Here is a 123,152-nt window from a genome sequence, read left to right on the forward strand (position 1 = left end):
TTCCCCCCAAGGTCCTGCATGGCAATTACGGAGGAAAGCACACTCTGCAAAAGGAGAGCATAAACAGGGAGATGATGACATGCCCAGAGTCCCCAGACAAGTAGATAAAGTTATTTCCTTGCTTTAACATCAGGGTGAAGTTTTCCCTGCTCTGCTTTTATAGTATCCATCTGTACAACTCAACTTAGTTAAGATATTACGAGGTTGTTTTGGTTCCTCCCCTACGACAGTTTGGACCCTCCTCTTTTATTCTGGGATTTAAATCCCAGAAAGTTTGTGTTTGTTTGCAAATACTCTCAAGTTCGGAGATGCCTGACAGAGGGAGGGAAAAAAGTGAATAAACTTCTACTGGAGGTCCATGAATTTTTCAAGGTATTGAGCACCTGCTGCTTCTCAATTTCATGGACCTTTGGGTTGGTGCTCTCCACTTCCCAAGTCATCCATATAGGAAACTTAATTACTCTGATATAACAAGCGTGCTTTGCACAGATCTGAAGCTCATAACCCACCGGCTCTCCCCAGGATCATCTCCCCACCTGGCTCCGGCAGGCAGCTGTGTCAGGGCAGCACAGTGCCCATCAGGAGGTTACGTGGGTGAAACAAGTTCATATCCCCATGGCAGCTCATTCACACCTCCCGATTCTCACTGCCATCTGCTCTTCCCTGAACCTATTTTTGGCTTTAACTAGAGATTCTGGAACTTCTGGAGACTTTGCCCTTTGACTGAAGGGCAAAGAGGTGAATGAGCACATCTGGTCCACACCTCCCAGCTTGGTATCTTGTACTTTAAACATCCCTAATTCCTAGTGACTCTCAGCACAGGGTGACTGCCTCTGCCCTTTAACATGCACCGAGGAAGGTCAGAACCCAATGAAGAAATTCACTGTTCTCAGGCATTTTAGCATGGATTCCCTTTCTTCCGGTTTGCTGTGTTTTGGCTTAGTCCATATGCACCCCACTCCCATCTGCCATCCCACCTCTCGCACCACATCAACTGCTTCTGCTCCCTCAAGGAGAAAGCTGGAAGCAGCAAAACACCAACCACTGTGATAATTACATCATCGACATCTTTCCTTGAGCTAGCACGAAGGAGCAGTTGGGGAGTTATCCAAGTTAAACTCCCCTTTACTCTTCCATTTCCTCCTGGCTTCTTGCACTGTAACACAATTGCATACCATGTGAAGAATGGTTTATCCCTGCACCCAAGACAGGTGCTCTGAAATGGTCCAGGGGAACACAACCAAGAACAGAGACCAGGTATTGCCACATGGGCTCAGAAGGACAAGACTAGAAACAGCTTCAGCTGTTGAGCTCATTTCACCATTATTTTGGCAAGGTGTTTTTTCTTGGTTTAAATATTTGCAATTAATGCCCAATTCAGAATGCTTTAAAGAAGTCAGGTGCCTAAGGGTAGGAGCCTAGCCCTTTCCCAGAAACCAAGGCACTTGGCTGCTGTGCTGGTAATGCCACAATGCTCCCCAGCACGGGCAGAGCCAGCTGCCTCGAGTGGCTACAGACACCCAAAGCCAGGTCTGATGTAGTCACACACCACTCTGCTGGCAAAGCGCATGCTCATGCAGTTCCCACTGAGCTTTCCCACTGCTAGTGGGGCTGGCAATTTTCCCCACTCAAAAAAAAATTCAAGCTTCTACCTACATGAGCTACTGAACAAAAAAATAAAACCACCACAAAACCCACAAAAGCCAACTAAGCAAACAAAAAGAAGATAAAAGCGGTTTGCTTTAAGGCAGCAGCTTTTCTGAAAGCCCACAGTAAATCTTTAAGATTATCAATAATGAACACATTCAATGTCTTTTTCCGTCTTCTTTTAAATCACTTCTTCCAGTGGAAAGAAATCAGTCCGGGGGGTTGTTCATATGCGAGCTGCATTTATTATCAAGGGATTGAGACTGCTAGAGATGGAGAGAAGCAAAATGAGCCTCGACAAGGCTTGGGGGAAAAAAAAAAAAAAAAAAGCACACTGCCACTTTATAGTCCTTCCTCCACCTATTTGTCACAGCACCCCAGTAATGAGCACCGGAATGCATCTCTCTCTAATGACACTCACAGTGGTAGATGTTTTCCCAAATTTAGTCAAGTGACAATACAAAGTCTTTAATATGCAAAGGAGCCCTTTGTGTAACTCACCAGAACTTTGGTGTCTTGTCATGCCTTACAGGAATTTCAGGAGAAACAAATTGCAATAATCATAGGAGTGAACAAGTCAGAAGGAACATGTCATGGCAATAACAAAATCTTCTGTTGATTTTCATGTATGTGTAGACATACATTAAATAAAACTAAATGTAGTTCCGTGAATTTCTTGTAAATCACAATAATTCAGCCCTATGGAGACCACATATGTATCACATACCCAGACAGCGGTAAATGCAGTTGTCACTTAGTCACTCCCCAGCTCTCACCTGCCTCAAAAGCATTGTGCCTTAAGCTCCATCTTATATTCCTGTCACATTAATATTTTCCTTAGCTACCGACGCAGTACGAAAACCACAGCTCACGCTCTTCGCATATGTCAGATATTAGCGCATTTCGAAACCAAAAGGACTTTTCTGCAGGACTGTTTCCAAGCCACAGCAGAAGTGGTGCTGCCAACCCTCACGCTGCATAAAGCACAAGCTGGGCCTCAAAATGATGAAATGGGCTTTGAAGTCACAGATTTGAAAGATAAAACAAATCTGCTGTCTAATTTTTTTTTTTTTTTTTTTTTTTTTGCTTCTAAACTGCTACCTGTACTCCCGATTTTCTCAGCCCACTGCGTACCAGTGACAAAAGTGCAGCACCAACTGGTGTCAGCAAGCAGGTGGTATGTGAAACTCCACAGAAAGATGAACCCTCACAGGCACATCAAACACTAAACAGAGGTGTAAGACAGCGGGGACGCTCCTGTATGAGCGCACAGTGCCGTGCTTGGTCACCTCCTGGCCCCACGAGCACCCAGGAAAGCCATCTTCAGCACAGGGACCAAGCCACCCTGCCAGCAAGGCGGCGAGGAGGGGGTTAACCCCTGCAAGGGGGTGTCTTGCTGCCTGCCTAAAATAATCAGGGAGGCGAAGTCAGCTGAGGAGCAGCAGCACTTCCAGGCACCAGGTTTTAAGCCCCACATTTCCAGCCCCACTGGGGACACTGCCTCACACCACCACGGCTGGTGTATCTCACCCTGGCCACCCCTCACTGGCACAGGGGGCCGTGACACCAGCGAGCATCAAACCCACACCGGAGACGGGTCCCGATATTCAAACAAACACAGTTGATGCCATTTGCCTACCAGCACACTTGAATCCATTTTTAGTCATCCCATGCAATATTAATGTAACTTCCCACCGATCTTGCTCCTAGCATTCCCAACCCGCCTACAGCAAGATGTGGTAGTTCCCCTTTTTCTTAAATGGAGAGGAAATAAAATAAAATGACACTCTCCTTCTAGCCTCTAATCATTATGTTACAAAATCCTTCTGGCTAAACACATTAAAAGAATGCGTCATTTTCTCCTGATAATTTTTTAATTGATCACATCTACAACATAGATGGAACTGCTTGGCTAGCAAGGGTCCACATCAAACAGTGTCCTATTTGTCTGTGATTTCCCTAGGGCATCTTTTAAACCATTAAAATTTACAAACAACTTGATTTCTTATTAACACAGTTCCTTAATTGCTTCCATGGGAAAAAAAAAAAAAAGTCAAGTTATTTGCATCTTCTTTCTTAAGGCTCCAGGGCTTTAGTGCAAACATTTAAAGATAAGCTCTTACATGAAGCACAAGCAGTTCTGCTCCAGACCCAGTCCAGGCTCAGTTTTGGTGCCCTGCTGCATCTCTCCTGGCTTGCTCCAATTCTTACACATCCCTCGAGGCAACTGATGCATTTGACAAATAAAGGGATAGTTCTCGGGCACGTTCTGGGATAAAGTGTTACTGGCAGCTTATATCAAGCCAGCTTTCTTGTCCCCCACATTCACCAAAAAATTCAAATAAGGGCAGCACCAGAGACCTCCACCTCTGGAATTTAATACCTGGCAGTAGTGTTACAGGAGATGGCCTGCCCCATTCTCACCTACAAAAACAAACAAACCACTGTTTTCACAAACATTCAGCATGGATCTCTCCAGCACAGTATATTACAGAGGGCTTACGGGCAAGTAGATTCTTATTCCAGCTGAGTACCTCACTGTTTTAATGTGTTAATCAAATCTCCGTGGTTCAGGACTGAAGTCCCTGCATTCATCATCAATTTGAAATGAACCTGTTATTTAGGTTCAGAAAATTACTCACTAAACACAATCAAGCGTTACTTTTCTGAAGTCTTTGTAACAAGAGCGTGTTCATTGTGAAGAGCCCGACAGCAGATCTCCCTTGGGCTGATCCTCCCGCATCCTCCCAGGTGCAGGGCAGCAGAGTGGGCAAGCATCTTAAGAGCCACTGGAAAGATATTTATCTCACTTCAATTTAGCCCTTCACCTGGAGAGCATGTCTGAAGCCAACACTCCAGCCAGGCAAATAGACCAATTCCAGCATTTTCTGTGTGCCAGAGGCTCCTTCAAACCCTGACAAGCCTGCTGCTCTGCACCGTGCTGCCACACAACTGAAACTGGGGGGGTCCCTTACTCATCTTTTTCCCAACAGGGAGCTTAAAGGGGGCTATATGAGAAAACATGTTGCCAACCATGAAAAAAGAAAAAAAAAAAAAAACAACCAAAACTACTTTCCCATGAGGCTTCTGACGACTGTCAGAGGCCAAGAGGTACATTATCTTAACGCACCGGACAGACACTTTGTCATGGCACCAGGGAAAGGCAGCAGCAAGAGACCCACACAGCGCCTGCCACGGGAGGCTGCTCAGGCTGCCCCTGCTCCCTCCTTGCCCCAGACCCAAGCTCCCCATGGACTTCTGAGCAGTTTAAACTTCTGCTGAAAGTTTTTCAATAGCAAACGGCGTTTCTGTAACAAATGTTTGTGGAGTGTTGCATTCTGAGATTTTTTTTCATGTACGCATAGCTATTTATCTGAGAAATACTCCAGCAGGGTTTTGGGATCCATCAGCTGCCTGTGGGAACACATTTAAAGGCAGTACCTACATCTGAAATGGAAATCCCCAACTCCTCCCACACATTTTCCAAGGAGACCAAGCACTGCTCTAATTGATGGACTCCGTGTGCTCTCGCAGTCAAGAACTCACAGCAAATGGCACGTAATTTACCATAAGCTGATACATTTCACAAACACACTTTAGATTTAAAGACTAAAATATAAATCCCAGTGCTATATTAAAACTGGATATCACCCAGAAGTCAGGAGTCTTTTTCCTGGCTATAAATATGACTGGGAAATACAAAAGGATCCTTTTAGTTAATACTAATTATTATTTGGTCTATCATTAACAGCAACTGCACACATTTTGATAAATGGGTTGAGAAGAAGCTTTGGGGTTTGGATATTTTTTTCATTGCCGATTCCGTGACTAGTTGCCAAACTGCTCTTATTACCGATAATTAGATCCTGTTAGTCTAGCATCTGCTTCTGCTCCAGCACCAAGTGCATGCCTGAGGGGGGTCTCTACCTAGGACAGGAGGGGTACCTGAGCAGACTTCCCAAAAATTTGAGTGGGCAGGAACTGCTGCCCACAAAGGCAGAGAGGGAAAGATGTTCTTTGCCTCCTTGGTCTGAACCAATTTTAATACAATGACCTCTGCAGAACACCAAACTGCTTATCTTCTTTCCAATATATACAATAACACATACGCAGCAACATGATTGGCAATATTTATGTTTCCTGACTACAAACATTGAATGGCTTAAGGTATGGTTTTTCCATTTAGGACACGTCCATCAGAGTAAGACAAAGAAAGCTGGGGCACAGAGAACCCATTAGAGGAACCTTTCTCAAAATTTCTATCAGTTGATTCATACTTTTGCAAAATAAAAGACTGCCGATGCCTCCTCAGGGTGTAAAAAACATTTATAAAATACCCTTTACACACAGGGATTACGAGCAAATTGCATATTTATTTTCATATGTAAAATTGATACAGTTTCTGAAAATTTAAAACATTCATTTAATGAGAAGTCAGTTTTGCAGCTCCTTTGTTCTAACAGACAATGGTAAACAATGTTCCAGTGACCTCCAGTGGGGACCAGGGGAAAATACAGCCATCCCCTGCTCGGTGGAGCAGAGCTCTTTCGGTTTGCACAACGAGCAGCGGCAGTTTGGGCTGGGATGCTCCTGCAGAGGCTGCCGGGTTTCACCGCCTGATGGACAGGCGGGCCAGGTGGCCCGAGGCATCCTCCGTGGCATTTTCACCCAAAGAAGTCCAAACTAGCCTTCGCATCCCTCCAGCGGGTAGGGAAGTCAGGTGAAAGTCTTCCCTGTTCCGATAACAGTAAAGGTGGGGGCGGGGGAGGGGGGGGGAATTCACACCGAGACCTTGCTGGTCTCCAAGCCTGGGTTCATGTTTTCATGGGACATGAAAAACACAAGAAGACAACACGAGCCAACACACATGGCAAGCACACAGAACAGCCAAATGCTTGATGTCAGGAGAAAAACAGCATTAACGCTCTTGAGCTGAAAGGGGTTAATTTACTGAAAATAGGGTACCTCATTTGTAAATAGTTCATTGTGCTCCAAGTTCAGAATTAAACCCGTGCACGCTGATAGAGCATCTTCAGTTGTTTTACCCTAAACTTAGTATGTCAAGAAACACAAGCCATGAGAAGTCTACAGGGCACGCTAACCTCTTGAATCTCTCCAGTGGGGGTCGGTTATCTCTGCCAGAGTAACGGAACATGTGTGGTCTGCAGAGCAAAGACCACCTCTACCAGCAGCTGCTGTTGGAGAGCTGTGCCACATCTTGCACAAAGCAGCCTGATCCCAATGAAAACAAAAACGCTGCATAGTGGTTCACCCACTCCTCTGTTGGCACAAGTCAAGGTCTCTTACATCAGTCTCGTTAGCTGGTTATCTTACTAATGACTTCTGGAGGCTGGTGCCAACTGAAACACTTTCGGTCTAAGATTAATCCCCTCCCTTTCTTCTGTTAGTGGGAGCCAGGGAAGAAAATGACTAAGGTAATTTTTAAAGCAGAGGTCCTTCTTATCACCATCTGGCCCTGATGAATATGGGAAGCGCTCTGTTGATATGTTAATAAATCCACTATTACAAGGTGGAACAGATAGCAGGAAGAATGCATCCGTCATCACCAGAAAAGCTTCTGCTAAACTCCAAGGAATGACCTTCAAATTAAAAAGAAGGGCAAAACCTGTGGCATATAACACACCTTCTGGCCCCTACGAGGAGCCATTTGGAAGGTCAGCAGGGTGAAAGATTAGAAACTTTCTCCTGATCTCACCTTTCCATAACCACCATCCAGGCCCAAGACCTACAGTAACGTTTACCTGCAAGTGGATGGCCTGGGCCACCATTCCTTTTAACGCACCTATATAAACATACCACATCTTCTGCAGCTTGTTCTTGGAGAGACAAAACACGTCACTTGTGCTCCCTCAGATGGGCTCCAAGAGTCACACACCCCCGCCAGGACCTGCAGCATCTGATATTCTAAGCCCTCTCCCAAAGCAGAGCAGCACACCCAGAAAACTCTTCTCCCAGACTTTGCTCCCAGGAGGATTCACCTCACATCATTTCTTCCTGATAGCACAAGAAAAATAATTGTGCATTTTGCCCGTTTCTTTGTATAATGAAAGAACTAACATTTCCATAAGAAATCATTTAACGTCCCAAAACATCATTCCTCATTGAAATGAAACTTCACAGAAGGGTAATTCTTCATTATGGAAAAAACACCAACACTAGCACAGGGTCTCTATTTGCTACTGTCTGCACAATATTAATGTAGAAAATAATATATTGGCTTGAATCAATACTTCCCTGACTTCTCCATCCATCAGCCCCCCCCTTCATTTGATAAAAGTCCTTCCATGTCACGTTCTCCCAGACTGATGAGATCACAGGGCCTCTTTCCAGCATGAGTGATGGTGTGTAGATGTATAATTGCCCAATAAATCACACCCTCCAGATCAAAGATCTGAGATCCTCTAAGTGCCAAGGAGACACACCAAACATCATAAAATACAATAAGTTAATTAATTACAGCAAGATTTTCACCACCTTTAGACAGGTTGAGTATTACTTGTCACATACAGATATCCTGACAGATTCAGCCAAAACCACCTTACTGCAAATCGGGGCCTGAAAGTACAAACGTTTCAGGGTAAGGACTGTGGAAGCAGTGTGGGCTTAAGGCTCCTACACCACAGAACCTTAAGGGCTACAAATAAGACTGAAGCATCTCTTATTCCATGCCCACACAGCGACTGCTGTAGGACTACGAGCAGGGCTTCTGGCTGTTACAGGGGACTGACTGCATCTCAAGAATTTCATGACATAATCTGTAAGAAGAGATTGGACAAGGCCAGAGAGAACAGGTTTGCGAAAGGTACATCTTGTCCAGTATCCAATTTCCATTAATTGCCACAAACACCCGCTGGAGTGACCCTTTCCCCAGTGTAAGCGCCCTGGCCCACAGCCCTGCAGCAAGCTGGGCTCCTGAGGTGCCTGTTCCCTGGTGTTGACCCTCACACACAAGCTGCTCAGCATCCCAGCACTACAGAAACAACCATTCCCGTTTGCCACGGTGCTGGAGAAGATGCGTTCCTGGCTGCTGCGTACCGAGCCTCAGGCAGGTGCCGCAGGCACCAGTCACATTGCTCAGGCCACAGGAATAGGTGCTGATAAGACACATGCCGTGTGCTGGTGCCCCACAAAAGCTTCCCAGCAGCAAGGCTGTTTGCAAAACACAAATTGAAAGATCATATTTCATAGCCACAAGGCATAGGCATTATTTCAACTATTTCTGATAGAATTTGATACCACCAAAGCTTGAAGGAATTAAGACCTTCCTGGCAGCTCCCACCCCAGCCAAAGCTCAAGCCACACGTCTCCCCGTGCTCCAGCTCAGACTCTACCAACAAGCACCTTCACCTCAGCCTGCAAACTTGAGCTCAGGAAAAACAGTAACGTCCAGAACCCTCTGTTTTACAGGCAACTAATTCCACCACCTTTAATCCTTTCTGTCAGCCCTGTACAATCAGGTATTAACATCTCCGTAACCTCTTGTACTAATTAAGATAGCAGATCTTTGGTATTCGTCTCTACACTGCCTTCAAAGCCGAGCACTGGCAGATTGCTGAAGTGCTTGTGCATTTCAGTGAGTGGCCCTTGTAAAACAGAAATTGTAATAAACACACACCAGAAAGCTTTAATAAAAGCATGTAGTCATTATTATCCAGTAGTGACTGGAATTAAAAAAAAAAACACAACTGAGCTAAGCTTTGGAAATTAACAGGTGGGAAACGTGGTGCTATGGAAAGTCACCACTGTTCCCAAATGCTCTGCAGGCACTTATTAGAGACCTGGACATGCTGTTCAGGATCTGTCCTTTCTGCAAAGTCACATTTAAACAGCCCCAGACGTTTTGCTTCTCTAAAGCATTCATCATATTACAAACAACCATAAAAAGCAGCAATAGCATCCAGTAAACTCCAAACAGCGAGGCCAAAGCGGCGCAAGGTAGTAAACACGTGGGCAGAGACTCTGCCTTCTAAAAATCACTTCAGCAAGGAGAACTACCCCAAACATGCAGACACAGCCCCAACATTTCAGCCTGTAGCTTATTCCTTAGCAGCAGTGAGAGATTTCACCACCACCAGAAGACGGCCGGCTCAGCACCCCCTTGCCCGCACACCTGGAGGGAGCTGCCAGCTCCCGCACAGCCCAAGGCTTTTGCATTCAGGCAACACGAACGAGGTCAGGAAGGTTTGACCCAACTGCAGATGAGGTTTGGGCTTAAGGCACAGCCCAGGATACAGGACTGAATAAAGTTTAAATCCTTAAAAGCTGCTTAAGACTTAGCATCGCTATTTTTTGCTTGCCTGTACTCAGACCCACACTGGGAGACTAAGCACTTTCTGAACTTGCAGTTTGAGACACCACAGAGCTAGAGGGAAAGGGAACTACAAAAAGATGCTTTCTATACAAGTATCACCAGCTCTGCACAGGCAGCATGGGATGCAGACAGGATATAGCTCATACAAGAAGAAACATTTGCAAAGAGACAAAAAAAAACCACAACCAAGAAGTGGGTAAAACTGGTAGGAACTTGAAGGACTCAGAGTCTCGCTGAACAAAGAAACCTCATTGCTTTACAGTTTCTTTGGTTACATAAAACGGGTTTGGTGAAGAGGTCCCTGTCTCATAGCCCCAAGAACAAGCACAAAAGGAAAGTTCCCAACTTCATCCCTTCTCCAGCTTTAAAAGGAAAGGTTAGTAAATGTGAAAAACATGATTTAGAGAAAAACAACCTTCTCCTCCCCCATTACCTCACACCAACAAAAAGATCAGAGCAAATTTCTTCCCTAACCATATTGTACCTAAGTTGTGTAGCAACCACACTCAGAGATCACAAAAACCCAAGAAGGAAAAAGAAAGTAAAAACACCAAATACCTTTTCTTACCCAACTTCTCCAATCTTGCAAGGCCCTGAACTTCCATCTCTCTCTTGCTGCCCTCGTACAGTCCTTGCTAAATAGAGTTTGCTGCACATGTCACTCATGGAGCCTCAGCATTTCAATGCGATTCACCTTTCTCCAATGATTTTACATCTCCTTCACCTGCTGGGTCCCAGCCAGGCCAGCCCTGCCCCAGCACAGCTGATTTCAATACAACTCATCTGGCCACAGAGGTCATGTCTTTGTACCTGCTGTCCCTGCTCTGCCCTTAGCAGAATGAAAAAAAAAAAAACCCAACTCAAACAAAAAAAACTGACCTAAACCCCAAAATCCTTGGGGGAGGCAAAAAAAAAAAATCATTCCATTGGAAATTTCATTACTTTTCTAAACATCTTTACTAGATTTCATGTCATGCTAGTCGCTTCTAACTTAACAGCATACTTGGCCAACTTAACCTTTGAAAAGGTTTTTTTTATTGATCTAGTGTTACACAGACATTTACATTTCTTGGAGGGAGGAAGAGGCAGGGAAGAAAATTAAATTACTTTGCTTAGTGATCTTAATTATGTGAAATAATTACCTTCAGTCAATTCTCAAACAAGAAATCTCTAGAGAATGGTGTATTTTGGTTTGGATAAAGGAAAAGGAATTGAGTCCAAAGGAATAAATTTTGTAACTTATTTAGGTATACCTAATTAACCATCTGAGTGAGGAATCCAATCAAAGCTTCTCCATTACACTTAATTATTAAAAGCCATTTAGGGGGAGAAAACCAAAAGGAGGGGTCTAAAAGAGCTCTCTGCAACTCAAAGGATCATTTTAGCAAACAACTAAACAAATGGGTGAGAGGAGACCAGCAGAAAAATATCTTCAATAAAAGCAATTCATTTTCTAGCCAGGCCCCGAGAGAGAGACATGGTAACTCTGGTATTTTGTATACACCTTTATGCTGGAATGAGCACAAAGATTTTTAGGCTCCCCAGAAACGGGCAGAGCTTCATTAAGACCTTTTCAGTAGCAGGCAAGGGAGATGCTTTGTTCTCTGTGCAGCAGCAGCTGACAGCTTGCAGAGACGTTGGCCGATTTAAAGAAATGATCCCTGTGACATTCATTACAGAAAGCATTAAAAAGTCCTCCAAAGAGTTTTTGCGTGGATTTGTGCATCCATATGCGTACCTCCCAGCCCGGAGAGCAAGAAAGCAAGTCCTGCTGCAGAACGCTTGTGGTGATGAGTGAGAACGGGACTTGGCTTTGTTTGTTTGGCCAAAACGTGAGGGGCAGAGGCGGCAGCTGGGGTGGTTGGCCTCTCTGCAGAGCCAAGAGCAGGGAAGCAGGTGCCAGGGGCTGGCACAGGTGCTGCGTTTTGCCCCACCTGAGCAGAGCCTTGCTCCCAGCAGTGTGCCTTTTTCCTCACTCCGCTTTAGCTTTTCACAAATTCATAAGGCAGAGGACAATATTACTTTATTTATATGTGAATATATTTCGCAGGAGTAACCCCTTCCTAACACATAATAGGCTCCAGCACAGTGGGATGCTCTAATTTTGATGCAAAAATTCTCTGTCTGCATCCCTGTGTCTCGCTGCCCCATCACCTCTCTCCACCCCGCAGGAAGGGGCCGCGTTGGGGTAGCATGGGGGGCTGGGATGGAGCCGCGGCTCCCGGCTGCTGCCCACAGAAACGGTTTTAATCCAGGGGGTTTATTAGATTAGCAAGGCCAACGGGCTGGTCCATTGCCAACACACCTGATGTCTCATACAAAAAAATGACACTAGAAGGTTCAAAAGTCTGAAAAGCACAGAGGAATGATATATTTATCTTACTTCCTTTATTTTCCTCCTAAATTGCAAGGAAGTTTGTGGTGTTTACAGCTGCCCTTATGTAGACAAAAGCAACGAGAAGTTTTGTATAGAACTGTTGCTTTCCCAGGAAAAAATGTATGCACAGGATCATGCAAACGGGGGTGACATGCCTGTCCTAAGGCTATTTGATGCATTTCTATCTTTTGTCAGATTTGTGGAGAGCTAAGACTGAAGACGACCTTACACGCTCATCCAGCCCTTGCTGAGGTGACATTAATCTCTGCTGTTTTCCTTCCTGTAAAAATAAATTAATACCTGCCTGCTCAGCATGCCAGTTAACAGTCAAAACATACTCCAGGTCCCCTAGATGGAGTAAAACATTGGGTTTATGCAGCCAGGATAGTTCCTTGTCACAGGTAGCTTCTCTCCTGAATTTCCTTGCAGAGAAGTTCAGCCCAGCTCGTTAGCCCCCAGGGTAATTCAAGGGCTTAAAAGCAGGATACTGGTAAGGGTTCAAGCAAAGCAAACAAACTGCTAAAAATAAATTGGCACCCCATCTGTTGCCAGGCAGGAAATTTAGTTTCAACAGTGAAGGGATGGGATGAAAGGCTGTAATAAACACCTTGAAATGGATATCTGAGAAATTCTGTAGCCTTGGGAAAATGGTCTGATTTTTTTCTTCCTTCTCTTGCACAAAAAGTTTTTTAATTTATTTTTCCTAAGGGAGAGAAGTAAGCCTAGACTTCTGCAGTATGGGGAGAGAAGCAAGCAAATACCAAGCCTCAAAGATTAATAATGTTCAAACAAACTTTTGCTAATAAACATGATTTTATTGACAGAATGTGAGGCACGGGGGTGGGGGGTGTTACATGACCACGGTGCCAGCCCAGCCTGTGGGACTGTACCTGTGATATAGTGACAAACCTCCAGCTCTGCTGCTACAGGGGACCTGCTAGAAGAAAAAGCGACCTCCTACTGCAATGGCCCCCACCCCGAAGAGGATGGATCCCTGCTGGAGGATCAGGCTGATACAGATTTAAACCAGCCCAGTGGGCACGCATTAAATTGGCATGGTTAGAGCGGGCCGTAAGGAAGGGCTCATCATTGCCCAGTAGATGTGTTACCCTTGAACAACAGCTGGATAATGGATGACGTATAAAGAACTCCAGTAGATAACAGAAACCAAATAACAAAGACTGCTAAGGTATGCAAAGATAAACAAGAACTTTAGGTAACTGCCCAAGAAGGCAAAAAGTACATCTTGAAGAGGCGCCAGAGGGAGGAGATTCTGAGATTTCAGAAACCTCAGGTATATGCATGACATTTTAAAATAAATACCTGTTTGCTTGTTGAAACGGGGTGCAAGTTAGGAGGAGTGATCCCCCCTGCACTGCAATAAACGTACCTGCTTTGTAACTCTCCTCGTTGTAGAGTTGGATTCCACGTTGCCTGCTCCCAGTGAGCCATACGCCAGCACTGGGTTGAAATCCCATTCCCATAGCATCCTGCAAAACTCTCCCATAGTCTGCTGTCTCCCAACAGCAAAAGCCGTTCTGTGGCAAAACCTTTGCTCAAAGAGTAAACATTTTGCAACTCAACAGCATGCGTATGGCCGCTTTTTTTTTTTTTTTTTTCCACAGTAAAACATACGGTCCCTGTGAAAGTCCATTCCCATGGGAAGAGGCAGAGAGCAGTAGCACCCTGTGCTATGCTTCTGATAAAAGGTACCCAGAGAGGTCTGTAGAGAATCATCGCTGTCTGCTAAAGGTGCATCCAAAACACATTAAAAAGACAATGGAGAGGAAAGAGCAGCAATTAAAGGTCATCTAAAGCAAACGGTGTCACCCTGCCAACAGCAGGGTCAAGGGCAGCTGCTCAACTGGATCGAAATGCTGGTAAGAACCACAGACCCGTGTCCCGCTGGTGCACCCCAGTGCTGGTAAAATCGGTCACTCACACTTAATAAATCAAATATGAAGTGTTTTGTGCTGAACAAGAGCATAAAGTAAAAACAAGATGAATAAATATTTATCCTACTAGTGAGATGCCTGGACATACCATTTTGGGATGTCTCTGCAAATTCATTAGTAAGTTCTAGAAACTGCCGTCCTTTTGGCAAGTGTCCCTCTTGTTCTCTGAGGAACTGGCATCCGCACCCTCCAGGATACTCACCGTTTGGCTCCTTGCGCTGGCAGCAATCTGCACTAATATATCATACGTGATTGGATATATTTTTTTAAGCAGAGTAGGAAGGCAATAGAAGACAGTAAGGAGAAAATGCTTTGTTAGGAAGTATCTGGTAGAGTCGTCTTCACTGTTCATCTGCTTCTCGATTAATTATCTGCAGAAAATATTAACATTAATTCAGTGAAACACCATGTGAGAATGATTTAAAGTCTGCATTTACATCTACAGAGGCCTCTCTGTTGCAGAAGGACCACCTTTTCCAAAGAAGCCCGATTTTCCTGGCTCTGAATCCCATACCTCCTTCCAGCTCCCACCCTGTCTGTCCTTTCGCCTCGCTTTCCAAATCTGGTTTTACACTGTAACTGAAGAGAAGGCAGCACTGCCTTGTGTGCCCACATGCACACAAGAAATAAAAAATACGATGCCGTAACCATGAAGTTTTCATATTAAATCCACCTTCACCTTGTGTGGTGGTGTGCTATCACCATCTTGTACTTCAAACTCTTTCTGTGATTTCCCCCCATCTCCTTGTGAGAGATGCTTAGAGCTTTAGTTGCAATTTGAGCTGTGACATTATCATGAACCGGAAGCTTGAAATGAAACCACGATGTAAAACACTAAGGGTCACAGCCCAGAAACCTGTTCACCAAGCAAAACCAAATCAACTGTGTAAACTCAGGTGAACCTCCCAGACCAAGGTCACTGGAGCTCAAACCATACAGACTGGTTTAAGCAGAAAAAAAAAAAAAAAAAAAAAAAAGTAAGTTCTAAGTCCTCTCTGTGCTGTCTAGAGCTGTTTGTGAGCATACGGGGGGTGGTAAGCAGGACGTGCATCTCCCCACAGCGCGCTGGTGCTCTGCATGCCAGCACGGGAGCCCCGAGCAGCATCTCACATAGAAATTACACTTTAATTCCACGTTTTGCTCCTTCTAAGGTGGCCTCAAGGCAGTTTCTCTTTTACATCTTGCATGTTGGTAAGGATGCTCAGAATACTCTGCGTTCCTTTCTGCCAATGCCAATGTGAAAACAGACACCTGACAGCTATTTCTAGTTCTTTGCAATATAAATAATGAATGGTTTCATACCGGGAGGAATCAAATGGCACCAGATGACTCTTGCAATAAATCAGGAGAAAGGCAGGTGGTCTCTTGTCCAGCACCTCGAAGCTGATGTGCAGCTTCATGAGGAGGGAGGTGGCTCTGGTACAAAACCAATCAATATAAATCTCAGATGTCAGAAGCTATAGCACTTTCATGCCAGTTTTAAGCATTGTCATAATTCTGGTCTTACATGAAAGATCCTTGGCAAAAGGCTGGGCTGAAGAACACGCCTGCACCACTCTAGCTTTGGGGTTTATGTCCATCACTGTACATTAAATCATTGTCATTCACTGGGAGACAACTCTCTTGCCGCCAATTTCACTAAAAATATTGGATATTTGGGGATGGGAAAAATGAACCTAAAATTCACCTTCTTCCACTTGGCCACCTAGGCAGCTTGACTCGCTTTTAGACCTTAATAATATATAATCATTTTCAGCCCATTGATGTCTAAGCACCTCTTTCACTATTGCCATGCAGTTCACAACATCCAGACACATGAGCCTGTGTGGGATGAGGGGACCTGGGGTGCCGGAGTGGGGACAGCCCCCGCTGCAGGCACTGTGCCTCTGTGGTGGTGTGAGGAGCAGAGACTGCGCATCTGGGAACAGCTGTGAAAAGGGTTTAGCTAAAGAAAGGCTGCAAACCCCGGGGTGTGCCTAGGGCTAGAGCCTCCGGGCACGTCGGCTCCATTCCCTCACCACCTTCTGTGGTCTGCCTTCCCGGCACGCCAAATGCCAGGGACATCCAGCACATACCTGAGTAATGCATCCCCTTCGTTACTCAGCTATTCTTGCCTTATTCTCTAACGTGCTTAGAAAAATTGTGCTTCTAGGGAAAAAAAACCAAGACACTATGTCACCATCCCAATTACCCACTTAGACCGTGCGGCTGAGAGGGACCGGCGGGTCACCTGAGCAGGAAAGCCATTACCCGCCGTGTAACTGTCAGATTTCATAGGAAGGAGGCGGGCAGGTTCCATCTGACAAGAAGTGGTTTTGATTTAGTGCTGCTATAACGAACTGTGCGGTGTGTCTAAAGATGACAGAGTACCTGGAAGGTAGTCTATTTACCCGTAAGGATAACTGCCATCTCTTTAAACAGAACAGAGAAAAAATTATTTAAATAGGCTTGGATATATTCCCTGTGTCACAGCAGACATGTTAGCTGCCAGCAGCCATCCCACATATATTTGCAAATGGTCAGAAAGCAGATATTCAGAATAATTACATCTAGCAGGAACCAGTCAGACAAAAATGTCTCTGAACATCACCAGACCCAGGGACCGGCCCGTTGTGAGTAACAGCACCTCGGGAAATCGTACAAAACCACGTCTCTGGTCATCTTAGGCGTAGGTGAGTAACGTGAACACTTCCAGGTGCTGATGGTCACCCAAGCCTTGTGGGAAATGTAAGGATGATGCTACAGAGCTGCAATCAAGGCAATTAAAGTGCAGTTTACAATTTCAGGCAAAGCTGGCTTTTATCAGTACTCCCACATGCCGAGAGATGGACTCCGTGACTGCTTATGAAATGTTTTGTCATCTAGCTTCCACTTTTTAGCAAGCTGATGAAAAAAAAGCATAAATCCATCAGACATGTTGTCTTACCAACTCCTGATATGTTTTGGCTACTTACAGAGAGTAAGAGAAGTCTTTGGAGCAGATGTGAAATTCAGATCTTGTTTGCTCACTTGTCATCACTCAAAAAGCAAAACAAACACTCCTGCTCCTGCAAAAATTAGGCCTCGTGTCCCGCTGCTCTGCCTCGCCGCACGTTTGCTCGATGTTCCCTGTGGACGACGGTTCCTTTCGGTCCGTAGGGTGGTCCCACCTTCCTTAAAACTTGCTGTGAAGCCCCAGAGAAGCAGCAACAGGGAGCCCAGGAAACTGTAAATCACAGTACATTGCAATTACACTGACGATATCACCCATGTGAAAAATATCTGGAACGCCATCACACTGTACCTGAGAGCGGCAGGTAATCCAGAGGGAGTCATGAAAAATTATTTCATTAACAACCTCCCAAACAGTGATGTCTAGCCAGTGTGTTTGTTGGTATTTTCACCATGTGAGTTCCTCTGTCTCGAGAGGGTATTTTGCAGGTACGCGGAGCCACCTACAAACTCTGGGTAACACAAAAGCAGCCGGGATATCAGTTTATTACAAATGCCCATTTTCTTTCTGACACTTCGAGGTGCTCTCCCAGTTTCATGATGTTTCTCAAGTGATACCTCAAAATGTGGAGCTGGTTTGGCCGGACTCCCACATACTTCTCCAGCAGTGATATAGGCAGCACTTCAGCATCTCGACCTTACACCTTGGCTGCCCTTCCCGGAGTTCTCTGTGATCCCCAGGCACGCGTAGGGCTGGGGTGCGACTGGCTGCACCGAGGGACGGAATGCAACCCCAGATCAAGGCTGTCTCCATCCTCCCCCCAGAGTGCTGGGCAGATCAGGAAGGTGGTGGTGGTGGTGGTGTATCACAGGAGGGTTTTCTTCTTGGTTTTGTGCCTGTAATCACAGATAAAATAGAAAAAGTTATTTGAAGCTGTTATCTGGCCCAGGAGGGAAAAAAATCTTAACAGAAACACACATAATCCCATATGAGACGGGCCCAGAAGAATCTAATTGGATTCTTTCTTAAGCTAAATTCTACAATCCCTTTATCTCCCTGATTATTTACTGCACACAGTAATAAGCAGACAAAGAAAAATTGCTCTTGGTAAAGTCTTTCAGCCAGATTTCAGTAAACCAAAAGATTTAATTTTTGACCAAAAAAAGAAAGCTATATTTTTACTGGGAATGCCTTAGTAACGTTGGTGTTTAACAGCCATCACATGGTGTAAAAATAGTTGTTCTGGAAATTCTGAACTTTACTGTTCCTGATACCTTTTTTTTTCTGTAACAACTGATATATTTAACCATCTCCTCATTGGGATTACGTAGCAGGGAGGTGTCCAGTTTCCCATTTAGAACAGGCACTTCACTGAAGACTTCTAGAGGATGCTGCCAGGCACACTGCCGAGGCCAAAGCCTGCTTTCCACCGTGGTCCCAGCCCCTGGCCCCGCACCAGCCTAAGTTCCCAGGGCAACGGCCAGAACGAGCCCAGGGGATGGCAGTGGGGAGCAGAGCCCAGGAGCACCAGGCAAGGCAGCCCAGGAGCAGCCCTCTATGTATCACAGCACTTACATGGTTAGGATGCAGAAAATAAGGTGAAGTGCGGAGACTGGCTCTCCTAGTCTGCACTTTTCAGCACTTACCTCCATCTTTCCAGTGAGGGATGGTCAGTCCCTCTGTGGTTCTCCAAAGAGACGAGCGGCCATGGCAGCAGTTGGAAAGGGTGATCTTTCCAAGGTTTCGCATGCCTCACCAGCCAGCAGCCACCATGATTTCCTGAGCCTCTCCTCCCCAGATGCACAAAATTAAGTTTTGCTTTTTATGGATGCATAATTAACCCCTTGAGTAAACATCTATTCAAACCTACATAATTAGTACTTAATTTTTCAAAAAGCTAATGAAAGGCCCTTTTAGGTTCCTAATTGGCTGCTACTTCCTATTAGTCAACTCCAAGTATGAACTATCAACATGGGAAGTGCACTACACGGCAGGAGCTGTGCAGACCAGGAACGCGAGGCTGAAAGCTGGCAAGCCAGACGGGCACGCGTCTGGGCACACGATCAGATATACCTCATGTGGATAGCGTTGTGCAATACAGACTAAATAGCATTCAAAAGTACCCATTCTTTGGTTGAAGAAATTCACTCTCGAACCCAACCCCTTAATGTTTGATCTTTAGGTTGGGGGGGGTTGTAAATTTTCGGCTGGTGGCTTGTATAGTGGGTCAGGACATGTCCCAGACAGACAGTTTTCTAATGAAAACAATGGCAATATGAGAGACATGCTAGCTGGAATTATTTAGGGACAGATAATCAAGCTGTACAGTAAATGTACCACTGAACAGCTTAATTAACAGCGCATGCCTATCAGGAGCTAATTACACGATTCTTCACCGTTTGAAAATGAATTGTTACCACTTAGCTCCCAGGATCATAATTACCAGGTTAAGAAGAACGCGCAAAACCTGCAGCTAAGTTCTTTCGATAACTCGGTTGCCAATTTAACTGCTTTATTTATAAAAACAAAGCCTGTAGAAAGGAACAACTCTTTCCAACAGAGACGATGGCATTCAAAGCAGCAGCATGTAGTTCCACACCAACTCATTCCCAATCACTCTACAAATGAGGGAACCTCCCTGCTTTCTAGTCAGTGCCTCTGTTTTAAGGCAACAAAGGAAAGCAGATAATGCTTATAGATTCCGCTCGAGAGGAATACGTTATCGAATTGCACGTTATTTCAAGGAGCTCATCTAGAATGATGCCTTTCCCCAGACAACCGCTCAGAAATCCCATCTGCATTGCACGTACAAGTCCTTATTTTGAATTTTTCCTGTTGCTCCAAAGGCCATGCTGTTCCATGGGCTGTGCTGCAGTGCTCTCTGCTGGCACCAGCCTGGGAGCCCAGGGATGCTCCAGCAGAGCCAAGGCAGCGGCCAGGCAGCCCGTCCACCTGTGGACGGCACTTCTGGGCTGCCAGGCCCAAGGATTTACAACCCATGAGTCAAGCTACTGGAAAATCCTGAGTTTACCAACACTGGCTCTTTGTATTTGCTTTATGAGCGTGTATTTACGTTCAGGGTGTCACATCTCAAAACTGCTCTGTTTGAACACCCCAGTGCATGCGCCTCCTGCACAAACAGCCCTGCTGCCCTTTCACTGATAATATTCAGGAGGTATTTTCTTCTCTCGCTTCTTTGCAAAAACTGACAGAAGTGTTCCAGGTCACTTCCCACCAGAAGAGCAGAGCCCGCAGGGCTGGGACTGACGGCGCCTTTCGAACACCTCTGCAAACAGGCTGCTGTAATTTGCACATTGTGCTCTTGGCTTCCATCACACCTCCTCACTTCTGATTCATGCCATTAAAAAGTAGATTGTCGCTCGTTCTGAGTGTCTTTGGTTAATAACTGCTATTTTAACTCGAGCCCACTGAGAGCTCAGCAAAAGTCCCTGAACTGAATTGCCTGTTGTCCTAGATTCTGTCGGGCAAGGTCGAGAGCCACCATCTCGACTGATTCTTTCCACAGCCAAGCACATGAGGGAGCTTTTCCCTCTCGCTCCCACTGGATTCTTGGTGTTTTTCGCAGTGTGTTTCTGAAGGCCAAACTCTGAACACTCTTGATGTGGAGAACATTGCAGTCCTCGCATACTGAAGAGCCCTGCTCCATTTTTTCAGGCAAGTTTCTTCCTCCTCCTAACTGACGGCTGTCCCTAGTACCATCCTGCTGCAGTCATGTTCTTCCTGTAGGATTTATAATACATTTACAGCAAGTGCTACAAGAGCAAGACAAAGGTGTGCGTACCCACTCCAGTTTATCACAGCCGCCCCCTCCTCCTCCTCAACACAACTAATAACACCACACATTCCAAGGACTGGAGCACAGCAAATGCTTCCCTTTCATCCTCATTATCTCTGCCTTAAAATTCTCCCAAAGCAACTGCATTATCACGAATCACGCCATTTTTAATTTAATTTCCTCTTTACCACCCTACAACTAACCCAGCCTGGGCTGACTCGGTGCCCCCCGCGCAGGGCAAACCAGAGCCAGAGGTCAGACACCAGCATGGCAGGGAATATGGATGCTCAGGCAGAGATGCCGGTTTGTTCTCCTTATTGGCACTCTAACTGGAATTATGATCATAATGAACCTATTTCAATAAAGAAATGACTTGTTGCTTTCCTCCTCTGCCTCCCCTCTGCGCATCTACCGGCCGCCTCACGGCGCCTGCGGGCAGCGCTTGGCTCTGCTGCAGGTGCGCGGGTTCCTTCTGCAGAATCGATCTCGACGCCCCCACACCCCGTGGTCCAGGGTGTCCTCGGTTTCTGTGTTATCTCACAACACGAGTTTTAACTGGCTATTAAATTTCTAGTTAGGATACAATGACCAAAAGCCTTTGGTAAAGTAAAAGAAGTTAATAAGAACATCCAAAATTGTATAAAATAAGAAGAAACTAGCTGAGAACTGAATGTGACCAAAACAATAATACTGAAAGCATTAAATTGGTTTTATACCTTAAAATGGGAATTAAGAGATGGGAATGAAAGAGCAAGAGGCAGAAGTGGCCAGCACCTTTCCCACCCCAGGTCTATCCCGTGCCTCCCTGCCAAGGGTTTCTGCTACACCAGGGTGCAAGTGGAAACACTGTGGCAGCAGGACCAGAGGCGTTGACCTGTACATCCATGTTTACGCCCACATATCTATAGGGCCTATATCTATATGTACAGTGTATATATAGCCTAATAAATGACCTCAAGTCACTCTGATTTTGGTGTCTCCCCCAGGATGCCAGCAGCGGGACGCAGGAGGAGCTACGGCCGAGGACACGCAACAGCTTGTGGTGCTGCCTCATGGAAGACATTGAAGGGAGGAATAGGTGAAGCTTTACATGGATTTCAAGATCAGATCAATGCAAATTCCACTGAAACCTAGCACTAAAGAAAACCTTAGCATTCAAATCCCCATCCAGAAATTCTGACCAAAATCCTTAACACTATGAAGTTCACAGTGACAGAGCCTGGCCAACAAAGAAATGAAGAATACCAAGCAGCCTTTGCCTTGGAACTAAGTTGCTGAAGAAAAAAATCTTAAGAAAAATAATGTGATTTTCTAGCATTGCCTCAGAGTTGATTTATTCCTCATATAAAACTAAACTTCGCAGTGATATGCACTTTTTTCATGCATTATTCTAGATGGCAGTGTAAATCAACTGAGAGTGCAGTCAGTAAAGCTGTTATTGCCATCTCTAAAAATCCTACACTATATAAAAGATTCAAAGAATTATGAATATTTCCTATATTCATATGTGCCGTGCTTCTTGGGAAGGCACACACACAGAGTTTTGGAAAGTCAAAATAAACCCATTGTATGGTTGAAAATAGTCCAAAACTCTGGTGATGGAGATTAATCTCTGCTGCAATGATTTTTCCCCATGGTTTTGTACTATCTAAAAATGGTGGAGAGCATCGCCATCCCCGTGTTGGGGATGGGAGGGCTGGGGTGCCAGAGCATCCCAGTGGGAAACTGTCCCGCTCCACACTGTGCAGCCCCGGCGATCTCCCAACACCACACAAAAGAAAACAGGGTGGGTGGGTTGTTTTTTTTTTTTTAAATACCAAGAAGCCATTTGTTTGATTAAAGCAAATTATATTTGCATTCCACCCAGGAACATTTCAATACCCAACTCGGCGCGTGCGGGGCGCGGCTGCCGCTGCCCACCGTGCCCCATTGCTGCCGGCAGCGGCGACGTGCACGCACACGCACACCCACAGGCAGCTCGTGCTGGTGGATTTGCTCCCCGTGGGGTGTGGGGTGCTGCCTGGTTACCAGCACCAGCACCACGGCGCAGCCATCCCTCCTCCCGCTGCGCTGAGCTGGGGGCTCTAATCCCCGCAGACCGCGGGAGCTGAGCCGGAGCAGCAGCGGACGGGAGTTGCTCGCTTTGTGCTGACTTGGGTAAGCAAAACGTTATTTTCCTTCATAGCCGTTCGCTTTTCCTGTCTGTTCTGTGCAGTGAAGCAGGTGGGATGCTGGCTAACCTGTTTGGTTTGGGTTTTTAAATCGATTTTTATCTTGTAACAGGAAAATGCTGGAGGACTTCCCTGCACAGGCTGTTAGTCTAGTATCCTCCAGCTCTCGTGCTATATTTAGCAATTTCATAGAAAGCTGCCTTCTGACGTTTTACTTCAAAGGTATTGTAAGGAATCTGAAACGTTTATAATGAAAATTGTGATTTTGTAAGTGTTCATCAAGGACTGCTAAGTTAACACACTGCTTTTGAATCGACAGAGTGTTTAACCTGGGTTTGTTTCTAAGAGCAAGCTCATGTTTCCAATTTCTTGTTCTTTTGTCCCTGAACACAGAGGCTGGCCTGGCAGTTCATTCATTCACATGCAGATTGCTTGTTTTGGTGTTCTTTTTTAAACCAAAGCCCTTTGACTTTTTTTCTGTAAACTTCTTTCTAATTCTAAAGGCAAAACCATGAAAGCAGCATGTATCTTCCCCCTCCACATGTAACTTTGTCACAAGACTATTAATCATGTCTTACAACAATTTTGCTAATGCAGTATATCCATTCAGAAGCTGAGTGTCTGTCTGCAGATGGATTTGTTACTGTGAGATGTGAAAGCGGAACAAATTTCTTCAGAAAATATTTAAGCAAGGTCATAATAACATTCATTACATTCTAAGCAATGATGTGTCATTTGCTGGATCAAACAGAGTATAGCAGCAGTCACATTTATTGACTCAGTCTGTAGAAGGGCCCAAAGGTTAGACATTAATATTGAAACTATTTACTACCTTCAGCACATACTCAATCAGACTGGAGTCCTGTATATTGCTTAATTTGTTATGATGGGAAAGAGGGAAGCTAAACAAATTAAAGCAATGTTATGTACTTCATTTTAATCTCCAAAGGTCTTTACCTACATTAATTCCATTTTATTATGTAATCTTAACACACCGCTGTTCCTGCACTATCAAAAGGTAAATGGGCAAAAGGGCAAACACGGACCCTTCTCTAGATTAGGTGTTTAAAATGATGCATTTTTCAAGTGCATACTGGGTGCACTCTGTCCGTGCATCCCACTGCTGTGGCTGGCAGACATGCCCACCAATCCAGGGGTGATGCAGATGTGAACGGGGTGTCAGGATGGATCTGACAAAAATGTATGTCAGGAGCGTGATGGAAGCGCACAGACAGACACATCATATGGCAGGAGAACCTGCTCACCCAAGCACAGAGTCTGTTTGCCCAACTTTTGTTATGATGTTTTCTATTCCTGTGGAAAGTAAAGTTTCTTCAGCTAAGCGAGCAGATACGTTGAACCCCACGTACCCATATGCTGTGTACTAGCACTGAGAAAGGTCAGGGCATCGCTGAGCCAGTGCCTGAATAGATAACCAAAACCAGACAACAAATAAATCAAACGTTACCTTCTCACAAACTGCTGTGAGGTGCAACAAGTGGCTTAACTACATTGAGAGAGAAAGTCAGAGGAGTTCCCGGAGCCTGCATCAGGAAAGTCACGGGTCTCATCAGCCCGTAATCGTGGCTGGACCGAGGCCCTTGCATCCTGCATCAAGCCCCTCTACAAACACTCTCTCGTGTATCAAAAGAGGAAAAAGTATTGAGAAGAACGTGACCCAGTAGGAGGAAGGAGGAAGGTGGGCAAGCATTCATCACCCCAGCACATATGCAGCTTTTCATTTTGGGCAATTCAAACATTTCGTTATTTTGCTCTCAAAATAGCAGCATTTATCCCCCTTCCTCACAGGAAGGCGAGGGGAGGCAGGAGATGAGTTGCTCATGATGGCACAGGGAAACTGAGAAAGCAGGAAATCAAATACACGTGTAGGGAGTCAGAGCTATTCATCCAGCCTTCCCTGCAGCCAGCAGCAAAACCAACTGCCGTACGCAGAGAGTGGCAGAAGGAGGAACTATAAGATGAACAGATGATTCACAGGAGGCTAAAGAAAACACGGTACTACCTTCCTATGGAAGCAAAATCCTTTTTAAAAAAGAAACTTGAATTCACAAAGAATTAAACATGAAAATACTCAGGGAATCAAGCTTCAATGAGCAAATGTTGGGCAAATTTGACACGTGCTCCAATGGGCCAAATTCACAGAAGTGGGTGTCCGTGGCTCCACTGTCCCCTTCTGCTGGGGGGCACACAGCCACCTCTGCCTGGGGCTGCCAGCATGGTCCAGCCTCCCCAGGAGGGATCTCTGCTCCGCGCCACTCTCGGGCTGCCCCAAAGACCTTGTGCCAGCCGAGCTGCATGGGAACGGAGACTAAAATACCGTTTGTCCCTGGGGCCAGGCCGACCTACTTGGGTTTTGGGTTTGGTTTTTTTCTGTTTTTTTAGTTCGTATTCTTTGTTTGACAGTAGGCTTGGAAAGACCTCAGAGAGGTCATCTGAATTTTACCCATCATTCAACACCGTACTGGCATCATACATTTGGTATTTATTTAAAGTGGGTGAAACTCACCTTCCACCGGCAGCTGCATGTCTCTGCTGAAAGTTCTCTTTTTTTGACATTCCAGATCTGTAGAGATTTGGGATGGGTGGATGACTGCGAAAGAAAGCTTCATTTGGGGGCTCAAAATACCAGCAGAAATGTTTCTACTAACTCATGGGCATTTTTGTGAGGAACTTTTGATCTTCACAGATCCTAAACAGCAGCGTATGGCTGGTTTTGATAAGGAGCTGTATTTCTAGGAGTTACACATGCATCAGAAACCAGAAGGTAAATAAAGATCAGGTGTACCCTGGCCTTTGGTGATTTTATGGACTGAAGCCTTCAACTGTTTACAAGTGAGCCAATTTTGTTTTCAATAATGTTAAATTAACCTTTAAAAAATTGTGTCAAGGAGCTTAAAACCCTGAAACTGTGCTAATTAAGGAAATAAACTAGGTTCAGGAGGAATTCAGTATCTAACATGTCTGTCATGACACACGATCTTTCAGCTTTTTCTCTGCTTTAATACTTCTGCCTCTTCCAAACACTTATTTTTACACAAAAAAAAAAAAAAAAAAGGGCTTTATCTTTCAAAGGCTCGGCTGTATCTCATAGGCTTTGGGGCAGGTGTTCCTGCTCTCAGGGAGTGCGATGCTCCACATACCAAGGGGCTGCTCCATGTGCTGAGCGTGCTGCCATCAGCACCCAAGCCCCTGCTGCCTGGGGATATTTTCAGCCCATTTCTTTTGTATCCCGATAGTGTAGACAAGCCACTTCTTTTTATTATTATTTTTTTCTAGCCTGAGGGCTTCTTTCTCACCTTCCAGTGTACTTCCAGTTCTGTAATGTTAGATCTGATCTTATTAATGGGGCTTAGATGTTTGTATAACATTTCACACCTCCCAGACCTTGTGCAAGCTCTAATTCTCCCACCGTCCCGATGAGCTCCCCCTGGGCTGACAGTGTCACTTTCTGCATTACAGCGGGGCTGCCCAGCCCGCATCTAAAGAGCTTAGTGGGGGTGGGGGGGAGGTGGGGGACCCGGACCTGACCAAGGGCAAGCTGCCCGTGAGCGGCGGTGCATGTTTCGGACATGTGGATCAGCCAGGAGTCCCACGGCTGCATTTACCGACGAACCAGATGTCCTGCAGCTCTGTCCTCCAACGCCGAGATGAGCTCAGCTGCCGCCCCGCAGAGCTGGGTGACTCCAGAAAGCTGCATTTTCTGGAAGCTGCTCTCGCCACCCCCTGCACGCTGGCACTGCTTGCTCCCCGTCTGCAGCACAGAGATGCACCAGCAGGGCAGGACACTAAAGGCTGGGCACCCCCTCGCCTCGCCGGCGCTCTCCCACCAGCCAGCACCCTGGCATTGCAGCCCTGCCAGAAAAAGGCAATGGGAAGGTTATGACTCAGAGCAAAAGCAATCTGTCAATTAACAAAAATTAAAGATGACAGCAGCACAAACTGCACAAGACAGATCAACAAAACGTTTTCTATCAATTCCCCTCCCTGCAGTCATGAGCTCTTTAAACTATTTATTATTTGAGCAACAAAGCAGCTCAACTATAATCCATCTCCATTGCTATTTGCACCTAACTTTTAATCCATTAAGTCATAGATGCTGTAGGTAAAATTAGCAACTTTTCAAGAAGGGGTTTTTTAACCACTAAATATGAAGCACAATATAAACATTTGTAATTGCCAACACGCGCTAAATGAGTATACTGACAAGAAAGTATTACCATATGGCCACCAGCTCCTACCCAGCTGATCTGGTATTATGCTGCACTGATGGCTGAAGCGGGACACACCGTCAAGGGCACGTGCAGCACAAACAGTTGTGAGTAGAAAAAGCAGCACAAAATTTCACATGCTTGAAAAGTCCGACTCCTCTGACCAAGCAAAAGCCATTCACGGGATCCTGAATCCAGCTAGCTCCTGGGTAGTCGTCTTCTTCATGCGAGCACCTGCCACATCAGTCACCACTCCTCTTCCTCTTCCTCACAGCGTTCCCTGCTTCCACTCTGGAGGAGATGGGTCGCAAGGAAGAGGACGACAGCAGCTCCTGGAAGAAACAGACGAGCAACATCCGAAAAACATTCATTTTCATGGAGGCCCTGGGATCGTAAGTACCGCAGCTGCTTCCCAGGCAGGGCCACCTCTAGACAGCGGCTCCCATCTGGCACTGGCCAATGTCCCAAGAACGCAGCTCCCTCCGAGACAAACCCCAGTCTCCAGGTGTGTGTGGGGGTGCCCCGTCACTGCTGCACGGTTGCTGCTGATGCTCTGATTCATGGCTTACGCCTGCCAAGCAGCACCGAAGCAGCAACTTCCCCACCAGCCCCAGGCTCCCGGTCAGCTCTGCCCTCTCCTCCTTTCCCACTAAGCCTGAACAGCAGCTTCATTAAGTTTTGGTCTTTTCCCACTGAGCACACTGGTCTGCTGCTGCCGCAAGGTCAAGCAAGGTCAAGGGATGGCTCAGAGAGAGGTATTGTAACAATAAGTCATATATTTAGCCTCTCAACTCTGACTCAGTTGAGGGATGAAACAAGAAAAAGGATGTTCAAGTTATACAATACTTCTCTGTAGGCTAACGGCTTAATTTGCCTATTCATGCGGATGAGATAAGGAAACATTTCCAAGGTGGTGAAGGAGGAATTGAATTACCTCCACCAGCAAGTTCTGTCACAGCCAAATTTTCTGTGACTTCAGAAACCACAACAAAGCTCCCAAAAAACAGCTACCCCAGAGCTCAGCAACATTTTAAATTATCATGTTCCTGGTCAGCCTCAGAAATCAGTTGAATTATCCAGCAGCCTTCTCTAAAGAAATGAGATTAGAAAAAGCTTTGTTCTCTCCTAGTCAACTTGTTGATTTATCATTTTTTAATAAGGGGTATAATTATTATAAACTGTTTGGGACAGATACATAGAACAGATGCCCCAGCATCTGATTTGTAGGTTGTTCATTTCCTACTATTACATTAATAGGAAAATTTAGCATTAGAAATTGGGATTTTTTCCACATGCACCACTTCAGCTAGCTGAAGAACATAAATGAAGATCCAGGACCTAAAACTACCTGGTAACTTACCATCGCCTTCCCCCAGCACCCACAGCTGTTGGATTAGGGACCTTAGCAAGGACGTCCCTGTCTATTCCCTGAATGCTCTCGGGAACTTAAAAGGCATTTCCATGAAACAGCCTTCAGACTTTATATCGATGAAAGGAGAAAAATGTGTGACACAAGGAAAAGCTCCCAACACCACCTGCTTTTTGGGCCAGAAGAGAGAAGACTATTACATATCATTTACAGAGCGATGTGAAGATTCTAATTAATTTGTTGGAATGCTTTCCCAAAAATCTATGGGGCTTTTTGTTGGTTTCAGCAGGGGGGTTCCTTGCTAGGAACCAGTCCTGGCACAGCCGAGTTCCCTGCAACCCCAGTGGTCTTGCACATTGTTTTGGCAGCACCCAAGGGCCCACAGGAGGAGGAGGAGCCCCCTGCGTCACCGCCGGCTGCCACTTGCTAGCGAAGGCACCCGAGCAAAGCGCCGCATGCCAGATGGGTACAGCTCCGTGCTCAGCCCATCCCTCGGCACAGCGTGCTGCATTCTTTGTGTAGGGGGTTACAGGAGACAGAGGGTTTCTGCCCTTGCGTATTGGGTTTGCTGCAATAGCTTCCCAACCAAGAAGGTGCTTTCTCCGCGCTCACCTTCCTCGCTCTGCCCTCCGGCTCCCTGCAGGGCTTTGCAGACTCAGTGGCAAGTTCCATTTAACTGCCATCAATTAATCTGTTGCTCATTTGATAAGGATTATTGAGGACTGACCTGGCAAAGTATGCACTGTCACTACCCCAGGACAAGTGTTCAGCTGCCCAAGACAAACCTTTAACAGGATTGTGAGCTTTAGACATGTTATAAATACCTGCTCATCGCTGCACTGGGCTGAACCCTTATCAGGAACGTACATGACACTCATTGTCACTTTGTCACTAACGGTACGAGCAGTGTCTGCAGAAAGGAAAACACAGCAGATGACGAATTAGAATATTAACTGAGGTTATCCAGTTGTTTTGCACTTTGGATATACAGAACATTGGCTGATATACCCAAACTGCAGTTTAACTGGGCTCTCCTCACTGCAGTTTGGCTATCTCAGTCCTCAGGGCGACGCTGACCAGGGAAAGTGAAGGACGGCTCTAAGCCGATGGGGACTCCGAGGAAACACAATTTGTATTAAGCAGGAATTTGTCCCTCTTAGAGTGGAGGCTGTTGAGACCTTTCCACGGGGGGGTTGCTAACCCCAGTGGGCAGCCGAGCTGCAGACCACCCCAGCACGAGGTGGCTATGGATACAGCCCCTCGGCTGGGCTCACGCTTCCCCCAGGAAAATCCACCCCCGTCCCAATGGGTTCAAGCGCACAATTCCTGGAGCAGCAGCGAGCTGTGAGCCGCGGTACCGGACCTGCGGGGAGGACGGTTTGACTCGCCGGTCTTAAATGTCTTTTGCAACCTAAATGATTCTGTGACGGAGCCTCCTCCTGCACCCCCGAGGCACTGCCCTTGTTTATTGGGTTTGCTGCAATAGCATCCCTGAACGCTGAAACCACGTTTGCCATCTGCCTGCCCCCCCCCCCCCCCCGGGTGTGCCCTGGACTGGGCAGCACCAAAGCTCACCCACAGCCTGGCACAGGCGGGGGTAAAACTCTTGACTGAGGCAGTGCTGAAGGATGCGATTTCATTTCATTGCAGGGGTCTTTTTTGTCCACCGCCTCAACATAGCTTCATGATGAACTAAGCAATAATAATCTTTTCTCTACAAACAGAGAAAACTGTGGCTGGCTTTTTTTTTTCTACATATTGCATAATCTTGCATTGAATATCCTAAGTTCGGGGCTGCTGGAGATGCAGTTCTAGCTTTACAACCAGCATCCACTTAGAGTTAAATGAGTACCGTATTGTTTTTTCTTGCTATTTCCTCTTTCTCTCTGTGAGTATCCTTCCTGTTCACAGCAGCAGCATATACTGAAGTACAACTTCTTCTGCTCTCTGCAGAGGTGCCTTTTCAGAAGTTTTCCTAGTGAAGCAAAGAAGCACTGGCAAGCTCTTTGCTCTGAAATGCATCAAGAAGTCTCCTCTCACAAGGGATAGCAGCTTGGAGAACGAAATAGCAGTGTTGAAAAAGTGAGTACGTAGACATTGTAACGTAAAGTAGAACAAATGTCCCTTCCTAAAACGTGTGGCTCTACAGTAAGAATAAGATAAAGAAATAAGTCTTTCTTTTTAAAAGAATATATAAAGATTACTGTGAATTAGTAGATTAGTAAAGTTTCTTCCATCATTCCTTGGCTGGGTTTGTAACCCCAACACAGCCGTGCTGCCCCAGATCTGTGGAAGGAAATAGACGAAGCAGAGCAGACGCAGGGGAAGGAGGGACAGAGCAAACGCTGTTGCAGTCCAAGAAACGCACCTGACGCAGAGCAGGCAGCTGTTAGAAACAAAGAGTCTGGTCCTCTGCTTTGGTGCCTGGTGCTCCAAAGGGAGTTTGCAGTCACATCAACGATCCTCTGCCACGCAGGGTGAGGGAGATCAGCCACAGAACAACCCAGTGAACTTTCACTGGCAATTAAAGCAAGAGGACTGTTGGATTCTCCACTTGAAAAGCCACCTTCGTCCTTGCCAGGTTTGTTTCTGACCCACATTTATCTTTGCAGAATAAAGCATGAAAACATCGTGACTTTAGAAGATATTTATGAGAGCACAACCCACTTCTACCTGGTCATGCAGCTGTAAGTATCAGCAGAGCCATTTCTTTGCAGGCCACAGAGGAAGGAGTGGCAGGACGAGGGCGATGCACTGCATTTCTGCCCCTACACACAGGAGTCCCTCACACATAAAAGTTGCACGCACAGGAGCGATTCAAGCACCCCTCACTCACCAGGCGAGAGCCGCGTGGTTTGAACTAACCTGGACACTTCTCATACTGCCTTGGCCCATGCTCATTTTAGCAGCAAGTTTCTAAACCAAGATGAGGATCTGTTTATGCAAATTAATTCATCACAGTTTAGCAGGGCAGAGACAGAAGTATTTCTAATTAAAGCTGTGCCATGCAGGGTTTCTAGAAATGAAAATGGGCAACATGTCAGCTACAGAGAAAGCAGCTTGCTGCGGGCATCAGCTCTGAGCACCCGGCTGCTACTGCTAGCTTGCAAATTTAGCTAAAGGAAACAATCACATAAAAACATATATCCGTGGACCAGAGCCTGGAGGCAGAGCAGGATGCCTGCGGTCAGACCTGCCGGGAGGTGCCTCGTGCCCTTAACCAAATCCCCTGGGCTCACCAGTCCCGCTTACTGGCACCCTGAAATTGCACTCAAGAGCTTCCATCAGCCTCAGCCTCACAAAAACTGCTGCCCAAGGAACAGTTTTGCTAGAGGTGGAGTTGTAAAATGACCAGAAGGTTAGCTTGCTTAACACAAAAGTATGATTAGCTTTGTTTAAATTTTTTTTCTTTCTGAACTACCCTTTCCATAGGGTATCCGGGGGAGAGCTGTTCGACCGAATTTTGGAACGAGGAGTTTACACTGAGAAAGATGCAAGTGTGGTGATCCACCAGGTCCTGACAGCAGTGAAGTACCTCCATGAAAACGGAATAGTTCACCGTGACCTGAAGGTGGGACCTCTCGGGGAGCTGGCGTGACTGCAGGCTTTGCCTGCTCTGCCCCACGACTTTCTGTTGTTCCTTTCCATTTTTCTACCATAAATTTCAACCTCTGACCGCTCTGCATTCACAGCCTGAAAACCTTCTTTACCTTACTCCTGAAGAGAACTCCAAAATCATGATCACGGATTTTGGCTTGTCTAAAATGGAACAGAACGGCATCATGTCCACTGCCTGTGGGACTCCGGGATACGTTGGTAAGGACCAGGAGTGGGCTCGTGCCAGTGGACTGTCTGGAAAAAAGGTTGCGCACATACAGTGCATTGCCTAGAAGAAAGGAAAAGAATATATAATTACATTAACAACATGTTACCCACAGATGCACTGCATGGCCCACGTAAAAGACTGCATTACAAATGAGGGTAGAGACTGAAAAATCTCAGAATGTTTAAAAGTACAAAGAAAAAGATAACTTTCAAAGCAATATATTTCAGTGTTAGTCATGCATTTATCAAACAATTACGGAAATAATTTTAACACAATAGGATTTTGCTTCACGTCCACCAGACTGTATTGGCTTCACCCACAGCTTACTGGTTAAAACCTCAGGATGCAGGCAGAAATTGTCCGTTGTTCTTTCTATTCAATGGCACAAAATAGATACAAAAAGCACAGACCAATCCAACTGGTAAATAGGGCTCTTACTGGCTGTTTCTTTGCACTGGCACCTCAGAGGCCGAGTGTACAAGAAGCTACTGCTTTTCCCACTATTGGATAATTTATTATTGCTCAGAATTTTCATTTGGTTTTGCTGTTCTGCAGCTCCTGAAGTCCTTGCCCAGAAACCATACAGCAAAGCCGTAGACTGCTGGTCCATCGGGGTCATCACCTACATCCTGTGAGTAAGAGCAAGCAGCATCCCAATTATTTTTCCATGAGCTTCCCAACTCCTTCATCGCTTCATACACCTCTGCAGAGCAGTGGTGCAAGTGGAGGTGATACCAGACCTCCCATTTTGCTGCGGAAATACAGCAGCGCTCTATTCTGCCTTTGCACAGATTCACTAGACTATAGAAATGAAAGGGATGTGGGGAATCAAGTACTGGAGCAGAGATGAAAGGAATCACATCTCCTCCATTATGTGCCTCATCCTATGCTTTGGATTTTTTTTCAGTTGCCTACAAATATCATTCAGTCTCCCTCGATACTTTTTGTTTCATTTCCTCCCACACCACGCAGCTATGTACCAGCTGTGGCTTTGTCCTTTCGCTGCTGTAGTTAAGTTTTTAACTCTTTTCTGCAGCTTTACCGATATGCTTAGCTGTGAGGACAGATGGATGGATAGAGCAGCCACCTCTGTTGCTCACTCACTCGTGCTGCCCGCGCGTGCCCAGCGTGGCCGTGCAGATGCGGGCGGCAGTGCTGAAGCACCGCTGCTTTCTGCTCTTCCAGGCTGTGCGGGTATCCTCCTTTCTACGAAGAGACCGAATCCAAACTGTTTGAAAAGATTAAGGAAGGCTACTATGAGTTCGAGTCTCCGTTTTGGGATGATATCTCCGAGTCAGGTAAAGCTCCATCAGGTAAAGCCCTGCGCTCCCCCCACAAGCTGCCACCCAGAGCCCAGTGACCTGTGGGCACGAGCCTGCACCAGCCCCCACACACCCCGGACACCCCCCGAACGCCCTTCGCTTGCTTCGGCAGGGATGGGAAAGGATGAATCACTGAACTGAGTCACCCACACAGCAGCAACCCCCCCAGCCATGGGAATCGGTTGCAGAGGCTCCTGGCACTGCGGTAGTGGGGGGATGACACCAAAGCCAGGCTGCACTGGCAGAGCTTGGGGTACTTTGCAACCTGCCTGTAATGCAGCATCCTCGGCTGAAGCCTCTCTTAAACATAACCCAGTTTTTCAGAAATGATAAGTGACCTCAGAGTGGGCTTAGGTTTCCCTTAGAATTAGAGGAACTCCAGGGCGGGTAACCTTATTTTTCTGGGGTTTTTTCTCTTCCCCTTTGCTTGTCTTCCCATCAAATCACACTTTCTTGCAGCAACGCAGCGAGCCGTGTCAGCCACCACTGCACACTTCCACCAGACTAATCTGCTTGTGGAGCTCGCCTGCACCGAGTTTACTGAAGCCAGCATCTTAGCAGCGTATTTTGAACATCAATCTTTTGTACATACAAACAAAACTAGCAGGAGGTTTGTTAGGACTTATTAACAAACACCACAACCCTCCTTTCAAAAAAAGAAAACAAGATTTTTTTAAAAAGGAGGGATGTAGGTGCTCTTTAAAGCAACTTCTACATCTGCTCAGTTTGCAGTGTCTTATGGGTTTTAGAGTTATTCTTTAGCTGAATAATTCATCTCAAATTCACATAATCTAAGCGTGAAGTTTGGTACATCCCTGGCTAACATTTTTTCATCTGGAGCCCTTCACTACAAAAATCTCCCTTTAATGGAGTGATGAAGCTGTACCAACACCTCCTTCCCGGGGCTGACCCTTACGATGTTTATGCACTAGCGTTTGCCCCGTCTGTTAGGATCGCACCTCGGAACACGGACGAAATAACCTTTTCTCTCTGCTTCTCCTCCCCTCCCACACAGCCAAGGATTTCATCAGACACTTACTGGAGAAAAACCCAAACAAGAGGTTTACCTGTGAAGAAGCCCTGCGGCACCCATGGTGAGGGGACCGGGGCCCCGGCAGTAGCTGGTGGCCTCGGGGATTTACCAGCCTCCGCATCGGGCTCCGTGTCCTCGGTGGTAGCTGCGAACAGGGGTGTCTCCCCAGCCCCCCTTATTAACGTCACCACCTGCCCCCGCGTGGCCCTGGGTGTTCCTTTTTTGTGTGCAAAGAAAGAAAATGATGAATAATTAAAGATGCAATTTGTGCATATTTGCCTCCATAAACAGAGGCAAAGAAGAAATCCCATCCCAAGCTTTTCCAAGCTTTGAAGTGTGTGTTTGTGTTACATTTTGTTGCTGTTTTTCCTTTGGGTTTAATTATTGCTGATTGAACGTACAAAGCAGTTAGTTGCCTCCAGAATGCGGAATGCCTTACAAATGCCATCTGCCTACGAGCCCATTTTCTTCTCTCCCCATCTGCAGGATTAATGGAAATACAGCCCTTCACCGTGACATATACCCATCTGTCAGCGCTCAGATTCAGAAAAACTTTGCAAAGAGCAAATGGAGGGTAAGTCGTTTGCTGGTGGGAGCCTAGAGCCACTTCGCTAACAAACGCCAGTTGCTGCCACCTAGCAATAAGCAAGGCTTCAGCCCTGTGGGTAAGCACCCAAAAGCTGAGATCCTCCAAAGGCTGCCTGAAAATTGTGTGTGGTTCCTCTTTATACTATGTTTGGACCAATATTCCCTGCTGCAACACATACTGGTAGGTTCGCCACAAACATTGCGCTGGAGTGGCCTCACCAAGAAAGTAATGGGGAGGGGGAAAGAAATAATTGCCTTTATACTGAGGGAGTGAAATTGATGCTCCATCAGCAGGTCTTTCAGGGAGCTTAACCCAGCTTTTCCTCCTTTCAGCCTCAAAGATAAGTTGGTACTTCATTTATATCAAGAATTTTAGTCAGAATTTAGGTGGAGAGAAAAATGCCATTAAGAAGCACGTGTACAATAGCATTTTAAATATGTTCAAAATTCAGCTCTAGTCTCCATTTCACACTGTGGGGTAATTTACAGCTGTTCCCCCCGATTTCCTCATGTAGAAGTGGTTGTAATCTTCAAAAGCATCAGCAGTTTGCACTCAGTGGAAACTACGATGTTTACGCCAGGAACAAGCACATCCCACTTCCCACATATTGTGCAAACAGACAGTGCGTGCTAACCGGGACAGTACTGTCCCCCCCCTCCCCACACACAGCCATTGCCCTCAGGGGGCCAGTCTGCTGGCCCGCAGCACCCACCCAGCCTGGCATCCCCCAGTGCTCACTGTGGGCTTTTTGTCTTCTTCCCCAGCAAGCCTTCAACGCCGCAGCCGTCGTGCACCACATGAGAAAGCTCCACATGAACGGTCATGCGGCGGCTGAAAACAGCCCCCCGGTTATACAAGTCTCAGAGGCGTCCAGACCCGACACAGCCATGGTGGCCACCCAGCCAGAAGCACCAAATGAAGACAAGGATGCATCGCTCCCCCTGGTCCCCACGCAGGGCTGCCCGAACCCTCCCACGCAGCTGGAGCAAGACACAGGAATGACAGAGACGAAGCTGCAAAGCCACTCGGAGAACGGAGCACTGCCCGCGGGCAGCCACCTGGTCCTGCCGGATAACTATAGCCCACCCACCAGAACTTCTTGTGGCTGCAGTCCAGCCTGCATGGGGCACGAGAAAACAAAGACCTCCTTCTGCTCCGAGACTGTGCTGCTTAAAAAATCTGCAAAATCCCAGTAGGTATCCCAGTCATTAGCCATAACTTCCAATGAGGTGTACGGGAATAACCATCTCGGGAAGGAGTTCCTTGGCACATAAGTTGCCAGCCCAGGTGGAAGTAGAAAGGAGGGAGGAATAAGGACAGAAGCAGATGCTTTGGCTGGCCAGGTAGCAGTGCCCAGCCAAGCGTCTTCCATGCTCGTACCAGCATCAGGTGAGGCACATCGCGCAGGCAGCGTGGCAAAGCTTCAGGGAGCTGAGGCAGCAGGCTCCGCTGCCACGCTCCAGTGGCTCCAGCCCATTTGCTTTCCAGAAACTGAAACTGCCGGTGGTTAAAGCTGCTGATGCCAATTTTTCAGCTGGTGCCAAGCGACTGGACCCTGCCTTTGCTGCAGTGTTGACTCGCACCCAGCTAAGCTTTGCTTTCAGCAGCTGATGTTCTTTGCATTAAAAACACAATTTCAGTTCACCTGCAGAATGATTGTAAATATTGCTGTTTCTCTTTTTTCTTTTCTTTTCCGATTCTTCCATTTCAAAGCAGTCATTTCAAATCAGAAGTTATTGTTCCAATGAAAACCAGTAAACACTCTTCTCACTGTGGCACTGGGCAAACTGGAGTCTGTTTGATCATGTGATAAGGAGGCAGCCACTGGGCTCCCCACATCGCCAGCGGTAAGTGATCTGCAACCCAATCACCAGCTGCTTTTAATTAATACCATTATGGCATAAAAAAGGGAAAGGCAGAAACAGCAAAGTGATTGTACATGAAATAAATTGACTTACAGGCTTTTTGCAACAGAAAAAGCCTTAACTAAAACATCTTTTAAGGAAGAAATCATCTTTCAGCCTCCATTAAGGCCAGCCCAGTGATTCTGAATTTGACTTCTACATTTACAACAGGGTTGCCCCAGGAATGTGTGCGGGGAAGCCAAGCATGGACCTGTCATATCGAACCCTACTATTACTCAAAGCTACTCACTGGGAATCACACTGGAATGAAACAGCTCCATCAGCTGGTATTGGGGCTTTTCAGCTGGGTCTCAGCTATGGGCACGAGCAAAGGGCTGACAACAGGTTGCTGGCCCGCGGCTGAGCGCAGGCGGGACATCGCTGCAGCCCGAGGGGCTGTGCCCTTTCCCAGGTTGGGTCCAGGCAGGTCAGCTGAAGGTGCTTTGTCACCAGAGTAGAGCATGGAGGGGTTCGCTTTGTAGCTGAGCAGAGCACACTCAAAATCCTGTTTGACTACAGCTTGGATTAATTCCGGACTAGCTAAATCGTTATCATTTGTACCACATGATATATGAGCGGTAAGAAGCATTGCTATTAGATCCTGCAATAAAGAATGTTCCTCAAAGGTGAGCATATGCTAGCACAGCTCTCCACAAAAGCTCCATAAAGTGAGCTACCTGTCATATTTTATGGCACTGCCTACTGATGAGATTGTAGGAACGGGACTGTAATATACAAAGGATTACTAGAAGAGACAAATGCAAGTAAAATCTACTATAGGCTCCAAAAAGATCCATTCCAATGATCAGACATGTAACAACCCTTTATAACTAGGGCACACAAAGAGATCTAAGCTGTCCCTAACACCCATGCTACTGCTTATTAACAGAGCACGTTCTGAAGGCAGCAGTCTAGTGAAACAAGTTCAATCCTCAACAGAATTTCTCTCTCTTGCAGAAACAGAAGGGCTGTTTTACTCTTTTCTGCACTTCAAAGCCAGACATCAGCAGTGCAAGCAAGAAAGGAGGCTGTGTCCTGCCAGGAGCAGGCAGGCAGCAGCGTCTCAGAAAGCAGCAACCGACTGGTTACAAGCAGCACGTTAGTCCCAGGAATCCATCCATGCAGTGACCTTGGAGTGTTTCTGGATCGTTAAAGCTGGGAGAAGGCAACGCAAAGTCTGAGGCTACTGCTAGCATATTCAGTGTATATTATCCATACATTGCTCAGTGCTATAAGCTTTTGTTTCTGTACACTGTTTAGTTGTCCAATGCATAAGAAGTGCACTGCACAATGTAAATCCTATAAACCAAAGCCATGTAGAGTTTTACTCAGTGGCAGGTCAATTATTTTTACAGTCTTCACCCTATTCACTCCCTGGGTTTTGGTTACTCTCAGGCTTCGGCACTCTGGAGTTCAGCATCCACCAGCTGCCCGGGCTGCGCAGTTCTCACTTCAGCTACAAGAGGAGAGACAACCTGCTAGCAACCTCCATATGTCTGATAATAATCACAGCAAGGTCTAAGTTTCCTGCTTCCAAGTCTGTAATTGCACAATAAATACTTGCTTAATAAAGCTGACTTTTGTTTTGTAAAGTGCCTCTTGGTTATTCACAGAAATTTGATGTGGAAATGGTCTGTTAAGTCCCTTGTAAAGCATTCCCCGTGCATCTGCAGTCCTGCTCACTCTGGTGTTTTTCTGGCAAATAAGCAAATTGTGGTGGGAAGTCAAACAAGACATTTGACTTCACCTTTGAGTACGAGATTGTGTTCCTCTTATTTGTATAGATACAACGGAGATAAAATCCTCCATTTCTGTGGTCTGGTTATTTGAAGAAAGATCTAGGAGAGAAGTACTGAAGCCACAGCAAGTTTTAAGGATTAACTGTAATATAGATAAAGGTATTAAAAGACCCCACATGAGGGTTTTAATTTGAACCATGAAACTCAGCTTGAAGAGCTTGAATTGGCTAAAACAAAGAACAAAAGAAAAAGAAATACTTTCTTGGTTTATAAAGCCCTGTGGAAATAACAGCTTTGGGGATATTTTTATTTGCCATCGGAGACCGATGTCTCTCCCCCCGTTTCCCCCAACCACCGGGCAGCTTCGGCCAGGCCAGCCAAGGTTAGCCCTCTCCGTGGGGTTGCTCCTTTGGCTCAGTGCAGCTGTTTTCCAGAGGTACAGAGACTCCATTTGCTAAAAATAGGCACATGAGAACTCCAGCCAGAAAATGGGAATAAATACACAAGTCAGTGTCTGCAGAGAAGGAAAGCAACGCCGCTGGGGCGCCCGCTCAGGAGCAGCTCTCGTAGTAGGCCACTTGCGTGTTGATGGCGTCCCGGATCCTGCCCACCCGCTCCTCCAGGCCCGACAGCCTGGCCGACTTGGACACCAAAGCCTTGTTGCTTTCCTGAATTTCTGTCTGTAAAGCTGAGGAGAGAGGGCAGGAAAGGGTTGTGCAGCTGGACGGGAGGGAGACACCAAGGCCATTGCCCTCCCCAGCAGGTTGGGCTGAGCCTCCACCTCCCTCCTGCACAGCTCTGGTGGGGCAAGAAAAACGCCGACCATCTTGCGTTCCCCCTTCTCCCCTGCCAAAAAAAAAACCCCGAAACGACTGCTCCGAACAAAGCCATTAGTTTTGAATGCTTAAAAACGGAAGCGAGCACGTGGAGGAAAAGGGGGGCACAATGGCACCGCATGCAGGGGGTCCCTTCCACGGCGGCACGCCCCCCCTTGCAAACTCTAAATTTACTGGCACAGCACCAGCAGATACAGCCCAAATCTGCACCGTCTCACTGCCAAAAGCATGTCGTCTTCCTCGTAATTCTTTTCCCCTCACCCCTCTGGGAGTCCAAAGCCTTTCCCCAGTGCATGAGATCATTACAGTGAGTTCACAAAGAGTCTTACTTTCCATCCTGAGCATTATGGCCGAAGTCTCCTCAAAAAGAGCCTGTGCCTCCAGGTCTATGCTTTGCACCCTGCTGCCCTGCTCTCCCAGTGCTGGGCTCTGCTCCATCCTTCTCTTCAGCTCAGCGTACATTTGTTTCACTTGTTCGAAAGCCTGTGGAAAAGCAAATAAGGAGTACAGGTAGTATCAAGCGAATAGACTGGGGGGGGGAAGGGGATTTTCCAGTGTTGAAACCATTTTAAATATTAAACAGACACTGTGCTAGAGCTCTGTCACTGTGCTATCGTACAAACGCTTCACAGTTTGTGATGTTCTCTCAAAGATGCTGACCGACAGCTGTATGGGCTGCTCTGCCTCAGGCAGGAGATACAGCAAAAATAAGTTTCCAGCAAAAGGCATCAGGATTGAGAAAGGTCCTGGAAAAATTCAGTAGTGGGATACCGTGCGTGACATTAATAAGTGACACAACAGCAGGCGAGCCACAGCTTGAACAGGAAAACCTCTTTGTCTTGTCTAAAACCCACGCCAGGACGCAGCCGGCTCTGCTGTCTAACGGCAGCGGGGAGGCGGCAGGCAGCTGTGCCCACCCCGGCCGGTGGCCAGCCGGAGCCCCGTACCTGCTGCGCGCCCCTGGCCTGCTCGCCCGCCACCCCAGCCGTCTGCTGCGCGTCGGTGGCCCGCAGGCGGTTCTGGTCCGCGCCGCGCTGCAGCTGTGAGAGCCTCTCCATCAGCACGTCCAGCTGGCTTGCCATGGACTTCACACTCTTGTCAGCTGGACCAAGAACAGCCTCAATCTACAAGCAGAGTGCTCCATGTTAAGGAAATCAAATCCAAACCCCAAACCCCGCTGCTGATGGTTTTTTTCCTCTGCGCTGCCCAACAGGTATGTCGCAGAAGTGGGCTTTCAGCAGGCAGCGCAGCAGCCCCAGCTCCTGCAGGCCCCAGCAGGGACCATGACTGGAGCTTGGAGAAGCACACAAGTGAGGCACAGCAGAAAGAAGAGATTTTTACAGCAAAAGCATCACCAGATCCCCTTTCCCGGCTGCATGGTGCAGGACTCTACCAAGCAGGGAAGTTTCAAAGGAGCAGTGAGCAGGGCACAGTATCGTTATCTGGAAGTCACTGAGCATCACTCACTTCATCAATGCGCTCCTGGATGAACCGAAGGGAAGAGCCAGAGCCCCTGATAGCGCCCTGGGCCTCCAGGAGCACTGTGTTTGCTCGCCGCAGGTTCCTGACCACCTCTTCCATGTTGCCCTCCACAGCATTCGCCCTGTTCCTGGGGAAACATGGGAAACAGCCAGGAGTGAGTGCGGGTAATTGCATGGACTGGAAGTCAAGGTTGCAGAGACAAAAGAAGGAAGCTTGAGAAGCATCAGGATGGTTATTGAGAAGGTTGCAACCTCTCTCACACAAAAGCCACAAACCCCCACATCTGGACACACTGCACTCCAGCAGGTTTCAAGAGAAGTGTCAGTTCCACCTCATACCCCCATGCAGAGGAGACAAACTGAGAAGGGGAGAGAAACACCTTCCTTCAAACTAGTTAGACGCATTTATTTTGAGGCAGTGCAAGAAAAAGTATTGAAGGGAAAGCAATAACCACTGAACCGGTTTCAGTGAATACTTTTCTGCTTGCAGTGGGGCTGTTCAGGAAAGCCAGGCTCCCTTGGCTCATCATTTCCAGCAGGTTAAGCAGGTGTCAGACACTACCAAGGAGTTTACATACTTATCCCACTAACCTTCTCTCTGGGATATTGCTGCAAGTCAACATGTGACAAAGTAGATGCTCCAAATTTGCAAGGACACTCTGTAATTACTTTTTAAGGAACCATGGGATAATCCTCCCAACTTTCACCCAGAAAACAAATAGCCCATTTAATCTCCTCATGCTCTCTTGTGCAATTTAGGATGTAGGTCACCGATATCAAGTAATACTAGGGCAATCCTGTCATCTCTCATCACAGGGACTCAAGAGATAGAGAAAAGCCTCCATTACTTTTGGTAAAGACCTTGTTTTGTTCTCGTATCTATAACAGCAACTACTTATTCTTGGCAGCCAGGTTTTCTTGTTGGTACTGGGGCACCAGGGAGGTGTCTGTGGAGACTGCAGACTCATTCTTTTAGGCACCATACGGACATAAGATGATCCTGGCCTAAAACTTCAGATTATGCAAGATTTCAACCCAACTGAGAACCACCACGTTCACTCCAGCTGAGTAACCCTCAGCTGCCAAAAACCCTTGAACCCCAACCGACCTGGCTTGTTCAGCCTCCTGCTGAAGCTGCTTGGCCTTTGCGATGTCCTCGGCTGTCTGGGCAAGTATGCTCTCTGGGCACTGCAGCTTAGTCGCCAATTTTTGGATCTCAGTCATTTTTCTCAGGACAGCAGCAGCATCCGTGGGGAGACGTAAGGAGAGAACAGACTCACTGATTTCCTGGATAGTGGCAGGGTCCGTGTCCTTGTCTACAGAGCAAAGGGGCAGACAGTGTCAGAGAAGGGAGAGGGGAAAGGTGGGAGTACAAATGCAAAGGAGGATGAGGGCAGCCAGCCAGCCATGCGTGCTCTCCACACAGTCTCTTCATTTCAGACAGCTGCCAGGATCCACCTGAATCTAATCCCCTTGAATTCAATGTGCTTCTCATTCACATCGGCAAAACTTTCAGGAAGGGACTGCAATGACACCTTTAATTTGGCAATGAGAACACCATGGCTAAGCCCAGGGCACAGTCAGGTACACCTCACTGAGCAGATGAGGTTGTGTGTCAAGACAAGCCCTTTTTTATTTCACAAATAAAAGTTAATAAATCTGAGGAATCAGAAGCAGGCAGAGCCCAAGGGACATTAGCCCAGCGATTAGCTCAAATATCTTCACTCATCATTAACACCAGGCAGCACTGAGTGACCTGATTCTCTTATTCAGCTAATGCTCGTGAGGCTCATTATGTTATTACAATCTGTCTGCGAACAATAAGTCATCCCGTTGGTTTATAGGACAACAAGGAATTCTCGTCCGATTAATAGCCTGCTCCAGAGAAGGTTAGTCTGTTTATCTCCTGTCAGGGAGCACTGCCGGTGAGCTTCTCTGTGTCGGGTCAATGCCGACCGCAAATCCTGGGGGAGCGCCCGCCATGGGGATGGGTTTGCCCCCGAGCCCTGGAGATGGCACAAGGCACCGTGGCAGAGAGCGGGACTCGAAGCGAGCTGTGGTCCGTGCTACAGACAAAAGCCCACCTCCTCCACGGCTTCCCACTTGCCTTAATTCAGCTCATTGTTTTAGAGGTAATATTTGAGAGCTGCTCCTGGGGGGATGTTGGAGACCCCTCCACAAAGTCCCAGGTACAGAAGGTCAAGGCCATGCGGTACCTCCTGCTCTGTGGACCTCATAGATGGCTCCCAAACACCTCTGTAAGGAAGCGGACAGGACTTGCCCTGGTGGCACTGCAGGGAAGTTGACACAGATAAAACAGTCGGGATTAATTTGCGTCAATCTGAACGCACAGTTCAGCCTGAGCAAATCAGCTGGCCAAACTGCAATTGCTGACAGTCAGACTTGTGTACTGCTGAAATTTCTTCTCTGTTTTTCAGAAAACACTGTCCAAGCCTGCCTTGCTGCCTCAGAGGATGTGCACTACCTTTGTGACATAAATACCCACCTGCAGATAAACTGGATACGTGAGAGCTTAACTGGGGGTGAGCCATTCAGCTGCCTCCCTTGTACTGTACTCTCATACATAACATTACTGTAAAAAATAGGGTTTTTCCACACACAAATCAACCTGCATACACATGCTTTACAGATTCTAGAGTGCTACCTGACAAGAAGTTCCGAACTTGCTGGATGAACTGCTGGATGCGCCGCACATCTCCTTCTATCTGGGTCCTCGTTACGGTCATCTGCTCCACAAGCCGCCGAGTACTGCTCTGAATCTGGTTTGCAGACATCTCTGTCGTTTTAACCTGCAAACAGCAATATCCTGATGGAGCTATTTCTTCTTGATGTGGAAGCCCAACAGCCCTACCTCAACTCTGAGTGAACTGGGCAAGGCACTTTGAAATTACGCTATTCCTCATTCTTAATATGCCACCACTTTAAAGGTTTGTAAATGTCAAAGATTGAGGGTTGGCTTTGCAAAGGAAGCTGTCCAAGAGGGACGGTACTGTTTAGCTTTTTAAAACACCTTTGAAATGGATTTTGAATTATTTTGCAAACTCACTTTATCTTTGCAAGCACCTTAGAAAGAAGCTGCAACAGCACCAACACACGTGCTCTACTAGGTTGCATCAAATGGTAAGAGCAGATAGACCTGCGGAATCAGGGAGGCTGCTGCAGCCCCAGCCCTTCTGCCATGCTAATCCCAAACCAGGAGGAGGACAGGCTTCCTCGTGACATTTCCAGAGCCGCTCACGTGCCTTCAGCTCTGCGGCTCCTGTGCTGAGGGGAGGCAGGACCCACACACGCAGCAGCAAGTCTCCTACGCAAAAATGCCTGAATTTCCAAAGCCGCCCAACTGATCAAGTCTCCAACAGACTTTGCGACTGGGTATTTATGACAGCTCACTCCCTCCGCAGCTGCGTCCCCAGGCTCTGCTGCTTGATACCACAGGGCCGAGTGCGGGGCTCGGCCGTGGGACAGGCAGGGCTGCCACACTCACCAGCTGCACCGTCTCCTGCAGCCGGGTGCTCAGGCTGCGAAACTCCCTGGCAGCTTCCCCAGCCGTGGCGAGGGCCGCACTGGCGAGCGGGAAGATGCCGCGGCAGGGGCGGGTGGCCCCGCAGGTAGTGCTGTTGTCCCGCGGGCAGAGCAGCCCCTGGCACCGGGCAGGTGTGCACGTCTCCACTCGGAAGCCACCGCAGATCTGGAGAGGGAGAGAGTGGTGGGGCAGCGAGGGCGCTGGGCTCACTGGTGAGACCTCGGTGCCCTTGGGGAGGCAAACCAGCACGTCACAGCACTCAGAGTTTTGACAGACCCTCGCCAAGGGAGCTGGGGAACTTGTTGTGCTCGTGCCGCAGGAGCTCGGCATGGGGTGAGGGATGGAGCCATCCATCCCAGCAGGGCTGGCGGCAATGCCTGCAGCACAGCCCCAATGACTGGAGACCATAACTGTGTCAGAGAAGGGCAGGCAGAGCTACGGCAGTGCTGAATGCCCTCACCTGAGACAAGGTCGGCATCTCCTCACCACCCCAAGCCAGAGCATAAACAGGAGCAACGAGGGGCTAAACCCCAGTGGCTCATGAAGCATAACAGAGCATGTCTGCATGGAACAAACACCTCATTTACTCTCAGGGCAGAACCTCATCCCTCGTGGCAGGGGAACCCTCTCCAACCTGTGTAGTTTGCTTTGGGAGGGGGAATGGGATGAGAAGACCCTGCCCTTCTGCCTGGGCATCAATGGTTTTCATCGTAAGCATCTTCTGGAGCTACCACCCACCAGAGAGCACACTGCAGCAGGGGCACATGCAAACCCAGAGCCAGTGCAAGCACCAGCACTGGCTGGTCGCTTGGGAACATGTTGGTGCCCTGAAAAGCAGAGAGGGGAGGTTGGTGGTCTCCACAGCAACCGTACATTAGGAGACACCGAAATGGATCTCCATGGCAATAACAAAGCAGCAAAGGAGAAATAAAAGAAACCTCATCCAGAAATTAAGTGGGTCTTTGAGATACAAGAACTGACACATGAGAGAGTCCTTGGAGGAAAAAGTGTGTGCTGGGGAGGGGGCAGGGGGCAATGCTTTGGTATCTGTCATCTCCAGGCAGGGGAAGGGATGCTCAAACAGTTCTCCACTGATGCCCCAAAGCATCAGGCTGTTTGGATGCCATTTATGAGCCTCTCTGGACAGAGACTTTGTCCTGCCATGCCAGATTGTTTGAGGAAAGATGCATGACTGTAGGATGAGACGTCTGCCTCCTGAGCACCACGGGGCCCTCTCGAAAACTAGACATTTGCAGCAAGGAAGTCAGAAAACTGCTTTGTATCTTCACCTTATTTATGACAGGGGTCAGGTTGGGGGATGAGGCTATCTCGCCCTTCAGGGCCAGCAGCCTGGAGGTGGCCTCTGCCAGCCCCCCCTCCAGCCCCGCGGCACTCCTGCGGCTCTCCCGGGACTCGGCCAGCAGCCCAGAGGCACCAGCAACAAGGCTGCTGGCATTGGTGGATGTCTGATAAGCAGATCTGATTGTCTTGAAGGCTCCTGCAGGAATAAAACCGATAAACGACACAAATGCCTCCGTGACTCATAAATGCAGCACAGTCACCTAAATGAAGGCACTGACTACACACTGCGTGCACAGAGAGAGCGGGACACAGCCAGCATGATTAGTCACTAACGCATAATGAGAAAGCTCTTGTTATTGCCAAATGCCTTTCAGCCATTCCTCTGGTGAGCTGCAGAGCTCTCCTTGAAGGACTGAACTCTGGGTTGGGGTTAAAATTGAAACAAAACTAAAGCACGACAACGTGCACGTGCTGATCCCAGGCTTCGCTCCGTGCAGCCCAGAAGGGCTTTGGTGGGGCAGGACCCCCTCCCTGGCTCCGAGCAGGGCCCACCTTTCCCCTCCGGTACAGCCTGCAAGAAGAGCGGTCAGGACACGGACCGTGAGCCCTGCTCGGCCGGCGAGGTGCAGAGCGAACCTGCCCGGGCAGCAGCCGCTCGCCACGGCTCATACGTCCCCGGCCAGCTGAGCCGCTGCAGCGGGGAGGGGGGGGGCAGCAACAAGACACTGGGAGAGAATTAGCTGTAGCAGGGATATAATGGCAGCCTACCACCAGCATCATCACAGGGCTTAATTAGCTCTTCTCCTAAGCGCCTGACAGCCACCTGGCTCTCTTCCCCACCCCTCCATCCCTTCCATCTGCACACAGCCGTCATTATCTCAGCTTCCTCCCAGGTTCGGTGACATGGTCCCAGCGGGGCTCCCCCCTTCCCACCGCTTCTGCTGCACCCCAGCAGCGGCAGCGGAGTTTGTGCTGGCTGGGGGAGAGGAACACAGTGCCTGCGGAGCAGGCTGCCTAGCCCCAAAACCAGAGCAAAAAACCCACCAGAGTGAAACCCTGGGTCATGGGCCAGGGGCTGGGTAGGAAGCACCCCTCTCACTGGGGAGGGAAGATCTATTTGCTGTTCCTAAGCTGACAGCAGGTTAAAAACTCCATCTCATCCACCCAGCCACTGGGAAACCACCAGGCACAGTCACGTTGAGCTAAATTAATGGCTGCAAATTAAGAGATTTTACAGCTGCAGCACTGTACCTGACAGATCCGTGCTGTGGCTGGTTTCAAACTGGGTCTTCTTGCTCTGATACTGGGTGTTAGTGATGAGCAAGCTGCTGTTGAGGGCTTCGAGCTCCCTTGATAGAGAGGCAGTCTCATCCAGAAAATGAAGATCAGGATTTATGCCTTGGACCTGCTCTCTGGGAGAGAAAAAGCAGAAAATGTGAGTTCAAGTAGAGAGCAAAGCACCTGTAGACAGAGCAGGGCTCATCTGGGCTGGGACACTGCCAGCACCCGGTGAAAAGGCAATTCTGAGCCCAGAGAGCTGGCAGCCGAGGACACGCTGTGGCGTTGCAGGTTTGCAGAGGTGGCAGAGAGTGTGGCCGGGCTGCAGCTCCCCCACACCAGGCCAGCTCGCAGGGCTGTGCCCAGCCAGAGACCAGGCACACTGAGTAAGCCCTGAGGATGCTGACTATCCGGAGCCTGTCCGCCAGCCTCCTGCCTTTGCAACATTTTGCACAGGACAGGCATATACGGAAGCACTGTCCTCTTGCACCCCTGGTGACCTCATGAGCAGAGCAAGACTTTCAGGTACAGAAAGAAATCAGAACACATGCAAGGAGCTCAGTAAGACGAGCGCACAGACTGAAAAAAGCCAGCAGCTCCTCCCGGCTAAGGGATGCACCCCATTAACAGCATCTTTCCCTCACCTGATGGCAGCGAGCGCACTGCCCACCTGGGCAAAGCTCTGCTCTGTCACAGAGGAGTGGCCGAGGATGCTCTGCCCCTGCTGCACGTTGGCCTCTGCCTGTGAGAGGCGGGGGCCGAGGCGGGAGCCCCCACTCCCCAGGGGCATCCGTGAGGTGGAGTTGCTGAGGCCAGCCTGGCGCAGGTGCAGGCGCTGGATGTCCCCGTCATAGGCACGAAAGCAAGGGTGGCACAGCTCGCAGCCAGGGTAGGTGTTGCAGTGGCCCCGCTGGCACTGGTCGCAGCGGGGGCCAGTGACACCTGGGCGGCAAAGACATTGGCCCGTGGTCTTGTCGCACCCCACATCCTCGGTGCCCTGGAAGTCGCAGTCACACTCTGGGTGATGGAAAGGTGGAGAGATATAGAGGTGAAGCCCACCAAAAGGCAAGAAAAAATGAATTTATATATAGAATGATAAAATGGTTTGGGTTCATCTAGATCTAGACCATCTCTTTCCCAACCTCTGACATGGCAGGGACACCTGCCACCAGCCCAGGTTGCTCCAACCTGGCCTTGAACCCTTCCAGGGATGGGGCACCCACAGCGGCTCTGGGCACCCTGTGCCAGCACCTCGTCACCCTCACAGCAAAGAATTTCTTTCTGATATCTAATCTAAATCTCCCCTCTTTCAGTTTATAGCCATTCCCCCTTGTCCTGTCACTACATGCTCTTGTAAAAAGCCCCTCCCCAGCTTTCTTGTCAGCCCCCGTATGTATAAAACCAGACCCTGTTAATTGGATGCCAACACAATCTAAAGCCCAGCTCCACCAGTCAGACCCTGCAGCACCTGGGAAGAAGGTGGCATGGCAGAGGAACGGGAAGAGCCCCCAAGCCCAGCAACTTGCCGAGCCCCTGACCCTGCAGAACCAGACCAGCATGGCCAAGGGGCTTGCCCAGGGCTGCTGGGAGGGTACTGGTGGATACTTGGAGATGGGGATGAACTGGGAGATGGGGATGAACTGGGAGACTGTTCCAGACAGGGAAGCTCTCTTGCAAAATAACGTGGGAAATGTTGATGTCAGGACACGGGCCAGGTGCTCTTTCCCAGATAACCTCTAATTTCACAGCGCTAAGAAACACCACGTCAAAGCGAGACGGATGCTCCCTACCTGTGCACCCTCTTTGGATGACTCCGTAGTGCCTGTCTGGGCAAACCTGCATCTGCATGGCAGAGCACGTCCGTCCCGTGAAGCCTTCTCTGCACGGACACTGTCCTGTGAACTGGGGAAAGAGAAACACATCAGGGAGACCCAGCTCTGGGCACTTTCCAGGGAAAGCCCTCCCTCGACTGCTCCCAACACTAAAGCCAGACAACCTCTACTCAGCCTGCGCCCCAGGACATGCCCGTGCTGCTCCTGCCAGGCTGCAGGCTCTGCCACAGCGATGCCAACAGTCTCTGCACAGCCCAAGCACCGCAAAGCAGAGTTTTAAGCTTTGCTTCAAAGACAAAGGAATAGCCCATAGGCAGCCACTTTGCAATCCCAGGTCTCCTCCCTGCACTGAGCTCATTTGGGACATGTCTTTGGCTCTTAGAATTTGTCACGGTTTTGTTGGGGTTTTTTTTTTACATTTTACTTTAATTTTCCCAGTTGTCTCTTAAGCCTGAAGTGACACACACGCTTTTCTTTGACAAATGAGGATAATTAACTTGCCTTGCCTGAATGAAGATCTCTTATTAGGACTTACTTTCTAAATATCAGGCCTTTTAAAATGGCTTAATCGTGTCTCAATAATTACTACCTTCTTTCATTTTCCTGAATAGCCTGTCATAGTGTTTTCTAGGAAATGGAAAAAGGAAAATAAGAGCAGGACATACCAGGGAACAGACAGCCCTTTTTGTGGAGGCTCCCATGGATGGGATGGGAGGGGATGATGGAACCATCCAACAGGTGGTTTCAATGCTCTGAACGATCCCCAGTGGGGACACGGCTCCGTTGGCCATGGCACTCGGCTGCGCAGCTCAAACCCACCACAGCCACCAGCAGCCCTTTGCAGCAGCATTTGCAGAGGTGGGAAAGGAAGAAATAGAGCAAGCTTGCAGGTGCATGCATGAAAGAAGGCAGGGAAACGAAAAAGAAATATTGCTGAAAGATGCTGAATCTACCCTGAGGATGCTCAGGGTGGGCTGGGTGGTACCTGGTTGCACTGGGGGCTGTGGGAGCCGTGCGGGTGGCAGCCACAGGGCTGGCAGCCCTGGCCACTCCCTATCTCCCAGTGCTCAGCCGCGCACTGGTCGCAGTCGTTCCCCACCACGTTGGGCAGACAGAAGCACCTCCCCGTCTCATCGTCACAGGGCATGTCCTGCCGCGTTCCCAGCACGTTGCAGGTGCATCCTGAAACAGGGAGGGTTTTGTCATATTAAAAATGGGTGCAGAGCACCAGCCCAGCTTCCCACAAAGCCAGGTCTACAGAAGGACCTTGCAACCACCCAGAGGTGAGCTCTTCTGTCTCTCCCTTCATACCTGCGCGCTGCACAAAGGACCCACAGCCCTGCTCCAACACTGTGCTAACCCCTCAAGCGCTGCAGCAGGACTCGGCACCCCCAGAGGCCTCAGCTTCCCTCCAGCCCAACCTTTGCTTTTTTGCCAGAAAACCTCCCTTTGCTTTTTGCCAAACCGATACCTGAGGCAGCCTGAGCAAGGAGGTTTTATAAGCCTTTGCAAAACAGGCCTTTGACTTGGAAACCCCAAATCAAAGCTGGCCAGGAACCAGATCCCATTCAGATTTTTCAGATTCCTCATCTTGAGGATGCTGAGCACAGAGGCGGGGTGGGAGCAGGCTGGGAAGCAGGGGGTGTCTCAGAGTATACTCACTGCGGCACCCCATGGGGTTGGCGTTAGCCAGCTGGGTGAACCCCGGCTTGCAGAGGTGGCAGCGGTCCCCCTGCACATTCTCCTTGCACACGCAGCGCCCTGTCAGCGGGTCACAGATGGAGCCTGGCATGGTGCCATCCGGGTCACATTCACAGGCTGGAAACATGCAAGAAATAGGACAGCTGAGGGGAGGCCGGGGGCTCCAGGAAAGGTGCTATGGGGGGATAACTGGGCACTCACGCAAACAGGCTTCAGGATGGGTGAGATCTTGCTGCTGGTTGCGAAAATAGTTAGTTTTGCACTGCTCACAGTTGTTGCCTTCAGTGTTGTGCTGGCAGTCATCACAGACACCCCCGCTCACCCCTCCGCTGGCACGGTACAGCTCCGGGTCAAAGCGGCACGATGCCGAGTGACCGTTGCAGTTGCACCCTAAAAAAGCCCAACAAAACAGCCCAGGTAGTGCTGCAACCCTGCAAACCCCTCCGGCAAGTGGCAGCTGCAGCACTAGAGGGTGCCCAAGTCCCCTGTGTGACACGGTGACACCCGCTCGCTGCCCCAGAGAAAGTGGCATCGGTCGGACAGTGTGGCTGAGCGCTGGTGCAGTGCGTGAGCCAGCACCACCCGCCCGCAGCCCTGCGGAGCAAAGCCCCGCGTGCAAACGTGTCGGGGGTGCCTTTTGCAGGGACCCACATTAACATCCAGCCCCACACGCGTCCCAGTAAAAGGTCTCGGAGCTGGCTCCCGTTGCTCACATCTGGGAAGGGTTTAGGAAAGGTCTCGGGAAGAGGAGCGGGGAAAGGCACTCGCCGTACTCTGGCACTCGTGGGGGTCGTCGTCCTCCGCGGGTGCCCACGGCCGGTCATTGTAGAGGGCAGCGCAGCGATCGCAGTTGGGACCGGCAGTGTTGTGCTGACACACACAGTGCCCGTGGACCTGCTGCAGAGATGATGCTTTAGCCCTCCTGGATGGGAGCTGCTCAGTTCAGAGCTTCATCCTCCCCCCACCTTCCCGGCATACGGCTGGCCCGCTCCTGCCCCCGCGCAGCCCTGGCTCCCCGCACAGAGATGAAGCTCCAGCACCCAGACAGGGCTGCGGCAGCACGAGGGACAGGCTGCTCCTCACTCGCAGTGACAGGGTGATTCCCACCACCTCTACCACCCACCCAAGGACAACCATGATCAGCGGGCAATCATAAGCTGAGGCCAGGAAGATCCCACAACAGCTAACAACCTGCACTGGCAAATCCTCCTGGGCAGGAAGGAGCCTGCTGAAACCTCCTGCACATCCTCTGCCCAGCCGAGAGACCCAGTGCCAGCAGGAGCAGTTGCCCCCAGAGCATGACCTCCCACAGCCACTGAGCTTTGGAACTCCTTATAAAGCCCCTGCACCTTCTTCCCAACACAAAAAAGGTGGGTTTTTTTGTGGGGGTAGCACAGGCTGCTGTCCCGTGGCCACCACCCCATTGCTGCAGGCAAAATGAGGCAGTTTCCCCCAGTTATACGCAGACTCCAGCGAGAGGAAAGACTCTCATATCCCACCACTGGTCATCCCAGTCAAGGTTTCCCGAGGAGCTGTCTCAGGGCATGTGATGGAGCTTGATACCACAGAGCTCATCTCTAGGCTTTTTGCTTTGCCCAGATGCTCACCGCAGCGTGCAGGTCTCCCGAAGAGTCGCAGCGGTCAGCATGTCCATGGCAGAAGCAGCTCCCCAGCACCTGCATCTCCGTCACAGCGTAGAAGGTGCTGGGCGAGTGGTAGCCCTGGCGCGCTATGTGGGGGAGCTCGGTGAAGTTGATCCGCAGGTTTGTGAACTGCCCCAGCCCTGTTGGGGATGGAGGAGAGGGGTGAGGGCACAGCAGGCACCCAGGCACCGGCTGCAGAAGGGCACTGCGGTTCACGTGGAGGGCTTGGAGCAAGGGACAGAGGCAGCTGCACAAAGAGCAGCAGCTGGAGTCATCAGCAAAGACCAAACGCTGTTCCTTGCTACCTCAGAGGCACCAGGGCAGCAGTCTAACATGCAGCTCAAGGCCCTGTTTGCAGAGAATCTGCTCCCCCATGGGGTTACCCTGTCTCAGCGCTCTCCATCACGTGTAAGAAGAAGCACGAGGTGCATCACCCCCCTTCTCCCTTTCTCAGATATGAAAGAGGCCAGTCACTTACTGTCAATGGTCTGGCTGTAAGAGGTAGTGATGGTAGATGCCAGGTCTCGGACACTGAATTTCACCTTAGAAGGAAAAAAAAAAATGTTAAAAAGCAGGAAACACAAGGTGCTTTCTTCTTATGCTCTGGGAAGCACGTGCTCTGGACCTGCCTCTGCAGAACATCACATAACACAGCTAAAAGACTTCAGAGGTGCAGAGGATTTTGCAAGGAACCAATGTAACACCTCGCTTGTCACAAAGCAGTGAGGGCTTTCCTCCCAGAGGAGCAGGATTCCTCCCAAGGACTCCCCTTAGCCATGCTAGATGTCCACAGGCTCCATCCCTCACCAGGTGTAATAGGTGTAAAAGGCCTCCAGGCCACCACGTGTTTCTGCAGCATTGCACAGACCACCCACCCCAAACCCAGGGTCACAGCAGGGAGAACGGGCACACATGGCAGTCCCTGCTACAAAACCCCACAAATCCTACCTTGCCGCCATGCAGAGGGTACCCCTGCAGCACCTGGCACCGAGCATCCTGCCAGCTCTCCGGGGAGCCCCGGGGGATGTGGGGGAAGGCGGCGGCGCAGTCAGAGGCCAGGTACTGGTACACCTCCCAGGTCTTGCCAAAGTCAGTGGAGCGCTCTATCAGCATGGCAGTGGGCAGCAGGTACTGCAGAATGGGGAAAGAGGCACATCTGTAACACCGCACATCCCAGCTGGCTCCCACCCTGGGGTCTAGGGATGCCTTCCTCCTCCTCCTCCCTCCAGGCACAGGTCTCAGGAGGGTGCTGGGGCAATCCCCTCCCCTGCAGTTTACCAACAACTTGTGGGTCCCCACCTCCCCTCGGTCAGCCCTGCTGCAGCCACAAAGTACACACCAGCACCAAGGAGATTCTTCAGCAGACATTCATGGGATGGGAACCCATCACCCTGCTCTGCTCCTCCCAAGCACCCGGGAGAATGGCCATGAAAAACAGGGAGAAAGGAGGGATGGGGACCCTGGCATGCTTCCTATTAGGAGCCCAAAGGGAGCTGCGCACTGTGAACCCCACATCTCGCGGAGAGCCAACGGGGCCCATCTGCCATCATCTGTGACCTCCTCACAAGCAGAGATGCTGCACACAAACCCTGAAGTGAAGCACGATGCTGCTGAGCTGGAATGTCTGGTCCAGGTCCAGCTGCAAAGAGACGCGCTCGATGCCTGCGGGTACAGAAAGGCAGCTTCAGAGGTGCAGACTGAGGGCTTCAAGGAAAATAAGTTGCTTCGCTGCCTGAGCCAAGTCAGTTATTTTCTCCTTTCCTTCCAATCTATTGGTTCAACACCTCCTGCTCTTCCCTTCGTGCTGTTTACTGCCAGGGATGAGGAGCTGTAGTGTCCTGGGGACCTCAGCATGCCCAGTGGTACTCACCATTCTGGGACTGCCACCAGCGCGAGTGCCCAGCGGAGGACAGGACGTTCTCCACGCGGTGGCCGTTGTAGGCGTGCGGCAGCCGTGAGTCACACCTGCAGCATCGCATGCTCCACTGGAAGAGAAAGAGCAGGTGGAACTGACTGTCCTGGCTCAGTCAGAGGGAAAGACCCCGCTGCGGACCCTGCAGGCGAGGGGCCCAAGCGTAGCACAGACTCAGCATCAGTAAAGCTGGTTTATTAGAGACGTGAAGAACCGCAATCAGCAAGACTAACGGTACACAGGACTCAAGTTGTCTCCTTCACACCCCATTAAAAAACACAATTCATGGTTTTATGGACTGAAAACTAAAACCAAAATGCTTTCGACTAAAACACATTTTTGGCAAACCACCACAAATGCCTTTTTTAAGCAAACTCCCTGTTTTCCACAATGACAATGCTTGTTAGAAAGCTCTTTCCAGCTTTTCAGGACCAGTTTGCCTTTTCCACACAGCCGAGGGGGCTGCTTGTTCGGGTGAACAGAAAGGCCTTTCTCTCGCATCCAGAAGCCTTGGGCGATGCTCAGTGCCCCTGGGGAGCAGAGCGGGAGCAAACAGCTCAGCGGGTGAGAAGTCAGCGGGTGGGAAGTCGAGTGGCTCAAAGTTCAGCCCATCACTTGAGCAAGTAATTCAAGGAGCAAGCAGAGATGTGGCACAGGGAACATGGGGACAGGAGAAAACAGGGTCCCTGAGGAGCAAACAAATACCCAAATTTTCACTAACCAAGCAACGCTCCATGCAGCCACTAGCATGGGGCCGCACGAGCAGGCTCAGAAATGGGTAGAAAGTGGCAGGGAAGTGATTGAGCAAGAGATGGGGAGCGGGGAAGGTCCAAACGCTGGCCGAGGGGAGAGGCAGGTGCAGGGTAGAGGGTAGGCAAGCAGGCTGGGCGAGGACCACCACACAACAGGGGGTAGGCACCCAGGTGAGGCCAAGGTGGGGAAGGGCAGGTCCCAGAGGGATGTTAGCATAGGAGGTGGTGACAGAGCCTGCAGCAGCATCCCATGGGGGACACAGGCAGGCCCTGTCCAGAGCGCTCAGTACCACCCATGCTCGGAGTGGAGCAAACGCAAGGGGGTGCAGAGGCTGCCGGGGCGGGGAAGGCTGGTACTCAAGGCACAAAACGAAGGGCTTGGCATCTCCAGGCTGATGAAATGGAAAGGAAGAGCAGATCCCGCTCTTCACAAAGGCTCCCAGGGCTGCGCACTGAGGCGGACAGAGCTGGTCAAGCCATGGGATAACGCTGTCCCAAAAGCAAAAGTGATGTAAAACATTTCAACTAGAAATTGCAGTTGCCAGCGGCCTGGGCAGCAGCCACCCAAACGGGGCAGTGGGACACGTGCTTCACACCGACACGTCCCAAAGCCTGAGAACTTGGGGAAGATGGAGTGTGGTGTTTGCCAGCGATGGCCGGCGCTGGTCTCAGCGACACAGGACAGGACGGCCCAGAAGGGTCATCTTGGAAGGAAAGCGGGTTTGGGGGAGAGGAGGGGAGCACGTCTGGCACAAAGCCTAACCGCTGACACGGGGAAGGCAACACGATACCCCACTGCGAGGGCTGGCAGTTGCTGGGGTGGCATAAGGTGACACCAGAGACAACAGCATGTTTGGGATCCCAGTGATGAGATCAGCTTTCAGTGGGGGAGCGGAGACACTGCGTGACAAGTGACAAGTAGCACTTTATAATCACCTCTGTGCTAAAATCTTTCCATCTGATACTTACAAGAAATCAGCCAATTCCAACCCCAACACCAAGGATGACCCTACACACATGCTGGGGTAGGGAGAGATCCCTGCTCCAAGAGGCAGCGGGAGGTGGTGGCCAGTGGGCCACCAACATTTCTCGTTTCCCTTTTAAAAGATTAATTCATGGCTTACATGTATTGCCTTACTCTTGAACCAGGCTCATCTAAGCCAGCCAGGTCGCTTATTCCTACAAGAAGGGACTTGGCTTCATAAGAACTGCTTTTTTTTTTTTTTTTTTTTAACTTCAAGAAAAATTAACAGAAAATTTTGTCCAGAATTACCTTTTTGCTTGCTCTCACACAAACCCACACAAGGAGTAGGCTGCCCTTGACCAGAAAGCACTAACTGGTACCACACCAGATGCAAAGCTGCCCAGGCCATGCTGATGCCGCAGCACCAAGCGGCACACGGCGAGGGGGCCGGACAGCACCAGACAGATGGGGGCTCAGGGCATAGATTGGGTTTAGGAACTAAACCCAGACCTGGGAACCTTTCAGCAGTTAGGCAGCTATTGAGGAGAGATTGTCACTTTAAACTGATCTGTTTCCATAATATTTTCCACAGTCTTTATGTTCTCTGTCTATAAATATCCCACACAGGAGTTAGCTAACTACAATATTTATAACAATATTGCAAAGTAAGCAAACAGAGAACTCAAAAATATATAATCATGCAATTTCCCTGGCTCTACCAACTCCTCCTGGCTCTGCCAGTAAGAATCAGTAATAATATAATCGGGTCCAGGCAGAAAAACTCATTTCAGATAATGACTACTAGCAGCAAATTGTCAGGAAGCTACAGGAATTATCCACAGAAGTAATCTAGCAAACAATTCCTAATAATGATTAAACTTCACAACAGTTCTGACTGTGATTAGCAAAGGGAGAAGAAAGGCTTTCTGCAAGGGGAAAGGTTAATCTCAGCTAAATTATTCATTAGGAGTGATTCATGCATACTTACTAGACCATTCACAGGGCCAAAGTCACAAGTGCCTTCTAGTAGCTACAATGTGATCCTGGCAACGAAGCTGCAAGGACACTTAACAATGCTGCACCAAGTCAAAATGGGGCTTAAACTGTGAGACAGACCCTCCCCAGGCAGCCAGGGAGCTGAGCTCCCTGCAAAAACCTGCTCCTATTTTTTCTCTTCCCCCCACCCCCGTGTTTTTTAATTAAAGCTAAAATTAACACTAGAAGCAAAATCCATTTCACGTCCTTGGAGAGAATTGTGAAACCCCTCTGTTGCACAACAGCAGGATTTGCTATTCCTGACTGTGACTATATGTCTCAAAGTTCCTCAGGACAGAGGGAATTACCAAAAATGACAGCCCACCACCGGGCTGAGATTTCCCCAGCTCACACCTTTCCCCAGCTCCCCCCTTCTTGGTTTTTTCCCAGCGTAGCAATGGGCTCAGTAGGTCCCTCGGAGCTGGGCTTGCCGGGAAAAGACTGGGGCTGCTGGGCTACGTGACAAATGGAAACGAAGAGGTCACAGTCTAAGCTGGGTCACCGACCTCCAGGGCAGCCCTGGGCTCTCCAGCACGTCGTCCCCTCCCTGCCAGGCACCGAGCGCCCCAGCCCATGCGGGACCACAGCAGAAGGGAATCGGTACGTGTCTGAGCAGCTATGGGTGTGGGGCTGAAAAGGTCTACAGGAAGGTAAAAGAGGTTGTAGGTCTGCGTGAAAACCACTGATTGCCCTCTGTGCCTCCAAGCTACACTTAAGAGTTGCCCACAGTACGGGTTATGGAGGTTCAGAGACTAAAGGAAACTCATCCCAGCCTTTGGAAAGGTCATCCACAACGCTGTCATTTTGGAGGGAAAGTTAGTATGTTGAGAATAAACAGATTCATGTCTCAGAAATAAATGGTGGAAAGAAAAAAAAAATAGCCATGTAGAACAACTAGCTATTGTAAAAATGCCCTTATAGTACATGATGCGCTGGGATACTCCTGTGTGGTGCATGCAGGTACAGGGGCGCAGAGCCAGCCCTCACCCGTGCAATCTCCACAGCTCTGCTGCGGGTTTTTGGTGCTCTGCTCCTGTTCTGACCTTGTGAACCAGCTGCTGACCAGCCTCCCATGCTTCCCCGCTCATGCAGGGGCAGAAAACCTCAAACAATTTCAAGCTGATGGACTCTGACCAAAGTATTTTAAGTAGCTTTAGCTGCCATTTTAATATGAGTAGAGAGCCCTTGAAATAAAACCTCCTGGCATAGGTGCACAACCCAAAATAAACTGAAGTTATTCATCAGCAAAAATGGGAAGCTGCTTCTCTCCAGTCATGAAATGAAGACCTTTCATAGCTGCGGAGACCTTGGTGGCTCCGCATTTAGCCCAGCTGCGTGTCAGTGAGAGGCACTGTGTCAGTCGGGCTCCTGGCACGCAGCCTCCCATACGGCAGCCTCGTGTGGTCTTGCACAATTAATATTGTATAAGGACAGTGATTATAGTTCCTAGTGTATCTGGGGACAGTCTGGAAAGCAGTGGGAATTTATCTGCATACAGAGAGATCAAGGGTTATTAAAAAATAGGGTGGGCAGCAAGAATAAGTTACCTTGGGAGCAAAGGCACCTGTTAAACGCAATTCTCTCTTTCAACCCATTTTCATTCCCCGTTAACACCAGCTGCAGGACACCGCTGTGCCAGGCTTGCAGAGCAGCGCTTGTCTCACCTGCAAAGCACTCTATACATTTCCCATGGGAAGAGGTGGTAGAAGTTACCCACGGTTATGGCATCACAGCTGAACATCTCAGTGAGCAGCTGGTGTCTGCTGCACTGGACTGCTTTGGTTTTGAAACACCGATCTGTCTCCTAGCCGTAACATCTAATGTCACATCCTTGCTTGGCTAGTCAGAGGTCACACTGGAAAACGAGCTCCAAGGCCATGCTCAAAACACAACTAGAGGGCTCTGCCCCTCAGCTTGGTTTTACTGGTGACCCCCAAATTCAGAGGCGCCAGCAGAGATGGGGAAGGAGACACAAGGTGCACAAACATCCTAGGTATGGGCTTTAAGGAAAAGAAGTTCATTTCCTTTGCTTAAACGCAAGCATGTGGGTGCCTGTTTTCCTCACCCCGTCTGTTCTCACATCATTTTCCCCCAGCAAAACTTCGTTTTAAATCTGCCAGGATGACAGTCTGCAAAACCTATACTGCACCAGCTTATCTCCACGCCCCGCACACATTGCCGGGGTCCTGTTGCCTCTGCAACTTGTCTGCAAGGGAATGACGTGATGTCTCCCAGCATATGTGTCAATTTGCAGTCATGTGGCAAAAAAGATACAGAGAAGGGAAGAGTAGGAGGAAAAAATAATGGGAAATAGGGTTTTTCTTCTGCACATTCACTGCAAGTAGGGACATATCCCTGCTGCAAAGAGCGGGGTGTGTCTGAATGCCAGAATAAGATAAGCACTAAGCAGCAACTCCTGGTTGCTGTATTACCTTCAACAGGTCGGGAATACAAATTATTCGGTCCAAACCCCTGACATGATGTCGCAATACCCCAAACCAGAAGCCCTGCTTTGAGCAAGGCATTGGTCCTCCTGCAGTCCCGTCTGACCATGGTTATTTGACGATTTTGTGGATGCATTTTTCTGTGTAAAAAATCCTGAGTTTGACTGACGACGTGGGTCTGGAAAGCAAATGAGCTGGGAGGCACAGTGGCTTTTCAGCATGCTCTCCCCTGTTCCAACACGCCTAGGGCCCGCTGAAGCACCCAGCAGGCAGCATGTCTTGGATCAGTACCGAGCTCCCCGACTGACTCATGCAGGTGGGCAAGCAGATGTAACCATCAGACGCTAGCAATAAAGCAGGCAGAAGCATTAGTCTTGCACATACTCTCCTCCACAGACATTGGCCTGTATTTTTGGAGGCAACCAAAGACGACTCAGTGCTGAGACACCACAGGGAGAGATGCTACAGACCAACTCCTGCCAGGCAGCTGCGACCATCTGTCAGCAGGAGGAGGAACCCGCTGCCGCGCCAGGAGCTCTCCCGCCCCGTGGCTCCCACTCCCCTCCCACCAACTCAGGTACGGATTCGGTTTCCCCGGTGCCTCTCAATTCCTACCCTGATGACCCCACCTCACCATGACACAAGGGGTAACAAAGGTGACTTCCCATCCTTCATCCCTCACATTCACCAAGTGCCCACGAAAAGCAGGTGAGAGAAGGCAGAAAATCTTTGTCCTTGACCTTATGCAAACAACATTTTAATATCCAAAACCTCCCAAGGTTGGGGCACGAGGACCCACGTAGTCACCCCACACAAACTGCTCTGCTGTAGGATGCAGGAAATGGAGCAGCCACACAAGCACAAGGACACCCAGCTTCGCTCCTCTCTTGCCTATTCTTTGGCAAAAGATTTCACAGCAGCATGCAGGGTATTTGAAGAATCTCTTCTAGATTAAGAAACCAACCAGAAAAGCCTGTAGTTATTCTCCAGTTCTGAATATGTCTTTAAAACTGAAAGCATCGCACAAGCCCAGAGGAAAGAGATGCTCTCCCTCTAGAGAAGCACTCATCTCACGGGGTGCAAACACACGACGGCACGGGTACCCAGAGAGCCGAAGGTATGCACAGCCCTTGTGCTGTCACCTGGAAGGGCCGGGCCAGGCCAGGGGACTTGGGAACCTGCTAATCCACGTGAAAGCCACACCATGCCTTCCCTAGCTAGAGCTAGGCAGTGTGAGACGCTCCATATTCCCACCAAAGTGCTATACTTAGCATTTAAATAAAGAGATTAATTAACTGGGCCATGAAACACACCTTGGTCAATGAGCTGCTTTCCACATACACCAGCGCCTTTACAACTCCAAATTCAGACTCACTTATTTTTCTATTTTATTTTCAGTTTCCCTCTTGGCTTTTACTTCCCCTGCTGTGTTGAACAGCCAGTTCCCAAGCGCTAAATGATTTCCAAGCCAGAGCATTGGTCTGCCTGGTTTCCACCCCCATCACTTTTCTAATCATCGCTGCAGTCCCCTGCGCTATAAATGGCAATGCTGAGTGTCCCTCCTGGATTTCGCTAGACTGAGCCTACAGCCAAGGAATGGAGCAATCAGTAGTGCAAAATATAAAGGTTAGAGGGATTTGGAGCCGGAGCAGACAATGGAGCAGAGGCTGAAACTGATGCCCACTGTGAGTGACCCACCAGGATTGCAAAAGAGGACCCTGGGGGCGGCGTGGGCAGGCAGCGGGGCCAGACAGCACGGGCCCGCCAGCTGGCACCGCCACACCAGCCAGCAAGAGCAACCCCTCATCCCATGCCCTCTGCTGAGACTGCAAAACCCGCTCCAAATCTGTACCTATTTGGCAACAAAACGAGAGCGAGGACTGTAACAAAATAAAAAAAGCCATAAGAACCAATAAATTATATGTGCTTACTTTTTATGGGATAAGAATAGGAAAACTGAGATCAGGGGACTAATTTTTGCTTAAATTAGGTAAGTAGAAAAAGAGAGGAAAAAATTAGGAAATGCTCAATGCATGGGGATTTCTCCTGCAAAGATAGGAGCTGGTATACTGAAAGCCCCCATTAGCCATTACAGCTGCAGAATGGAACTAAGGGTCTTTGAGGAATTTGCTAGCAGTAATGATGAATCTCTCATTTCAGTGAAGGACAGGAACACATATAAGAAGCAAAGTCCCGTTCCCAAAGCTAGAATTGGAGAATCCAGTTCAACGTACCGGCATTAATTGTTCCATATTCCATTTAACTCTAGTACTCATAAGGCAAGGTATAAGGAATATGAAAACTAAATATTTTAGGGGCTTGAAGACTAGAAGAGACTGCTGCAATCCTGCTCCCTGCCTTCCTCTGCAGTACCGCCCTGAGCCCTCACTCACTACTTCTGCAGCGAGTGGATCATTTCTGTTGGAGGTACAACAGCCCTCAGAGAGATGCGCAGCTCCTGCTTCAGAGATCACCGGTGATGCCGGTGACCACAGCTGAAGACCACTCTTCTCCAGGCCAGGCAAAGGGGATAACTAGTCCACTCCAGCTGGCATTAGGACGACCAGCTTCATCAGGGTTTTGCAGACACTTGCTTCCCACAGTACAAGCCTCCTCGCCACGTGTCAAAGGTCAATGTTAAGCGAAGATTTCAGAGGTACATGTATGTACAATGTTCCTCAAGTATAAACAGAAATGAGGAAGAAAAAAGGAGATGAAGTCAGAGCAGAACTAATTGCTTGCTTTTTTCCTGTCCGTGGGCCACGGCACCTGCATGAAGCAGCAGGGGTCTGCAAACAGCCCTGCTCCCTGGGAGCAGCAAAACAGCTCCCAAAAAAGCGAGTGGGAGCCTGAACGGCGGAAATGCCTGACCACCACGGTCAGCCTGGAACACAAGCCGGCAAAGGACAGACGCCGCAGCCAGCCCAGCATCCAGGAGGATGTGATGCTCGCACCCCTCAGGGCCAGGGACCTGCCTCAGCTTCACACCAGCCAACAGCCACCCCTGAGCCCACAGAGGAGTGAAAATCTCTCCGGCCCAGGAGAACACCACCAGTTCTGCAACAAATCCACTTACTGCCACGTCCTGGCCTTCAACTTGAAAGGGAATTAAAACCCAAAGAAGGCTGCCTTTCTCAAGCTGGATTTCACTGTAGAAAACACTGGAGGTCTGCCATTTCCTTTCCTCTCCAGCATCTTTTCCAACACCCTTTTTGCCTGTCCTGCATTGAACCCTCTCCCTTTCCATCTCCTCCCACGGTTCTCACAGGGTTAACACTGCCAGACTGACAGAAAAAAGCTCTAGGAAGGGACACCACCCCTGCAGCTTTCAGCTCGGTGCTCGGGCAGACTTATCCTTAAACTCTTCCTCTGATCTGGTGGCAGCTTTGGAGCCTGGGAACCCGCAGCTGGCTGAAACGTCATCCTGCCCAGCGTGATCTCCTGCCCCCGCACAGCCAGCGTAATTGAAAACAGTTGTTCAGCTCAGGAGCTTTTCCAAGTCTTTGTGAAAGACCTGAAATGTTCCCATTTTTGATGAGTGAAATACGAGTCTAACTTATAACTAAAAAGTCTGGGGATAGGAAGGCTTGGGATATTTCGGATGCAAAAGTTTCCTTTGCCTCCAGTGCTTCGCGCCAGAGCTTTACTGCCCTTTCCCTGCCACTGCGTTTGTGCTCTGCTCCTCTTCTCAACCATTGGGATGGTAGAGAAGGGCTTGAGGGGACACCAGAGATGCTGCAACAACCCAGCACGGTTGGAAGGGGGATAAACACCTGGAACAGGTTAAACGCATCCCTGCAAAAGGGTAGGAAGGACAGGATGGGTAAAGGCACTAGATCCCTACGTGAGGTTTAGGAGCGCAGAGGGAGGAGGTGAACGTACCTCTCCGTGGGGTGTGCAGTACGTCTCGGGCTTGGTGAGGCCGCAGGTGGAGGAGGCTCTCAGGAGGTGGACTCGTCCCAGCAGGACATCTCCGGCGGGGGGGTAGCAGGCTCCACGGGAGCAGGCTTGCTGTGCGCCCAGCAGCTGCGGGGCAGCTGGAACAGCAGGAAAACAGGACTTGGGGTTGTGTCAGGGTGGCACACAGGCATCAACCTGCACATCGGCTGTTTTCTACAACAGGCCGACTACAAGGTCATGCGTGGGATGACCTACACAATGCATATGGCAAAAAGGACAAAGGTACTTTGCCTCTGAATTACCTTCAGTTTTAATATGAAAAAGGCACTTTTAAAGTGCTTTGTATTAACAGTTATTTCTGAAACTTCTTTGCCATGACCCCAGCGTTTGGGCTGCAGGGATGCTCAGTTCCCTGCCCATCATACTGAACAGCCCTGTTTGGTGGCCCCTGTTATATACCTGCACAGCCAGCCCCATAGTGGGTTGCTCAGGTCAGAGAGCAGCCTTTTGCCAAACACCAGCACCATTATCAAACACCGGTCTCCCAGCTGCTGCCACAATACTGCTGCTAATACAAAGCTTACATTAGGAGTGTTTCTGTTTAGTCAGCTTCCCCCGTATCCTTTCAGAAACACTGGATGGTGAGCCTTACCCAAGAGGACAAATACTGCCCACGGCCAAAGCTGGCAGCGTGACTCCATGCTGCCAGGGACACACCTAGGGAAGAATTTTCAGCATGAGCAAAAATGAGCAGAAAATGCCAGGCTAAAGCTCAGTCCAGGTCCTCCACGTTCCTCCTCAGTTTACAGGGAGATAATTTCAATTGATCTACAACGGAATAAGATGGGTGAAAAATCAAGAATAATTAAGAGGAAAATCAGATGCTCAGATTATATGTAATGTACAAAGAATCCCAGCCTTTCATCTAACTCATGAAGCACGCACAAGATTCCCCTGAAGTCCGTATGAGATTGCCCTCTTCCCCAAACACTATCTTTGGATCTTTATGTTATTGCTGAGGTGAACCACAGGTACCAGCACAGCACCTTGCTCGCAGCAAAGCTGGAGTTGCTGACTGCCGGCTCCGTGGGGACATGGAGAAGCCACAGCCCCCAGCACCGCGATGTGCCATGGGCAGGGAGCCGGCACCAATGCCAGGTCGCAATGCAGGGCTAGAGACGATGCCCTGAGGAGCATGAGGTGCGCACACACACACAATGCACACACGCACACACAACACACACAGGCACAGGCACACTCCCCATACACACCCCCACAGCCACCTCTTCCCAGGCACACCGCATTTTCTGTCCTCCAGCCTCACCCTTTGCCCTGCGTTTCCAGAACCGATTCCAGATCAAAACTCGCCAGCACACGCGATGGCCCAAAGCCGCGTTCTGTGAAAAAAAAACCAACTCTTAAAACTCCCTGCAGAATATGTGTCTCCTGCAGGGTCTCTGTGGCGAAGCCCGGCGGGAGAGTGCAGGGGAAGCAGTGCTGCCAGCACACCCCCAGCAGCCAGAAACCTCACCCCGTCCCCGGTCCCCGCAGTGTCCCGCACGTCCCTGGCTCACAGCAAGGGCTCTCCCCCTCCGTGCCCCCGGCAGCCGACCTGCAACCGCCAGAGCCCTCTGAGCCCCGGCCCTCTCCTCTCCTGGCTTTTAACACGCGTCTGCCTCACCTGGGAGAGAAGGTGCCTGTGGGTGCAGTAACGATAAAGGGAGTGATTCAGGGATCCTCAGACATACACGCCCAGTTACTGTATAACTCATGACAGCTCCTAGACAGGGCGCATGGCCGCAGACATAAATCACTTCAGACGAGGATGACGGCAGTGTAAGCCAGGTAACCGGCAAGTGAAAGCCCATCACAGCTAACCCACCCGGGCTCACACGGACACCACCAGGACACCACCAAGTCGGCTTGAAACCAGCTCCCTCCAGAGCCCCGGCACGGCTTTACCCACCCGCTCAGGTTTTGCACATTTTGCTTTGCATCGTGATGGCAAGGCAGTGCTGCTATCAGCACCTCAACCTGATAATTTAAAGCCTAATTTGGGATGTCCACGTGAACTGTAATCACATCGTGTGTTCATATATCAGACTTCAGTGTGAAGGCGACCTCAAGCACAGCGCCCGGGTGTTACAGGCAGGCTCGGTCACACAGCCCCTCTCCGGTCCGCAGCACTGGGATTTCTCAAGAGACAGGATTGTCCAAGAGGTCCTTGAGAGTTACCTACAAAATGCAGTCCTGTGAACTCATCAGCAGTCAAAAAAGTCAGTGTGCCAGATTTTTTAAGATACAGAATTCTTATTTGGGTACCTCGCTGCATGCCAGCTGATGAGAAACCTTTCTCCTCTACTTCAGACTTAATTTAGAGCTCTCTTGCAGTTTCTGTTTGAGTGGTCACTGGTGCTTTACATGAGTATTAATGGAAACACTATCAGAAGTTTATTTGTTTTACTGTGCCAGCAAAGTACCAAAATTTTAACAAATGTGTTTAAACTGAGGGTGTTCAGTGAATGCAGCTGGGAGCGCAGCTCAGCAGCTTGCACACCACCCCCACCCCCCCAGGCACTGCTGACATGCTGCATTTCAGCTGAACCAGTTTTTCATCCCCGTAAAAACTTGCATCAAGCCTTTTCCATTTACTTTACTGAAACAACCCCAAAATCACATCCTCTCCCATACTGCTCAGCGGCTGAGCAGAGCACAACAGATGACTCTGGATCTTTGCTCCTGTTGCTTTGCTGGCGTGCGCTACCTTCCTCCCCATTCCCCATGCTAGCAACACAGGCATGTGCAAGCCAAGGATCAGAAGCTCAGAGAAAAGGTATATAGGGAGCTGGGAAAAAAAATATTGTCCCTAAGGCTACAATATGTGAAGCACTGGCTCAGCTTCTCCTCCGCTGAGGTGTGCCAGCAGCTGGGGTGTGCCTGCCCTTACCCTGTTACTGCTCAGCAATGCAGTAACACCACATTCCTCCTCCTGCAATGATGCCTCCTCCCCATCTCACCTGGCAGTGAAAAGGAAACGGGAAGAAACACTGGAATGTTTTACAGAGAAATTGAGAGATGAGACGAGCCGCGAGTTGCCGTCACCATTCCTGTACTCTGGCCGTGAGCCGACCCACATGCAGTCAAACCCATCGACAGTGCAACCTCATGCAGCCAAGCGCTAACCACCCACCCCAGCCTCTGCAAGAAATCCCACCAAACCCTAGCCTCCTCCTCTGGTGGGTGACTATGCTGGAGAAGGCAAAGGAGAGGAAGATCTGACTGATTTGGGTTTCTGAAAGGCTGCTGGGGATGCTGGAGGTGGCACTCCTGCAAGCCCTGGGTAAACATCCACTGCTGGGTGCCTGCTCTGCCCCGTATAAAGCCGTACCCTAAAGCAGTGGTGGGCTAACGGGGAGGCTGAAGCTGCTCTTGGGAAGACTGTAAATGCCACCTATTGATTCTGCCAGAGCTCAGCAATGTTGAGCATTAATATGCTCTGAAATGGTGATGCTCCACCCCAAATTACTGTAAAGCATGGGACACTGCGATTCTGCCACACAAACAAGAACTGCGAAGTGCTTCCTCAATCACAACCAAAATACCTTCATCATCTTCTGCTCCTCCAGCCTGCCTCCAGTGACTTGCCAAAGCAAGGTAATCCATCACCTGGAATTTCAGGCTCTGCAAGTTCAAACAAGAACAAAAGCAAGGAACAGTCTCATTTTCAAAATATCTACTGCAGATCAATAAAAGCACAAAAGAAAAAAAGCAGCAGTGTCCCCTGACACCGTGTTAGGGCAGGGTACATCCCATGAGTCGGAGCACCATTTCGTGCAGTTTTATTTGTTTCCCAGGGAAAGTCTTACCCAGCCCTCCAAGGCTTGCGGGCTCTGACAGCCCAGCACAGGCTGGTGCCATAGTAGGCTAAATGGAAAAGGCACTGGAAGTCCCAGCAGCATCTTTCTGCTCCTTCCCACTGATCACAGAGGATTGCTACAACATTTATATTTCATTTTTCATAGTGCATTTTTACTATTATGTCTCCTCTGTATTTAGCTGGCTGTGCTGTCTTGATGTGTCTCAATCTGTAACACGTCCTCACTCCCTGGTACCCAGGGCGACGCTGTCATCTGTCCACAGTAAAGCCTGCAGAGTACGGCCTGGAGCAGCACTGCAGCCCGATCTCCTGAGTCCCATCAGGGCCAGGGGGCTGCATCAGGGATCCCCTGCGCCTTGTCTCTTCTCCAGGTTGAGATGTGTGACCAGCTCCTGAGGAGCTCCCACACATCACCGAGCTGCTGCCTCCTCACACCTGGTGACATCGGTGTGGGCAGGATAATTTGAGCTCCTGCTCTGTGGTGCACGTGTGTGACCTGCTAAGCAGCTTCTCTCTCCTACCCAGAGGCACTTGTCAGAGGCAGAAAAGCTCCACATTGTGCAATCCTGTACCCGTGGCAGTGGGCTGGCATCAGGTCTTCGTGCCAGCGGTGGGCTGAAGGGGACATGATTTAGAGGACCCTGTCCCTCCCACGCTGGCAGCAACCAAGAAAGGTGCTGCTGGGCTGATTTTAAGTTTCAGGTGGGAAGAGGTCACAGCATTGGGAACAGAAATGACTCACAGCCAGCTGTTCAACAACCAATCTCCCTCCAAAAACAAGGGAGGGGGCAGAACAGCCCCACCAGCTGGGGACACGTGTGTCACTCCGTGTCACAAGCTCACATTCTGCGATGGCTAATCCCTGCCAAGCCTCTGCATTTCTAACTAGGGTCCTCAGCCAGAGCCCCACCACCACGTGTGGTCACATTCCCCACAGTCTTTCTAGGCTCCGATGGCGATGGAGCTGCAGCAGAGGAAGGCACCGCGGGTTCATCATCCTCGGGCAGCCCGCCGGGTGCTGCACCCAGAGTGAACTCGGTAACAAATGCACTCAGGCGGCGGCAGCCAGAGCTGAAAAGGATGTGACTCCTGCATGAGTCGCTTTGTTTTACTTCTGATCAGACACTTGCTTTCTGTTTGAATTACAGGCACTTTACTCCTTCAGGAGCTTTTCCAAGGAACCCATCCGAGTTCAGTAGCTTTTGACTCAGCCAAGGTGTGATACCAATTAGTCAGCACTGACCAGTCTAGAATGATCATGCTCGATTAGTTTCCAACTTCTCTCTCTGGAGTTCAGAGGAGCACAAAGGTAACTGGCAATCGGGGCAGAGCACTGCATGCAAGAACACTTAATCTCTTGAAACACAAAACCTCCATTAAGGAAAAAGGATGCTAACTGAGTATAATTTTATAGCTCGAGCATATCAAAATTCAACAATACTTAATGCTGCTGTTGCATTTTTCATTGAAGGATTAATAAATGCCTGAAACACAATTCCTGAAAGCACATTTGCTATACAGGTGGCTGCTATTACAAGAGGGGTGATTTGCTCAGTGATGCCGAGCAGGATCTTGACACAGGGGAGGGCAGACTCCAGAGTCCCAGTCCTTCTGGCCCCTGCCTTCCCAGATCTGGGATGAAACCTCCCATGCTTTCCATCCTTAGGCCAGGTACTGCCTGCGTGCGTCTTGTTAGACCCACACAAACATTTGTGGCAAAAACCTGGAAGGTGGCACGAGACCTGGAGCTGGAAGTGGGAAAAGGGAAACTGGTTTTGTCTGGGGTAAGAAATGCTGTCCCATGTCATAACTTTTTGACAACTCTCTCTGCTGATTTCAGTAATAAAACATTTCCTCCACCTAATCTTTCATTCTCCATTTTAATTAAAACCTGACCAGCAAACCACCTCCTCATTCCAGCATATGCAGACGATTTAAAACACCTTCTGTGCTAATTGTCGTATTTTCTTTTAAAAGCGTTTCGGGAATTTCTAATGAAATTCCAATTCATGTCCTGAAAACTACACCTGCTCTGAAAGCGAATAAAACTTTGAACTGAAAACTGGCTGGCCTAGTTTAGGTTCAAGTTCCAGTTACCCTGGGAGCAGTGCGCCTCCAACTCAGCCTACTTAAGCTGCTGCCGTCTTCTGTGGCCCCGCTACAGCACGCACCGGGCCGGTGGCAGCTAAAGCAAAGGCTGTCACTATTCGCCCTTAGGTCAGAATTTTCTTTTTTTTCCCTGCCAGCTCCCTTCCACATGCTCAGATGCACACAAGCTCAGCACAGGAGCCCGCATTTATAGCTCGAGCATATCAAAATTAAACAATACTTAATGCTGCTGTTTTGTAGGAGGCAGCTACCAGCAGCACAGGAGCCTGCACGGCGCTGGGGGTCTGTGGCTGCCCACCTCCCGCAGCACAGCCCTCCCCAGGCGCACACCCACAGGGCAGCAATGCTGGCAGGATCAGCGGGCTGGGAAGCCTGCCTGCTTCCACCAGGTTCGATAAAGTTATCCTTGCAGGGGAACATCTTTGGTTTTGTCACGTCCACATTTTCTAAAGGGGAAAATATTCCATTAGGAAAGTGTCCGGCTGTTTTCTGCAGGATTTTGGCTTTTCCAGGCTATGGTGATGGAGCAGGGAGGGGGTCTCTGCATTCCCACTGTTGCCAGCCAGTGAGCCCCTCTGCACAGCTACCCTGCCTCCACCTGCAGCCATCGCTGGCAGAAAGTTTAAACCAATGGGGTATTTAGGAGCCCCCTTAAAGCCCTATATCTGCCCTGACACTGCAAGTGGTGACTGAAAAGGAGATCACGCTATTTTCTGCTCCTGGCTGCCAGCTTGTTCCTCCACCCACCTGCTGGAATTGGAACAAGGGACTCACCATGCATGGGGTTTGATCCTGCCAGGGTAAAATACAAGTGTTTTGCCCCATCTTTGCTCCCCTCCCCGGGTGGCACATCAGGCTGGAGCAGGTGAGCACAGCCCCACGTCCCAGCACGCCCCACCGCAGAGCTCGCGCTTACCAGTGACAAAGTTCAGCAGAGCCTGACCCTTGTCCCACACGGACGTGTGGCAGATGAGGCAACACATCCTTCCACCTCAGCAGTGCTCTTGCTGAGACCCACTGAGATGATACTACGCTATATTTTGGAAAATGCCTCCAAGAAGCAGAGGTCAGCTCAGTGTTTTGGCTCAAGTTTCCCCTCCACAACTCTACAAAACCCAGAGCCATGGGCTGGGCTTGGGAAGGGACCTCCAGTAGCCACCGAGGCCAAGGTGCCACTCGCCGTGGGGCTGGCCTCCCACACTCACAGCTCTCGAACAAAAGCATTGTGTTAATTGCATTTGAATGTCTTCCTCCAAGGTAAGTAATACAAAATAAAAAAAAAAAATATTTTGGATTCAGACAAAGGAACTTGGCCAGGCCTTCCACAGGTCAGCTGGAGGACCACCAGGGTGCAAAACTGCACGAAACGGGGTGATATTAGGTGCAAAGCACCAAAGTCCCTGTGGCTGTTTCTCTGTGACCTCCTCCTCTCCAGGAGGCAGCTACCATTCCTCCAGATGGCACAGCAGAGCTGGGTCACCACGGCTGAGCCACGTGGCCATCCCACACTTCACATTTACCTGGCTTCACTCTGTGCCCATGGCGGCTCGAGCAGGCACGCAGTGCTTCAGTACAGCGCAAACTGCCGGAGTAATGAAACCAAAGTTTTATCATTTTATTCATTTTTAATAGGGACAAGCCCTTAATATGCCTTGCTGGCCTTTGGGGTTTCCTTTTCTTTTTATACCCCATTTGACTCAAGTGTTTTGGGGGAACAACGCATACAGCATACTTGTGCCTGAGCAGGCCAGCTGTCCCAAAGATTCCTTGGAGCTTCATATGGAGATGCTCTGGCAGCAGGGGCTGGTCCTTACACCACGATTGTTTCCCTTCCAGCACCTCCCAGCGTAGCTCTCCCTGCCAAGCCACCAGCACGCACCCGCGGCATGGCCAGCGCCTGCCATGCCCCTGCGCAGGACGTGGCCACGCTGCCAGCATGGAGCTGAGCGCCGGCCAAGGGCCACAGCTGAAACCAGAGCCGAGCCACCTGCAAGCCCCAGGGCTCACAGCCCGGGGAGCGACCCCTCTCCAGCCCTTCTGCAGAGCTGGAAATGCTCCCTGCTCCTCTCCTCACGCACACCCACCCATCGCGTCACTCCCGGTGCTCTGGTTCCCGACAGCAGCACCAAGGTCATCCCTGTGCGAAGCAAGCCGTGCAAGCAGGCGACTTCACTTTGGGCTCCTGCAGAGCTGCCCCGGCGCAGCAATGGTTGCAGCGCACCTTCGCCTGCGCCCCCGAAGCAAACTCAGAGCAGCGTTACACGAGCTGGCAGCTCCAGCGCTGCGCACCAGGCATCAGCCAAGCTCAGCGCGTGCGAAGCCGGTGAGTGGAGCCAGGCTGCGGAGCATCGTCTCACTGAGGCACCCCGAGCAGTCACACACCTGGGCCTTCCCCCAGCCAGCAACATTTAGGTTAAGCCTGAAGTGCTCACACTGCTTTACACATTCAGGCAGAGCCCTTCTTCCAGATGACGTTAAACTCCTGCAGTTCTCCCAGCTATAAAGCCTGGTTTAATCAACGCTGCAATTAAACCTGACAACCTCCTTGTGCAGACTCTCCTAAATAAGATTAGGAACAGCTAAAATTAGTCTAATTTAGTGTTAATCATTAATCCTTTTATCTACTCTTAATCCAATTTAAATGTCCACACAACGAGCTTGCACAGACTTTGTTACTCAGATTCAAAACAAAATTGAATTAAATATTATTTAATTAAATCAACACAATCTGAGTGCTGCTATAAGAGGCATTTGCCACAGATGACTATCAGCTGCTTGGTTAATGCTTAGAATTATCCTGAGCTCTGTGCTCCCCCCACAGCTCCAGCTCTTAGTACTTCAGGATTGCACGGACATCTCCATCAGTATTTAATGAATTAAAAAGTACCATTCCCAGCCCTCATGTTGGAAAAGAGACCTTGAAATAGAAGGCTCGGGAGGCAAAGAAAATCCTGCCTCAAAAAAAAACAAACAAACAAAAAAAAACCCAAAAAAAAGCTAAAAGAAAACCAAAAAAAAAACACCTCAACTTTTTTTAGGCAAAATGTCACTACTCCAACACTTCACACTGACCTTTGTTTCTGGGGCTGTGCGCTGCACAGACATGCTGCTTTCGAGTGTCTGTGCAGGGCCTGAGCAGCTCACACTGCTCGTCATGCTCTGGGGCTGGAAGGCGAGAGCACATCTTACACTGCAAAGAGCTGGTAGCCTCGCCATGCAGCCAGCCCTGGCTGGAGGTACGGTGACCTTGAACTTTCCCTGTCTAATTGCTGTCTCCTTCAGCTATCGTTTCTGCAATGGTCATTTTTCAAAGCGTTGCAGAAGAAAAAAACAGCTTGAATGCAGGAATCAGCTGCAACCTTTGCTGCCAAGTTGGCAGAGAAGATAAGGACCTTTTATTTAAAGAAAAAAAAAAAAGCAGACGCTGAGGAGGGATAGACAAGTCTTTAGCAACTTTTACAGCCAGTCCTGCAATCCAGTTTCCTAAGCACATTCAAAACTTGCAGAAAAATCCCCAAGTTTTCACCAGCAGTGTTTCCTTGGAGCGCTCTGCTTGCTGTGCAATGCTCTCCCGCCCAGGGCGGGTGCTGCGGGTGGCAGGAGGGGTGGCAGTGGGGAAAGCCACCAGCCACCCTCCCACGTGAGGGATGTGAGGAGCGAGGGGTGACTCACTGCTCCACACATGCCCACAGCAGAGCTCAGCAAGGAAGGGGGGGGGGGGGCGACCAAAACAAAACCCCAAACAAACTCAAGCAGCTTGTCCCTTTGTGAGGCGGGACAGTCAGCGCCCGCGTTCCCACCGTCAGGAGCCAAGTGGGGCGTTAATGCCCGGAACCCCGGGCAGGGCAGGAGAAGATGGCAGGAAGACAGCATGGAGGAGTGCAAACAAGAATTTGGAGTTGTGACCCCAACAGAAGCCAGACTTTAGGCTGGTTTTAATTACTGAATCAGAGAATGGGTTGGAAGGGACCTTAAAGATCATCTGATCCAACCCTTATGAGCCAGTTCAGTGATTTTCGATCAGAATTTGGGCAGTATCACCTCGCAGGGCAGGTTTCCAGAAAGGAAGGTGTTCAAAACCTCTAATGAAAGAAGGAAGTTCTCTAGCTAATGAACACACGCTCCAGCAGTTCCCCCATTTCTCAGAGCTCTCTTCTGCCCCGTCCCACACCCAGAACAGAAGCAGTGCTCAGCCTCGGCTCTGCCAGGCACACGGATGCGCCAGCTGCGGCACCAGCGATGTCGCAGCAGCAGCAGGAAGGGGAAACACAGCCCCAGTCATTCACATCACACGGAGGTTTCTCCCAGGTGGGCCAAGATAAAACCCAGCTCAGCAGCATCAAACCCCCATTCCCTGTGCCACAGTCCTTTTCCACGTGCTGGGGGCACGGAGTAAGAGAACCCCCATTTTTCTCTGCCTGGTTTGAGGACAAGCCCCCTCCAGCTCCAGTTTGCTTTGGGGGCCGCCTGCCCACCGTCCGGGCTGTGCCTCGCCAGGGTTCGAACACCCCGGGGTGCCACTCCAGGAAATCCAGCCTGGGGAGCCGCTGGGCTGCAGCCTCCTTTACAGCATCTTCCGAAGGCTCCCTCTGAGCCTTCACCTCTTCCCACACACCAACCGCTCCTTAAAAACACTGCTATCGCATCAGCTCACACCGTGGGGTAGTTTGTATTGCTGCCCTGGCAGCACAATTCCCACCCTCAGCCACACGGATCACGTGAGAAATCTGTCCAGACACCATCACCTGCCATGCAAAATCAGAAGTTGTAAATCCCAACAACTTCTTGCGGCTTTAGCAACTTCCCTAAGGTCAGCAGCCACTGAAATGCATATGGCCCTCCCAGCCAGTGCAGTATATGTGTGCTGACGGAGCCAGCAGATGATGTAATTTGCTGTGTGTTATTGATGCAACGCTCTTCGGCAGCAAGCCAGGGAAGAAGTGTGACAGTGGAGCCTTCTGTTTTTTCCCCAAAATGGAAATGTGCTGTCCTTTAGGTGAATCACAAGGAGTGACACAAGTGGGTATTACAGAGTTTCAGCATCAAGTGTAGGAAAACTGAAAAACAGGGTCTTAACAGTAACTTTCACTAGCTTGGGAATTCCCAGTTATTCTCTCATTTCCAAGACATCAATGTGCTGTCACACGTCACGTCTATCTGCTATCTAATGGTTCCCTTTGCCATGAACCACCTATAGAAACCTTTAACGTCTTCACGCCTTGTCCTGGGTAACGCCTTTGCTACGCCTCCCCAAGGCACTTTTTTTACCCACTTCACTGCAAGAAAGGGCAGCAAAGCAAAGACACCTCTTTGCTGAATGGGACCATGCACAAACCAAGCTCTAGACCCAAACGCTGTAATATTTTATGAGCTATGGGCACAGACTCTCTCCCTTGCTCCAAAGGGCTGGCTCAGCAAAGCTCCTGCTAATATATTGAACATTTCTTACAGAAGCAGGCATGGAGCTGCACTGCAAGTTGCACGTATGATGTCTTGGCTCTGAAATCAGACTTTGAGGTCAATTTATTTTTTGGGGGGTGGGGGGAGGGAAAGAGTAATGAGTTTTGTAGAAGAAGAAAAGAAGAAGAGAAGATGCAGAGAAGATGGAGAGAAGAAGAGAAGGAAAAGAAGAAGAAAAGGAAAAGAAGAAGAGAAGGAAAAGAAGAAGAAAAGGAAAAGAAGAAGAAAAGGAAAAGAAGAAGAAAAGGAGGAAAAAAGGAAGAAAAAGAAGAGGAGAAAAAAGAAGAGAAGAGAAGAAGAAAAGGAGAAGAAAAGAAGAAGAAGAAGAGTTGAGAAGAACAGAAGAAGAAAAGAAGAAGAAAAAGAAGAGAAGATGAGAAAAAAGAAGAGGAGAAGAAGAAAAGAAGAAGAGAGGAAGAAAAGAGAAGGAAAGAAGAGAAGAAGAAAAAGAAGAGAAGATGAGAAAAAAAGGAGAAGAGAGGAAGAAAAGAGAAGGAAAGAAAAGAAGAAGAAGAGAAGATGAGAAAAAAGAAGAAGAAGAGAAGAGAGGAAGAAAAGAAGGAAAGAAGAGAAGAAGAAGAGAAGATGAGAAAAAAGAAGAAGAAGAGAAGAGAGGAAGAAAAGAGAAGGAAAGAAGAGAAGAAGAAGAAGAAAAAGAAGATGAGAAAAAAGAAGAAGAAGAGAAGAGAGGAAGAAAAGAGAAGGAAAGAAGAGAAGAAGAAGAAAAAGAAGAGAAGATGAGAAAAAAGGAAGAAGATAAGAGAGGAAGAAAAGAGGAGGAAAGAAGAGAAGAAGACAGGGGAATAAAGGAAAAAGAAAAAAGAAAAAAAAAAGGAAAGAAGGATAAAAAAAGAAGAGGGGGGAGGAAAAGAAATAAAAAGGGTTTTTTTTAGCCTGGCCGGATCAAGGGCAAGCGCGGCCAAGGCGGCGGGGGGCGGCCCGTGCTGGCGGCTGCTCCGGCCCCGCCCGCCCCGGCCCCGCCCGCCCCGGCGGCCATATAAGGCGGCGGCGGTGGCGCCGGGCAGCAGCTGCCGAGCCGAGCCAGCCCGCAGCGCTCGCCCACCGCCCCGGCTCTGGGTAAGGGGGTGCGCGGGGCCACGCCGTGGGGGGGGCGGCTGTGAAGGGTCCGCGCTGCCGGGCAGCCCCCGCCGGGGCGGAACATCCATCACCCGGGCGCGCTCCGAGCGGGGCGGGGGCGGGCGGGGGGTCCGAGCGGCGCGGGGAGAAGCGCCCGGCGGTGCCTGACGTGCCCCCTCCTCTCCTGCAGAACCGGCACCCTCCGAGCGGCCGCCGGGAGATGGAAACCGTGCAGGAGCTGATCCCCTTCGCCAGGGAGATGCTGAGCCAGAAGCCCGGCAGGAAGATGGTGAAGCTGTACGTGCTGGGCAGCGTGCTGGCCTTCCTCGGCGTGGTCATCGGCCTGGTGGAGACGGTGTGCAGCCCCTTCACCGCCCAGGGCAGGCTGGAGGAGGAGGAGGAGAGGACACCTGCCCCGAGGCGAGGGCAGATGCTCGCCCAGAAACGGGAGGATGTGATCTTGGGCAAGGGCGCGAAGGCGGCGGTGGTGCAGAGGGCCCTGGTGACCAGACCGCATGCGTCCTGAGCGCCCCACGCACGAGAGACTCTGCTGTCTGCTTGTACCCGCGGTGGTTCCAGCGAGGAGGGAGAAGGGCTGCCTGGAGGAGACCACCGGGCTCGGAAGGAGTGAACGGTTCTATTTGCTGCTGTGCAGCAGTGGGGGGAAAAATACCTTTTGTTGGTATAAAAATGTGCAAGATGCACAGCACGGTTTCTTATTTTTCTTACAGTTGCATTTTACAACATTTTGCAAAATCAATAAATATTTTATACAGTACCAGTGCTTTCTAGCTATGTTTATTTTCAAAGCCTTCTCACCGATGGGCAAATTGGTTTCACTTGTGCTTCTGGCTCCACTCCGGGGGCAGCTGGGGGGCCCCAGGGAAGAGCTGAGGGTGGTGGCCTCACCCTCCCCATGAAGCCCCCCTCGGTGAGACCGCTCTGGGAGCAAGTGGGCTGGTGGTCCTGTACCTCTGGCAGCACCTCCCTTCTGACACGGGCCATTGGGGAAGGGGGGCACTTGTCTCACACGGTGACAGACATGCCCAAGTTGCAGAGAGGGTTATCTGGGTTTAATGGCACAGATCTGTGCCTTGTGCCCAGAGCTATTTAAAAAAGCCATCCTCCTAACAGGCTACAGCTGCTGCATAGCTGAAAAAAAAATAATTTAAATATTCTATCTTTTCTGGGCTCCCTCACAAAGCCACTACAGCCATCTAATACAGAATATACTAGCTAGAGTAATACTAGCTTCCAGGCTTATTGGGGTGTCACAAATGGAAAAATTGAAGCATGGAGACACACAATGGCACAGTCATCCTGGAGGGTATGGAAACACATCCACACTTCAGGGCTGCACCCAGAGCACTGCCAGACTCTAATATTGGAGGACTTTCACCTATTTAAAAATCTCTCCCAGACTTGGTAAGAATCTGTTGCATTCAGGACTATGTCACGTTGCTCAAATTAACCCTCCAGACAGCTACAGCTGAAAGATCCTGCCCAAGGCGCAGAAGGGAAAGAGTCCTGCCAGTCATGACTGGGGCAGAAAATCCCTCTTAACCCGCTCAGTGGCAGAGGCAGGAGCAGGCTACACACCTTGTACACAAACTGGGGGGAGATGTACCAGCAATATGCCACTATTTAGCTAAAAGCAAAACAATTGACACAAACAGCAGGAGATTATGGAAAAGGAATGCTGCCTGACACCGGTGCCGAATGCATGGCTCTTCCTAGAGCTGCACAAGTTAAGATCAGAATCCCAGCACATAAGAACGCAGACAAGTTCACCCTTACATTTTCATAATGTACAACCAACAATCGATTTTGTTGACAATTATTTCTGTTAAAATAAACCCAGCAGCACATTGCGGAGGAGGAGTCTTACCGAGTCCTCACAAAAACTCTTCAAGCTTTGAATCAAGTATGAGGCTCCTTTTCCTTATGGGGAAAAGAGGAGAGTCCAATTAAAAATGGCCTTCAAGAAACACTTCATATAGTCCCTGACCAAGCCTTCGGTCTCTGGCAAGGTTGAACAATCCAACATCTCATTGATACCAATGGTAATTCCATAGGAAAACAAGAAAGGAGAATTCAGGCCTGAAGAAAGCCATCAGCTGATGAATCTCTGTCATCCTCCCCCTCCTCCCCAATTCCAGCTTTAAACAGGTCCTACGCTTGCAGCACACCCTCAGGGACAGGGAAGGCTGACCTGGAATTCCCTGTGGCACACTTACTGCATGGATAAACCAAGGGCCTGAATGTCTGTGGCTGCGTCCCAGTGCTTATAGTTAAAATTTGTCTTTGCAATTCACGAGCTTTCGGAGTGACTCTGCCATGCTCCATTGCCGGTGTGTGTGGATGCTGTCTGCCAGCTGCAAACAAAATTACTGCCAGGTCTGAGCTCTCACGCGTTACTGTCATTTAGAAGCATCACTGCTGCGACAAGCAGAGCTAAACAGTTGACAAACGGATTAAACTGAGATGACAATCACGTCTTTGTCCAAGGCAGCTGCAAACTCCGTTAATCACACTTCGGTTCCCAAGATTAGGACTTCTCTACAAGTTATAGCTGTCTCATCCTGCCCTAGGAGAAAGGGAAGATTTTAAAAATGAGGAGATAGAGCTGCCCAGCTTGTGAGTCCAGAGGCAACCAGGGAGCTCCAGGTGAACGCAGCCAGGCTGACCTCCACCACTTCTGGCTCTGGACCTCAGGTTTGCCTTCACACCACATATGTGGCCTCCTCACATCATGCCAGCACCCTGCTGCCCACATCTCCTCTCCACAGTTATCTAGTCACAGGGTTTATGAGCTTAAAGCAAAGAGGTTTGTGGAACAATCAAAATAGCTGCTCCTAAGACAGCTAATGGGATTAGACAGCTAAACCACCGCACTGCGCCGGCAGTTCTGGAGCCAACTTGGTAAAATCATGTCCTGCAGAAGACAATCTCCTGCCTCTTGACGTACTGCAATCTCAGAGGTCATTACCACCCACATATTACCCTGAAAGTTCAGCCTGAGAGGTCAAGCCTACGCGTTACCATTTCCACGGCAGATTGCACTGATATTAGAATTGCATTGATATTAGACAGCACCCGCTTTCTGCAGAGTGATGAATTAGACATGTATTAATGGCTGATTTTACCACAATGACCATATAAAGTCTTATTTAAAACCACACAACAATAAATTCGGGGTGCATGGAAGCTTGGTAATCCATTTAACATCACTTTAACTATGATGAATGACGGACTTGCCAGGTGCAGTAGATTAAAAAGCTTCAGCAAACTTCCCTGCCTTTAAACCACGGCACGACTCTCCAAACCGGCCTGTTTCCCAGCCCCATCTCCAACCCCTCACAGCTCTATCCTGACACCAGACAATCGCAGCAAACCCTGGCCAACACAATGGCCACAAATGCAAACCCATGCAACCAGCAAAGAACATCCACACACATCGGCAGCGGAGCACAGCAGAGTCATTCCGAAAGCCTGTGTGTGAACTGCAAAGGCAAATTTTAATTATAACTGCTGGGATATACCAGAAAGCAACCAGATGGAATAAGATGTACAGTCAGTACTAGTAAGGACACCTGAGGCAAGCTATGGTGTGGAAGCATATGGAGCATTTAAGGCTAAGTTAAACTGAAGTCCTGAGGGATAAGCTCCTGAGGAGAGCCACACATTGCCCAAGGTGGGAGTTACATTGCCAAGTTTGCATGAGGTTTATTTCTATTATTCTCTTTAAGACTCAGCCGAATCTAGTTTACTCTAACCTACAAAACGTGATGTTTTCCTGGTGCATTAAATCCTCAGGCAAGTTGCAGCTGGCATGAGCTCTGGTGAGCATTTGTCTGCACCCATCCTTCAAAGATCTTATTTCAGCTTGGAGCTCTTGTCCAGGCTTTCATCACACAAAGTTGAAGGCCACCTAAGACCCTGCAGCCCTCCCTGCACAGGCCAATTGGTTCAAGGGCATGAGCCGAACATCTTTAGAAGCCCTCACTTGCTATTTGTGGTTTGGACTCTGGATGTTTCAAGAGCGGCCAGGCTAAATTTAGGGGCCCAAGATAAGCATATCAGCCTCTGCCACCCAACACCAAGGGCACCGGGAACATGGACAGCGGCCAAGACTCAAAGCAGCCACAGCACCAACAATCAAATATCAAAGCAGCAATTCCTGATTTGGTCACACAGGAAGAAAATCAATGTCGCGCTTAGAAATGACTTGAACATCACAGTATTTTCTCTAAACCGGCAGTGAGTAGAAATACCATGTCAAAACAAACACAGTCCTGCAATCACCTCAAGTCTCCCTTGGGACCTGAGAGTGCATTTTCCCGGAACGGTGCAGCCGGGACAGTGATGGAGTTTGCAGGGTGTCAGCACTGCCCGCGGGCCATGCCCAGAAGCCACAGTGAGACGGCGTGCAGCCGTGCCAGGACACACGCACGTCTGTCATGGTGCAACAGCATCCCGCTGACAGGCACATCAGCCTAAAGTGTCACTGAGGGTGGCCCTTTATAAAGGTGATATCCCTATCTGTAAAGAAAGGAATTAAATCTGTGTTCATGGTAAAGTATGCCGGGTCTGCGAAATTAACATTTTAATGTCTATGTGATAAAGGAGAGCAAGGGGCGGTGGCAGGAGGAAAACGCCCTGCTTTAACAAAGATTTGATGATGGGTTGAAAAAAGCCAAATATTACTCAAAAGAGAAAAAATAGAAGCGGTATCCCAATTTCTGCCAAGTGCTTTAGAGTCTCTGAGCTGCACGCACAAACCTGCCTGAGCCTCAGCCCTACCCCGGAACGCGCTCCCTCCAGGCAGCACAGGCTGTGGGCACTGCGGGGGCTCTCCAGCAGCCCCCCTCGGCTGCTCTGCCCGTTTGCTGTCAGAACAAGTCCCTTTCCATACCCATTTCCTCCAAGCGAGCTCCGGGGGCACAAAATGAAGCCACCCCCCTGCACAGAGCAGCACAGCGCCTAGCATCACCCCTTGAACAACGCGGCTTCAAAAAAACAAGCAATAGAGAAGGGACTTGTAGCAGGGGGACACATCCAGGAAAACTTGGGTGAAGCTGTTTCAGAATCAACAGGCTGCCCCCCTCCCCCCGGGGCGCCCTGTCTGCGGAGCGGGCATGCCGTGCCACCCAGCTCCCCTCTGCCAGAGCAGGAGTGTTTGGCAGCAGCAGGGCCAGGACCAGCTGAGATCAGAAAACGCTTCTCCACAGTCACTTCTTCCTGCCCTCCTCTCCCATCCCTCGCTCCCCGCCCTCAGGAAAAGGTTAAAAACAAGTTCTTAAGTTGCACTCAGCAAAACAAACCCAGAAAAAGCTGCGAGTAGGAGTGAGGAGCGGCAGCACCCTGGAAGGGCAACAGGCGGCAAAGAGCAAACCCACGCGGACAGCAAAGCAGGGACGGATCCGGCAGCTCCTGCTGCCGCCGCAGCCCCCAGCCCTCCCGGGGACCACGCCAGCACCGCCCCACGCTTCACCTCACACAGGACACCCTAAATGGCACACACAAAATTTTCTTTTATAAAAAGTTTAAGTTATGTCCAAAATACTCTGTATCGCAGTCCTTTCTTATCAGCTACTTTGTTTCACACAAAAACCCAACCCAAACAGACAATTGCCATCAAACACCACACCGGCAGGGCAAGCGCAGCGTTCGGCTCCATAGTCACCAGGCTGCCTCCGGCCACGCATCTCCTCACACCAGGCAGAGCAAAGAGCACGATACCCTCCCAACGTGCTTGCAGCCAGTGCACAAAGGTTGACAGTTATTGCTCTACTGCAGTATCCTAACGCTAGTAATAAAAGACAACATCTGAAAAGAGCCTCTCTCCCTGCTGGCAACACAGACAAGACCACAGCAGAGGTAAGGTTAATGAGTTTTTGGTTTTTTGTTTGTTTTTTTTTTTTCTCCCAAGCCAAGGAATGAAATGGTTGCCCCATGACCATGACCCAAGTTAAAAGCAAAAGGAGGCAGGAAGAGGCAGAGTGGCTGTACTGGTCCAACCTGACCAAAGGGGGTTGAGTGCTTCTTATCAGAGGGAAAGTTGAGACAGAAGTAGGAAGGCAGAAAAAAACCCACAATCCATAAAGCAGAAGCAATGCCAGAGAGCTCCACTGCCATACCAGGTATGCCATTAAATTAAACCATCTTTATTTTAAAGCTGTGATAGGGGGAAAAAAATAATTCTTTACATAATTCTTTCTGACTGGTTACAGTAGGGGGGGGTCTGAGAGGGACAACCACGGCATTGTGCCCACTTATATCAGAGCACGGTGCAGCCCCTGCACTGCAGATCAGGCTCTTGTCCCAGCAAACACAATGTTCCGCCGGCTCAGGAGCTCTAGCGAGCAGATCCAGGGGCACACAAAGCTCCCGCAGTGCGTCCCCATCCCATGTACCACAGCCGGTACTGGTACTCCACAACAAAGATACCGGTGCCAAACCAAAGCTGGAACATAGCTTACACCTATTGCGCAAGATCGATGGCTGTGAATTTGCTGCTGCTCAGGGAGCTAGCGGATATTACGTGGGTTTTCTTCAGACCATATTCGCTTAAAAAGTAAGAACAAAACTCTTGCAAAACTCAAAGCAGGAACCACAGCAGCAAGGACCATTTTTCCCTGCAGAAAACAGCATTCAATATTGCATTGCAAACCTTCCTGTGCCTGCATGGCCCCCCGGAGCTGGGGTGGTCACAGCCCCGGTGGTGGGCTCAGCTCAGCCCCTGCTCCCTCATCTGCTCACAGGAGCAGGCAGAGATGAAAAAAATAAACCCTGCCTCTGCACAGCATTTTTGGAGCCATTTAGAGGTGGTACGCACTGCTGGGCCCCGCTGCCCAGCATCCCGGCGGCAGGCAGCTGCTTCGGGTCATGGAGCAGTGATGCCCTGGGGAGCACAGGACCTTTGCTGCACCCCCCCCCACACGCACAGCAGCCCCCAGTCCCTGACCCGCTGCGAGCAATGGGACCCGGACTGCACATCCACACGGACCCACGGACGTGCCAGCAGGAATAAGAGACAATGTTTAACCACCTGCACTGGGCTGCCTCTAATATTCTCCAAGTGAAACTTGACGCTGCTGAGCAAAGACACACCTCTTCCAGGGTGTTGTGCAAAGTTCAGCATTTTAACGTAGGACAGGAAATATGAAAAGAGCCGGGCAGAACCCAAACAGCACCGCCGGTTAGGCCGAGGCTCGCCAGCTCCAGCGGGGAAGCAGATCAAAGGGTTTGCTTCACTCATCCATCCACCCGTGATTTTCCAGTGCTTTGGAAGTTGCAGCTCCTTCGCTAACAGGTTTTAAAGGATTGGCATTGCTGTTTCCCCCTGGAGCAGCTCTGCAGAGGGATTTTTTCCCTCCCTTCTTCTCTCTCATGCTTTATTTCCTGACTCCACAGTAGGATGGGTCAGTTGCAAAAGATTCTCATTCCCTTTTTGGGATTGGTTTTGGCCTTCTGGTTTTATTCTGCGAGGGAGAATTTCAAACCGGGTAAGTATTAAAAGTGAATCTGTCTTTAAGGAAAAAATACTAAAAGCCATGTTTGAGTGTTTTGCATAGAAACTGTGCAGCGCTTGGACCAAACCATGTCTGAGCCTTTGTGTGGTCGCTGATACTGGAAAGTTGTTTCAAAAAAAAGATTGGAAACCAAACTGAGCAAGTAATATGCAGAAATACTTCCTGAGGGAGCAGGTGAGCCAAGGGGTCTGAGATGGAGAGGGGTCTGAGACGGAGAGGCTCTGAGCACTCCATTTTCCAGTGTATAGCAGAAGAATTTATAAACATGACTTCTACAGGTTGGATTGCAAGTTTTGAAGCATGCACTTAGTCCATGATTTTTATTACAAAACAGTCAGGGCGTTTATAAACGGTGTCCTGACTTGTGGAAAAAACTGCTGAAAGATTCGAGCACCGTCCCTGTGTCACTGCATTCAGTGAGGAGCTGCAGCTGCTCCTCAGCGCTGCTTTTTCCAGCAGATGGAAGAGACGTCCTGGTACGGGACACTTTGCACTTGCAGGCTCACTTAGCTTCCAATTAACTACTTACCCTGAAGGCATTAAAGGGATTTTTTTTTCGGGTTTTTTTTTTTATTATTTTAGTTTTAAATAGCATTTGGATAAATTAAATTCCTGTGCCTTGGTCCCCAGAGATGCTGAAAGGGAAGCGGGTGATTGTCACTGGAGCAAGCACTGGAATTGGAGAGCAGATGGCATATCACCTGGCACGGATGGGATCCCACATTTTGATCACAGCACGGACAGAAGCCAAGCTCCAGAAAGTAAATGGCAAGCTGAGCACTCACACATGCGTGTTCATAGCAGTGCACACACAAACATGTGAAGGCCAATCTCACACCACAGGTACATACATTAATATATGCACACGTAATTGCCGTGGCACACATACCAGATAGGTGGTTACGTTCATGGGGATGCATCCTTGTGCTGTCTGGGGCTTCCACATGCACAGAAGTCCCTCTCCTACAGATGCACGCACTCTGTGTAGCACATATAGGTTATTTGAACTTGCATGGTTACGTACACATACCCCCATACACACAGGCTCCCTCAGTGCACACACCCACCCTCATTCCACTGCAGTGATATACAGGCTCCTGCTCACCCTGCACGCACGCAACTCCAGCACAGACCGCATGGATAAAGAGCCAGACTGCCTTGGGTAACGCATTCACCAAAGGAAGAATTTTTCAGGCTCCCTTTGAAGCTTAAAAGGCTCCAAACATGCTCCAAAAACTCCAAACCACTTTTCTAAGGCAGGGACACATCACAGGGAGCACAGATGCTCTTGCTGCCCGGGGCAGGGAAGGGGGTTTCTGACATGTGGTGTTGGTGTGGCAGGTGGCGGAGCGGTGCCGGGAGCTGGGGGCAGCCTCTGCGCGGTACATCAGCGGCACCATGGAGGACATGGCCTTCGCCGAGCACGTGGTGAAGGAGGCAGAGACCTCGCTGGGTACGTTTACAGCCTGCTTGCTGCAAGCGACAGCAGAACATCACTTCTCACCTTGGCCGTACTGCTTTTTGCCATGCACCCACTAAAAAAAAAAAAACAAAACAAAAAACAACACAGGAGACATGGAGATGGGGAAGATTTGTCCCCAGTTCTGCCCAGCTTCATCACTCCAGCTCAAACTGAACTGCGCTCCCGATTTCAGCGCTGTGCCCTCATAACATCCTGTAACAGTACCATAATCCTGGATTTCATCACCCCAAGCTACTGCGGTCTGAAACCGTCCATCAGGCCCCTTGCAGCCTCGCTATTGTGGGCATGGGTCACGGCTGCGGAAACATAGTGTCTCAGCTCTGCATGGAGCGCTCCCTCCCCCACCCCAGGCCCACAGACAGCCCAAGGGTGATTGCTCTTGTGCCATGGTGGTTTTGTATTGAGCCAAAAAACAAAACCACAGCAAAATTTTTACTGGCAGCCACCATCCGGACTATAGCCCTACTCCAGAGAAGACAGGCCACAGCTCTGACCCAAAAACCTGATTTCTTTCGATTATGTGTATTCTGCTCCCCGGAAAGGCTCCGTTTTGCTGGTTGCAGCCCTCTCCCGCCCAGCACTAACACCTGTTCCTCTGCTTGCAGGAGGCCTTGACATGCTGATTCTTAATCACGTTGGCACGTCGTACTTCGATTATTTTAACGGGGATGTTGGGCATGTACGAAAGCTCCTGGAGATCAACTTCCTCAGCTACGTGGCCATGACCGTGTCTGCGCTGCCCATGCTGAAGGAGAGCGAGGGCAGCATCGTAGTTGTTTCATCCATGGCAGGTGAGTGGGAAGTGAGGTGGGTGACATGGGATTCAGTCAAAAGGCACCATGGGCTGATTTTCAGAAGTAGCATGCAGAGACACCAGGCATCCTAAAGGAGCCGTAACTGCTTAATACACTCAAAAAGAAAAAACAAACCACACACACGCGGGGAAAAAAAAAAAAAAAGAAAAAAAAAGGAAAAAAAAGAAAGAAACCATCGAGATCTTTTTTTTGTATTTTCTTGATGGAATTTGTTCTCTGATAGAATCCAATTGCGCCAGCTTGCTTTCTGACCAGCCCTGTAATTAAACCCCACACCCTGGTGTCAGGCTCATTATAGCAGCAGAGCTCATATACCCCCTATTTTATGGAGAAAAGTGGAAATGCAGTAATTTCTCACTGCGTTGGTTCTCTGACAATCTTGGTTTGGTAGGTCAAGTTCCTGCTAATATTTGTGGAGTGAGTTAGACTGATTCTATTCACAAAAACATGACTCTGTTTGAATAAATTTCCCTTCAGTCAGGAAACTAAATTACTAACAGATGTCCCCACTCACAGCTGGTATTTTAGTCTTCTGGTGATCAGCTTAGCTCAGTGTCCAGAGACAAGAACTCAAACTTTGCTCCATCTCTCCCCTCTGAGGGTTTCATAGTTACTGCGGGTTGCTTGTACCCTGAGCAGAGACATGAGCCATGGGTGTTAAGGCCTTAAGACCTTAAAAGAGCCAGAGGCTGAGGGGAACATTTGTGGTGCTGCTGTTCAGGTGCCAGGATGATATTGCACCAACAGCAAAGTCCCTTTGGGGTAAAATACTTTATCTGACGATGGGCAAAACAGAGGTTCAGGCAGAGCAGCTTTCTGTGCTGTAACAGAACTTCACTCTGTGTCCAGGTAAAGTCGGGTTTCCCTTTACGGTCCCCTACTCTGCAACTAAGTTTGCCTTGGACGGATTTTTCAGCTCACTGAGGCAGGAATTCAGCATTCAGAGCGTTAATGTTTCCATCACGCTCTGCATCCTTGGCTTCATCGATACTGGTAAGATCAGTGCTGTTTGATCCGGCTGATCAGGAGCTGAGCATCACCTTCTCAGTTTCTAATCCCACCTTTCGCCTCCCTCTGCCACCAGCTCTCCCCTTTTACCTGCGCTGCTGCTTTCCCTCCAGCCCTGCTGTGGTGTGAGTGCATGCAAAAACCCTCCACTCTCTGGGGGGTCCACCTCTCTTCCACCAAAAAACAGTCTCAAAACTCACTTCTTTCCCCACGCTACATTAAACCAGCCACTGCATACCGGCCGGCACAGTGTAACGTTCCATGAGCCCGCATGGATGTGCCAGCCACCTCTCTCCCGTTAATCCCACCTATTGATGCGACAAGAAGGTACGGGGATGCGGCGTGGGCGGCTGGAAGCGTTCTGCGGGCGCTGGGCTCAACCCCACAAGCGACGCGCCCCCCCCCCAACCCCCGTACCGATACACCCGGTTTCCACAAGACATTTCCCCAGCCCCGCTTCTCCCCGCTTCCCCATGCGCACGCCGGCCTCCCTCCGCCCCGCCGCTGGCTCTTCACCCCCAGCCAGGCTGAGGACCAGCATCCCGGGGGGAGCAGGAACATTCCGGGGCGAGCAGGAACATGCATCCCGAGGGGGAGCAGAGCATCTCCCGGGGGGGGGGGGGGGGGGGAGCATCCCCGGCTGACGCCGTTCCGCTCCCGCGCAGAGAACGCGGTGCGCGCAGCCGCGCACCGGCTGCTGGTGCCGCCGGCGCCGCGGGAGGAGTGCGCGCTGGAGATCCTCAAGGGCGGAGCGCTGCGCCGCCGGGAGCTCTACTACCGCTACGGCTCCACGCGGCTCCCGCTGCTCCTGCGGGACTGGGCCGCCGAGCTGCTGGACTACCTGGTCAGGAGCCGCTACCGCCTGGACAGCGCGGAGAAGAATTAGCGCTGTCCCCCCCGCCCCCCCCCGGCACCGCCCGGCTTAACGGAGCGGCCCTCACCGGCGGCTCGGGAGGGTTCCCCGGTGCAACACCCTCCTCTGCCGGCGGGGACGGCGCTTGCAGCCGCCTCACCTCGCGCGGTGGGACGGGGTGTCCCGTGTGCCCCCCCGCGCAGCCTCTGCTTGCGCTTTCGGAAGGAGGGGTGCACTTGGAAGCAGACGCGGCACCCCCGAGGGGGCGGCTCGGGGCGGGGGGGATCCCCTGCATCTGCAGCATCCCACCTGGTTAGACCCATTCCCTTCCCCACACTAGGGAAAACGTAGGCACAAACTACTCAGTCAATAAAATTTACTAACAGTTCTGTGTGTTCTGTGGGGGTTTTTTATCCCCGTTTTCTCCACTACCGAAAGCTGCTGCGAGTAACTCCACTTTGACAGGAAGGCCTTACAATAGTCCTTCATTATTTTAGGAATAACCGTCTTTTAGCCTATTTTTTTTTAATGGCTCAATTAAATGCAAATTTTACCCCCAGCAAAACTTCGCAAACTTGGTAGACAGTTTCTTACACAAACATCATAACTGGAAAATGCCTTCTAGATGCACAGAGCTGCTGAACTGCTACCCTAAGCCGAGCGCTCGGGCACCAGGAGCCACGCACACTGAGTGCCAAAGCAAAGGCCAAGCCCGCAGCGAGCCCTGCACTGCTTCCCCGACTGGCAGCACTGCCCTAGCTGATGCAGTTACATCTACCACGGTCCTGGCCATCCCAGCACCAATTACAAAACCTCCCCCAACCCTTCCCGCTGAAGCGCTCCTCGGGACAGTTTCCCCCTCACTTTCTAAAGAAAATCAGGAACCGGCATTTCTGTTCTCCTTACGCCAGGATCGCCTACACAAACCAGTGCACACAGAGTAGGTTTTGCCCTTTAAACTTTCTCTTTCAGAAAGTTATTTGCAAACCCATTCACCATATGCCCAAGCAGATGCTGAGCAGTGTGACACTCAACCCTTACGAAAGCTAAAGATCTTTATTATTCACCTGCTTGGCTCTTTTACTGCCTTTTGCAATCGGTGGATTCCTCAAGACAAGAGTGCAACGTTTGAGGTATAAAACAAACCCAACAAACTCTCAGTGTTACACCAATGGCGATACCATGCAGGATAAGCCAAGAGTACCAGTAAGGTCTAAAACCACAAACTTTGCCAGCCCTGCTCTCTGGATTTTCACATTAACCTGTACCACAGTGATACTGCTGATCAAGAAACCCTTGCAGCAGCCTGCGAGGAAGGGAAGCGTTGCCTCTGTTTGAGAAGTGGAGAGAGAGGGAAGGGCATCCATCCCGTGGAGGTCTGCACTGAGGGGACGCAGGTGTCCCAGCCCCAAAGGCTGGCACTGAACAACACACCCACCGCTCTATGGAGCTAGAAGCTTTTCAGTGCCTTAAGAAACCACACCTGAAAGTCCTGGCAGGACAAGGGTGCCAGGGACAGCCTAAAGTCCAAAGCGACACTCTCTGTTAGGTTAATGTTTGCTAAATCACAGGAAGCACAAAGAAAAGGTCCAACAGATACAGCAAACTTGTGCAAGATAAGAACCCGTGCAAAACTGCAATCACTCCCAGCCCCGTTCACCACCCACAGCCAGAGCCACGGAGCCTGTTGCTCCTGCCTGTACTGCTGCAGAGGGATGGGGCTGCTCCTGAAGTTTTTCATTCCCTTGCTGGGACTGGTACTGGCCTTTTATTTTTATTCAGCACCCGAGAATTTCAATGAAGGTAAGTCATTGGAAAAAGATGCTTTAAAACCACAGGCAGCAAGGCTGCTGCCAGAGCGGCAGTGTGTGCCCACGCAGGAGCGCGCAGGCCGTTTGAAGGGCCTTTCATAGCACAGCTGGAAAAGCCAAGGCACGGGGGGCAGGGGGCTGAGGGCTCGGAGGGGAGTTCAGGCAGCTCCTGGGACAAGGGGTCAGAGCACCCTGTGCTGCACGGGAAACCTCACAGGATTATACTGGATCTGCTGGGACACACGGTGTCTGATCCAGTAGATGATGCATTTTGGAAATTATTCAGCCTGGAGCAGAGAAGGCTCCGGGGAGAGCTTAGAGCAACTTGCAGTGCCTGAATGGGCTGACAAGAAAGCTGGGGAGGGGCTTTTTACAAGAGCATGCAGCGACAGGACAAGGGGAATGGCTATAAACTGAAAGAGGGGAGATTTAGATTAGATATCAGAAAGAAATTCTTTGCTGTGAGGGTGACGAGGTGCTGGCACAGGGTGCCCAGAGCAGCTGTGGGTGCCCCATCCCTGGAAGGGTTCAAGGCCAGGTTGGACGGGGCTGGGAGCAACCTGGGCTGGTGGCAGGTGTCCCTGCCCATGGCAGAGGGTGGGAACCAGATGGTCTGTAAGGTCCCTTCCAACCCAAACCATTTGATGATTCTATGAAATACAGAATTTTCCACTTTAAACATTTAATACTTTTATTACCCAACTCTCGCCATTTCCTAAAGCTGCTCCCAGACCAGGCTGGGTGCAAAGCTCAAGCCTCACACGTGCTCCCCACCAAACCAGGATTAACAACCGGGCTCCGGTCAGGGTCTGCATGAGCAGCGCACACTGCAGCAGGGCAGTGGTGCTGCCTGCAGCTCCCTGCACCTGAAGGCGAGGGGCAAAGAGCTGTGGTACCTGCATGCGGGGTGATGGTGTGGGCTATGCCAGCTCTGAGCTCTGCATCCTCCTCTCCAGAGATGCTGCGGGGAAAACGAGTGATCGTGACCGGAGCCAGCAGTGGCATCGGGGAGCAGATGGCATATCACTTGGCACGCATGGAGGCCCACCTACTGCTCACGGCACGGACGGAGGCCAAGCTGCAGAAAGTAAATGGCAAGCAGAGTGTGCCAGGCTGGCAAAACACATTTGCAATCCAGAACCCCACAGGCAGGCAGAATGCAGATATTCACCTTGGCCCAGGCACGCAGAGATGTCAGATACCCTACAGATCCACCACAGCATTTCCCCAGCATGAGCCTGTTTGAACACACACAGAGCCCACTGCAACAAATTGCGTATTCAATGCTAACAGCATGGCATTTCTTTCTCCGCAGTCTTCAGCTATGAATTCTGCCACCACCAAGGACAACACTAGTCTGCCCAAGTCCTGGTCTGCTCAGCCCTTGCCCTTTCTTAAAGCCTGAACCGTTTTTGCATCCCGTATACAACAGAATCCAAATTAAGCAATCACATTCCTATTTATAAATATTAAATATTTGGCTCAGATGTGCCATCATCTAAGTCTGCAGCCAGAAACATTTCTCTGAGCAATGTGCCTCCTCCCGTGAAGGGAGACGGGTTTCCAGTGGGACAGAGAGATGCACTGCCCATCTGCCCCAAGACAGCCTCAGCCTTCGTGGGATGGGGGGGTCTGCGGAGGGGAGTCCACTGCCAACACCGCTCTCGCTGTCACTGCAGGTTGTGGAGCGGTGCCTCCAGCTGGGCGCCGCGTCTGCCCGCTATGTGAGTGGCTCTATGGAGGACACCGCATTCCCCGAGGTGGTGGTGAGGGAGGCTGAGAACACCTGGGGTAGGTGGCGGGGAGCTGCCCCTCCTCACTCCCCAGCACACCCCGTGCTACGTTGTGGGGCCATCCTGGCCACCAAGAAGCTGCTTTGGTTTGAGATGCTGGTTGCCAATAGCAAACATGCTCTGCTTGCAGGAGGCCTCGATATGCTCATCCTAAATCACATCGGTTACTCCTACTTCAGCTACTTCAACGGGGATGTTGGGCATGTACGAAAGCTCCTGGAGATCAACTTCCTCAGCTACGTGGCCATGACCGTGTCTGCGCTGCCCATGCTGAAGGAGAGCGAGGGCAGCATCGTAGTTGTTTCATCCGTGGCAGGTGAGCACACAAGGCGCCAGGCGCTCCCTGCCCGCATCCCTTCCTCTGCCTGCAAGGGATCCCTGCTGCGGCTCTTCTTCAAAGACAGAATAAGGACCATAAGGCAGACAGCCACCCCGCTGGGAGTCAGGATCAGTGTAAGGTATCCCAGATGCACAGTTTGAGTCCTCTGGGCCATTTATATTCTATGCCCTGTCCTGCTAGTCTCTTTGCACCCACTAATCACCTTCGTGCATTGGAGTCAACGGTACACCACAGCAGGTTATTTTATGTGCGTGGCCACAGATTACACACACGTTTGCTATACGTGGGTATGCACGCAGGAATACAAGAACAGAATCACCCACAACTGAAGGTACTTTATGCCACTGTATGCCATATGTTACATTTTAAACATTCCTGCATTTGTTTATTTCTCTCAAGCATTTGTGACAGCTTACTGTGTCACCCTAAATCACAATATTATAGTTACTTGAAGGGCAAGAGGAACAGAGAGCCATGCAGCTCGACACCTGCCCAGTACACAAACCCCGACTTTGTGTCCCTGCTCCAGGTAAAATTGGCTCCCCATTTGCTGCTCCCTACTCTGCAACAAAGTTCGCCTTAGATGGATTTTTCAGCTCCTTGCGACACGAATTCATCACAGACCAGGTCAATGTCTCCATCACACTCTGCATCCTGGGCTACATCGACACAGGTAAGCTCGGCATCACTGGGGCCTCGCAACTCCGTGCATTTCAGACAGGGCTGAGCCCACCAGCCACCCTCCGGCCCTGGGCTGCTCAGCACACTGCTTCCCACTGCTGCTGGACCCTCAGCCTGCAGTGGCTGGGCAATCGTGGAAACGGGACCTCCGCTCCTTAAAAGTGTGGCCCGAGACCTTTGACTCTGCTATCCTTGAAGTAAACCCAGGGGAGGTGGGGATTCCATCCAGTGTCACTCAAGAGGTGAAAGGAATGGGAAGGATATCGCCATAATTGTTATTGAACTATTCTAAGCCTCGTTAAGTAGGTCTGGTCCCCAGAGTTTGTCAGAGGAAGCTACAGACACCCCAACTAGGCTGGTGGTGCCTGTGGCAGCCCCTCCATCTGACACTGCTCCTTCCCTCCCTGTCCTCCCATCCCTGCAGAGAACGCTGTCCGAGCAGTCTCGCATGCCATCCGGGGCACACCAGCGCCGAAGGAGGAGTGCGCGCTTGAGATCATCAGAAGCGGGACGCTGCGCCAGCGGGAGCTGCACTACCCGTCCTCAGCGGTGAGCAGCCTGCTCCTCCTTCATGCCATAGCCCCCGACTTCCTTGACTCCTTCATCAGGAGCAACTATAAGGTGGAAAACATCAAAAGAACATAGCTACCGGGGCAGCGAGCACGCCAGGACACCTTGTGCCAGGCACGAGGGAACTGGGTTTTAATCCAGCTATTCCAGCGCCCTTTTCCACATCACTGGGGCAGCCCCATGCTGATGCACCCTGGCAGCCTGAGACGGGATGCACCAGAAGACTACAACACACAGCATGAAAACATCCTTTTTAGTAACAAACTCTTGCAACTGGCTTTTTCCAACCAAGACGCACTTCAGAGAAGCTCCAGGTGGCAGGATCTGCTGCCAGTGTCCTGCTCACCAGCAGGAACCACTCCCCCATCGAAAGCCACGGCAGCAGCGGTGCTGAGCGCTGCAGGAGGCGAGCTGAGCCGTGGCCCAGAACAAGGATTAGGGCCAGCAGCACAAACCACCCAAAGCTACAAGAGGGCCTTTGAAACGGGGATTATTTTTTTTTTTTGGTCATGTATCCCTTTCTAGGCTGGTCTTTGAAAAAAATAAATTCTGTATTATTTTACAAGATCTCTGCTTTTACTTACATTCCTCTTCCATGCAAACAGGCATAGAGCCCTTATCAGCGCCCAGCTGGTTAAACCAACCTCCCTGCATGATTTGCATTAACGCTGCTTTCACTTCCTAAAGACCTTAATGAATTTCTGCCATACATGACCTCTCCTCAGCTGCCGATACACACTTTTTTTCCTTTCCAATCTGCAAGAAGCCTTAAAATAATAGCATTACTGTACTTCCCTAAGTCTGGATTTCTCTACCCCAAAGCAGCTCGGGGAGACTCCGTCACCAAGTGCCACAAGCAGCTCTGCGAACCAGCGCTCAACCTCCGCCTGTTGGAGACTAGTAAAGGCAGATGGCCCAAAAGATAACTGCTAGCTCTGCGTAGAGAGAAGCTAGACACCTTGGGGTCCCAGGATACCCCGAATCCCCCGCGAGGCAGGCCCCTGCGCCCCGCAGCCGGGCTGTCAGCAGAGACAGGAACCGGGGCTCGGCTGCGGCTGCAACGTTTCCTGTTTTACAGAGCAAGAAAAAGAGTGAGAGCAGCAAAATGAGGTGGTTGGCGTGAAGATGACAGTTGGAGCGTGTTCGTGCCTGATAACCCCTGGCTCCTCCACTGCGCTCACAGGGTAGGACGGGACCCCTCGGGCCAGGTAAGTGCCCGCAGCGCTGGGGCTGGCGAGGGGTAGAGGGGCGCAGAGGCTGCCGCGCCCAAGGCAGCAGCACCCACCTTTTTCCCCTCTTTTTTCACCCCGCTTTCAGCCGACAGGATTGACACCAGGAGGTTGTAACATGAACCAGCAAGAAGTATTTTTATTTTTTTTTTGGTTTCCCTTGAAGCGAGAAGCGCAACAGCTTGGCAAGCAAAGATAAAGGACATGTTTTTTAATTAGAGAGGGTAGTTTGGGGTAACAGAAGGCGGAAATAGAGTATTAGCTTGTCAAGAAGGCCTCAACAGTTTGCTCAGCTTGGGGTGAGTAATGGACTGTGTATTTCTTTAAGCCTTACCTTCCTTTAAAGCACATTTTTTGGTTAACTGAGGCTATTACAACAGCTGCTCTTGGGACAGGCTGGGCAGCCAGAGGCAGTGCAGGTGGGAGAGGGGCTCAGCTATTCCCAACAGGACAAGCTGGATGAGTGGGAAGCGAGCAGGACATCCGAGTCTGGGATTGAACATGCAATTGAACAGTTTCTAAAATTAAGAAAAAATTGGTTGAAAAATGCTTTTCAAGCGCCCTGAAGAGTTTGGAGAAGTTTCACTGCAGATACAAGCTACAGATTTCATACCCAGCTTCAAGGGAGCACGTTGCGGGCTGTTGGCATACATCCAACCTGCATTTCTCTGCGTGAAGCTGTTGGCCAGACCTTGCCTTGCCTGTCGGGCCAAGGAAAGCACGTGTGCTCCAAAAGGAAAGGGATCCTTATGGTACGGACATGAAAGCTGCACAGGAACAACTTGCTCAGCCTTTTATACCCCTCTAGCTGTAAGCACATCACAATAAGAAACACCTGAATAATGAAATAATTTTGGGATCCTTCAGAAAAATTAAGCTAAAATTAGAGCTGCTTCAGAAACTATTCAAAGAGGAGAATATTCAAATAAAAATGAACAGAAGTGCAGTGCCATGCTTCAGGGGTCTCAAAGCCTCCACCCCCGTGGCGCAGCGCCGGGAGCAGTGTCCTGGCGGGGGGGGGTTGCAGGCACCTTCCCTGCCCAGAGCAAGAGCTGACGGCCCAAAAGTGCCACTCCGCTTCCAAAGGGAGCCCCTGCAGCGAAGAGGTGCACTAGTGATGAGCTTTGAGTACACCAGAGCCAGCACAAGGACAATAAAAAGAATTATGGAGCAGATTTTAAGGCAGACTAAAAAGCACGGAAGTATTATGTAAATGGGGTTTACTTGTTCCCATTTTTTTTTCCATTAGACTCAACAACTTCCTAATTGCTCGAGACCGAATGAGACCAATGAAGTTTTGGCGGTTTTGTTTGACACTGGAGAATATTTAACCTGCAGTCTGAGACAAAATTCCGCCCCCCTCTTCCTACATTAACATGATTTACTAAATATGAGAAAAGCCCCACAACAGACACGGCCACAGCAGCTCCCAGGCCGAGACCCCTGGGGCTTGGCACCCGCTGAGAAATGCTCATGGGATATGCACGGGGGTGACGAGCCTCTTCCCTGCCGATGGGGTAAAGGAAGAGAAGGGGACAGGGCTTTTGCTCAAGGGGAGGAAAGAAGAGGAGCAGTCATGAGAAGTTATTGCTCAGCTTTCTCTTAGACTGATGCAAAGGCCCCGATACACTCAATATGACCAAAGTACAGTAAAAACCAATGCACTGGCAGCTTGCAGCTGTGCAGAGGGAGGGAGGCGGTTTCATATCTATGCCCTGTCATGCACACAGACAGTGGAGCAGTGCTGAAACAGAGGAGCTCCTCCTTTGGCCAGGCCACAGAAACAGAGGCAGAATTCGTGCCCAAGGCAACCTGGTACCATTGAGAGCCTGTGCCCCCAGTTCTTGAGCACAGCTTAACGATGAATTAATCCCAAATCGCAATGATCAGTCACTGCTCTTGTATTTGCAGTGAAGGGACCAAGTCACAGCTTAGCTAACGCAGACCCAGGGCTGCAGCCCGTAGGGCGGGCAAGCAGAGGGTCAAGTGGTACACAGCACCTGACCCAAGAGCTGGGGAGGGAGGGAGCAACCAGGAGAAAAGCACTTTGCAGCTGTGGCCGTCAGAGAGCAGGTGTGCTCAGACCTGCAGGGACTTTGCCAGGCAGTCCATTAAAAAAATGCAACCAACCAACCAACACCACCAAAAAAACCCACCCAACCCCTACAACACTACAAGGTTTCCATTGCTCCAGATCTCTGTCGGCACACAGAAAAGGCAGCTACTACTAAGAAATAAAATGCAACTGCTTGAACAGTAAGTCACACCACAGCACCACTATATTTGGGCCCATCAAAAAAAACCCCAAAAACAAAAAAACCCACACCCGGGCAAAAGAAAAACACACTTAGAAGAAGTTTACTGCAGAAATAGCAGCTATCTTTCTTCCTGGGTTTTATGTTGCCTAAAGAGCTCTAGAAGTATGCACAAAAGAATTTGTTTGAACAACAGATGGATTTTATTTTATTAGGAAAGGAATTCTCTCAGGGGAAGCAGTGGAAGCATCATTGCTTGGTAATCAGGCCAACTTCATGAGGTTGTGTTAACTGTTGGAAATTCTGTTCTCAGCACCCCCTGGGTCAGCAGCCACCCGAGGGATGCGCAGGCGCAGTGTGGTGTGTTTTACACACAAGTTCACAGACAACAGATTTCTCCAGGAGCATCACTTGCATCCACTGCACGAGACTCCAGGATCAGTGTCCAATACTGCACATTCACTTAATCTTAGAAATAACTAGTTTTCACTCAGATCACGTCTTTTCCCTTGGTTTCATCAGGGCAGAGGACCCCAGAGCAAAAGAGGGGGCGTCTCACCAGTAGATCTGCACCCAACATGATCAGCCAGCCTGAGAAGGCACGGCTGCAGCACAGGCGCCTGAGCGAGAGCTACGATGAGAAGTGCGAGCGGCGGCATGAGTTGCGGGAGACCCTGCGACGGCGAAACAATGTGACAACCTGCCGGCGCCTCGGGAGGGGAGTGGAGGAGCCGTTGCAGAGTCCTCGGGAAAAGGAATTCCTGAGAAGGAGAAACCTGGCAAGCGATGCTGGAAAGACACTGCTGGGACGTGAGCCTAAAGCATGCATCCCGCTGGACCCCTCCTCACAGGTGGAGTCAAGACCACCCGACCTGCTCCAGGTAACGCCCGCCCCCGGAGCACAGCTCACTGCTCTGCCTGCTCCAGCTAGCACCCACTAAAGCATCCACAACCTGTCCAACGATCGCAACAGCATTGGGATCCAAATCACAGTACAGCCAGTAAGTGAGAATGCACAAACAAAAACGTGCATTTCCTTATAAACCGCAGAGCTGGGAACAGGTAAATGCTGTCACCTCACCCCCAGCATACTCCTCTCCTGTTTTCCAAACCCTGAACCAGACAAGAGATTTTCTGCCGTTTCTCCAAGTACAGCCCCACATCCTAGCCACTAGACTACAGTTTTGCACTTACACAAATTATTTTTACCCTTGAAAACTAAGCTCTAAACACCTGGCTTCCCTCCATCACCTTTGCTGTTAGCAGGAGGGGTGCAGGAATTTGGCAACTCCCTGGTACTCATTACCTACCCTGTGCTGCACAGCTAACACAGTAACCCAGAGGGCTCACCACCTTGAGTATCACCTATAGAATGATGCAGCGCAAAACACCCCAACCTGAGAGCCAAACAGATTTCCTTCCAAATTGGTATCCCCATGCAAAACAAACAATTTTCCCGGTACATTGCAAGTTCATCCTAGAGGCTTCACAAAGCTACGTGAGCAGGGATGGTGGAACGCGAGATGACTTAACACAGGCACACCCTCAAGCTCCCTTCGCAGCACAGGAGCGTGCACAGCAATTACCTGCCTCCTGCTGCCGCTTGGTTCTCCGGGTTTAATCACCCGCTAGACAGCAGGAATCTGGAACAAGCATTTACATGCACACGGCCCATGCACGGCACCTTCCCCTGTTTGGTTTTGCAGAGGTAGCCAGGGGCAAGAGGCTGGGGGGCGTGCAGAGGGGCGAGGGGGTGAGCACTCTGCTCCCCAGCCCTGGGGGGAAGCGCTGCAGAACAGGTACCTCTGCTCCAAGGAGGCCAAATAGTTAGCAGAGACCTGACCCAGGGACCCAGCCCACTGCCACCATGAGTCCTCAACTTTTCCAAAAACAGCTCAAGACACTTTGAGGAGGTTCCTTGTCCTGTTCTGGGGTGTGTGTGCCCCACCCCCACAGAAGCCAGCAGGTTTCCTCCACTTCCCCACAGAGCTCTAGAGCTGCTGCAGCAAAAGCAGCAGGTCCTCATGGATTTGCCATGGTTTCTTGGCATCTCCTGGATGTTTTTCACCCACAGGTCACTGCAGGTACAAAGCCTGGCCCAGCCACAGCCCCTTCCCCTCCATTCCTCTCCAGAATGGGCTGTGAGATGCTGACTCGCGCTTGCCCTCTTGTTCCAGCACCCATGGAGCTGCCCCACGTTCCTTCCTGCACACCCCCCGCTCAGCCTCAGTGTCCCCCTCGGCATTTCGGCAGAAGCTGTCCCCAGGCAAGGTGCCTCCATGAACACCCAAGGTAGGTGAGGGATGCTCGGGTTTCCCGGCACAGCAGCAGCTGCCACGTTTCCCTCCTACCTCTAAGCCTCCATCGAGCTGGTGGCTCCCCCCTAACACGAGCTCCCCTGTCAGCAGCCCCACACCTGTGCTAAGCTTTACCATCCTGGTTGGAGTTTCCCTTGCAGACTGCAGGTGTTAAGACTATTTTTCCTGTGGAGGAATAAACAAGCCCAGCTCACAGCTTAACCACCAGTGCTGCTGAGCAATGCTCTGCCCTACAACTTCCCTGTAAGCACCCCAGACTATTCAGGGGTCTGGGGGCTAGCTTCAGTCAGCAGGGTTACTTAACTTCTACTTCTCTGTCCATCTGAGCAGGACTCTGCCTCTTGTCCCTATTGCGCTACATTACTGGGCACTGTTTAAAGAACTGCTCTCCATCCTAGATGCAATGCCGTCTGAGAGCAGAGAGAGACACCCAAACAGAAGAACATCACGGCCCCTCAGACAGGGCAGGGATCGTTCACATCCTTTCGCTCTGCTTTCACAGGAACCCAGACCCTTACAAACCCAGGCGCAGGAGTGAAAGACTCAAGCCAGCAGACAGAGTAAGCCGGTCCTCCCCCAGCTCCCTGGGCTGTGAATTCAGATACCGCAGGGCAGCGGCCCCCGATGCCCAAACGCGCTTCACCCCAGTACCGGCTTTGGCTGGGCAAACACCTGCACTCTGCTGGGGCTGGGGGCGAGCAGCTGGTGTCCAGAGCCATGGACTGCTGCAAACCCCTGCATCCCCGTACTTCAGTAACACAATTTTTATTTTTTTTTTTTTTTTAGTTGTGGAATAGCAGTTTTAAATAAGGTAAGGAAAATACAGATAACAACTAACCTTGAACTCCTGCAAATGAAATCAGTTTCTAAAATTTCTGACTGGGACACTGACTAGTGCTAAATTTCTATAGTTTCAAAAATAATGACACTGCTCCCATAGGAGAAAAAGGCACTCCTGTCCCATGGATATCAACTGTTCTCATTCAGTCCCTGCCCCGATTTGATACACTGCATGGCAAAGATGCCATAACCCCAATGCTGTACGCTGCTGCAGAAAATATTTTTGCTTCCCTGGACAAAGCAAACGAATCCCCAGCAGGCTCTGCTCCTCCACCCAGACACAGCCTGTCAACTTCAGCTGTACTTCAAAATATTTGGATTTTGTAGCCAGCTCATAAAATGTTTCCAAACTGAAACAACCCGATCCTTTTCCAACATTTGCCCTTTCCCTTTCAGGAAATCGTGCAGCTGTCCAACTACCTGAAGGTAGGTACCAAATATGTGAAGTACCCACTGGGAAAACAGGTCTTGGGCAAGCACAGCAATACCTTGTTTTTAATTATTATTAACCAAATGGGTGTTACACACCAGATTTCAATGTGGCCAAGAAAACCTACAGATAAGCCACTGAATTCAAAGACCTGCCCGAAACCCCCCGAGTGGCCCAAGCCCTGGGCCCGAGCCAGAGGGGAGCAGAGGGTCCCCGCTGACCAGCTCTCTCTTCCCCACAGGAGGCCCTGCACCGTGAGCTGCTGCTCAAGCAGAAGATGGTAATTTTGCAGGAGCTTTTCTCCACGCTGCTGCAAGCATCAGAAAAATCCTGGCAGGTACCAGAGAGCTGCAGGAGGCAATTCCTGCTGGTGCTGGGGGGAGGTTTTGCCTCGATGGGAGGGGGCTTGTGTGCAGAAGCAGGAGCACCCCACATGTCTCCCCTCCTCGCTCGGAGCCAAGCTCTATCTCTGCCCAGCTTCGGTGCCTCTACAGGCATGGAAACGTTACAGGTTTTAAATGCAACGTTGTCACCTCACAGGGAAGACACCACGCAGAACCGTTCCCCACGAGAAGCTGTTTGCTCTGCCTCTTTCCTTGCTATCGCCTTTCCTTTTAGGGAGGGTTGAATATAAACTCAGAAGTTAGGGGGTCGCTTTGCTTGAAGTTTTCCCTTTTGTGCCCTAAAAATAGTTACAAAAGTACTTTGCTTTCAGATCAACAGGAAATGTAAAACCCGTTTCTCCTGTAAGGTTTGGGTTGTTTATACTCGCCTTTCCCACTTGTTCTTAAATAAAGAACAGAAGCATGTAAATGGAAGCAAATAATCAGAATAAACCCAAACAACCATCTTCCACCAAGTTTTCTTTCCTAGTCAAAACAAGTTTCAAGTATCTTGAACCAATTTATTTTTTTCTTCCCCCTCCCCTAAAAATTTTAGGTGCACCAAACCGGTGCACCCAAGTACTGGATGGGGGAAAAGCCAGACGGTTTCTTAACCTGAGCACACAACAGCTAACCCACCCGCCCAGCACACGCAGCTCCTGCCAAGCTGCCAGCCACCAGTGTGCTCCTCACTGGGATGCGCAGGGACATCCTCCGAACACACCACTGCCCCTGTCCCTTTCAGAGATGGGTCCTGGGCCCCAAACACAGGTCGAGGGACTCAGTACCACGATGCTCTCACACGCCTGCTTAGCCTTAAGTGCACTGTGGAATCATGGCCCTTCATCAACCTGTTTCCCCGCAGCTCAAAGAAAATCCTCTGGGCAGTGTTGAACAAGGACCAAGGGAAAAATTTTTTGTTATCAGGGGGTAAAATTAAGGTGATGCATTTTATGCAATATATATAGTGTTTTACAAAGGATTATTAAATCAAATATTAATTTAAAGTTCATTGTGCCATTAAAAAAGCAGTTTGAAAGTTCTGTTGGGGCAGAAAAGCGAATGATTGGGTGAGATAGTACAAAAAACTTGCGTTAGATGTTCTGTGGTTAGAAACTTCCGCCTTCGCTTGCTTCTTCAAATATAATATGAGCAGGAAAAAACACCCTGACACACTCTGCAGGAAGTAGCCATGAAACCTCAGATTAGAAACAGGTGGGTGCACTTTGCTTCTTGCTATCTCTGCTGCAGAAGAGAGACTTTGCTGCTGCATCTTGCATTCAGCCTTTTGGCAGACTAAAAATTAACTTGCCGCTGGCAATGGAGACAACAGGGCAAGCAAGGCAGCTGCTGTCTGCTCGGAGGGAGTCTCCTGGTAGCTGCGGGCAGGGGCAAGGGGCTGCTCCAGGAGGTGCTGGCAAGGGGAGGTATGGACAGGTCCTATACCTTAACCCTGTGCTGTGGAAACTGAGGCTTGGTTGCCCACTTGCAGGCTGAGGCAAGATGCTGAATGTTTGTTGCAGCAGCTTTTTAATCCTTTCTAATATTTTGGGTTTCAAAGAAATGCTATTGCACACATGTGAACGCTACGGCAGTAGCTCTTGAAACAGCCCCAGAGTAATTTTTGAGGCGCTGCTTGTGTTCATGGGTGCTTCTGTCTTGATGGAGCAAGTGAATACTCCGCAGGAGGACGGGGGTGTCATTAAACTGAAGGGATAAAGCATTCAGTTCCTCCCCCCTCCCATGATTTTACTTCTGGGTTAGGGAGACCTTCCTACTACAGGTCTGTACCTTAAGTCCCCCATCTGTGGTAAAATTTGCTTAGTTGATTCAAAAAGGCAGCCAGATGAAGGAAGCTAAGTAAGTCTCGATTATAATTAAGAAGAGAACAGCTTGAAATTAATTACTCTTAATACAGAAGAAAATCGCTACTTTAATATATTATTCTTCCCCTCCTGACCTCTGAAGCTGAGCCTGACTTTTGGGAGTCCCTCGCAGCTCTGTAAAGTTTAAGCTCTTTGTCTTTTCCAGTGCATCGCTACTAGTTCTTTTTCTAGCGCCAGCATTGTGTTTGGGCAAACTGGAAGCCTTCCAGAAACAGCATTGATTGTTACTGCTTTAAACCAACTATTTAATATGATTAAGGGAAGGAGTATCAGAGAATTCACTGATCACAGAACAACCAAAACACTACGGCCGTCAGCCAAAACCAATTTAAAATACTTACATGGCACTTTAAATGACAGCAGTAGAGAAACGCAGAAGAGTTTGGGAGAGGTTTTGGAGCTGCCCATTCAGGTAACCTCTGACTCTCTGAAGGAGAGGGCTGCACAGGATTCAAATACTATATTTGCAAGAGTGGGCGTATTTTTGAGCACATTAGCCCTAGTCCCTTTCTCCGCCTTGCTTTAAAATCGGTGTCTTTGTGCGCTCCAGTGAGGCTCAGTGCAGGGATCCCCAGGCAGCGTTCAAACAGTGTCACCAGAGCCACTGCAAAGAGAGGAAAAGCTACCACCATCTGACAGTGGTGGCTGGCAGAGGGTTTTTTGCTGTTGTTTTGGTTGGTTGGTTTGGGGTTGGTTTGTTTGTTTGTTTGTTTTGGGTTTGGTTTTTTGTGGTTTTGTGGGGGTTTCTGTTTGGGGGGGTTGTGTGTGTGTTTTGGGGTTTTTTTATTTATTTATTTTGTTTGGGGTGGGGGGTGTTTGGGTTTTTGGGGGGTTTTTAAGCCACCCCTTTCATGTAGGTAATCTTCAATATAAGCGCTTGATCGAGATTTGCTCATAACTTTACTGGTCAGAAGCATAATTTCTTATCCCCTCCCACATATACGCACACATGCAGTCACTCCTCACTGCCATGCTGTTCTGCTAACAGCCCTAACAGACAGCTTATGCCATTTAGAGAAATCTTTACACTATATGTTTTTGCCAATTTATAAGCTGCATCTCCATGAAAGGAGTTCACCACCACATTTCTGCTCTAAAGCGTAGGAAGGGCCCAGTGCTCTGTCGCCTTGTACTTTGCACAGTCATTTACATCTGTGCACAACAGCCGTAACACCACCGCCATCCAACGTGAACCTTTGCAGAGAGCAGAATAAATTACACTGCAGAGGAAAAACTAGGCATAATATTTCATGTATGAAAATACTTCTCAAAACTCCACCTACTCTAAGAGGACAGAGCCTTCAGTTCTTTGTATCAACAACTGAACTGGGAAGATTTGGTCTTTGGGAACGTAAACTTCTGTGCAAATGTAAACAGTGCTAAGACGCCAGAGAATCTGGTTTTGCTTGGGTCTAACAGCCATTCCTGCAGCATCAAGGGGTTGTTTTCACAGGCTTGACTTCAAACAGCAGTAAGCTGAGAGGATACCAGCGTTCTCAGTACTGGTGGTGGAAAAACAGCCTACATGAACTCTTTGCTAGAAATTTTATCTGAATTTGCATGCAGTTTGGTTTCACAAAACCCAAGAAGCCTGACTAACACCGAGAGGAGATTATAATAAGGAAAATGAATCATCGCTGTTGTCCTCTATCCCCCTGCCCAACTGCTAGATGTTGCAATGCAGACCCAACCTATTTCCTAAGGGAACCAGCAAGACAAGACCTTAGCACCAGCTGGAGCTTTAGGCAAGGAGCGCTGCAAGGAGGAACCACCAGCCAGGGAAGAGGGCTGCACATGGGGACAGGCGGCAGCTAGGCTTCTGCCAGACCTGTCCAGACGAACCTGAAATCCCCTTGCTCTTAACTTCTCATCTCGCTGCACATACCTGCACCCAGCAACCAGTAGAACTGCCTCAGGAGAATTTTTCAATGCATAGAAGTTTTACTTCCCCCATATCCCATTTATTCTGAGATGGTGAAGGCTTATTTGAGCTCTGAGCATTGAAAAGACTTTGACCACACTATTACAGATGGAGTGAGAAAGGGGATCAAAACCGCAAGCTAACAAAATACTGGGGTCTTATTGTATAGTTCATGATTCCACATATCAATTCAATTGTGTTTTTTCCCCAGGGTCAGCTGAATGAAGATAAACTAAAGTGTAAACTAAGGGCGCTTGAAAATCAGCTGCAGGCTTGCACCCAGGTAATGTCTGATTGACTGAGAAACAAACATGGGAGAATAAAGGCACCAAAATGAAATACCAAACCATGTAATTAGGTTGGGTCTCAGTTTCTAGAGCAATCTGATTAGATATGGATCTGAAAACGATTTTTCCTCTTTGCTGAAGCAATGCTATACAGCAAATCAGCAATAGCATTTACACACTCTGGGTTTGCTAATCTTCAAATTTAGCAGGATTAGGAATACATCAGATGAGACCCTTCAAGTACTTTAATGCTTCCTTTCAAGAGTTACTCAAAGGAGTGTGTGAAGAAGATCCTGATAGAGATGGAGGACCAGAAGCAGACCTACGAGCAGAAGGCAAAAGAGGCTCTTCAGAAGATGCTGGAGGACAAACTCCAAACAGAGCAGCAGCTGCAAAACTCTCAGGTAAGCAACATGTTTTACACCTGGCTTTGCTTTAAACAAGTCCCAACAGTGACAAAGAGCCCCCACATTTCAGGGAAAGGCAAGGACTAGCTTGTTATTAGCAACAAAGATGCAAAAATACCATTTTTTAGCTACTGAGCAAAGTCCAAAGCAGTTTAGTGATAACCTGGGCTCATTTTGTGAGCCACGCATCAGGTTATAAAACCAGCACACAACTGGGGAAATACACTGTTGTTTGACAGTTTTAACAGTAATCCCTTCTCCCTCCACCATCCCTTTGGCCCATCCTCTGCACTGCACACACAGAGGGAGTGACAAGCCACACACAGACATCTGGGGACAAGGTCTCCAGAGGTGCCTCCTCTGGAGATGCTCTTTTATATGAAAATGGATGTTCCCCAAGAGGTAGCCATTTGCTTTGACCTACAGGATAACTGGTATTTTTAGAAAAACAAGTAAATCTTATCCCAGATACTACCAGGCTTCTAAATCCTCCTGGCAGCACAGGAGCTCAGCCCCACAGCAAAGCCTCTGCCCACATTCGCTCTGGCCATCAGATGGCATCAGCCCCACGCGGGTTATCGTGGCCCTGGTGCACAGGCAGCGATGCCCCAGCCCCGAGGATGTCTTTCAGGGCAGTCTGGCACAGTGCCACTCGGCCATGGGTCACAGCCCACCCGAGGGTCCTTGCCTTCTTCCCTAGAGAAGCCTGGCAGCGACGAGAGAGGACCTTGCCTTCTGGAAGGAGCACTACACTACGCTCAAAGCCGAAATGACCAAGGCGCACACCGAGCTGGAAAACAGCTTCCACGTTTTGCAAAGCGAACTGCAGGTACGCCAGTTCCCCGCAGGAACAGCATCCATGGGAGCTCACATTTTCCCATTTGCAAAGTAGGGAAGCCCCCAGGTTGAGATCACTAGATCATAAGTCCCTGTTGACCAAGCACAACTCGGTTCTCAGCTCGTGGCCACCTTTCCTTGCCAGACAGCTGGCTGGCCCACGGGCTGCCCAGGGCTGGGCTGATGCTGGGGCTCTTCTCGCCCCCAGCGAGCGGCCACGCAGAAGGAGCAGCTCCAGCAAGCTCTGCGCAGCCTGCAGAGTGAGCACACCACGCTCCGTCAGCAAGCCAGCACCCTGCGGGAGGACAACCACCTCAAGGCCGAGCACATCAGCACCATCGAAGGTACTGTCTGCTGGGGATGGTGGGGGGCTCCATTCTCCAGACCAACAGAGCATATAACGAAATTACTCTTAAAGTCCTGGTGCAAAGCCAAGTACACACACACAGGCAGAAGGCTCGCTCTCTCTGAACGTACTGCACACCTCATCTTGCCAAGCAAGCTTCTGGTTTCCAAAGGGTTCCTAAAGTTGTTTCTAACTAGATTCAAGGACTTCAAAAAAAGTCAAGTGACTCTTCTAGAAGAAAGGATGGAATGGGAGACCTCAAAAAAAAAAAAAAAATCAAAGAGGAGTCCTCAGCTTTGATGAGGACTTTTGCATCCTTATCAGACCCATCAAACCCAGCAATGCAAGCCCACTGGTGCCCCTTACTGTCTGAGGGGCTGCTGCCTGGTGCTAGGGATTACCAGCTTGTAAGTATCTGCTAATAGCTCCCAAACCACCAATTCAGATAAAGGCAAGGAAACTCACACATACTTCACATGGCTATTTGAAAACACAAGGAAAAGTAAATGGGTGGTAGTTCTGTTTTCATAACAGGCCTCACACAAGCAGCTTTAAAATAAGCCATATATTAATAGAATGTAAGGCACACTAGAAACAGCTGCCAAAGCTGGAAAGGCAATTAACAGCTAAAAAAAATTTAAAAGATCACATCCCTTCCGAGAGGAAAGTTCAGTAATATCCACTCCATTTTACACACATATAGAAGGGGAAAGCTGCCATCCTTGCATAGAGATACACAGAGATTTACCCCAGCCTTGATTTTCCTTCCATTTCAGATAAATTGCAAAAAGAACAAAATCAGAAGGTAATGCTAGAGGCAACAATCAGCCACTTGCACGGTAAGTAACACAAAAGATGTGCAGAGTAAGAGGCCTGCATTAGCGATGCGGAAGATAACAAGCAGCTTTTTGCATTCACAGACTTGATAGAGAACCAGAGGAAGGAACAGAAGACCCTGGAGGCTGCGGTGCAAAGGCAAGGTCAGCACACTTTGTAACTCCCACCTAGCACTCCTCTCACTGGCCACGGGAACATTAGACCTGACTCTAGAAGAAGTCTGCATTGGTTTAGAATAAAGGATTATTTTAAACTGCACAAAGCAAGTTACTAGATTTTGCTAGTTAACATTAAAATGTATTTATGATGCAAACACTTTAAAAAAATAAATCGATTTAATTGCAAATTCTACTTCAGTGGCTACACCCGGTTTTTTTCCAAACAAAATACATTCCAGTTTATAACTGCAATTACAGCTGTACTTGGGGGGGGGGGGGGGGGGGAAGTAATAAAAGGCATTTTAACTCTCCCTTCCCTCCATTTCTGGCAACTGCTTAGAAATATTGTTCTGAAGATTATTAACTTGCAGCTACAGCAGAGCCAGAACTGTGATAATTAACTCTGCTCCTGTGTCCTCTGCTGCGTGCATAGCACACAAATGTTATCTTTAAACTGCGCTGGGTAAACAAGATCTAAAGCAAACTCAAAGCCTGGACCTGTTTCTCATCAGAAGCCTGACTCTTTTCTAGACCAGGTTTTCACCACGCAGACCCCACCTCTCACTCCTGCCAAGGAAAAAACAGACACTCTATTAGAGCAGCCAGAGGAGGAGGGAGAAGAAAATCTGACGGATGAGATGCAGAAAAGGACATCCCAACTTACAGCAAAGGAGAACGAGGTGAGGAAGTCACTGAATCACAACTGGGACTGAGTTACCTGCCAGGGAGCGAGCTGCTGGTGCAAGTGCTCCAGCAGAAGCACAACACATCACACAAAAGCTCCTGGAAGTAGCCTAAGCTTGCTATCTCCTGTAAGGATTCTCTCTGCTGAATTTTTATCCTGGTACCAGCCTTACCTAAACCCCTAATGTAGCATCTCCATGCAAGGGGAGGGCACCAGTAGCCTGGCACCCGGGGCCGTGGCAGTAGGGCCCTCCCCATACAAACCCATTTCTGCTCTCACAGACAGGAGTCAACAGTCTCACGGAGAAAAAGCTAAAGCCATGCTTTTAAGAGCTGAAACCCTGAGCACAAAGGAAGGAGAGGAGGAAAACAAAAGCCTTGCAAATAACAGGAAGGGACTACTAACAAAAGTAATGCCCTTCCAACCGGGCTGCAAAAAATTCAAGGCTTTCAGACCTCATACATGTTCTTTCCCATCTAACCATGCCTTCAGCCAACCAACAGCCCCGCAGTTCTTACAGCACTACTCAGCAAGGATTTACAAAAAAGGATTTATAACTTACTTTAGCAGAGCTTAGAGCCACACGGGAGAAGAGCTTGTCCTACTAACCCGTGCCAGTGAGTGCACCACCTACATCAAGCATCACCCAGTATCACCTGCGGAAGGGATTTTGTAAAGCACAATCACAGCAAAAGGGAACAGCTGGGTGTGGGGCAGCTGCCCCCGCGTTGGCCCTTGCCGCCTCCTTCCACAGCTGCTGCTCACGCACGAGGAAGGCAGCAGGGTCTCATGCTGCACGGCCCTTCAGGATAAAAGGTGCTCCCTGGGTTTTGTTGTGCAGTGCAATGAAGGCATCTGTTCCATGTCTTGGAGTGTTTAAAGGACTCTGCAATTGCTCTCGCAGTTGGTGAAATGCATATTGAATTTCAGAATAAGAGGTAAACCCTGCCATGAGTTTGCACTCCACATCTTCTTCCTGACCTGCATGCTTCTACAGTCATAAAAATAATTATTGCTTCTTTCTCCCATGTGATGTGGAAGATGGCAACTAAGCCAAGCAGGTCATGGGATGGTAACAGACCAGGCATTGCCTTTGTCACCACATTCCCAGTAACACTGAGTTCTGCTCTGTCCCCTGTAGGTACATACGGACATACAGGTAGCAGAAGCGAAAATCCCCTGTCGCTGCAGCACCCATGCGCAGGCGAAGCGCTGCAGCTGCTGCGGGAGTCCCGCCAGTCTCGGTGTGTACAAAAGCGAGGGGATCCCTCCTGCTAACGGACCCTTGCTGTGCTTGCAGTGCGCAGAGCTGCGCTCCGAGCTGGAGGCCCTGAGCGAGGAGTACCGCTCCTGCCTGACCAGGCTGCGCCAGTGCCGGGATGAGCTCAACCGCTTCCAGAGCAAGCAGGGAAAGGTGGGAGGCGTTCCTCACCCCAGCTCTCAGTACTTTCAGACCGGGGCTGCAGATCGGTCTGGGAAAAATTCCCATTTATTTGTGCAGTGTGGAAAGATGAATGACATGTTTGCTTGGGATGAGAAGTTTCCTCTTCCCACTAATTTCCTAGTAACACTTGCTGCTTCTTGCAGAGACAGCACGGTCACTGGATCCCTCTCCTGGTGGCAATGATAGCAATGGCTATAGCCACCTTCCTCGCAAGTTACAGACCATGAAGTACCTTCTCAATGACTGACTTCACTGCAGGAACTGACTTGTGCTTCACCAACAGAAACGTGCTCTCGCTGCAGCGCACACTCTGCTGTTTTGTAGTTACATGTTTGGTTCATGTCCTGACCTGGTCTCACTCCAGACAAACCCCTGCGGCTCCAATAAAAGCTGGGAGATCACCCCTTCCCTCGGCTGCCTTAGTTACTTGGCTCCAGTTGAAGGTTGCGCTGCCAGTCCCTGTGTTGCTGAGGGACAAAGCCACTCCAGCTGCCGCTGCTGGGGCTCACGCGGGGCAGGAGGGAGGGGGCACCCCCTGCCCTTGGGATCCAGCCTCCCCCGTTTTCATGCCCAGCAGCTGAGAGGACTACAAAATTCTCTCCCTTTATTTATTGCCTCCCTAAATGGGAGGTATTTGAACCTGGGCCACCCCTACTGGTACCTGACAGCTCAGGGAGGCTTTTTAGCACAGCCCCCTCATACTCCCCCACACACTACCTCTCCTGAGCAATTTTCCCAGTTCACCCTACTGTTCGTCTGGCCTGCCTCGTGGCCAAATGTCCCTGCAGCCATGTCTGCCTCCCTTCCACTGCCAGCACCACATTAGTTCAACGGAGACAGGGGTTTTAAGCCCCTTTAGAAGCTGCACTGTGCAGGTTTTATGGCCCTGGTTCAAGCACAGGCTTAGCTACAAGGCAGTGTGTGACACCACCTCGCACTAGTAGTAAATGATATGGAGCCTACAAAAAACTCCACAAATCTAAAATAACACGGTGTTTGATTTTTTTATTAATCCTCAGCTGTCGGCAGCAAATAAACATACCCTGAGGTTACATGATGCTCACCACAGCCAGGATCCAGGCTGCAGAGCAGCTCTGAGCGCGGACATCCACACGCTGCTCTTCTGGCAAGTACACATATTTGATTTGCAACTGGCCTACAAGGTCGGGGGCCCGAGATCATCAAAGGTCGGCCCTTGGTGCTCAGGGGCCTCTGGCAGGAGCCTCAGTGGGCCGTGCACACGGGGAGCCAGATGCCTCGCCTCACTTCCTGATGCGAGTGAGAAAGGCCAAAGAGTCTGAGTTCTACAAGGCAACTGCTGGAAGAGACACCACCTCGCTGGAAATGCAGAGTCCTACAAAGTCACTCTGTGCTCTGAAGGCTTCCTTCAGCTCATCGCACCAGGCGTCCAGCACCTCCTTCAGCTCCATGCAGAGGCTCTCCGGGATGCTGAAGGAGTAGATCTGGACCCTGAGACCGTCCCTTATCCTGGGGCAGGAGGCCTGGACCGTGAACACCCTCAGCGGCGTCAGCGCCAGGCAGTTCTCGGTGTCTTCCTCCATAGAGAAGGCGTAGGCCGCCGGGTAGCCCAGCAGCACCCCAACGATGGTGCAGAGGTTCCAGCCCGCGGGGACAACTTCGCTGGAGGACACGGGGCCGGCGCTGGCGGCCTCAGCAGCCCCTAGGTGTGCCAGGAGGGTGGCAAGGTGGCCCCTGATGGCCTCGGCCTCCGCGGGGCCGCAGAGGGCCGGGCACCGCCGCCCCGCCGAGACATCCATGAAGGGCGCCGGGCGGGCACGCAGCACGGCCGCCAGCCTCCGCCGGGCCAGGCCCGGGTGCAGCACCAGGGCCGCGCCCTCCGCGCCCAGCAAGTGGAGGCGGCCCGGGGCCAGCCCGGCCTCCCTCAGCCGCGCCAGGTACCGCCGCAGCTCGGCGGGGCCCGCCGCGCCGCAGTCGTACAGCAAGGCCGGCTTCAGCCCCGCCGCCACCGCCAGCACCTCCCCGGCCAGCTGCAGGGCGCGGCCTGCCGGCAACCGCCGCCGGGCCCCGGCCCCCAGCTCCTCCCGCGCCGCCGCCACCAGCCGCGGCGCCGACAGGCCGCTGCCCGCCAGGGCCTCCGGGCCCATGGCCGCCCTGCGCCGACGGGAACGCACCGCCGGCCCCAGCGCTTCCGGGTCGGGCTCGGCGCTGGCGTGGGCGGTGGTCCGGGGCGGAGCGGCTGGGTCCCGCCCGGGAGGGACGCTCCGCCCCGGCTCCGACCCTGGTGTCGGTTCCGCCCGGGCCCCGGCGCCGGGCCCGCCAGGCAGGGCCGCTCCGCTCTGCCCCGGTGCGGGTCCCGCCCGGCAGGTCTGCGCCGCTTTGTCCCGGTCCCGCCCGGCAGGGCCGCTCCGCTCCGCCCGGGCCTAGGTCTCCTCGGACGGGCCTGGGCCCTGGCCGAGCCGCCCGCCCTGGGCAGCTCCGGGCCCCTGCGGCCTCTGTGACAAGGCCAGCGCGGTGTGGGACCAGGCCGCTGCCACCACTTAAGCCAGAGCTTGGAGAAGCGACGAGGCACGGCAGGGCACAGCCCAGAGCCATCTCCCAGCTTCCAGAGCTGCACTATTAGCGAGCTTCCAGCATCAGGTGGCTTCTCAGACCGTACAGAGCTGGGCTTTTTTAAGTATATATGTGTGTACACAGACATTTCTGTAAAATAAGCACACTGGAAGAAGTGTCAGCCTCCCAGCTGGCAGCTACAGACCAGTTAAAGAGAGAATAAAGCTAGACAAGATGTTCTTCTCCAGGCGGTTTTAATAGAGCACAGATCATTATTTTTTTCCCTCTAATGATCCAGTACTTATATACAATGTATCGATAGTGGATTAAAAAAATATTACAGAATTGAAAATCTAATTTATACATATCAATTGCTTAAGCAAACAGCTGAAAGCAGTGGTGGAGCCAGAGGACTTCTGTAATCCCCTGTTTTGAACACTTCCAAAACAAAAGCACCATAGACTGCTGAAATTTAATTAGATGACCAGATCTACAGCTTTTTATTCAGATTTAGGCAAGGCACTCGTTAGGAAATACTTTTCTGTATGTACAACCTAAGAAACCACAGGGCAAAGCCAAGCGCCTGTCACTGTGCTGGGAGCGGCTGCGCCATGTGCATGGCGGGGGCCTGCATGGGCCACCCCTCCTGATGGTTCTGCAGCAGCCGGTACAGCTGCTTCAGGTGAGCCACGATGTTGTCCTTGATGTCAGGAGTAGAGATCTGGAGTCGCACACTGCCACTGTCAAAGGAGCGTGTGAAGTCACCAGAAAACATTTCATAGATCATGCGGGCCACAACTGGAATGACCTGTTCAGGAAGAAGCCAGTTGTTTTAGCCTAACGGTCACGCAGTATATTCCTGTTATTTTGCAGGAATCCCCTGGATGCAGGGGACGGCTCCCACAAGAACCTAGAGCACATCACAGACTGATGCTATTCGGCGCACATAGCATTTGTATTTGCTGTGACAAAACCCACCAGCCTTACTGGGGTTTCCTGGTGTCAGTAACCACAACCGAAAAGAACAGGTCTCAGGTATCCGTGGGCACCAATCCAGGGCCAACGCACCAGCCCCAGCCTTGCTTCATAGTGTCACTTCTCAGCCTCAGTTCCTACCTGAACCACAATCAGCTTCCTCTCCCTGGGCTTTCCATCAGGCCATTCTTCTCCAAAACAGAAGTATATCTCGTATGGTGGCTGTTTCTCAATTTGTCCTTTCTGATGGGCAATCAGCTCTAGGAAGAAAAGCAGAATGCTGCAGAGTTGTCCTCTTTCCACTAGAAACACGTTGTATCATCTCCCACCCCCTTGTATCATCCCAGGTCTTACCTACACACCGTTCCTTGTCAGAGCCACCTCTTACACACAATTGTATGCACAACATTACGCTGTACATACGCAACTACAGTTTACTTCTTGCACCCAGAGGAGCTTTCTTTAAAATCAAGATCCTCCAATGTTTTGCAGAGCATTACATGAGTGTAAGTTCATTTTCTTCTGATGTGCACCTGCTCCATGGTCCGCTGGAGTCAGGGAAGTGCTGTCACACACACACACGAGCAAACAGATTCGTGCATCCAGGCTGAGCCCCAGTGCAAACCACCCTTAACAACAGTGCCAAGTGCCCAGGCCAGTATCCCAAGCTATCTTCCAAAAGCAGAAGTTACCTACCACTTAGAAAAGTTTCCAGACAGAAGAGTTTGACTTTCTTTTGCCTCTCAATCAAATTTGGTGTGGTGGAGGAAGGCGCACAGGGACCAGACCAGTACACCTTGCACTGGCAGAGGCGGACTGCATAGATGGCATGGCCACTGACCTCCAGGATCAGTCCCCTGTCCATAACATCCAGCAGCCGACTTGTGAAGATCTTCTGCCTTTCATTGGTGATTTGCTCTGTTCCTGGAAACTTTACTTGCTCCAAACTAATAGGCCCAAAGAGCTCTTCCTGGTCTGGCATAGGACCCAGCTCTCCATAGAAAAGTCTGCATCCCTGCGGGTTGCTTACAGTCGTCGTCGCTCCGGTCTCCTTTCCTCGATATTCAAACTTGATTTCTAGGTCTGTCACTGAGAGAGAAATTGTCAGGCTGGCTTTCCTGGACCTTTGCATGTGCTGCATCAGCAGCAGAGACACACCACAGAATTTATGTTACACCAGGGGATGTTTAAACTATACACAATTCTCCATGCTAACAAGCAAAGACCCACAGGTAAAAAGGAAAAAAAAAAAAAAAAAAAAAAAAAGTAGTCTTTTTTTAAAGTGTGATGATGGAAGCACTATAAATCCATATACATACTTGGCAGAGAGCTGATCCAGAGCTCAGGGCTGCTGAAGAAGTCATGCTGCAGTGCAGTTGGGGGCATTTCCATATCTAGAGGTTCATTCTTCGGCCACACAGCTTCAGGGCTGCAGTTTTCTGCACTGGCTGGAGCCATTGGAGAATCTACAAAAAGGAAACAGTTCTCCAATAAACCGAGATTTTATTTCAAGCACGCACCAATTTACAAGCAAATACCTTCACTAACACATTAGCCTACACCACCAACCATTGATATTAAGAAATGGAAACGTCTCTTGAATAGGGACATGCTGAGATTGATTCAGTTCTTCCTCCTCTTCATCATCAAGATCATTATCCTTTTCATCCCATGGAGCTGAGCCAGTGGAACCTGCAAACAAGCACGTTCTTGTGGGTAGTCAGTGTGTAACACTGCGATGCATTTCTTGAACAAGTAATATAATCCTCACATTGGCTCTGCACAATACTGGGAATTTATTTGTGTATTTTCCAAATAAGTAAAAAAAGGGAAAATCTGATCTGTACAACATACTATTTTCAGTTTAATACATAACTGTGGAAAGCTAAGGATACAGGCAAACTGTTGCCAATATTGGGCCGTTCAGCAGAAAACATGCAACCATGTACAGCTTTAATAATTTTAGTACAGGTACGATGTGGTTCAAAGTCCTCCTAGTTTAAGTACAACCGGGCTTACGCATGGCAGCTGCTTTCCGCTGCACGCACAGGCAGCTTGAGAGTTAATGCCACAGAGGGAAAGGAACTTGCGTTGGACAGATGCCTGCTCAGTAACCAGCCCTGTGTCAGCAAGGCCCTCACCTGGATTAATGATTGATCCCTGGGACTGCGGGATATCGCACACTTCATAAATTTTAATAGGATTCATGGGCACCTCCTTGGTGCCATCATACATCAAATTAAATTCCCGGCTTTTGTTAAGAGCACATCGAAGCTGGGCTTTCCACTTTGCAGGGTCTGGCTCATCGACTCCTTCCTGGTACTTTCCCGTTTCCACAGCCCATGCCTGGGGACAAAGTACACTGTGCTCAGTCCAGCCCTCTCAACGGAGCAGCTTTTATCAGAAATCAAATTTTCAGACAAATTCAATGTAAAATTCTTCTCTTGCAGAAGTCTTAACTATAGCTCTTCTGATAACAATTCCCACTTTAATAATTTTTCCCATTAAAAGAAAGGGGAGAAAGAGGATGTAAATCCAAATTTTCAAAACCATTAGCCATTCTGAATGTGCATCTTCATACAAGTTAAGAAAGTATAAATTGTACTGGATTGTGCACTGAGTTTTTCTAGGTGTCTCAGGTCCAAAACCAGAAGTCATTTTCGACAGTGAGCTTCACTCTGCACAGGAGGAAGGGGCTTGGTTAAAATGGAGTGGAAGAGCAGCCACAGACACCCAGCTGGCCCTCTCCCTCTCTCACCCCACAATCGGACTATTGGTCCAAGATCCCTCCAAGGCAGAGGTCAGAAATTCCTCCAAGGAGTGCAGGAGTTATAATGAATCCCTTGGGATGAGACTATTAGGGACTGCAGTGATGAGTACTAACAGTTTGTGGTGGACATCTCAAGATTTATCTAACAGTACTTAATGGTTTGCTGCTAAGAACAAGCCAGCTACCACATCCTAAACCAAGCAGATGAAGTAAACAGCAGTAATCTTCCAGAGCCTAGGCAATCAGACATGGTCTGGCCTTTGGTGGTTGGAAAGAGTTAAAGAACTCAACACCGTCTCAGGCTGTGCCAAGTCTGGATCCAGGTGCACAAAGTGGCTTTTCTGAGGTCAAAGAAATAGGACAAAATGTGCCTGGAAAGAGCTACTGAGATGCCTGTCCAGCTCCTGAGCCAACAATTCAGCCCTTTGTCTCTGTTTAAGAACCATGATATATCCAAGCCTTCCCCTCCCTCACCTTGAAGATGGTGTTCTCCTCCTCGTGCTGCGGGCTGTGCCGAGTCGCATGCTTCCAGGGGATCTGAAACCGCTTTGCTTCTCGGTTTAGCCAGATGAGGCCAGGATACATACCGCTATCCACCTGGGCTACCAGCCACGGCTTCAAGCGAACTCTTCGCGGATGTAACGCCATCGTCTGCAAAAGACAGGGATAATACTAGACCAACTGCTAAAAGTTAGTTGAGACTCATATGCTTTAAAAAAAAAAAAAAGTAATTTAATGAAAAAGGACCCTATGCTGTGTTACTGCTATTGTTTGTTATGTTACTGCACACTGAAACAGCTCATTCAGATCCAGCTAGATGACTCTTCTGACAGGAGGCATTACAAACGCATCACTAAACGGGGAACATAACTGTTACAAGAACAACAACTCATTATTAAATATTCCAGGTAAGCAGAGACGGCGCATTATTTGTGTTAACTGGGTGCGCGGAGGGCGAGCCCCGATCAAACCTGAGCTGTGAAGGCTGCACAGGAGATAAAGCCACAAACAAGCCACAGCAAGAACAGGCAGCAGAATTTCAAAAGCCTCCACGTACGCCTTAGCGAAGGGCCTATCTGATCCTGCTCTTCTCCAGTGTGTCACACCTGCATCGAGGAGGGAAAAACTAATGTGCCCCAGCTGAGGTAAAGGTGGAAGCATCAGGCTGAAGCGGAGGGGCCTGTTTTATCAGACAAGCGTGCCTCAGAGTCATTTTGTGACTTTTTCATGAATGCTCTGAATGCAGTATCATAATTCACAAACATTGCTGACCCATAATAACCAGGATGTTTATCCAGAAGGACAGTAACTGCAAGTCTGCCAGCACTTGTGCTAAAAATCAAGTGATGATGACTTAAGGTTTAGGTTTCTGGGTTTTTTTTAAAAAGTGCTGTAGTTAACTGATCAAATCTGTTGTTAAGTAGCCCTTTGTTGCTACTACATTTGCAGCCAACCAACAATATTTTTCTTGTGCAGAACAGATACAAAGCCAACAAACAAAATTAACGACTGTCCCTCTGCAAGAAGAGGGAGCATTTGGTATCTTTAGATGTTGGGAGGGAACTTTTATGCTACATGTGTGCTTAGAAGGTGTATCTCCCATATTCATTTGCAAATCTTGAAACAGATGTGAGAAATTAGAAATATTCCCATTAATAAAGCAGTGACAGGATAAGTAAAACCTTTGCCATAAGCCCTGAATACTGCTGTAGGAGTTGCAAAATGTGTCTAGTAGCAGAGATAGAGAAGATTAAAAAACCCTATCCAAGAACTAGTCTAGGAACAGATTTTATTTGTTCAAATGCCTGCAGATCCCATTCAGTTGCAAGTGTTCATACAAAATTAATCTAACAAAACTTACTTTATCTGTTAAGCAAAGAAAAAGTTTAGATTCAATTGGAAATCATCTTTTAATAATAGTTGGAAAACATGCTTCAGCAAGGACCTGCGCACGTTAGCAGACTGCTTCCCAGGAACTGCAAAGGATCAGAAAGCAACTGTCAAAATTATTTTTGTGTTTCTGAAGCTCTGCTGTATTAGTTATCCATGTTGAAAATGCTACCAGAATCAAACTTTCAGTAGTGTTTTTGCAAAGACACGAAGTCCAGGTTAATCCCAGACTTATAATTGAGACCAAAACCAGGTATCGATTTTCCTTGTAAAGGAAGAAAAGAAAAAAAAAAAAGTGACTTCTCATCATAATGAAGAAATCCTAACTAAAGCTTCTTTCCACAATCTCTTTTACACTTAACTTTCCAAGCAGTCCCCTCTTCTACTAACGTACTCAGTGTACAACACATTTGCCAGACCAGGAATAAATTCAAACCCACACACCAAGGAGGAAAATTCATGCCTCTCATCAACCAAAACAAATTCGGTCACATGGAAGGTGTGCTGGTGCTGCCATACGAGGTTTGAATTGTCCCTTGGATCACAGACAGGATCACAGACAGCATCTGTCAATACGTGACATTACAATGCTTTATGGCCTGTTATCACCACAGACTTGTTGACACAATAACCAAGAGCAAATCAACTTGAATCCCATTGCTCAGCTCAGACGGTGAGTCAGCCTCCTACAACCTTCAACTTCGATCCGGTGGGATCCATGAATGCCGGAGGCTGGTCCCACTCAGAGAGCTGCTAGGGTGAGCTCGGGGAACGTCATCACACCACGAGCTGGATTCGCCAAGGGAGCCTTGGCCCTCACTCAACACCCACCAGTGCACATACCCAGTTTGCTTCATTCCCACTCAAATTGGCTGGGGGGTGGCGGTGTAATTAGCACCCCCTCTGCTGCTAATGCATCTCTAGTCAGTAACGTAATTATTCCCTGCACCCCAGTTATTATAACTGAGACTTTTTCCATGGAGGCAAGATGATGACCCCAAGAACAACTCAAGCGAACTCGGGACTGAGCAGGCACGCTGCAGCCACCTCACCGAGTGGCCAAGGTCAGGGGCATCCCCGGTGACCGGCGGTGACTCTCGGGGCTCCAGCACGGTGCCAGCCAGGTTAACAAGACGCAGCACAGCAGGAAAAGGTGACCGGCAGCCTGTCTCAGGCTTCCTCCACAGATATTTTTCACCCTCCGCCTGGGTGCATGCAGTGCTCCTGCTCCACCCTGCTCAAGCCCCTAAAGGAGGACGGGGTCTTCTCCAGGTCCATTGCTGCGATGCCACAGACCTCATTCTGTGCTTGTTATCTTCGATTACATTATCCCACCTTTCATGGATATGTATGCGTTATTTTCAAAGACAAGCAGCTCAACCCTTATTAGCCTTCCTACAGAGAAACAGGCTGGGTTTTCATCCCAGTGTCCGACACTTACCTCCCCACAGCGGAACCTACAGCTCCCACGCTTCGGGGTTCCGTACATCACCTCTCCCGCGGCCCGCCGTGCTCCCTGCCCAGCGCCCCCAACCCCAGCCCGGCGCTGCAGGCTGGAAGGGGCCGGAGCCGTGAGCGGTAACGGGGGTCCTGGCGTGGGGTCCGAAAGCACCCGTGGGTGACCGGGGCGGGGGGGGGGGGGGGGGGGGCGCAAATCTCATCCTCCCGTAACTTTAGGCCTGGGTTTACACCAACTTGAAAGACGTAGCCTTGGGCTAACCCGGCCCAAGCCGCGGGCGCGGAGCGGGAATGGAGCAACAAATCAGCATTTTCAGCGGGTTTCGCTCCCCCCGGCTGCCTGCGGACCCCCCGCCCCGCGCTGCGGCCCCGAGCCGCGCCCCCTCCCGCGGACACCCTCCCGTCACGCACGCCGGGGCCCCGCCGCCCCACGCGTCTCCCAGCGCCCCCCCCCAGCCCCACGGAGGACGCACCACCGCCGGGCGGGGCCGGTCCCCACCGAGCACCGCGACCCCACAGCAACTCACCGCTCCGGCGAGCAGGGGGCCGACTCCTCGGGTGGGGGGGGGTTCCGTGCCGCCCAGCGGGGCCCACGCGTGGGCGCAGCGGCGGGGAGCGGGGCCGCGACTCTCACCGCCCGCCCTCACCTGCCCAGGTGCGCCGGGCGCAGCCGCGCCGCCCGCCCCGCCCCGCCGCTCGCCCCGCCCCGCCCCGCCGCTCGCCCCGCCCCTCGCCCCGCCCCGCCCCGCCCGCCCCCTGCGCAGCGCTGGGGCCGGGGGTCGCGGCTCGAAGGGTGCTTGGCCCAGCGCGGAGCGAAGAGCAAACGCTCAAGTCGGCTGGGACCGGCGGGGTTGCCTCAGGAAAGGGTTAAAGCTCCCTTCGTGCCGCCAGCCCCACATGCGGCTGCGGGGGGGCTCCGCGGCGTGGCCCCTCGGCCGGGCTGCAGCCCCCTACCGCCGTCCGCAGGTCTCATTGCTTTTTCTCGTAGGTGGAGAGCCGTGACTCAGCGGTGAATCTTGGTTTCAAGAGATCATACGATACTTTACTGTTCGGTTTCAATGAGCCGGAAAAAGCCAGTGGGAATTTCCCTTCTTCCCATCATGAACATTAGGGATGGTGCTGCGTCCCCGTTTGGGAGATGCTGACTCGCATCCGAAGCTCAATCCTGTGCCAAGGCTTCGGAACTATACAACATCTTGAAAATCTTCACCCACAAAGACAACGTTAATTCGGCATTTTTCTTGGAAAGTTTGCCTTGCAAGGTGCCAGGTGCAAGGCAGATACTTCAAGCTTCATTCATCACTGAAATACAGCTGCCCCGCGGTAACGCTTTACCAGGAGTTTGCATGTAGTAAAATCTTTCTGGCAATAAGCAAAAGGCAGTAGGTGACACTCTAAGGTTACCCTTTTTGGGGTAGCACGGCCGTGGTGGGCTTTAGCTGCATTTGCTCAGTTATACCGGACCATTTTTACATGCAAAACAAGGAGCAGGAGCTCCTCTAATAGCTTCTACCACATCATTGTTCCTGCTGTATAAAAACATGCAACGGTCCAGCCAATTCGGTGAGCAACTGGGAAGAGACACAGAGCTGTTGGGCTGAGCTTCTGGCCAAAGTATGAGGGATCTTTGATCTCTCAGATGGGTCAGCACAAAAGTTGCCGCTCATCCTCCCTGCATTCCTGCTGTCTGTGGGTAAATTTAAGGATGCTTCAGGTTTGCTTTCTTTGTGGTCTGGTGCTCGGGGAGCGCTGGAAGCAGACACCAGCAGTGATGCTGCACACTCACCCACATGCCTTGTGCTGTCAGAGAGCTGGGACCAGCCCTGGGCACAGCTTTGCTCCTTCTTGGCCTGCTGTAAGGTCACTTGAGATTGCCCAAGCCGCCGAGAGGGGTCTTAGGGCAGGTCAGGGCTGGAGTATTTAAAATAATGGAGCAATGTGGCAAAACAAGGCGAGAGCTGCTCTGGCGTGGGCGAATGAGCTCGCCTTGCCTCCAGTTTCACTAAGTTGGTCCTTTCAGGCCGGGCAGCTGCGTCCACCTGCACCCTGCAGCCTTTGTTACAGCCTCCACTGCCTCCACCGAGTGGTAACGCAGATGCCAAACAAATGAGTCTTCCCAGCTCTCTGCAGGGTTTGGTGGTTTTTTTTTTCTTGAGTTTCTACCAGCCTCTGCCGAAGCATGTGGCAGCGTGTTGGGTTAGTGAACTGACGGGAAGTAAGTTGTCTTTTTCCATGCTCTTGGCTGTGAAACTCTGCAGCTTTTGAGCTGTATAGGTGATAATCTAGGGATGGCTCGCTAGGCAGGACATGTAATCAGATGTTACCTTTTGCAGCTGATCATCCAAAGTGTTCACTCTGAAGTATAAAGGATTGATCCTAACCCTTCAGGCAGCCAAATAGCACCAACCTCTTTATTGCAGTGTTTTCTAGGAAGCATTCTATTTCTTTTTAGTTCTGTCTGCTTATGTTTACCTGTATCTGCATCTTGTTTCCAAATCAAATGAAGAAATCCTTTGGCTGATAAACAATACTTCATAAAGTGACATCATGCTGGCTGAGAGACAGCAGCTCTTTCAGTACAGTCTGCAGAGAACACACTTGGGACAATGAGAGTATAGGCAGAGGAATTTTCATACCAGGAGCTATAGGATTTACTCTATTTCAGTGCCAAATTAACATCAGTACTTTTATCAACATGATTGTATGTCATGATACCTGCAATAGCAGGGGCTAGGCTTTGTAACCCAGGTCTCTCACAGCCCTTTGTTCCTCCTGGAAAAGGCAGTAGTCATCAAAACAAAGGGGAACCATTTTCTCTCCTGGGAACAGATCACTAAGTTCCCATAAGGCAAAACAAAATTATGCAATGAGGCAAGACAATGTCCTGGGCATGTGGAGTCTTGCTGCTCTCGGCACTCGCATTCCAGCGTGCAGCTTCGGTGCAGGAGGGCAGCACAAAATGGTGGAAGGCTTCACACCAGCGCGTGCAAAACTCCCCACTGCGCCCCAGGCAAAAGCACGATGAGCCCTCTGCACCCCTGTCCCGGCAGCAGCACCTCTGCTGCTTTAAAGAAAACCCATGCCCTCACCTGATGCTAGCAGAGATGATTCAAGAAATAGGGTTGAAGGAAAAAGCTATTTCTTTACATGGTATATGGTAACTGAGCATGGGGAAACGGAGAATGCAACAGAAGTATCGTATAAGTACCACTGACTGTGGCTGCTAAAGACTTCTTTCGCGTAGGTCTAGCGAAGAGACAAATGCTGGGGGACAGATCCCATATAACTTTTTTGGACGAGCCAGACCTCAAGCTGCTCTGCTGCAGACAAGTGATCCTGGAGCCAGGGGCTAAAGCATCTACAAAAGGACGGGCTGAGTTTACTAATTGTGTTGCATTCTTCTAGGCACAAAGATATGCAAACGGGATTCCTCTACATTATTAGGTTAAAATGCACCATTTTGTTGAAAGAGAGCAGTTTTAACCTTTTTAGCAACCCCTCTGGTCCTTGCCACCCATCTTCATCTTGCTGCTGTACTGCTTGTAGCCTCTTCTTGCTTAAGACTCTTAAGAGCGAAGCCATGCATTGCCTGGGTACCCTTATGCACAGAAGTACAAAGTTATACCATACTGCCGCAAATCTGTATGTACATGTAGTACCTCTGATGGGTTACTTACAGGTATGAGTAGATTCAGAGCAAACCCTGTTCTTACAGGAGGATATGAATTGCTGCACTGTTCTGTAGTATCAAATTTTAGACTGATTCCTAGCCAGTGTTTTTCCACCTGAGAAACTCTTCTATTCTAAAGTAGCAGGGGGAAAAAAAGAAATCCAAAAAAAGTGAACAGTTTAAATCCTTCTGGGCCTTAGCACTGCTATAATAGGGAATCTATTGTTTCCTATCAATACTACCCCAATCCTCTTAAAAGAGGAATCCCACCTGGATGCCGGGCTGGCTCAAACACGTTTATACCTACAGGTCATTGCTTTCTGGCTGACACAAATAA

At 49.8% G+C, this 123,152-nt stretch overlaps 8 protein-coding genes across 16 annotated transcripts; 5 read left to right on the forward strand and 3 right to left on the reverse strand.

Annotated features, from left to right (window-relative positions):
- Positions 1–23,018: 23,018 nt before the first annotated feature.
- On the forward strand, positions 23,019–39,221 carry CAMK1G (calcium/calmodulin dependent protein kinase IG). Of its 2 annotated transcripts, none has more exons than XM_027797075.2 (13): positions 23,019–23,196; positions 27,714–27,831; positions 30,762–30,890; positions 31,421–31,495; positions 32,241–32,379; positions 32,501–32,624; positions 33,190–33,265; positions 33,820–33,932; positions 34,972–35,050; positions 35,476–35,563; positions 36,343–36,770; positions 37,292–37,425; positions 38,440–39,221. In XM_027797075.2, exons 2-12 carry the CDS (start codon positions 27,740–27,742, stop codon positions 37,386–37,388), a joined length of 1,440 nt encoding a protein of 479 aa, XP_027652876.1. In that variant the 5' UTR covers positions 23,019–23,196; positions 27,714–27,739; the 3' UTR covers positions 37,389–37,425; positions 38,440–39,221. The 2 variants fall into 2 exon arrangements, with proteins under 2 accessions (XP_027652876.1, XP_005230379.1); XM_005230322.3 differs by having other exon boundaries at positions 37,295–37,425.
- A 126-nt stretch (positions 39,222–39,347) lies between these two features.
- On the reverse strand, positions 39,348–70,697 carry LAMB3 (laminin subunit beta 3). 3 transcript variants are annotated; one of them, XM_005230321.3, is made up of 25 exons: positions 70,606–70,697; positions 67,448–67,526; positions 65,170–65,242; positions 64,498–64,562; positions 63,828–63,982; positions 54,709–54,823; positions 54,427–54,500; positions 53,787–53,969; positions 53,317–53,380; positions 52,803–52,978; positions 51,969–52,089; positions 51,397–51,585; positions 51,157–51,312; positions 50,480–50,676; positions 49,453–49,564; positions 48,307–48,679; positions 47,636–47,796; positions 46,372–46,580; positions 45,044–45,247; positions 44,204–44,348; positions 42,647–42,854; positions 41,525–41,666; positions 41,005–41,181; positions 40,387–40,540; positions 39,348–39,909 (listed from the first exon to the last, which is right to left on the reverse strand). In XM_005230321.3, the coding sequence occupies exons 1-25, from the start codon at positions 70,681–70,683 to the stop codon at positions 39,773–39,775; spliced, it is 3,747 nt and encodes a 1,248-aa protein (XP_005230378.3). In that variant the 5' UTR covers positions 70,684–70,697; the 3' UTR covers positions 39,348–39,772. The 3 variants fall into 3 exon arrangements, with proteins under 3 accessions (XP_005230378.3, XP_027652873.2, XP_027652875.2); XM_027797072.2 differs by having other exon boundaries at positions 51,969–52,092; XM_027797074.2 differs by lacking the exons at positions 67,448–67,526; positions 70,606–70,697 and having other exon boundaries at positions 51,969–52,092; positions 64,498–64,673; positions 65,170–65,386.
- A 5,588-nt stretch (positions 70,698–76,285) lies between these two features.
- G0S2 (G0/G1 switch 2) lies at positions 76,286–77,146 on the forward strand. The gene is made up of 2 exons (XM_055819770.1): positions 76,286–76,368; positions 76,559–77,146. The coding sequence occupies exon 2, from the start codon at positions 76,589–76,591 to the stop codon at positions 76,892–76,894; it is 306 nt and encodes a 101-aa protein (XP_055675745.1). The 5' UTR covers positions 76,286–76,368; positions 76,559–76,588; the 3' UTR covers positions 76,895–77,146.
- A 6,298-nt stretch (positions 77,147–83,444) lies between these two features.
- On the forward strand, positions 83,445–88,450 carry LOC101918372 (11-beta-hydroxysteroid dehydrogenase 1-like). Of its 2 annotated transcripts, none has more exons than XM_055819683.1 (6): positions 83,445–83,876; positions 84,534–84,664; positions 85,245–85,356; positions 85,992–86,177; positions 87,051–87,194; positions 87,875–88,450. In XM_055819683.1, exons 1-6 carry the CDS (start codon positions 83,789–83,791, stop codon positions 88,093–88,095), a joined length of 882 nt encoding a protein of 293 aa, XP_055675658.1. In that variant the 5' UTR covers positions 83,445–83,788; the 3' UTR covers positions 88,096–88,450. The 2 variants fall into 2 exon arrangements, with proteins under 2 accessions (XP_055675658.1, XP_005230423.2); XM_005230366.3 differs by lacking the exon at positions 87,875–88,450 and adding an exon at positions 87,286–87,754 and having other exon boundaries at positions 83,446–83,876.
- A 1,222-nt stretch (positions 88,451–89,672) lies between these two features.
- Positions 89,673–93,824, forward strand: LOC101924921 (11-beta-hydroxysteroid dehydrogenase 1-like). Its single transcript, XM_005230319.3, has 6 exons — positions 89,673–89,865; positions 90,830–90,960; positions 91,553–91,664; positions 91,797–91,982; positions 92,536–92,679; positions 93,112–93,824. Exons 1-6 carry the CDS (start codon positions 89,778–89,780, stop codon positions 93,330–93,332), a joined length of 882 nt encoding a protein of 293 aa, XP_005230376.2. The 5' UTR covers positions 89,673–89,777; the 3' UTR covers positions 93,333–93,824.
- A 149-nt stretch (positions 93,825–93,973) lies between these two features.
- Positions 93,974–109,928, forward strand: TRAF3IP3 (TRAF3 interacting protein 3). 4 transcript variants are annotated; one of them, XM_027797066.2, is made up of 16 exons: positions 93,974–94,465; positions 97,264–97,622; positions 98,919–99,033; positions 99,562–99,619; positions 99,846–99,870; positions 100,296–100,325; positions 100,571–100,666; positions 104,731–104,802; positions 105,070–105,210; positions 105,914–106,042; positions 106,259–106,394; positions 107,173–107,235; positions 107,317–107,376; positions 107,923–108,071; positions 109,218–109,490; positions 109,664–109,928. In XM_027797066.2, the coding sequence occupies exons 2-16, from the start codon at positions 97,320–97,322 to the stop codon at positions 109,745–109,747; spliced, it is 1,734 nt and encodes a 577-aa protein (XP_027652867.2). In that variant the 5' UTR covers positions 93,974–94,465; positions 97,264–97,319; the 3' UTR covers positions 109,748–109,928. The 4 variants fall into 4 exon arrangements, with proteins under 4 accessions (XP_027652867.2, XP_027652870.2, XP_055675655.1 ...); XM_027797069.2 differs by having other exon boundaries at positions 109,377–109,490; XM_055819680.1 differs by lacking the exon at positions 93,974–94,465 and adding an exon at positions 94,600–94,785.
- Positions 109,929–110,510: 582 nt separating this feature from the next.
- C16H1orf74 (chromosome 16 C1orf74 homolog) lies at positions 110,511–111,917 on the reverse strand. Its single transcript, XM_005230365.4, has one exon. The coding sequence runs from the start codon at positions 111,644–111,646 to the stop codon at positions 110,825–110,827; it is 822 nt and encodes a 273-aa protein (XP_005230422.3). The 5' UTR covers positions 111,647–111,917; the 3' UTR covers positions 110,511–110,824.
- A 372-nt stretch (positions 111,918–112,289) lies between these two features.
- On the reverse strand, positions 112,290–119,828 carry IRF6 (interferon regulatory factor 6). 2 transcript variants are annotated; one of them, XM_055819681.1, is made up of 8 exons: positions 119,673–119,828; positions 116,272–116,448; positions 115,169–115,373; positions 114,597–114,719; positions 114,347–114,493; positions 113,724–114,116; positions 113,169–113,287; positions 112,290–112,860 (listed from the first exon to the last, which is right to left on the reverse strand). In XM_055819681.1, exons 2-8 carry the CDS (start codon positions 116,443–116,445, stop codon positions 112,639–112,641), a joined length of 1,383 nt encoding a protein of 460 aa, XP_055675656.1. In that variant the 5' UTR covers positions 116,446–116,448; positions 119,673–119,828; the 3' UTR covers positions 112,290–112,638. The 2 variants fall into 2 exon arrangements, with proteins under 2 accessions (XP_055675656.1, XP_005230374.2); XM_005230317.3 differs by lacking the exon at positions 119,673–119,828 and adding an exon at positions 119,129–119,298.
- Positions 119,829–123,152: the final 3,324 nt, after the last annotated feature.

The sequence above is a fragment of the Falco peregrinus genome, chromosome 16 (genome assembly GCF_023634155.1).
Source record: "Falco peregrinus isolate bFalPer1 chromosome 16, bFalPer1.pri, whole genome shotgun sequence".
NCBI classification, from domain to species: Eukaryota; Metazoa; Chordata; class Aves; order Falconiformes; family Falconidae; genus Falco; species Falco peregrinus.

Excerpts from the sequence above, each read along its gene's own strand:
- CAMK1G (XM_027797075.2), top strand. The coding sequence starts at position 27,740 with ATGGGTCGCAAGGAAGAGGACGACAGCAGCTCCTGGAAGAAACAGACG. Across the intron at positions 27,832-30,761 it reads TTCATGGAGGCCCTGGGATC|AGGTGCCTTTTCAGAAGTTT; the intron begins GTAAGTACCGCA and ends TGCTCTCTGCAG. Across the intron at positions 33,933-34,971 it reads GGATGATATCTCCGAGTCAG|CCAAGGATTTCATCAGACAC; the intron begins GTAAAGCTCCAT and ends CCTCCCACACAG.
- LAMB3 (XM_027797072.2), bottom strand. The coding sequence starts at position 70,683 with ATGTGCCACCCGGGGAGGGGAGCAAAGATGGGGCAAAACACTTGTATT. Across the intron at positions 65,243-67,447 it reads AGGAGCAGAAGATGATGAAG|AACGCGGCTTTGGGCCATCG; the intron begins GTATTTTGGTTG and ends TTTTTTTCACAG. Across the intron at positions 44,349-45,043 it reads TGCAGGAGACGGTGCAGCTG|GTTAAAACGACAGAGATGTC; the intron begins GTGAGTGTGGCA and ends TGCTGTTTGCAG.
- G0S2 (XM_055819770.1), top strand. The coding sequence starts at position 76,589 with ATGGAAACCGTGCAGGAGCTGATCCCCTTCGCCAGGGAGATGCTGAGC.
- LOC101918372 (XM_055819683.1), top strand. The coding sequence starts at position 83,789 with ATGGGTCAGTTGCAAAAGATTCTCATTCCCTTTTTGGGATTGGTTTTG. Across the intron at positions 84,665-85,244 it reads CAGAAGCCAAGCTCCAGAAA|GTGGCGGAGCGGTGCCGGGA; the intron begins GTAAATGGCAAG and ends TTGGTGTGGCAG. Across the intron at positions 87,195-87,874 it reads CCTTGGCTTCATCGATACTG|AGAACGCGGTGCGCGCAGCC; the intron begins GTAAGATCAGTG and ends GCTCCCGCGCAG.
- LOC101924921 (XM_005230319.3), top strand. The coding sequence starts at position 89,778 with ATGGGGCTGCTCCTGAAGTTTTTCATTCCCTTGCTGGGACTGGTACTG. Across the intron at positions 89,866-90,829 it reads ACCCGAGAATTTCAATGAAG|AGATGCTGCGGGGAAAACGA; the intron begins GTAAGTCATTGG and ends CCTCCTCTCCAG. Across the intron at positions 92,680-93,111 it reads CCTGGGCTACATCGACACAG|AGAACGCTGTCCGAGCAGTC; the intron begins GTAAGCTCGGCA and ends CCATCCCTGCAG.
- TRAF3IP3 (XM_027797066.2), top strand. The coding sequence starts at position 97,320 with ATGATCAGCCAGCCTGAGAAGGCACGGCTGCAGCACAGGCGCCTGAGC. Across the intron at positions 100,667-104,730 it reads CATCAGAAAAATCCTGGCAG|GGTCAGCTGAATGAAGATAA; the intron begins GTACCAGAGAGC and ends TTTTTTCCCCAG. Across the intron at positions 107,377-107,922 it reads GGCTGCGGTGCAAAGGCAAG|ACCAGGTTTTCACCACGCAG; the intron begins GTCAGCACACTT and ends ACTCTTTTCTAG.
- C16H1orf74 (XM_005230365.4), bottom strand. The coding sequence starts at position 111,646 with ATGGGCCCGGAGGCCCTGGCGGGCAGCGGCCTGTCGGCGCCGCGGCTG.
- IRF6 (XM_005230317.3), bottom strand. The coding sequence starts at position 119,176 with ATGTACGGAACCCCGAAGCGTGGGAGCTGTAGGTTCCGCTGTGGGGAG. Across the intron at positions 114,720-115,168 it reads GGGATCAATCATTAATCCAG|GTTCCACTGGCTCAGCTCCA; the intron begins GTGAGGGCCTTG and ends GCTTGTTTGCAG. Across the intron at positions 114,117-114,346 it reads CTGGATCAGCTCTCTGCCAA|TGACAGACCTAGAAATCAAG; the intron begins GTATGTATATGG and ends TTTCTCTCTCAG.